The sequence below is a fragment of the Pituophis catenifer genome, unplaced genomic scaffold (genome assembly GCF_029215685.1).
Source record: "Pituophis catenifer annectens isolate HBS135680 unplaced genomic scaffold, rPitCat1.0.hap2 SCAF_1, whole genome shotgun sequence".
NCBI classification, from domain to species: domain Eukaryota; kingdom Metazoa; phylum Chordata; class Lepidosauria; order Squamata; family Colubridae; genus Pituophis; species Pituophis catenifer.
The window spans coordinates 354,969,214-355,093,771 of NW_027256881.1; the positions used below are offsets into that span (position 1 = coordinate 354,969,214).

General features: G+C 55.6%; 4 protein-coding genes across 4 annotated transcripts; 1 reads left to right on the forward strand and 3 right to left on the reverse strand.

Moving 5' to 3' along the window:
• Positions 1-30,351: 30,351 nt before the first annotated feature.
• Positions 30,352-31,485, reverse strand: B3GNT3 (UDP-GlcNAc:betaGal beta-1,3-N-acetylglucosaminyltransferase 3). The gene has a single exon (XM_070931955.1). The coding sequence runs from the start codon at positions 31,483-31,485 to the stop codon at positions 30,352-30,354; it is 1,134 nt and encodes a 377-aa protein (XP_070788056.1).
• A 15,938-nt stretch (positions 31,486-47,423) lies between these two features.
• LOC139317729 (F-BAR domain only protein 1-like) lies at positions 47,424-80,150 on the reverse strand. Its single transcript, XM_070944800.1, is given in 30 exon segments — positions 47,424-47,791; positions 51,391-51,555; positions 51,651-51,715; positions 52,600-52,799; positions 53,564-53,696; positions 53,891-54,046; positions 54,398-54,509; positions 54,623-54,737; positions 55,069-55,181; positions 55,715-56,326; positions 60,190-60,281; positions 60,630-60,681; positions 60,783-60,857; positions 61,221-61,245; positions 61,387-61,571; positions 61,854-61,908; positions 62,084-62,108; positions 62,900-62,972; positions 63,281-63,328; positions 63,694-63,790; positions 64,261-64,359; positions 64,785-64,889; positions 65,071-65,097; positions 65,099-65,224; positions 65,427-65,568; positions 65,805-65,879; positions 69,006-69,097; positions 73,287-73,355; positions 74,112-74,167; positions 80,107-80,150. Coding segments are annotated over 28 exon segments (3,114 nt in total). The 5' UTR covers positions 73,314-73,355; positions 74,112-74,167; positions 80,107-80,150; the 3' UTR covers positions 47,424-47,768.
• Positions 80,151-81,506: 1,356 nt separating this feature from the next.
• On the reverse strand, positions 81,507-106,981 carry MAP1S (microtubule associated protein 1S). The gene is made up of 7 exons (XM_070944805.1): positions 106,794-106,981; positions 94,790-94,891; positions 89,864-89,946; positions 89,076-89,216; positions 84,920-88,109; positions 84,180-84,394; positions 81,507-83,075 (listed from the first exon to the last, which is right to left on the reverse strand). The coding sequence occupies exons 1-7, from the start codon at positions 106,975-106,977 to the stop codon at positions 82,920-82,922; spliced, it is 4,071 nt and encodes a 1,356-aa protein (XP_070800906.1). The 5' UTR covers positions 106,978-106,981; the 3' UTR covers positions 81,507-82,919.
• Positions 106,982-109,245: 2,264 nt separating this feature from the next.
• LOC139308430 (zona pellucida sperm-binding protein 4-like) lies at positions 109,246-114,580 on the forward strand. The gene is made up of 9 exons (XM_070931956.1): positions 109,246-109,285; positions 109,994-110,149; positions 110,967-111,154; positions 111,868-111,968; positions 112,406-112,533; positions 112,633-112,822; positions 113,313-113,460; positions 113,799-114,099; positions 114,426-114,580. Exons 1-9 carry the CDS (start codon positions 109,246-109,248, stop codon positions 114,578-114,580), a joined length of 1,407 nt encoding a protein of 468 aa, XP_070788057.1.
• The last annotated feature ends 9,978 nt before the right edge of the window (positions 114,581-124,558 follow it).

A 124,558-nucleotide genomic window follows, 5' to 3' on the forward strand; every position in this document is an offset into this window, starting at 1 on the left:
ATGATCTCACCCAGTGGCTTTACATAAATGTTGAACAGAAGGGGCGAGAAGACCGACCCTTGTGGCACCCCACAAACAAGGCGCCTCGGGGTCGACCGTTGCCCACCTGCCAACACAGATTGCGACCGGTCAGAGAGGTAGGAGGAGAACCACCGCAAAACGGTGCCCCCCCCACCCCCTCCAACCGGTGCAACATGATACCATGGTCGATGGTATCAAAAGCCGCTGAGAGATCTAACAGGACCAGGATAGAGGAGCATCCCCTTTCCCGAGCCCTCCAGAGATCATCCACCAACGCAACCAATGCCGTTTCCGTGCTGTACCCAGGCCTGAAGCCGGACTGGAGCGGATCTAGATAGACAGCTTCATCCAGCTGCTGTGCCACCACACTCTCAACAACCTTCGCAATAAAATGAAGGTTGGAGACTGGACGATAGTTAGCCAAAGCAGCTGGATCCAGAGAGGGTTTCTTGAGGAGGGGCCTCACCACCGCTTCTTTCAAGACAGCCGGTAGGACACCCTCGCTCAAGGAAGCGTTAATAATCCTCTGGAGCCAGCCTCATGTAACCTCCCGGGAGGTCAGCACCAACCAGGAGGGACACGGGTCCAATAAACATGTGGTTGTGTTCAGCCATCCCAGAATCCTGTCCACGTCCTCGGGAGCCACAGGACCAAATTCCTCCCAGATAACACTCTCAAGACCTGCCTCAGTCATCTCGTCTGGACTTACCCAGTCAGAGGCCAGGCCTTCCCGAATCTGAGCGATCTTGTCATGCAGATACTGCACAAAATCCTCAGCTCGACCCTGCAAGGGATCATCCCGCGCTCCAGATGAAGGAGGGAGCGGGTCACCCTAAACAGGGCGGCTGGGCGATTATCTGATGACGCAATAAGAGCGGCAAAATAGCTAGATTTTGCCGCTTTTATCGTCACTAAGTAGGTCTTAATATGAGACTTCACCAGTGTTCGGCCGGATTCGGAACGGCTGGTCATCCAACCGCTCTCCAGGCGTCTTTTCCTGCGCTTCATCTCCCTCAGCTCCTCGGAGAACCAAGGAGCCAGGTGAGTTCGGTGCCAGGTCAGAGGCCGCAAAGGCACGACGCGGTCCAAAGCCCCAGCGGCCGCACTGTCCCAGGCGGCCACCAGGTCTTCAGCCGAGCCATGAGCCAGAGTCTCAGGAAATGGCCCAAGCTCCATCTGGAACCTATCAGGATCCATCAGGCACCTGGGGCGGAACCCCCTAGTCGGTCCCGCCTCCCTGCGGCGGGGTGTATCGGTTAGAAAGTCAAGTCGAAGGAGCGAGTGGTCAGACCATGACAAGGGTTCGATGACTATATCCCCTATATCAAGGCCACTCAACCACTGACCAGAGATAAAAACTAAGTCCAGAGTGTGCCCGCCCATGTGAGTAGGGCCCTGAATTAACTGAGTCAGGTCCATGGCTGTCATGGAAGCCATGAACTCCCGAGCCACCTCAGACGTTTCACCGAAGGATGGCAGGTTGAAATCCCCCATGACCAAAAGTCTGGGGGTATCAACCGCCACCTTGGCTATGACGTTAAGCAGCTCAGGCAGGGTCGTTGCCATGTGGCAGGGAGCCAGGTACGTGATCAACAGACCCATCTGCACTCCATGGCCCCACCTCATAAGAAGGGACTCACATCCGGCTATCTGTGGAACAGTGGTCTCCCTCAGCTCAAGACCTTCCTTTATAATAACCGCCACCCCCCCCATCCCTACCTGAGCTCTCGGCTGGTGGAATGCCCGGAAGCCTGGTGGGCACATATCTACAAGGGGAACTCCCCCCTCCTGGCCCAACCAGGTCTCCGTAATACCTGCCAGGTCTGCTCCCCCCTCCTGAATAAGATCGCAAATGAGGGGGGCTTTATTTACCACAGACCTGCCATTGCACAACAACAGCTGAAGGCTCGGACCCTGAGAGTCTGTGCAACCTGGGGAATGAGAAGGGCTATGGGGACCGGGGCATGCCACCGCTTGAAGATAGCGAGTGCGCGCCCCCACCATGTGATATTACCCCCTGCTCCTCCCGTATCTGCCCCTCCCACTCAGCATATTGATATACAAGCCCTCATTAGAGTGAACTCTGATACCCCCCTTACTCCCAGAATCCGCACCCCCCGTGGCCCAATTAGCAGCCGGACCAGACCCCTCCCCTCATGGGTTATCCCCCAAACCCACACAACCCTCCCCCCTCCCAGAACCCCTTAAAAATCTGTCTAAAGATTTCCCCAAAAAGCCCCTCAATCCCCTTTTTGCAACATGCCACTTCTCGGGGTTCCAAAGCCCGTCATAAAGGTAGGCCCTCGATAGAGTAGAGGGCCACACCTGCGAGAGGGGGGAGTCTCGCAGTGAGAGGAGGTCTGCCGAGGTATAGGCCAGTTCACAAACATGGGAGGTGGTTAAGGGCGACTATGGGTGCCGGAGCTGGTAATGTCGGGAGGAGTAGATGTAATACAGCTGAGCATGGGGCAACTGGGAAATCCACCGCTCTATCACCGCGATGGAAAGTCAACAAGCAGCTGCAACGATTTAGTCCGGAGGGAATTAGCCGCAGCCGCCCTCTCACAGCAACTAGGCGGCAGAAGAGCCGCCAGCGGAGTCATGGTTCATCCTTCCGGAATGAGGCAGCAGAAATTGTCCAAGACTTTCAACACCGAAGCCCATAGCCCGCTGATCCTCTCCGCAATGCTGAGGCTGATAAAAGGCGATGGAGGGAGGCCAAGATGTAACTGATCTGTCCCCGTCCACACACACACACAAACACAGCCAGCTGAGGGTTAAGGAAGCACTTGGAAAACACCCAGCTCTTTATCTCCAACTTGGCAGCGATATACACGCCGTCTGCCAAGTGCTTTTATTTCCAACAGAAAAACAGAAAGATAAATACTCAGCTTCCAAACGTCCAACAACAATAAATATTCCTCCCAGCAGTTCCGAACGAGGCTTTAGTGACTATCCAAGGTTAGTTTTGTTCGTCACAAGGATCACTGGCCACCACCCTCTATTATATAGTCTCTGGGGTGTGGTCCAGTGACTCAGTTCTAATCCCTAGCACGCCTCCTGAGCTGCTGCAATCGTTTATCACACCTTCGGAGGCGTGCGTCCAGGAATGATGTTTCTTCTCCGCTCTCATCTGAGCCACCTGTCTCCCTGCTAATCTCCTCTCCCTCGGCCAGCACCTGAGACAGTGCCAGAGGGGAGGGGCCTGGAGAGGGAGGCCTGGCTGACTCCTCTTCCTCATGCTCGGAGCTTTCTTCCTCCGATGGGACAGGCTCAGAGGGCGGGGCCACAACAGTAACAGGCACAGTACCAAAGGGAAGGAGATCAGGTGGCAACACAAATAGGGAGGGTGATAGTAAGGTCCCAAAACAGCTGAGGCTGGCAAGAATGGTCTGGCCGAAGCAGGTCAGGGCAGCAGTCAAGGGAGGCCACAAAAAAGGGGTGAGGAGGGATTCCAAGGAGGAGACAAGAATGGAAAATTGCCAATCCCCCTCTGGCCCATTTCCATCACCCCCAATTCTTCTCTGGGCCCACTCACCCTGCAGTCATGTCCTGTCCTCTCAGGGCAATTTTGCCCAGATCTTCCGAGGCCACAAGTTGTTCGGGGGGTTATAGAAACCCAATACAGTCCCATCCAGGAAAGCATCCCCTTCTAGGGACTTCCTCTGAATAACAACGGCAGCTACTGACTGGATCTCCAAACTCGACATTAAACTTTGAAATGTTATTTCTGTTTTCCTTTTAGGTTTTCTTATTGCTTTTTTATTGTTTTAATTGTTTTTAACCTGTAAAAATCAACTGTTTTAATATGTGTGTGACCAGACATACGCTAAATAAATAAATAAAATAAATAACCCCTGACCCCCATCTCCCGCTCCAGCAACAGCCGATCACATGAGCCATTTAATGGGCTCCATCCCACTCTGGGGTCCCCAGGCCCGCTGGCAGAACCAGGTCTTCAGCACCTTACGAAAGAGAATTGGGATGGGGGCCGTTCTAATCTCTGGGGGAATGATATTCCAGAGGGAGGGACCCACAATGGAGAAGGCCCTTCTTCTGGGTCCCACCAGGTGTATCTCCATCGGGGGTGGGACCTGCAGCATTCCCACTCTGATAGGTTGGGTAGATGTGACCGGCAACAGACGGTCCCTCAAATAACCTGGTCCCAAGCCATGAAGGGCTTTAATGGTGACAGCCAGCACCTTGAATTGTACCTGGAAGCAAATCGGCAACCAATGCAGCTCCCGCAGAAGAGGTGATATATGTGCACACTGGGGTCTGCACAAAACCGTGTGGGCCACTGCATTTTGCATCAACTGGAGCTTCCGGATGCTCTTCAAGGGCAGCCCCATGTAAAGCAGGTTGCAATAGTCAAGACGGGAAGTGACTAAGGCATGAGTGACTGTGAGTAGGGATTGCCGGTCCAGGAAAGAGCATAACTGGCGCACAACTCGCAGTTGTGTGAAGGCCCTCCTGGCCGCGACTGTCACCTGCTCTTTGAGCAGGATTGTGAGTCCAGGAGAACCCCCAGATTATGCACAAGGTCTGTTTGGGGTACTGCCACCCCATCAAGACCAAAGATGGCAATTCTCCCTGAGCCAATGAACCCCAAACCCAGAGCCACTCATTCTTGCCAGGGTTTAGTTTCAACCCATTGCTCCCCATACAACCCCTAACAGCCTCCAGGCACTGCGAGAGGGAGGACATGGCATCACTTAATTTGGGGTGTAATCCATCTGGTCCTGGTGATTTGAACTCAGGGGTTCTCGGAGGTTCTTACCATTTTCTTGTTTATTTTGACTTGCATTCCTAATCTACATTTTATGGTGTTTTTTTTAAATAAGGTGGACTATTTATTTTTTCTTTTGGGTAAAGATGGATGCTTCCTCCCTATTGCTTGTCACCTTCTTGTCATTTTCTCCCATTAACGGACTGATCGTTTCCTTGATTTTTTCCTTGTTTTTTACATTGAAAGAAGCTTTTATTTTTGCTGTCATTTCTGATATTTTTTGCCATAGTTCATTTTGAGCCTTAGTTTTCCTATAGGTTCAGGCTATTTGCAAATATTCTGCCTTAGTTACTTGCCCCTCTTTCCACTTTTTATACTTGTCCTTTTTTCTTTCGATTTATGGGAGAGTTCTTTGTGCAGCCATGCTGGTCTCTTTTGAAAGAGGTTATTTTTCTTCTTCATTGGAATTGTGCTAGACTGGGCTTTTATAATCTCACTTTTCAAAGTTTCCCAAGCTTTCTTGGGTTGTTTTCCCCTTGAGGATTCTCATCCATGGATTCTCATTCAATTTTAAAATCTGTTCTGTCCCCGTCTCACACACGCACACAAACAGACAGCCGGAGGTTAAATAAACTGGCAGACAATCAATTCTTCCGATAAGAGGCTTGGCAGCAACCCAGTAGCTGCTTGCCAAGAACTTTACTCATAAACAAAATACACACAGTTCGAGAATAGTCCAGTTCGTAAAATAAATCCAAGGCACATAATGTTTCCAAAGATGCGATGTGACTCGATAGTAGTTAGTTTTGTCTGCCACAGAGTCTGAATGGCCACCTCACCCCCTTTTATACCCTGTGGGGTGTGGTCCAGTGACTCAGCTTAATCTCTGGCACGCCTTTTCTTCTGTTGCGTGCACTTATCTCTGCGATGCTGGCGTGGATCCAGCCAAGACTCATTTCCCTCATCACTGTTCACCTGTGGCTGCGTGGACGTGCTTGGCCCCGGCCCTATCTCTTGCCCTTCGGCGGACACCGAAGGCATTGCCAGAGAGGAGGGTCCTGGAGAGGGAGGCCTTGCCAACTCCTCTCCTTCACTCTCGGAGTCCTCTCCTGCCGATGACACAGGCTCAGGTAACGGAGCCACAACAAAGTCCCAAGGCTCTAGTTTGATTCTCCCCCACCATTCCTTGTGCTTGCATACTGTTGAATTCCAATATTGCATGGCCCCTCCCCTCCCTGCCCCAACGTTCCTGTGACTTCAACACTTGTTAGAGAGAATTAAGTCTATTAGTGAGAATTAATTCCAGTATGACTAACCCTCTAGTTCTCTTCTCTACCTTTTGGGAGACAAAATTTGTTTGCTAGGTTTTTCAGGAACCTGTTTGATCTTCCACTTGCTGCAAAGTTTGTCTCCCGGTTGCTGTCAGGGTAGTTAAAATCCCCTATTGTGGTGTTTTTCCTACATACCTTAGTTTACTGACTAGCAAAAACTTCATCTATTTCCTCTGTTTGTTTGGGTGACTTATGATATACCCCTATGGTAATATTTTTCTCCCTTTTATATTGACTCAAATCCATTCAAGATGGTTTTCATCATTGTTCTGCTGTATTTCTGTAAAAATATAATTATTTCTCATATATACCGCAACGCCACCTCCTCTTTTATTAGGCCTAGGTTTGTTTAAACAATCTAAATTCCTCTAGCTGTATATTCCATTCATGCGTTTCATCCCACCAAGTTTCCGTAATGGCAATGATATCATATCATGTTCTTGGATTTCAAGTTCACCCTGTTTGTTCCTCATACTTTGCGTGTTGGTGTGCAGTCACCCGAGTCTTTTGTGCCTGGCCCTGTGTTTGCGCTCTACGTAATCTGCTTTGTGTCTGAGATTCCCTACTTCCTTACCCCGTGTTTGATTAGGGCACGTGGTACGGCGGACACGATCAAAAGCCTGGCCTTCCTTGAGAGCAAAGTTGATATTCTTAAGCGCACAAACATTTGTGGTAGAAGTGCTGATAACCAGATTGTAGTTTCAAATTGCCAGGGACAGAAATGATCTGAACCAATCAACTCTCTGTATATAACTCTGTTATTCAGTTTAAGTGTTTCTCCAGGAAACCCCTGAATTTAATATTGAGCAACTGAGTCTTTTTCTTTGAGGAATGCAAACATCGTGACTAATATAACCAAAACCTTCCCCTTTACACCGCTCCTTTAGCCACCCCACGAACTCTGCTACAAGACGGCCTTTTCCTTTTTGCTCCTTATACGCGGGTGGCAAGACTGAGCCCGCAGCCTGTCCTGCCAAAGCTCCTGCTCTGGGGATCCTGGCTAACTTGCTAGATTTGTTTCTTTCGCCAGGTACCATGTATACCTCCGAACTAGACTGTGCTGTTTCTCCGTGTCATATAATATATGTGGGTCGATGCATCATTTTGAATGTATTTGTTTATTTAGTCATGCTTATGTAGTGTATATTGGGGTGGGGGGGTGGGGGGGAAGGCCAGACAAGGAATTATGGATAGGAACTGATGAAAGAGAGAGATTCAACCTAGAAATAAGGAGGAATTTCCTGACAGTGAGAGTAATCAACCCATGGAACAGAAGCTGCCTTCAGAAGTTGTGGGAGCTTCATCCCTGGAAGCTTTCCAGAAGAGACTGGGCTGCCACTTGTCAGAGATGGTGTAGGCAGGGTCTCCTGTTGGACTAGATGACCTCCAAGGTCCCTTCCAACTCTCTTCATCTGTAATCACGGTCCCTGCTGGCATTCTTGACTCTTGTCTCTGCCGGCGGAGGCACCTGGCAGAACCCTCCCCCCCCGCCACAACCCTTCTCCCAAAACATCCTTTCCTGAACTGGCCTCTCTTGCAGTGGAGCCCCCAGCTCTCTTTAGATCCTCTGCTCCCCTCGCCTGGCTGATTTGCCACACCTGCTTCACACCTTCCCTTGTCCAAGGTAGCTTCTTCCTCCCATAGTTTCTTGCTCAGTCGAGCACAGGGAGTCCTCGACTTGCAACAGTTCATTTAGTGACCGTTCAAAGTCACAGCAGCATTGAAAACTGGCTTGTGACCGTTTTTCAGACTTACGACCATTGTAACATCCCCTTGGTCACGTGATCAAAATTCAGAAGCTTGGCAACTGACTCACATTTATGACGGTCACAGTGTCATCTTATGCTTCCGTGGGGAAGCCAGATTCACTTAACAACCATGTTATTAACTAAACAACTGCAGTGATTCACTTAACAACTGTGGCAAGAAAGGTCATAAAATGGGACAAAATTCACTTAACAAATTTCTCAGTTAACAACATAAATTTTGGGCTTAAGTACGTCAAAGAGTACCTGTACCACCGTCATTGCAAACAGCTGAACCTGCCACCCTCGGTATCCCTATTAAGTTCAGGTTGCTATGCAACAGTAACAAGTTGGAAGGGACCTTGAAGGTCATCTAGTCCAACCCCCTGCTCACACAGGAGATCTATACTAGGGATTCGAACCACTGACCTTTCTGATCGACGAGCTCAATGTCTCTCTGACATCCATTCTATTGGGACGGTATAAGGCCTCCTGCCTTGGATAGAAGGTTGGACTAGATGACCTCTGAGGTCCCCTTCTGCCCTAGGTTCTATGATTCTAAGGGCCTTGTATCTATTATGCAGGGACAGTCCAAAAGCATCCTGTTTTTATTTATTTATTTATTTATTAATCAAATTTCTATACTGCCCTACTCCCGAAGGACTCAGGGCGGTGAACAGCCAAGATAAAATATAGATAATACAAATATTAAAAAATCCCTTAAAATTATCAAATATTTTGGCCGAAACACAGATTAAAACACCCAATTTATAAAATCATGAAGAGGAGAGTTAGGCCAGGCCAGCCTGCTGAAATAAAAAAGTTTTGAGAGCACGACGAAACGTGCGCAGGTCCGGGATCCTCCGTATCTCTGGGGGGAGCTCGTTCCAGATGGTAGGTGCCCCCACAGAGAAGGCTCTCCCCCTGGGGGCCTGTGGAAATTGGGATCGTAGAAAACACCCAGGAGCATAGAAGAGTCCAAAGGCAGATGCATGAATAAATATGATAAATGTATTTATTCATATAACAAAACATATTAACTATATACAAAGGCTGTCTTAATATCCATTAGGATAGGGGGCACACAGCGTGTGTGACTACCCCTATCAACGATCATGTCTCATGGAGAACAAACGTAAAAAGAGAGCAAGGTGGAAAGGTTAGAGGGGGTTTTATACTCAGTGTAAGCCCCTCCTCTCCACATAGGGGTGGGGGCACTTTCTGCCTCCACTAGTGTTCTGTATGATATATGTGCCAATGGCTTGCAAATATTTGACAGTTCCCCTCCTTGCGAGCCAATGGCATGCAAACATACGAATGCAATGCACAACAGATTTTACCCTGTGAGACATAACTTTTTACACAGATCTTTGTGCCTATCTGCTGGTAGAGGTTTTGTGAAAATATCAGCTGTTTGATATTTGGTCTGACAATGTGATAAAGATATAAACCCCATCTCTACTAGTTGCCTAACATTTTGATAGCGGATATCGATATGTCTGGACCTTTTTCCCACCGCATAGGCTTTGGCAATGCCTATGGCCCCGGTGTTGTCTTCTATAATTTGGATGGGCAAAGTCAGTGGTGTCCAGATGCTAGAAATTAAGGCATCAAACCATATCAGATCGTTCCCTGCCTCTGATAAGCATGCATATTCGGCCTCAGCGGTGGAGCACGAAACAAATTTCTGTTGCCCCACATGCCAATGGATGGGTGCCTCATTTAATAGTACCAAGAAGCCCGAAGTACTCCTACGTGTCTTGGTATCTCCGGCCCAGTCCGCATCTGCGAAGCATTTTAATTGGGCCTTGTCTCTATTCTCAGGTTCCAAGCGAAGCACGTAATCTGCTGTGGTCTTGAGATACCTTAATAGCTTTTTAATGGCTAACCAGTGGAACTGGGTAGGATGTTCCACTTGTCTAGATAGCAGGTTTACGGCCAGGGCAATATCTGGACGGCTCCAGTTACTTATATATAGTAATGAGCCAATCACTGACCTAAATAGAGTATTATTTTGGAACTCTGGGCTATCCTTGTGTGCCAATCCATAATAGTCGGTCTGCATTGGGATAGCCGTTGGCTTGCTATCTTCCATTTTACATTTCACCAAGAGTTCCTCTATCTTTTCCTTTTGGGAGAGAGCAAAACCTTTTGGTGTAGTGATGATTTGTACGCCTAGGTACTTGTCCACATATCCTAAAGACTTTAGAGTGAACTTTTTTTGTAGGGTCCTGGCAAATATAATACTTCCCCCCTTGTCAGGCCCTATATATAAAAGATCATCGACATACACTAGGACTTTCTCCAGCCCCCCTTTGGTATCCCTTGTGAAGGTACATTTATCAGCTGGAGATGGATGGAAACCCAGTGATTTGAGAGTTTTAGTCAGGCATTTGTACCACAGTCTGCCTGATTGTTTGAGGCCGTACAAACTTTTCTTCAGAAGCCAGGTGTGGCCTTCCTGCCGTTGAAATCCGGGGGCACCTCTGACGTAAATTTCTTGTTTTAGATGTGCGTGTAAATAAGCAGTTTGCACATCAAATTGAAAAATGTGTTCCCCATGTGCTGCTGCGGTGACCAAAGCAGCCCTCACACTTTCCGCTCTCACGGTGGGGGAGTATGTTTCATCAAAGTCCTGCAAGTAGCGCTGTGCGTAGCCTTGTGCTACCAGCCGGGCCTTATAGAGGAGTTTGTTGTTGGGCAGTGGCTTGACCTTGTAGACCCAACGGGTGCCAATTGCTTTCCTCTTTTTGGGGACTTCCATGGGGATGAAGACTTTCAATTTTTTGAGACTGTCCATTTCCCGCTCCATTGCCACCCTCCACCTGCGCTGTTCTTCCTCGGGAAGTTGGAGGACATCTGAGTACGTTTTAGGGGCCATGGTAACGCTGTTGACCGAGGCAACACAGCCAATGTCCAATCTTTTGGGTGGCACCCCTTTATTGGAGCGTTTTGATCATCTGGGAAATTGCCACTCACCATCATCATTGTCATCCGGAGCATCGGTGTCAGAATTGGAGCTGCCGGAGGTATCTTTCCAATCAAAATGGGGCGGGCCTCTGTCCCAGGCGCTGCGAAGATATGGTCGTTTAGGTGAGGCAGGAGGTGTGAAGTCACCCAGGGATTCCTTGTCTGAATCGTCAGAGTCAGGTAGGGATTCATCACCATCTGGATCTTCACTGGTCAGTTGCTTGGAGTTTGTTGGTTCATCCTCTTCAGATGGTGCTGCTTGTTCAGTGTCGCTTCTAATAGGGGAATAACCGGGTTCATTGGAATGAATTTTTGACCAATTTGACCCCTCCTCAAAGGAAGCTGATCTAGAGACAATGACAAGGTTATTTTTGTCTACAAACCTAGAGGCCTTGCTGCCGGTTGCATAACCTATAAATCTGAGCCTCCTTGATGCCTTGCCCCCCTTTCTTCTGAGGTGCTTGGGAATATGGACCCAGGCATAGGAACCAAAAATTCTCAAGTGTGAGAGACTAGGTTTCCTTCCATGGACCAGGAAGTATGGGGTTTGGTTAATGGCACTACTCCACGTCCTGTTGACTAGATAATTAGCCATTTTGACCGCTTCTGCCCAAAAAACTTGGCTCATGTCAGCATCTGCAAGTAGGCAGTTCATGACATTCTGCAGCACTCCATTTCTCCTTTCTGAAATACCATTCTCGGACGGAGTTCGAGGGGATGATTTAAAATGGAGGATACCTCTCTCCTTCATCCACTTTTCAAAAATCTTGGATGTAAACTCAGTCCCCCTATCACTCTGCACCTGAGCGATGCACACCTTGTGTTGCGTTTGGATCTGGTTGTAAAGATATTTGAAGTTGGTAAAGACTTCAGTTTTGTCCTTTAAAATAAATACATGGCCATAACGAGAGTAATCATCTACTACTGTTAAAAAATAACGCCCCCTACCAAGGGAGGGTCTAAAAGGACCAACCAAATCCATGTGTACCAGCTGATAAGGGTACCTTGCACGACGGGAAGAGACCTTAGGTATAGCAGCAGTTTTAGATTTTGCTGCCTTACAGATGGCACATTCCAAATAGGTATTACAATTCTTTATCTTAAGCCCATCAGAAAAATCTTGCATTTTCTTAATAACCGGGAAGCTGGCATGGCCAAGCCTGCGGTGTAATATATGAGCACAATCCAAATGTAAAGGTTTACCCATGCATACTTTGTCAACCTTATGTATCTTACCATTACAAGCTTTGGTCTGTTCAGTAATGAGAGTAGGCACTGGATTAATGGTCACCTTAGAGTTCCTCAGGGTTGGCTGAGGAGTTGTGACCTTAATGGGCTCAGCCTTAATGGCTTTGGATGTCCTAGGAGCTGGTTTAAAAGCTTCATTGGTTTTAGGTCCAGGGTCCTTGAGTTTGGACAACCTGGGGGTTGGCACAGAAGCTTTCTGCTCTATCTGGGCGTTAGCTCCCTGAGCCCTCTTGTTAGGTTTCTTGTGCCTTTTGACCTGTGCTTTTGGGGAAAAATAAGGCAAATTGTTGATTTTTACAATATCGCCAACAACACTCCCATTTTCGGAAACATAACCTCCACCCTTCTCAAAAACCAGTTTTACATTTTTATCCTCAGTCAATTTTAAGATGCTTAAAAGGTTGTTCTTAATTGAGGGAACATACAGTGCCCCAGTGACATCTCCTATACCAGGCACATTGATCACGCCTTCCCCAGTTACCTCTGCCTTGTCCCCAGTGGCAACTTTTACTGAGGACTTGAGTGGGTGTAAAACCTTAAATCGTTGCTTCGTGTTGGCTATATGCGTTGATGCACCTGAATCAAGAAGCCACAGCCCCTCAGCATCCTTTACCTGGGAGGTGTGATTGTCACTAGTGACACTACAGTATTGGTATCCTTTATGACCACCTCCCCCTCTTCCACGGCCTCTTTTATTTTTATTGTGCTTAAGTCCAGCCGTGTTGGCCCTAGAGCGAGGGCACTCCCTTTTAAAGTGACCTTGTATGCCACAGTCAAAGCAGGTGGGAAGGGTATTAATCCTTTCACTTGTGTCCTGGCGCCTCCTCTGAGGCCTAGGCCTGTGATATGCCTCCTTCATTTCTTGTTGTTCCTCATCTCTGCGCCTTAAATCTTCCTCAATAAAGCGGCCAGAAAAGTATTCTATATTTCTTTGTTCCCTAGAAACCCCTTCTAGAGAAATAATAAAGGGACTCCAGGATTTGTCTAGGGAGTTCAACATCACACTAATTAAAGTGGATTCAGAAACAGGCTCCCCCCTCTGTATAAGCTCATCCCTCATGGCTTTAAGCGTTGCCAAATGTTCCCCCATTTTGACACCAGGTTTGAGTTTATAGTTGTGGAAAATTCTTGACAATCTGCTGGTTGCAGCCATATTGTCACTATGGAACAAATTATATAGGGCAGTCCAAACTTCCTGAGCTGTGAGGCCGTCTGAAAGACTGGCATACAGAGCTGTGTCTATAGAACTTAACAGAGTTGTGTAAGCTCTTTTATGCAGGAACTCAATTTCAGGGCTCCAAGGTAAAGGGGGTGGTCTTTTGATCATGTCCAGAGTATTTTCTCTTAAGAGAATTATCTGAATCTCTTTACACCATTTTTTAAAATTCTGACCACTTAAATGTAATTTTTCAAAATTATTTGGCAAAGTTACAAAATTATTGCCATTAAACTGCATGGGGAGTTGTTCAAATGGCTGAAAAGATCCTGATGTGAATGGCATTGGGATCCCTAAGCCTGGGATTGATTGCTTAGGTCTGGCTCCTTTTTGTAGTCCTTCTGTAGTTTGAAGCAACTGGGCACGTGCAGGAAATGGAGCATGCTCCAAAGCCTTTTCTTGTTGGAGCTCCGATCTCCCTCTCTGAGCTCTGAAGTCAGGTCTGGCTGGAGCCTCAGAATAGGCCCGGACATCAGCGATGTGGTGGGGAAGCCTTGGAGGAGTGGGAAGAAGGCCTGGAGATCTTTCTGGAGACTGGAGGCCCATCAGATGAGGTCCATGGGCTGGGTAGGCCTGGAAATGTCTCTGGATCTCCTCTTCTCCATCAGAGGAGCAGGATTGCAGCTCCGGATCATCCCAGCAGGGCCGGAAAGGTGCGGAGGCCTCAGCCTGGGCCTCCCTGGAGCATTCAGTGAATGGTGAGCGCCTCTCCAGTGGGGGGTGGGAGGCTGCAGGTCCATCTGGGTTCCTCCGGGGGTGGGAGGTTGGATTTGGGGCCCTCCTTGAGTGGGCAGCTGGGTCTGGGGCCTTGGGGGGGCCAGTGGGTGGTTGCTCCATAAGTTGCAGGGCAGCGACCAGGGCCTCTATGGCCTCTTTGATGTTTGCCGTGGCAGGCGGGGCCTGGCAAGGGCCTTGTGGGCTCGGAGTGGTCCTCTGGGCCGCTGGAAGGCTGAACTGACTGGCTGGCGTTGTAGGCCTGGGCTGTGGAGCTGGGGAGGGCCTGGCTCGTGGTTCTGGCAAAGTGCCCAGGGGAGCAGCCATCTTGGAGGAAGTTGCCTCCGGAAGTGGCCTGGCGGCCATTTTGTTTGGCGGGAAACTGGGTGGGGGGGCAGTCTCTCTGGCGGCAGGCGCCATCTTGGAGAGATCAGGCAGGGGAGTCCTTACCGGGATGGCAGGCATCTCTGGTGCTGCCTCCTCAGGCCTCTTTCTGGCTGCTGCCCTTGTCTTCAGGAGGCAGGCGAGCGCTGCTCTGCACTCCTCTTCTGACATCTCAGCCACTTGCCTGTCCAGGCTTTCATCCGGTCCTTCTGCCCCCTCTTCGTCAGTGCTGAAGAAGCCTTCTCCAGCATCGCTTGGCTCGGCCCCTGGGATCTCTTGCTGCATCTGGGTGGCCTCTGGCTGCCAGGGTGTAGCAGGATGGAAACCCCCTTCAATGTTTTCCATTGTTGATTCAGACTGGGGCTGCTGTGAAGTTCTCCTCCGTTGAAGGCCTCTGGTCACAACAGGGGAGCTTCTCTCACAGGTTATTTTGGAGGGCATCTTGCCTTTTCAACAGCTCCTGGAGTGGAGTTCTGCTACCATTCCCTCTGCTACCATTCTGTGGAAATTGGGATCGTAGAAAACACCCAGGAGCATAGAAGAGTCCAAAGGCAGATGCATGAATAAATATGATAAATGTATTTATTCATATAACAAAACATATTAACTATATACAAAGGCTGTCTTAATATCCATTAGGATAGGGGGCACACAGCGTGTGTGACTACCCCTATCAACGATCATGTCTCATGGAGAACAAACGTAAAAAGAGAGCAAGGTGGAAAGGTTAGAGGGGGTTTTATACTCAGTGTAAGCCCCTCCTCTCCACATAGGGGTGGGGGCACTTTCTGCCTCCACTAGTGTTCTGTATGATATATGTGCCAATGGCTTGCAAATATTTGACAGGGCCGCCAGTTGACGCTGTTTGGCCGACGGCATCCTGAGAAGCCCCTCTCTATGGGAGCGTACTGGTCGGTTAGAGGCTATTGGTAGCAGAAGGCGGTCTCGTAAATACCCCAGTCCGATGCCATGGAGCGCTCTAAAGGGGGTAACCAAAACCTTGAAGCGCACCCGGAAGACCACCGGGAGCCAGTGCAGCTTGCGCAGGAGGGGGGTCACATGGGAGCGCCACATCGCTCCCATAACCACCCGCGCGGCCGCATTCTGGCCAGCTGGAGCCTCTGGGTGCTCCTCAAGGGGAGTCCCATGTAGAGAGCATTGTAGTAGTAGTCCAGGCAGGAAGTAACGAGAGCATGAGTGACAGTATTTAACGAGTCCCGATCCAGAAAGGGACGCAACTGGCGAATCAGGCAGACCTGATAAAAAGTCCCCCTGGCCACGGCCGTCATGTGCTCTTCCAGAGACAGCTGTGAGTCCAGGAGGACACCCAAGTTGCGAAGCCTCTCCATGGGTTTTTGACCTGCCGCTCTCACTCTTCCGGATCCCACCCTGGTCCTCACTGCCCTCCTCCTGCGGGGTCTTGGTGGAAGAGAGGGCCGATAGTGGGGCAGCTCAGTAAAACACTCCGGCTGAGCTGGCCACCTAACAATTTGACACAAGCAGCTGCTCCATGTAAACTAGCAATCTGTTTACAAATAGGACAGCATTCAGATGTAAAAAGCACACCACAAAAAACAGCTGTAAAACAGGCCTTGTCCTGAACTAAACCAGACATTCTGAAATAAAATTGCAATCACTTAATGATGTTCCAAAGAAGGATGAACTAAATGTCCTCAGTGGAACTGCATCTCCATGGAGGGAAGTATGCAGTGGAGTACGCCAGGGCTCTGTTTTAGGCCCAGAGTTCTTCAACATCTTCATCAATGACTTGGACGAGGGGATAGATGGGGAACTCATCAAATTTGCAGATGACACCAAGCTGGCAGGAATAGCCAACACTCCAGAAGATAGGCTCAAGATACAGAAGGATCTGGACAGACTTGAACATTGGGCGCTATCTGTTGAAAGCTGGATCTAGCCCAATAACTCAAAGACAGACTTCGATTCTTTTCTGTAACTTTATTATAGATTTAATGGTACTGGAGGTCACTGACCTTGTACCTTTCTCTTTCAGGTATACATCTGGAATACTCTGTGGACCATGTGGTCGGAGCCTTTATACCCAGGAGGAGGGGCAAAGAGGTAAGGAGTGGTTACAGGGGTTATGGGATATGTGATCAGTTAACCCTTGCAGGTCCGGATGATCAGGGAGATGTAGTAGTTAGACATTTACCATGACAAAACCCCCTCTAAATGTCTAACTGGGTACCTGGGGGAGTGTTTGTATGCATACAGAGAATATACAGGCACAGGCACGAATTACATGTAAACACGCATTTTAGACATGAGGTACGCATGCTGTTTATGTGGTAGGGGTTTAGTGAGAATATCTGCTGTTTGCTCCTCTGTGTCACAGTGTACTGCCTTAATGAAACCTATTTCTGAAAACTGCCTGACGTGTTTGTATTTAATGTCAATGTGCCTAGACCGCTGACCTATAGCATCGGCCTTTGAGATCTCTATCGCTGCCTTGTTGTCTTCGTGGATGACTATTGGATATGAGGGTTCAGCCCAGATGTTGACGGCCAAGGCGATGTCAGGCCTGGTCCAGTTGGATATATACAGCAGTGACCCTATCGTTGATCTATACAACTTATTGTCTGTGAAAGGTTCAGATTCCTCGTACATGGTCTTCAGGAACTCTGGTTGCATGGGGGTCTCGCTGGGTTTTGCTTCGGACATGTTGCATTTGGACAGCAGCTCGATGATCTTTTCTCTCTGGGAGAGGCGGAAACCCTTGTCGGTTTTTATCACTTGGACCCCTAGGTATTTATCGATCTTTCCAAGTGACTTTAGGGAGAAATGGCTACCCAGCTCAGTGGCGAACTTGTCACATCTGTCCTTGTGCTTGCTGATGTACAAGATGTCGTCCACGTAAACGAGCACACCTTCGAATGTGTTGTTTTCTCTCTTCGTGAAGAAGCATTTGTCGGCTGAGGTGGCCTCGAAGCCCATGGATCTGAGAGCTTTGGCTAGGCAGTCATACCACCTTTTGCCCGACTGCTTGAGCCCATACAGGCTTTTGTTCAGCAGCCAGGTTTGGTTCCCGCCCTCGTTGTACCCAGGCGGTGCTTTAACGTATATCTCTTTGTCCAACTCGGCGTGCAGGTGCGCTGTTTGTACGTCGAATTGGAAAACCTCCAAGCCCAGGATGGTGGCCACCACCAGGGCGCTTTTGACGCTCTCCGCCTTGACGGTTGGCGAGTAGGTGTCTGTATCTTTGGGCGAAACCCTGCGTGACTAGTCTTGCCTTGTACAGGACCTTGTTGTCTTCTAATGTCTTAACTCTGAACACCCATTTGGTTCCTATTGGTTTTTTGTCCTCTGGAATTTGGGCAGGTGAGTATACTTGGAGGTTCCTTAGACTCTCCATCTCCTTCTCCATGGCAGACATCCATTTTTCTTTCTCTTTCTGGGGGAGCCCGAGGATGTCCTCATATGAGCTGGGCGTGAAATGGGTGTTGTGGATGGCCATAACGTAGTCCTCCAGCTTCCTTGGCAGCTTGTTTCTGGTTTCTCTGATTGGCCTGCTGGGGGTTGGCTCAGTTTCCTGCATGTTGTCTGCCTCTTTGTCTGTCAGGTCATCTATCTTCAGGGAAGGGTGCCCTTCTTTCCACTCTTTGATGCTCGCCTTGCGATTGTTGGCTGTATGCCCTCCGACCTCTCTGACCTCCTTTTCCCCTTGGTCATGTTCGAATGTGACCCCATTGGTGGGAATGTCGTTGGAGTGTACCCTCGACCAGTTTGCATTTTCGTGGAAACTGGCTGACCTGGAAACCACAAAACGGTTGTTGTTGTCGACAAATCTGTAGCCCTTTGTGCCCGGTTCGTAACCCACGAATCTCAGTCTTTTTGATAATTTCTCCCCTTTCTTTCTTAATTGTCTGGGGATGTGGACATCGGCTGGGGCGCCGAATATGTGTAAGTGTGCAATGTTGGGCTTTCTGTTGTATAGCATCTCGTATGGTGTCTTATTGATAGAGCTTGACCACAGTCTATTCAGGGTGTAATTAGCGTAGTGTAGTGCCTCTGACCAGAAATGCTGCCCCATCCCAGCATCCTCCAGGGCGCACCTCATCATGGTTTGCAATACCCTGTTTTTTCTCTCTGAGACTCCATTTTGGAAGGGGGAGAAAGGTGAAGAGGTGTAATGCGCTATGCCCTGTTCTCTCAGCCACCTTGTGAATTCCTTGGCCATGAATTCTGAGCCCCTGTCTGTCATTATCTGCCTTATTCTCATGTTATGTTGCATATCTACTCTTCTGTGGAATTCTTTAAACCTTTGGAATACTTCGTTTTTGTGTCTGAGGGAGTAGACATACCCGTATCTGGTGTAGTCATCCACAATCGTGAGGAAGAATCGCTTCCTATGCCCTACAGAGGGTTTCAATGGCCCTACCAAGTCCATATGCACCAATTGGAAGGGGGACTCTGTGGTTCGTTTGGATCCCCTGGGGATGGCCTTAACCTTGATCTTAGAATGCTTACAGACTGAACAATCCAAGTAGTTTTCGCAGTTCTTTACTTTGAGACCCTCGGTACATTCTGTCATTTTCTTTACAATGGGGAAACTTATGTGTCCCAGCCTCCTGTGGAGGAGGTGGGCGCAGTTATCATGCAATGGCTTACCGATAGATACAGACTTGTTGGCCTTCTCATGGCTACTTTCTGCCTCTTGCTGCACCCCCTCTATTTCTGGATACTCATCTACTTTGTGGTTCGTGTTGGTATCAATGCCCTCTTCCTCCCTTGCGTTGGGTGTGAAGTAGGGAAGTCCCTTGTGTATGGTTACCTTTCCTATCTCTTTCCCTCGCTTGATCAAGTGTGCCTTTCCATCTTTGAATTTTATCTCTATGTTTGTGTCCCGTGTCAGCTTTGTGATGGCTAGCACGTTGTGGGGTATCTCTGGCATGTACAGTACCCCTTTTAAATCCCCTATCTGTGTGATGTGTACGTTTCCTTTCCCCACTACTTTGACCTTCCTTTGGTTTGCCACCTTTATTTCTGAGTCTACTTCTGTGAGTGAGTCTAGCAGCTCTGGGTTACAAGTAGTGTGACTTGTGGCCCCTGAGTCCAGGAGCCATGTGTTTCTCTCTGCCTTATGTTTGTCATTTGGGTCATCGTGCCTGATTCCGTACATGGAGCCAGAGTTACTGTCCCTGGAGTGGTCTCTGCGCTCATGGTGTTTCCTGGGGTTGGGTGACCACCCTCGCCCCTTTTCCTTTGGGTACCTGCGTTCAGGTGACCTCCCCCCTCTACTGTCGTGCTGTCCCCTGTCCCTATGGTTCCTGGGGCAATCCCTCTTTAAGTGGTTCCTTGACCCACAAGAATAACATTCTGAGGTATCCCTGGCCCTATCTTGGAAATCCACCCTCTTCGTGGGTCTAGGATCCCTTTTGGATAGTTGGCGTTCCCTCCTCAGAGTGTCCTCTGCAACGAGCTGACTGGTCAGTGTGCCTAGTGTTAGGTATTGCAAGCTGAGGCTATTTAGTTGGGTTATGAAGCTGTCCCAACTGCTATCAAGAGAGTTTATGATTATGCTTATCATGCTCTCTTCAGTGATGATTCCCCCCTCTGCATGAGCTCTGCCCTTGTAGCATTCATCTTTAAAATGTGCTCACTCATGGGGACCCCTGCCTTGTGCTTGGTGGAGTGGAACTCCCTAGATATTCTAGTGGTAGTGGCTCTACTCTGGCTATAAAACAGGTTACATAGTTTTTGCATAACATCATAAACAGTCAGATTGTCCTCAATAGATGGATACATAGCAGATGGAATGGAGGTTAACATGATACAAAATGCCCTGTGATGAATACAGTCAATTTCCAGTGACCAGAGCTTTTGGGGAGGTCTGTTAGCTAGGAACAGTGCATTCTCTCTCTTAATTGTTGACTCCATTCTATAACATTACCCCTATCTAACTGTAATTTTGGCAAATTGGCATAATTTGCCCCAGAAATGTTAGTAAGGTTACTTACTGGGGGGAGCTGTCCATGGTCCAAACTGTGATTGAACTCACAATAAGGCTTTGGGATGTCTGTGGCCATTCTGTACTTGCTTGGATCTATGTAGCTTGCTTCTCTTGTTACAGGCAGGTACTGGGCATGCGCGAAACTCATTCCGCGCTGGAGTCCATCGGGTGAGGTTCCTGTTGCTGGAGCTCCCAGGCCTAGGCCTAGGCCTGTCGGTGGGAGGCTGGACCCACCCCCGGTGGGTCCGAAGATTCCTCCTGAAGGTGGACACCACTGTTGGATGGCCGGATCCCCGGCGAAGAAGGGTAGAAGGTGAGGAGGCGACGCGGTCGTAAGTCGAGGACTTCCGCGGGTTGGCGGCGCGGCAGCAGCGGAGGTCGTAGGTTGAGGATTCCCTGCACCCAGCGGCTCGGCGGTAATGGCAGCGGCGGCGGTGGATCCTCCCTCGTGGTTGCTGGTCCCTGGTCCCGTGGATCGGCCTGGTGGATGTTGTGGCGTTGGTGAGTAGCCAGTTCTTCTCTTCTCCCTCGGGCCTCGTGTAGTTGGTGTAGTGGGTGGTGAGTTCGAGTCCTGCGGTTGATCCTTCCTGCAGGTGGGCAGTCTTTTGTGCCAGTTGTTGGTGTGCGCAGTGTCTTTAGTTGGCTGTGACTCGGTTGCCTGGTCGTTGTTGGTTGTCCTGGCCTTCTTGTGTTTTCCAGGATTTTTCTTTGATTTTTTGAGTGCTGCAGGAGGCTCAAAAGTGGAGCCCAGGGCAGCGGTGATGGTCTCGATTGCCTTTTGCAACTCGAGATCGGTAGGTGTTTTTTTCTTAGCGATTGTAGTTTCTTCGTGGTCGCTTTCAGAGTTGGGCTCTTCGTTGTCGCTTTCTGAGTCCCCCTCGTCTGTTTCGGGGTTCGGGCATTTTCGCGCCAAGGGATTCAAATACTGGCTTCCCATTGGCTGGTGCTCATCCCAAGATGGCCACCGGGAAGGGGGCGCGAAAATGGATTCTGCCGGCTCAGGATCATCGGGTTGGGGTGGCTTACCCTTTTTTGCTGGCTTTTCTCTCTCGGTGGTCTTTGGGGCCTCAATTGCTGCTTCTTGCTGCTCAAAGAGGCTTCGAAGGTCTGCGATGAGGTTTTCTTTGTCGCTGCTTGCCTACATCAGTTTCAGGATGGAGAGTTTGAATTTATTCATTTTCTGTGCTGTTTCTTCTTCCAGGGCGGTGATCTCCTTGGATGGCCCCTCTTCATCTGATTGTGAGTCCAGGCTGGAGTCCTGCTCGCTTCCAGCTTCTGTCTCCTCCATGGCTGTGGCTTTGGTTGCAAGTTTCTCAGCCATCTTCTTGGTAAGAGCTCTGGTCTGTACTCTGTCTGCTTCTTCAGGGTAGGTGTTGGGTTCAGTCATTATCTGGAGTTATGGGCAACCGACCTCTGCTACCATTTTGTTGAAAGCTGGATCTAGCCCAATAACTCAAAGACAGACTTCGATTCTTTTCTGTAACTTTATTATAGATTTAATGGTACTGGAGGTCACTGACCTTGTACCTTTCTCTTTCAGGTATACATCTGGAATACTCTGTGGACCATGTGGTCGGAGCCTTTATACCCAGGAGGAGGGGCAAAGAGGTAAGGAGTGGTTACAGGGGTTATGGGATATGTGATCAGTTAACCCTTGCAGGTCCGGGTGATCAGGGAGATGTAGTAGTTAGACATTTACCATGACACTATCTAACAAAATGAAATTCAACGGTCAAAAAAGTAAGGTTCTACATTTAGGGTTCTATGTGTACACTGGCTTTTGTCTGATTGCCAGTGTTCCTAGATAAAAATCCTTGCAAACACCAATTGCCCTGATTCACTGAATCCAGAATTCAGTGCTCTGAAACATGTCTATTCAAATGTGACTCATAGCCACAATTATTACTAGGATCAAAATTCTGGGCCTGCACTGCAATAGCCTTAGTGAATGATACAGACTTAAAGCACAGAATACTCACTCGTTTTCAATTAAAAGTTCCATATCCGATTGGTCATCTTCAGTTTCTGGAACATACTCAGATCCACTCGGTTCATATAAGTCTGAACTTGCTTCCATATCGTGGAAAAGAGACATTATTTCGATATTCACGTGTCCAGAAACGGAGGCAACACTAGGCGCTGCAGGCGCCATCCTTGCTCCGTCACATGGGAGCAGCCAAGCACGACAATTGGCTGCTGCAAATAGAACCCTGCAGTTCTGAGTTTTCGTGTGAAAGTGTAGATAGGACCTTCTAATTTTGCTATTTGTGGCAAATCTATTTAGAAATTTTACTAAATAAGTTGTTAAAAAAATTAAGTCATGGTAGACAGAACCTTGTCACACTCTTAACTCATTTTCGACAAAAATGTCAGATAGCACCCTGTAATTCTGAGGTAGTGATATACTAACTGCAGCCAGAATTGTATTGGCACAGCAGAGGAAGAACGTGAGATCCCGACAGATGAAAATATTAGAATGTGCAGAAATGGATAGACCAACGCTTACTATTAAGGACAAAGAAGAAACTGAATATTTTTTTATATGGGACCTATTTTATCAATGGTTGGACAATGGGTGGGGGGGACATAAAAAGAATAAATGCTAAAATGGAGATTTGTTAAAGTAGATAAATTAAATATTAGGGTTATTATACTATTGATGTTAGTGTGATGAATACTATTGTAAACATTTGGATTATGACTGCCTAAAAACAATTGTACCCAGACAACACACAGTTTGATGAAAATTGAATGTTATATGTTATATAAATAAGATAAATAAAACAGGGGGGGGGAAGATTTGTAGACTTCAACTCCCAGAATTCCCCAGCCACCATGTCCGCAAGTCTTAAAGGGGCCAAGATCGGACAGCCCTGCTTTAAGGTTTAAGATGAATTCTGAATCTTTAAGAAACACCCCCACCCCCCCACCAAGAAAGGTTTCCGGGTCTCCTCTGGGTATGGGTAGGGATTACAAGATGGCGTTCTGCCAGGGGGGCTTTGGGGACTGAGGGGCAGGCCCAGAGGGCTGATTTGTATCCATCCCGGGATCTGGCCCATATTTTGTTTATTTATGACATCCCGTCTGCCCCACCTGATCAGTAGACTCTGGGCAGCTTCCCAGACTCTGTAACCACACTAAGACATTGAAGGATTAGATTAAAAGTCTCCACAGCAGCATTAAAAGAGATCTCCCAGTGCAAACACCAGGGCCTGGAGGGCAGCTGGCATGCCAGCCTGGAGCCCTGGAGGGCCTGTTGCTCGAATCTGAGCCTGGGCAGAGCTGGCAAGGAGCTAGGCACAGCCTCTCTCTTGCTGGGTATCAGCCTCCTCCTCCTCCTCCCACCATGCCCTCATCTATAAGTGGGGAAGGATAACCAGGTGTCTCCAACAAGGACCTTGGTCAAGAGGCCCTGCTGGATCTTCTTCATCTGGCCAGGCCATCTTTTCCCCAACTGAGCCCACAGGAAGTTCTCCCCCAATTTCCAAGAAGAGGAAGAACCACCCTAAAACCGTCCCTCCTGCCCCTCATTCTTGCAGATAAACATGGTGGTGGGCATCAGAGGACGTGGGGAGGTCAAGAGGACAGCAGGGCTGGGTTGCCCCCTCCGGGTCCTGAAGAAGAGCAAGAGCAGGTGGACAGGTCTGCCCCACTTCCACTCCTGGTCCTGAAAGGGACCCGGAGACTCCATTCAGTGATGCCGGAATAACAGAATATCAGAGTTGGAAGGGCCCTTGGAGGTCTTCTAGTCCACTCCCCCCTGCTCAGGCAGGAGGCCCTCTACCATGGCTGTCCAGGCTCTTCTTAAAAACCTCCAGGGATGGAGCCCCCACAACCTCTGGTGGCAACTTCTGTTCCTCTGGTTAATTGTTAGGAAATTTCTCCCTCCTTCTAGGTCGTCTCTCTCCTTGATGAGTTTCCATCCGTTGCAATCTTTGTCCTGCCTTCGGGTGCTTCAGAGAGTAGCTGTTGACCCCCGTCCTCTTTGTGGAAGCCCCTCAGCTATGGGGACACGATCATGTCAGGGTTCAGGAAGTACCAAAAGGTACCAACAGAGGGCTCCAGCGCCCAGCTTCACTGCAACACTCTGACACCATCCCCCCCTCCCGCCAAAGCAATTGAGGTCTGAATGAAGGGCTGCTTCCTGCACTCGTTTCCCCCCCCCCGCTCCCCACAATCCTGGGAGGGAGTGATGGGCTGCGGGCAAAGGAGGGGCTCCCCCAGGATGGACCTGTACCCTAAAGGTGAAGCACAGGCTTGGTTCTTGGTGCTCTGGAGGAGGGGAGCTTGCCTGACCCTGGGAGTTTCCAGCCTGGCTCAGCCCCTGCCGGACATCGGACCGTTTTCCTCCCCTGCAGCCAGGACAGCCTTCACCCCCCACCCCCACCCAGGACCCTCTTCCCCCATGATCAACAGATGGGGCATTTAATTATTTCAGCTATGTTCATATCTTAATTGAATTGCATATCTTGATTAAGATACAAATTGCGTATTTTAAATTGAACCAACATCACAGAGAGACCTTAAATGCAACTTTTGTCCTGGCTCAGCTGCATTTGGTACTTCTACATGTGTTCAAAAGGGGGCGCTATTGTCATTTGCAAGACCCTGAAAGCACAGTTGCTGCTTTTCAGATCTGTCTGAATTTACTATTATATTGAACACATAACATGAATGTAACATAACCCGCTTGCAGCGGATTCAGCACTCCGGCCCTCATAGCTCTACCTGCGCCCCAGGGGGGATGGGAGTGCGGAACCCGGGACTCCGGCTGGTGTATGTTAATGCCAGGTCCGTTGTTAATAAGGCCCCCCTTGTCTGTGATTTGATTGACAAGGGGGGTGTGGACCTGGCTTGGGCATGGAGGGAGGGGTTCCTCTCTCTGATTTATGTCCACCAGGTTTCCGTGTAGTACACCAGCCACGACTCCACAGGAGGGGTGGCGGTTGTCATTAGGGAAGGTCTTAGACCTAGGGAGGTCACTGTCCCTCAGATTGGCGGGTGTGAGTCCCTTCTGTTGAAATGGAACCCTGGAGTGCAGTCGGCTCTGTTGATTACATACCTGTCTCCCAGCTGCATGTCTTCAGTCCTGCCCGTGCTACTCGGCGTCTTAGCCAAACTGACGGTTGAGCTCCTGTGGGAGATTTTAATCTCCCGTCAGCTGGTGAGACATCTGAGTTGGTTTGGGAGTTCATGGCCTCCATGACCGCTATGGACCTGACTCAAGTTGTACAGGGCCCAACTCACAGTGGTGGACACACACTCGACCTGATTTTCATCTCTGGGCAGTGTATAAATGCTCAGGGTAGGGGTGAACTTTCTGTGCTACCCGTCATGGACCAACCATTCCCTCCTTCAGCTAGACTTTCCGTCCGCCAACCCCCACCGCTGGGAGACGGAACCGACTCGTTGGTTCTGCCCCAGGCACCTGATAGGTTCCTGACGGAGCTTGGGATATTTCCCTATCCCGTGGTTTGCCAGAGGCCCTGGTGGATGCCTGGGAACGGGCGGCCACCGGGGCACTGGATCGAATCTCCCCCTTGCGGCCTGCCTTCCAACAGGGATCCCGGGCAGCTCCATGGTTCTCCGTGGAGCTTAGGGAAATGAAGCGTCGGAAGAGACACCTAAAGGGCCGTTGGAGGTCTTCCCATTCCGAATCTGATTGAACACAGCTAAGAACCCATATTAGGTCTTATCTTGTGGCGATGGAAGCAGCGAAACGTGATTATTTCGTTGCTCTCATTGCGTCTGCAGAAAATCACCCAGCAGCCTTGTTCCACTCCCTTCTTCATCAGGGAGCAAGGGAGGACCCCTTGCAAGGCAGTGCTGAGAATTTTGCTCAATTTCTGCAAGACAAAATTGCTCAGATCCGGACGGGTTTAGACTCTGACTGGGCAGGATCTGACGAGGAGATGGGAGCAGATCTTGGAGGTAACATCTGGGTTGACTTTGATCCTGTTTCTATGGAGGAAATGGACAGGATTATTAGTAGACTTGGGGCCTCCACATGTTTACTGGACCCTTGTCCCTCCTGGATTGTTGTGGCAACCAGAGAGGTGACTGGAGACTGGATCCGGGCGATTATCAACGCTTCATTGAGAGATGGGGTCTTCCCCACCCTACTTAAGGAGGCGGTGGTTCATCCCCTCCTCAAGAAGCCTGCCCTGGATCCGGCCTCCCTGAACAACTTTCGTCCTGTCTCCAACCTTCGCTTTATAGCGAAGGTTGTTGAGTCTGTGGTGGCGTACCAACTCCCGCAATTCCTGGAGGAAACTGATTATCTAGACCCATAACAATCAAGCTTCATGCGCGGACACAGCACGGAAACGGCATTGGTCGCCCTGGTGAATGATCTCTGGCGGGCCCGGGATGGGGGTTATTCCTCCATCCTGGTGCTACTTAACCTCTCAGCAGCTTTTGATACCATCGACCATGGTATCTTACTGTGATAACCCGGGGGGTTAGGGGTGGGGGCACTGTTTTACAGTGGTTCTCCTCCTACCTCTTGGGCCGTACACAGTTTGTCTGGGCGGGGGGTCAGAGATCCTCCCCCAGGCCCCTCACTTGTGGGGTGCCACAGGGGTCGGTTCTCTCCCCCCTGCTCTTTTATATCTACATTAAACCACTGGGTGAGATCATTCATAGTTTCGGGGTGAGGTATCATCGGTATGCTGATACCCAACTTTACATCTCCACCCCGGATCAACCCAGGGATGCCCTTTCCGTGATGTCTAAGTGCCTAGAGGCGGTGCGGATCTGGATGGGTAGGAACAGGCTCAGACTCAACCCCTCCAAGACCGAGTGGTTGTGTAGCCCGGCATCTCCTGATCTAGTCACCCCGTCACTTTTGATGGGAGGGGAGTTGCTTACTCCCTCTGAAAGGGCTCGCAATCTTGGCATCCTCCTTGATTTACAGCTGTCCTTGGTGGACCATCTGGCAGCCGTGACAAGGGGGGCTTTTGCACAGGTTCGCCTGGTGCGCCAGTTGCACCCTTTCCTAGACAGGGATGCCCTCTGTACAGTCACTCATGCTCTCATTATTTCTCAGCTGGATTACTGCAATGCCCTCTACATGGGGCTGCCCTTGGGGTGCACCCGGAGGCTCCAACTGGTCCAGAATATGGCCGCGCGGGTAGTTACGGGTGCTTCCCATTACTCCCATATAACAACATTGTTGTGCCAGCTGCACTGGTTGCCGGTGGTCCTCTGGATCCGCTTCAAGGTGCTGGTGCTCACCTAAAAAGCCCTTCATGGCATGGGCCCGGGATACTTGCAGGACTACCTCCTACCGGCCTCCCACCGCCCAGTGCGCTCACATAGGACTGCCCTCCTCCGGGTCCCATCGGCCAGACAGTGTCGGCTGGTGGCCCCCAGGATGAGGGCGTTCTCTATGGTCGCACCGACCCTCTGGAATGGTTTACCCACTGGGCTCCGGACGGCCCCCGACCTCCGCACCTTCCGCGCTGACCTAAAGACATGGCTCTTTCAGCAAATTTCCTGATCTGCCGTGCATTTTAATTTGGGGGATTCGGGGTTTTTAAATCAGATTTTAACATTTTAATTCTATTTATTGTTGGGTTGTTTTATTCTGTGAGCTGCCCTGAATCCCTCGGGAGAAGGGCGGCATATAAATATGACAATAAATAAAATAAAATAAATAAATTTACGGTTGCATTTCTAGCCTTTTGGAGGGGAGGATGTTTATTTTTATTTTTGTTGTCGTCAAAGTGGGTGCCAAATAAGATTGTCCAGAGGTGTGAAGTGCTTCTCAGGGTGGAACCCGAAGTACCTGCCAGGCTTACCTTCCCAGAGGCTCTTAGAGGTCGGCTTCCGCAATGCCCAGCCCTCCCGTGGATGGGGACTAAAGTCCACCTCAGACGGAGTCCTGGAGCGTCAACAGTGGGATCCGGGTGTGGTGCTGCACCTTGCCCGCCCGCCCGCCCGCGGGTAACAGCTGAGCACCTCCACCTCCTTTCCAAGACGCAGGCTGCCATCCTCTAGGTTCAGAGAGGCAACCCAAGGTGAAACTTCTCCTTTCATCATCCTGTTTATTACATTTCAGTGCCATTTCACCTCCAAAGCCAGAAAGATCGTAAAATAAATAACTACCTTTTACTGGAAGAGTACATAAGGATGAAGTCATAAAAGGTGCAATGAAAGCAGAGAAAAGGTTCCAGGGGGCCGACCTGCCACTTGACGTCTGGCTTGCTTAAGGAGGCTCCAGAGCGGGTCCAGGGAGCCATGGCCAACAGGGCCCACCTGCCACTGTTGCTCCGGCCCTTCGCTTCAGCTGGGCCCTTAAAGGGCGACCAGGAACCAGCCGGTTCAGTTGCACAACTTCTTCAGGGCCCCAGTAACTGGGCAAGGAGTGAGAGTGGAAGACAGTGTGCAAACAGGGAAACGCCCAGATGGCCCCATAATTTCTAGAGCAAGACCAGGTCGGTAGCACCGATAGTAGACAGGCCTGCTGAGCAACTTCACAGAGGTGTCTTGCACAGAGTGTTTTTTGACCCCTGGCCACTTCACCTGCACCCTGAGCTCAGTCCGAAGGCTTTGCAGCTGGCTAGAGACCAAAGGAGTGGCGGCTGCTTTCAACTTCCTTTGCCGATAAGAAACTATTTTAAGAACTCTCCAGGCATTTTTATTCTTTCATCAGTCCGCAAAACAGGGTAGGGCACCCCCCACTCGAGGGTCACCCCTCCGGAAAAGCGGTTCCCTGAGGGTCAAGAGGCTCCCTGCACTGGGGGAGAGATCCAGCCAGGTTGGTCGAGCAACGCAGCACGGGGGCCCGGCCCTGCTCCGGGATGGGGGACACGCCCCTCCCCGCCCAGGGGGACCCCTGCCCAAGATGGCCTGCACCTCCCCCCACCGGCCACGAAGGCAACAATGCAAAGGCTGTGGAGAGGCCCTTTCCATCCGTGGGTGGATGGGCAAAGACCCTGCGGTTGAGGTTCAGCCTTTCTGGCTCAAAAGGGGGTCGGGGACCGAAAGGACTGCCCCACACCTCACAGAAGGCAAGAGACCCAGGGAGGTAGGCTAGAACCAGGTGGGGAAGCTCTGTGGGGAAGGGGCAGTGGCCCTGCAGCTGCGGGTGGGGGCTGAGCCTAGGCCAGGATGCGACCCCCCCCAACATCCTCCCACAACTCTGGTCCACCTAGGTCAGGAACTGAGCCCCTCCCCACAGCTCCTCCTGGCCTTTCCTGGCAGCTGAAGAGCCTTTGCTTGTTCTCCAAAGGGGAGGGGGGCCACCTGAGCTGCCCCCCAGGCAGAAAGGTGAGCACCAGAGGCACATTCTGGCACCTGAGAGATTGGAGAGAGCAAGTGGGGACAAAGCCCCCCAGCGGGGTCTGGCCACCCACCCAGAGGGGCCTTGTGGGCTGGCCTCTCTGCTATCCAGTTGCGAAGGGAGGGGGGCTTGCCTTACACCTGAGCAGAGTTGGCCTGGGTGGCCCCTCAGCCTGCCTCAGGAGGAAACAAGACTGGAGCTATAATTCCCTTGAGGAAGAGGGATGAACTAGGAGCTACAATCAGTGTACATCAGTCTGACTTGGGAGGCTGTGATGCTCACCCCCATTTGCAGCTTGTCTTCTAGAAAAGGGGTGGAACCCAGAAGGTGGTCATGCCCCCTCCCCCATGAGAACACTGACCCATGACCCTCCCCCCCAGAGCCAGGCTCATCCACCGTCCAGAAAGGGATCTGGGGGGACTTTGTCATTGCAGGATGGATTTGGGCAACAGGAATTGGCCACCCTCCATGGATCCTGCGGCCAGTGAGTAATGAGGCAGGGTTGCCCAATTCCCAAGACATCAGCAGCCCCGGGTTTCATGCCAGCTTGATGCCAGCACTCCCAAAGCCTCTCTTGCATTTCTGAGGAAGGGAGTGCGTGGGGCAGATTGTCCAAGCCAAACCCCTGGTCACAACTCCTTGCGACAGCCCCTGCAGCAAGAGTGTTTTGGGCCCTTCCAGACCAGGGCAACCCCCTCCCCCAGCAGGCAGAGCACCCCTTCCTCACGACACCTCACTAACTCTGGTAAATCTCCACCTTCTTCCCGCAGACCAAGTTCGGCTGGTGGATGGCTTCCCACATCACCAGCATCTCATAGGGCAAAAACCGGTGTACCAGGAGCAGCTCCTTATAGTAGCAGGGGTCAAAGGACTCCAGCTTGGAGGAGGGCACCCTCACGCCCACCGTCCGCATGCCTATGTGGGAGGCAGGCGCCAGCCCTGCCTTCTCCAGGCACATGCCCAGGTAGACATCGTCGATGGGGAACAGCTGGATGCCCAGCGCCTGCTGGTAGATGGCGTGGCAGGTGTAGCCGGACATCAACAGTCCCCCACCCCCACAGTAGGGTGGGTAGGACTTGGAGGAGGTGACCTGCTCCGGCACGTAGTACTTGCTCCACTTCTCACGGATGGGGCCCACGTTGGTGATGAGTTGGCCTACGAAAAGGTGCTGGTCCCCAGCGCCGGGCACCCCCAGCAGGTAGTGGGCCATGTTGTCAGTGTTGGCGAAGACGTCATCATCCCCGTTGAAGACGAAGCGGACGCCCGGGCAGTGGCTTTCCAGCCAGGCGTGGAAGAGCAGCTGCTTGAGGGTGAGGTTGAAGAAGCTGTCCACAAAGCTCCACTGCAGGACGTCGCCGTGCTCCGCGTGCTCCAGGCGCAGCAGCTGGTTGAGCTTGCGCGCCTCCCGGGCGTTGGCTGCCACGCCAGACAGGAAGACACGCCGGATGTGGACGCCGGCAAAGGTACGCTCCTGCCCCCAGGTCTTGCGGATGATCTCGCGGCGCTCGTAGTTGGCTGGGGAGGACTTGATGGCCAGCAGCAGGAAGACCTGGTGGGAGGCCTCCGGGGCACCGCACTTCTCGGGCAGGTCGAGCAGCAGCGGGAAGGCCCTGCAGTGGCGGTAGCGCAGGAAGTCCTTGATGTGGTCGGGCAGCTCAGTGAAGCCGGAGATGTTAGCCACGGAGGCGTTCTGCCGGCACTCGGGAAGAGGCTCTGGGGCTCTGGGGGTGGCGGCCGTGGGAGACACCAGGGTTTCTGCCACTTCCAGGAGGGGGCTGCTCTTGTGCGACTGGAGGAGGAAGAGCAGGCAGCTAAACCCGACCACGCTGAGGACGAGGGTTTCCACTTTATAGCACCAGCGTCGTGACATCGTGACCTGGAAAAGAAGCCAGGGAGGAGGGAGGTTGAACCCACTGCCAGGCGCGTTGCATCACCCGGCTGTGAGTCGGAGACTGCAGGACACGGTCGGAAGAGTAAAAGCATCCGGAAAAGTTCACATATATGCAATTAAGATGTCTTTAAGCTGCTAAGACACCAAATTATCAAATAACCCAGAAGCTTAGTGGAGCTGACAGATTCCCTCCACCCACAGGATTTATTGTGCGCAGAGAGAGAGAGAGAGACCCAGCCACACCCGGGGCGTCTCCCAGGAGCGCCTCTCCTCTGCCCAGGGGCCTCTCTCACCACCACCCCCCACGGGAACCAGGCGCAGCCCCAGAGAGGAGGGGGGGAAGAGCCACCCCAGCGGGTGCTGCTTTCTCCTCCTTCCAGGGACTCTCCTGAGCCCAAACCGGGGTTCCCCTCAGCAGTTCTGCCTTTGCTCCCTGGAGGTTTCCTGGAAAGGAAAGAGGGCAGAATCGGCTGTGGGAAGGGGGGGCATGGGGGAGGAGGGGGGGCGGCTGGGATTAGCCGGCTGGGGCTCTCACCTGCCTGGGGGACGGGAGCAACGTTTGGGGAGACAGAGGCGGCCCAGAGAGAGAGGGGAGCAGATGGGGAGAAGGGAAGAGCAGCTGGCATGCAGTCCTTAAAAAGTAATACTTTGGGTTGGACTAGAAGACCTCCAAGGTCCCTTCCAGCTCTATTCCAACTGAAGTAATTTTAAACCACTCAAATCCCCTGGGGGAATAAATGTCAGATTCGTCTCACGCTTAGAGCAAAAGAAACAGCCCTCAGGTTACAACCTATTTCTTTAGCAACGGTTCAACATTACAACTTTGAAAAACGTGACTTACGACAAGTCCTCGTATTTGTGACCATCAGAGCACTCCTCCCCTGACAATCACATGATCAAAATTTGGGTATTTGGCACCAGCCTGCGCTTACGATAAATGCAGCGTCCCCGAGAGTGCCCGTGATTTGTGACCTTCCTAGCTGGCTTCATTTAAGGACCCCATGATTCACTTAACAACCGCTTGCTTAGCAACGGAAATTCTGCTTCCAATTTCATATGTAAGTTGAGGATTGCCTGCATATGATAGTAAAGGAGCATTTGGCTCCTTTTTCTTTTTTTTTTTGAGAAAACGAAAGGAGTCTGTAAAAAAAAGTTATACTGCAGCTTCAGCACCGTCCCAGACCCATCTCGGTGCCAAAAGAAATCGGTGAGGCCGCTAATGGGAATCGTGATAGAGCTGGAAGGGGCCTTCGAGGTCTTCTAGACTAACCCCCTTCACAAGGAGAGGCTCAATGAGACGCCGCTGGTGCCCCTGGACCAGACCCTGGAGGCAAAAGTTGTCCTTGCCACGACGCAGGAGCCGTTTTGCAAGAACTCGGATAATTGGAAGCCTTTATTGCCAATTAGCGGATGGGATGAGGTTGGGCTGCTGCCAAAGAGCGAAAGGGGGGTTTGCACCCAGGCTCCCCTTCAGCTCCTGACATGTTTCGGGCTCCATCGCCTGGCAGGAGAGCCAGAGTCACAACAGCCCCTCCCTGCCAGCCAGACCCCTTCCTCTCCTCTCCCCTCCCCTCCGGGGCCTGCTCTGAAGGAAGTGTGCGCATTGGGGTGTGTGTGTGTGTACACAGGCACTCCTCGATTTACGATGGTTCACGTAGTGACCGTTCAAGGTTGCAACAGCACTGAAAAAAGTGAGTTATGACCATTTTTCACACTTACGACCATTGCAGCATCCTCCACGATGGTCACACAATCAAAATGGAGACGCTTGGGAACCAACCCACCTTACGCTGGTCGCAGTGTCCGTGTGTGTCACGTGACCCCCTTTTGCGACCTTCTGACAAGCAAAGTCCCTGGGAAAGCCAGATTCACTTAACAACCATGTTGCTAACTTAACAACTGCAGCGATTCATTTAATGGCGGGGGCAAGAAAGATCGTAAAAAGGGCAAAGCTCACTTAACAAATGTTTCACTTAGCAACATGAATTTTGGGGTCAAATGTGGTCATAAGTTGAGGACTACACACCCACAAACACAAGCCTGGAAGAGCCGAAGGAAGAAGGCCCACCAGGGAGGTTCACCCCGGCCCCTCCGCTTCTGCCTGTCCCCACCCACCAGTGACAGGGACCCCCAGCAGAGGGGAAGACCCCGATCCTGGGCAGAAGGGCAGCAGGCTGGCTCTGCCAAGCCACAAGGCCTGGGTTTACCTTCTGGGAAGTCAAGAGGAATTCAGAGGGACAGGGCCTGGGTGGGGGTGGGACTAGATGATCTCTCGGACACCCTCCAGGCCTTCCTCCCATGAGGTTGGACGAGGAGGAGAAAGCCGAGGTCTCTGGATGCCCATGAGGGCACGGCCCTCTTTCTCTCCTTCTGGAGGGGAGGGCCCATTGCCTGGGTTTCAATCCGGGGGGGGGGATTCAGTTGAATGCTGGAGGAAACCTCTGGAGGAGAAGAGCTCATGGGCAGAGGGCTGCGGCCCCCTCCCCTTGAGGGTCTTCAGGGGGGGCTTGGATTCACCAGGACTTTATCCCTGCAAGACCCCCGAATGAGTGACCTGAAATCACATATGGGGGGGGAGCTGAAGGACAGGGCAGTGAAGTGGAAGGAGGAGGCTGGGGGGGGGCTCTGAAGAGAAGGAATCCCCCGCCCTGCTGCCAAAGAGGCCCAGAGCAACCCAGGGAGGGAGACCAGCAGCAGCAACAGGAGGGCAGGGCAGGGAGTGGGAAAGCAGGTGCAACCCACTCTGTGTGCGTGTGTGTGTGTGTGTGTGTGTGTGTGTGTGTGTGTGTGTGTGTGTGTGCGTGCGTGTGCGTACATCTCTCCACCCCCACCCACTCCCCCAGGGCGGGCATTTGACCTTTTCAGGGCCGGCTGCAGCCGTGCCAGGAGAGGCTTCAGGAGCTCTCCGTCTCTGGCGTGGTGCCCTGGCCTCACCCTGGACAAATGCTGCGGTTGCTCTGTGTGTCACCACACAGAGCAACCGCACCATGCGCAGAGGGCTCCTCCAAGCCGGTCTGGCCAGGTAGGCAGACGGGCAGCAGCAGCAGCAGCAGCAGCCGAGGGAGCCTCAGGCAGAGCCCAGAAAACTTTCCACCTGCCGGCCCTGCCCCCCCCCCCGCCCACCGGATGAGTTTCCAGCCTGATGCAAGGGAAGCCATGCGCACGTCCCCTCGCATGGCCCTCAGGCACAAGGCAGACGCCTCCTCAGCTTCCGACCACAATCCAGCCCCAAATCTATCTTAAGGGAGTTTTGCCCCATTTTACAACCTTTCTTGCCACGGTTGTTAAGTGAATCCGGCTTCCCCATGGACTTTGCTTGTCAGAAGGTCGCAAAAGGAGATCACGCGACCCCGGGACAGTGCGACCGTCATAAGTAGGAGTCAGTTGCCCAGCGTCCTGGGGAGGATCCAGAGAGACCAAAAGGAGCCGTAATTCAGTTGTGGCGTTTCCCTCCCCCCGTGAGGGAGGACCTCCAACAAGGGTGGGGCGGCTCTTGGCTTGGATGGCCGTGAAGGCCGTCTGCTGGGAGACCGGTGGGCAGTGGAAGGTGGGCCACGGGGAGGAGAGGCCGATGGGCTACGTGGTCCAGGGGTCCCACCCAGCTTTTCTTCTGATGTTTTGTTCTCATTTTAAAGCCAAACCATCAATGCATTGGAGGGGGGAGAGGAGAGGGAGAAAGAGAAGGAGAAAGAGGGGCGTGTGAAAGGTGTTGACTTCTTCACCCCCTTTGAGATTTTGTGCACACACACACAGAGCCACCCAGGTTGCAGATTCCACCTGAACGTTTTTCAAAAATAAGAGGGAGGGCTACAAATGTCTCCCTTCGGCTGATGTGCTGACACCGAGCCTTTGCATGGGATGGGCTCCATGGCCTCAGGAGGCCCCTGTGCCTCCAGCATTCTGATGGGCCGAAGGGGCCTCATTCCTCACTGTTGTAGCAAGTTCTCTGTGCACCTTGAAGGCCGAATGGTGCACCAGCCAGCCTCCTCCTGAGGATTTCCTGGCTCTCCTCTGCTTTCCGCCCCCCTTCACACCCTCCAAGGGCAGAAGCCCCCAGCTGCCACTCAGCCCTACCCCCCCCCCCCCCGTAAAAAGCAACAGCCCCTGAAACAGGCAGCCTCTGTCCAGGGAGTGGCCCAAGGAAGAGCAGGGGGGGTTAGGGTTAGCCTCCTCCCCCAAAGCTCCCAGACCCTTTGCAGCTGATCTCCAAGACCTTTGGGAGTCTCTGAAGGCCAGTGGCCCCAAGGCAGTCAGGTCCAGGAGGGGGTGGGGAATGTCTTGGGAAGGCAAAGATCTGCTTCCTGCTGAAACGGGGCCCGGGGGGGGGGGGAGTTACAACCCAAAGCAGGCCCCTTCCTGTGGCAGCAGGGAGAAAAGAAAACCAGTTCTGCACGGCCCACTCTGGGATTTGTGTTTCCTCCCAGGATCAAAGACCCTCCTTGTCTCCCTTCTCCAAACCAAACCACTTTGCAACCGCTTCTCACTTCCTTCAAAGGAGCAGACATCACTCTGCAGAGGGGGGGGGGGGCATCTGAGGAACCCAGGTCTCCTCTGCAGAGGGGAGGGGGCCTTTGGGACTGCTTCCCCCCACCCCAAAGGAAGCAATTTCTAAAGCTCTGCTTTAGGGGTGTCCAACTTTGGCAAAGTTACGACTTGTGGACTTCAGCTGCCTGGGGAATTCTGGGAGCTGAAGTCCATAAGTCTTAAGGTTGCCAGCGTTGGACACATACACACACACACACACACACACCCGCCCGTTCTAAAGCACAGCAGCACACCTCCCTTCTTGGAATCAATGGGAGGGGCTGCATCTGGAGTCTGGGGGAGCGTTGAGCCCCTTCAGGTGTGAAGGCCGAGGCCCTGGCACGGGCATCTTGCCAATCTGGCTGCCATTGTCCCATCCTTGAGCTATTTATTGTAGAGGTGATGGCACTGAAGGGAGTTGGAGAGTGCAACTCCAAACACATAACCTGTCTTGTCAATTAGTTTGCAGACCTTCCTTTATTTTCAAATCAGCTATTTGAATGCAAAGATTCAAATGTAAAGCCACTTCCTATTTAAAGAAAATTGCACATTTACTTTTTAAAACACTTCTGTATTTGAAGAAAGTGGCAGAAGGGGAAATTGGTCAGCAGCTGAGAGAGGGAACAGGCATCCGGGAGTTCTCCTTGGCCATTTTGCCAGGTTCCCCCCCTTTCTGCTCCCAGAAGCGGGCAATGCCACCTGGGCAAGCGCTGATGGCTGCAGGGACTCTGGGGAAGGGACCTTCCTGATGGCAGTAGAGAGGAGGGGGCCCTGCCTCGCAAAGTGGAGTCTCAGAAACTGATAGTGGGGCAGCCCCCCCGCCCCCTTCACTCTTCTCAGCGGAATAAACATGCAAGGATGCAAAGCAGCCGAAACCTGATTGCCAGAGGAAGTGTTGCAAACCTCCAAATCTAGTTTTTCTTAGTAAAACAAACGGTCGCGACCAACCACAGGCACGATAACCTTTTCCTCTGGAACAAAACCATCAGTTGTTCTATGTTCTTAAAGAACAAAACAAAAGTAATTTGAGCTTTTTGTCATTCCTCGGGGACTTAAAACAAGGCAAACTCACTTTTTCGGAGGTTCGAAGGGGGGGGTGAGGCCAGGCTGAATGCCCTCTTCCCGCCAATATACAGAGAAAGTGACCAACAGGATTATCTGCTCCTGATGCCAGGTCTTAGCAGGCAGACGGTGGCCCTGGAGGTTCCTGCCTGGCCCCAGCGGTGGGGGTGGGGACAGGGGGTGGTCCTGCCTGGCTGGCGACCTGTCTTCCTTCCCATCTGGGGGGAGCCGGACCCTCCCAGACATTGGATCTCAAAGCCCATCAAGCAGCATGGCCAAAGTGGGGGGGGGGCTGGAGTTAAACAATCCTGGGGGAGGGGGGTGCAAGCGCCCGTTCCAATAAAGTCAGTCTCCTTCATTAGAGGGGACCAGTTTTTCAGTCCATACGCTCAGACCCTCCCACCTCACAGGGTTGTTGTTGCGGAAAAATAGGAGCACGAAAGAGCGTTGGAGGCGTTGGCCCCCTTGACTTACTTGTAAAAATAATGAAGCCTGGATACAACCCACCAACCCTTGGCGCTCACAAGCCACAACTCCGCCATCCCTCCCCGCCTTTGAGGGCATCGCGGCCAGCCCCCTCCCTCTCCCCCCCCAAAGGAAGCGCGGCTTGGCCAGCAAAAGCCCCCTCCCCTCCAGCCACCAACGGGGGGATTGAGGGCTCCGACGAGCCCCGGGTCCGTTCCGCCGAGGGAGTCGGCGCCCCGCAACCTGCCCCGGGTCGCCCAATCGGCCGGTAGAGCCGGTCGGCCCGAGGGGGCTTCCGCGGCTGCTTGCCTGGCCGCGCCCGCCGCCTCCCCGGCCAAAACCCCGCCCGGACCGCCGAGGGATGAGCGGGGCTGGAGTGGCCGCCTTACCTGGAGCTCCCTCCGGCGCCGCAGCTGCTCCCACCTGGCAACAGGGGGCGGGGCCGAGGCCGGGGAGGGGCTCGCAGGTTCCCTCGGCTGGCTCCGCCCCGGAGGCGTCGACCCCACCCGGCCCCCGGTGCCCAGGTGCGGCGGAGGGGGCGCCGAGGGAGCCGTCCCGGCTGGGGTCCCGCGGGCAGGAAGCCGCCCCCTCGCCGGCCCTCCGCGCGGGACAGGCAGCCCGAGGGGGAGCCGGGGCCGCCCCTTCTTGGGGCCCGCTGAAGCCCCCCGGTCTGCCCGGCCCGGCCCGCCCTGCGCTCTGCTCTGCTCTGCTCTGCTCTCCCGCGGGGCCTCGGAACGGGCGGGGCGGCCTTCGCTTGGACGGCGCCGGAGGGCTTTGGCTCCGGCAGGACCGTTCGGGATCCCGCGGGCGGAGAGGTTCTGCGCCTCCCTCCCGGCCCTGAGTCAGCCCTGAGGGGGCAGCAGCCGCCCGACCAGCCTTTCGAATCCCGAGGGGGCTCTCAGGAGGGGCCGCCAGGAGCCCCGAAGACCCGGCCTCTGCCCGGCCCCGCCTCCGCCTCCCCCGCAGTCCTTCAGGCCCTTCCAGGGGTGGGCAGCAGCCTGTTGCCCCCACCGGTGGCCATTTTCTTACTTGTGATACAACCCTTGAAGGTGGCTCATGTCACCTGCATTTTGTGTCATCTTTGCCCCCAGGGCAGGTGCTCGGAGGTGGCTCTGGATGGGCTGAGCGTCAGAGCCAGGAAAGACCAGGGGGCCTCCAAAGCGGGAGAAGATTCTTTAAAGCTGGCAGGTTGGGGGTTCCCCAAATATTTGAGGGAGAGAAGTACCGGTGGACGGAAGTAGCTGCTGGAACTTTACCTGGTCCAGAAGACTTGGCCAGCGCTGAGTGGGGGTACCCACAAACCACAGGTGACTATTGATTGGGTAAGCAGGCACAAATTTGGGGAGTGGTGCCCTGTGACCATGACAAGTAAAGTTCGGAAAGGACGTGGCTGTTCCCTCCGTCCTGGACTTTGGATAAAAGGGTTGCTAGATTGGGTCCAGCAAGAATCCTAGCATCCTAGGGTTGGAAGGGTCAAGGGAGGCCTTCTAGTCCAGCCCCTGCCGGCTGGAGGTTCCTCATGACCTCAGCAATGGGTCAGCTAACAGGCTCCCTTGACAGGCAGGCAGGCTCTTCCATTCTCTGGCCGGTCACCCTGAGAGGTCAGGAAGGGCGTCTTGGCCCCGGGAATACTGACAAAAGCCCCCCTCCTCTGGATTTAGTCTTTGCCTTTGCTCTGACACCAAAACTCACCTGCGAGGGAACCCAACCTCAACCAGGAAGGGAAGCCAGACTGATGCAGCCGCTGGAAATCCAGGAAGGGTGGGAGATTCTGTGAAAGGAGAGGGGTAACGGGGGTGGGGGGAGCAGGAAGGCAAAGACAAAAGAGAAGCTGGAGTCGTTCTGGCCACGACAATCCAGCCCGAAACTGGACTGGAAGGAAGTGGGACCAGGTCCCATGTGGAAGGCTGAAGGGGATGGAAGTGAGGGGTGGGGGGAAAGGATCAGACTGCCAATAGCTGGAAAGGTTCAGTCTTTGTCACTCCAGAAGGCAGGGCCAGAACCAGGAGGTGAAAGGTAGAAGAAAGGGGAAGTAATAAAGTGGCAGCTGGCAGCCAGGGGAACAGGCTGCCACATGACATGACCTCCTTCCCCAGAGGTGGGCTAGACTAGATGACCTCTAAGATTCCATGCTGGCCTGGCCTAATTTTTCCCTTTTAAAACGCAAATTTTGATTTGTTTTTAATTTATTGGGGTGTTTTTAAATCTGTCTTCGGCCAAATTGTTTAATTCGGTTTTATTCTGTTTTTAAATTTTGTATTTATGTGTTTTTATCTTGTGGCTGTTCACCGCCCTGAGTCCTTCGGGAGTAGGGCGGTATACAAATCAAATAAACTAAACTAAACTAACCCAAACCATGCAACTCTGCTAAGCAGCAATTGAGGAGGGAAAGCTACAACTGCTGGCAGCCGGTTTTAGCCCAGGCGGGAATGCAGCTCTCAGCCGTGGCCCAGACCCTCCTCCTCTCCCCATCTTAATGTGGGGGGAAGCTTGACCCTCTGGGTGGGCTGTGCAGAGGGGAGAACCGACCTAGAACAAGGAGAGAAACGACCTAGAATTAAGGAGAAACTTCCTGTCTTGAGAACAATGAGCCAGTGATTCCCTTCAGAAGTTGTGGCTGCTCCATCCCTGAAGAAGAGACTGGACTGGCACTTGTCTGAATGGGATAGATTCTCTTCTGCTCGAGCAGGGGATTGGACTAGATGACCTCAAGGTCCCTTCCAACTCTGTTATTCTGTTAGAGATCCCAAGGGAAGAAGAAAAAACTCCTGTGGCGTTTTGGTAACCGCAGAGCCAGACTCACCTGGCGAGGTGACCTCATCGGGGGATGAGGGGCAAGGAGGGCAAACAGCATTGATAGTAGCAGCCCGCCCTGCCAGCCTTGCTTTGGGGGCAGGTGGCCTCCCCTGGAGCCCTTTCACGGGGGTCTGGCTTCTTCCCCAGGGGTTTCCTGCTGATCTGGGTGTCAACCAAACCCTTCCAGATCTGTTCTTGGCTCTCTGCCTATCTGCGGATGGCTGAATGCCAAACTTCCGGGAACACTCGGCTATTCTGGATTTCCTTGATCAGAAGATTAGTATTTTCACAGCTCGAACCGTGGCTGGAGGTGATCATGTTCGGTGATTAAAGATCTCTTTAAGTGTTGCAGGAACCACTCTGGATGCATTACCAGGACCAGATTTATTCTTCTCAGCTTCAGAGCCTTTGGGCTCCAGCATGAGTCTGAGAGTTCGGAAGACCAAACTCTGCTCCAGGTGGCCCACCCAGAGCGGATCCTGCCGCATTATCTTGGGACCAGGTCCATTTGCCTTCATTTCAGGCGTTTTCGCCATGTCGGTCTCCTGGCTAGGGGTGGGGGGTGGGGGGCTATCTGCCTCCCAGCTGTCTGCCCCCTCATCCTGGCTCTTGCTGAGTCTTTCCTGGCTTGGTTAGGGGGTCTCTTCCCTTGAGCAAGAGGGGCTTTTTGTGGGTTCATGCACAACAGTGAATACTTATTCCTGTTTTGCAGAATTGCACCTTTTTAAGGCTTTGGGGAAGTGAATCCGCCTTGGATTAACAATCCACACCTTCGTTTCTGAACCGTTTTGCTGACTTTTTGCCTTTATTTAGACTTCTTGGGGCAAATTTTCTAAAGTTGTTAGCATTTGCTGTCCTCAGAAAAAGGGCAATTCTAGAAAAGAGTGAACCCCCCACTGTTCAGATTCAAGAGCAGATTAAAAGGACCGGCCACACTCCTTTCCTTAACCTCCACTCTTGGGGGTGGGGGGGCTCAGAAACAGGGGGTCCTGTGAGAAATTGCTTCAGGAAATGATTTTTGTGGGAGTGGGCCCTACTTGCCTCTCGGGGTGAAGAGGCAGCTGAGCCTCCTGCAAGGAAAACCTCAGGAGGAGCCGCATAGCAAATCCCCTTAATTTTAATGGCTTCGTATTTATCTTTTTATCTTCTGCAAGCCACCTAGAGTTGCCTTTTTGGTGTGATGGGGGAACCTATAAATTGAATGAATAGAAGGCACAGCGCAGCCCTAAACAAGCCTTGATTCAGGAAGATAAATCTATCTCAGCATCTCCTCCTGTCCTACTATCGCAGCACCTTTGAGAGTGTCCTGACATACGGCATTCTTGCATGGTATGGGAGCAGCTCTGTAGCGGACAAAGAAGGCTCTACAGAGAATCATTAAAACTGCCCAGAATATCATCGGACTCCAGCAACCAGCCCTGGGACGACATCTTCGAATGTTGCTGTTTCAAAAAGTTGCATAACATTCTCAGAGACTCTTCCCATCCTGCTTATAATCTTTTTGGACTGTTGCCTTCTGGCAGAAGATACAGAACAATTAAAACTCGGACCACACGTCTTCTGAATAGTTTTTATCCCAGAGCTATAATTCCACTCAACAAGGAACTAAAGGGCCACCATCAGTGAGCTGTTGGACAGCATTACTTGGTCTGTTGTGTGGATGTTTGGGTGGTTTAGGGGTGGGGAATTGTGGTGGGTGGGGGGTGTTTGGGGATTGTTACGTGTGTTGGACCTGGTCTTTGGGTGTTAAGTGAATTTCGTTGCATGGGTATACTGTGTATACATGTACAATGACAAAGTTATTATTATCATCATGCTTGATTCCCCCATCCTAACTGATTCCAGGTCTTAATGTCTCCCAAGTTACTTGCACCCCAATAAAACAGTAACAAGTGTAACCGCCTCCCCACTTAGAGCACCCCAGGGGAGTCAGGCTGTGCTTCCTTCTTGGGAGCCCACCACCACCACCAGTCCCTGTTCCATGGGCTTCTCCAGGGAAAGTTTGTTCCCCCAGCCAGGAGGCTACTTCCAAGCGCTCCCTGGAAGGGCCCGGGGATGTGTGTGTGTGTCTTCAAACACAATAAGAGAGTTGGAAGAGACCTTGGAGGTCTTCTAGTCCAGCCCCCTGCTAAGGCAGGGAAGCCTCAAAAATCTTGGCTCACCCACAATTTCTGGAGGGCAGCCCCTCCCCTGATGAATCGTTCTCCGCATTAGGAAATCCCTCCTTAGTTCTTGGTCAGTTTCCATCCGCTGCTTCTTGCCCTGCCCTGAAATGCTTTGGGGCAGAGGTTGACCCCCTCTTCTTTGGGGCAGCCCCTGAGATATTGGAAGGCTGCTATCATGTGACCCCTGGGCCTTCTTTTCATTAAACCGGGCCTACCCAATCCTGCAACCGTTCTTCACACCTTTCAGCCTCCGGCTCCCTAACCCTCTTCGCTGCTCTTCTCTGAACTCTTCCTAGGGCCTCAAGGTCTCTCTTTCGGCATGGTGCCGACCAGGACACGGGGCCATCTATTCCGAGGCCTCCTAAAGCGGTACTAACCTGTTGTGGCCCCGCCCTCTGAGCCTGTCCCATCGGAGGAAGAAAGCTCCGAGCATGAGGAAGAGGAGTCAGCCAGGCCTCCCTCTCCAGGCCCCTCCCCTCTGGCATTGTCTCAAGTGCCGGCCGAGGGAGAGGAGACAGCTGATTCGAGTCAAAGTGATAATGACACATCATTCCTGGACGCACGCCTCCGAAGGCGTGATAAACGTTTGCAGCAGCTTGGGAGGCGTGCTAGGGATTAGAACTGAGTCACTGGACCACACCCCAGAGACCACACCCCAGAGACTATATAATAGAGAGGTCAAGGATCTTTTGTGACGAACAAAGCAAAACCTTGGACAGTCACTAAAGCCTCGTCCGGAACTGCTGGGAGGAATATTATTTCTGTTTGGACTTTCTTGAACGTTCGTATCTTATCTGTCTGTTTGTGAAAATAAAGTAACTTGGCAGACGGTGTGTCTATCGCTGCCAAGTCGGAGATAAGAACTGGGTGCGTTCCAAAGTGTTTCCTTAACCCTCGACTGGCTGTGTGTGTGTGTGTGGGGACGGGGACAGATCATCTTGTTCGTCACCCCATACTCCATCGTTAACCCACGATGGACCAACAGCTGCAGCAGCAGATACAGCAGATGCTGGAGGCCAATCAGCTTCTGCAACAGCAAGTAGCACAGCTAACTGCCCAACTTGCTTTGGGAAATGCTCCTGCAGCTCCACCTCCTCCCCCTCCCCGTCCGAGATGCCCAGTGAACGTGCCAGATAGGTTTTCTGGGCAGCAGGAGATGTTTCCGGCCTTCTTGGGACAATGCCAACTGTTTATGGCAATGAGGCCGGAGGATTTTCCGGATGACCGGGCTCGGGTGGCATTTGTTATCAGCTCCCTCTCGGGCACTGCCGCCCGATGGGCCACGCCCCTGTTGTTGCAAGATAGCCCCTTGCTCCTGGACTTTCAGGGCTTTTTACAACACCTGCGCACCATGTTTGAGGACCCCCTCCGGGTGCAGACGGCAGAGAGGCGCATCAAGGACCTCCGCCAAGGCAAGCGCCCCCTGCAGGACTATATTGCAGAGTTCCGACTGCTAGGCCAGGATTCGGCTTGGAATGAGGTGGCGCTGATGGACGCCTTCCAGGACGGCCTTTCCGACGAGATGCAGGACGAGCTGGTTCGTGTGGAGGCGCCACCGACCCTCGACGCGCTGGTGACCCAATGCCTGCGTATCGACGCCCGCTTGCAACGGCGACGGCCCCGTCGGGCTCTTCCGGAACCATCGACAGCGTCGGCACCCCCGCGTTTCGCACCGACAGCGCTCCGGACCGCACAGCGTTTTGTGGCGACGGCTGAGGAGCCTATGGAGCTCGGAGCAGCCAGACCTCAACTGACGGCCCAGGAGCGGATGCGGAGACGTCAAGGGGGGTTGTGCCTCTATTGCGGCGAGGCGGGACATTTTGCCGCCTCGTGTCCCCGGAAGCGGAGTGGACCGCTCAGGCCTGTTCCGGAGTCTCGGCGTGACCTGCCGGGAAATGGGCCAGGCCTGGCCTAGGGGAAACTCTGGGTCAGGCACGTGACCATGCCCCGCCGGAGTCGGCGGCTGTGGACTGTGAGCCCCCTCGGCACCTGATTTTGAACACCCGGGTGTTGTTGGCTAACCAGTCAGAGGGGCTCCAAGCGCACGCGCTGGTGGACTCGGGGGCCACCACGAACTTTATGGACCAGGCCTTTGTGGCCCATTACAAAGTCCCCTTGGTTCTAGTGGACCCTCCGTTGAGGGTTGAAACTATAGATGGGCGGGAACTCGTGGCGGGGCCCATCAAAACCGCTACCCGGCCCTTGCGTCTCGCCATTGGAAACCACGAGGAGGCGATCCAGTTTTACGTAACGGCGGATCTGCACTTTCCCTTGGTCCTGGGGATGGCCTGGCTTCGGGCGCACGACCCTCAGGTGGCGTGGTCGAGAAACGCCATCTCGTTCCCAAGCCTGCAGTGTGTCGACCACCTTCGCCACACCTGCGCCGGCCAGGACGTCTCTGCCCCAAACGTCTCCTTGCCTCCGGAGCTGACGCCCTTCGCCGACGTGTTCAGCGAGAAGGAGGCGGACCGCTTGCCCCCGCACCGACCCTACGACTGTGCGGTGGACCTAATGCCCAACGCGCCCCTGCCATCGGGACGCCTGTACTCCATGTTGGAGCCCGAGCTGGCCGCCTTGCGGGACTTCCTGGAAAAGAACCTGGCCCGTGGGTTCATCCGGCCTTCGACCTCCCCGCTCTCGGCCCCGGTCCTCTTCGTTAAAAAGAAGACGGGGGACTTGCGCCTGTGTTGCGACTACCGGCGCTTGAATGCCATCACTGAATGCCATGCTCTCTACATGGGGCTCCCCTTGAGGTGCACCCGGAGGCTCCAACTGGCGCAGAGTGCGGCCGCGCAGGTGGTTATGGGAGCAACATGGAGCTCCCATGTAACACCTCTCCTGCGCGAGCTGCACTGGCTCCCGGTGGTCTTCCGGGTGCGCTTCAAGGTTCTGGTTACCACCTTTAAAGCGCTCCATGGCTTGGGACCTGGTTACTTACGGGACCGCCTACTACCATCATCAGCCTCCCACCGACCAGTACGCTCCCACAGAGAGGGGCTCCTCCAGGTGCCGTCGGCCAAACAATGTCGGCTGTCGGCCCCTAGGGGGAGAGCCTTCTCTGTGGGGGCACCGACGATCTGGAATGAGCTCCCCCCAGAGATACGGAGGATTCCGGATCTGCGCACCTTCCGCCGCGAGTTGAAGACGCTTTTATTTCATCAAGCTGGCCTCGCCTAAATCTTCTCCCTTTTAAATGTAAATTCTAAATTTTAATGGATTTTAAAATGGGTATTTTTAAATGGGTATTAATTCAGCCAAATTTATTTAATCCGTTTTATTCGATTTTAAATTTTGTATATTTATGTGTTTTACTTCATGGCTGTGCACCGCCCTGAGTCCTTCGGGAGTAGGGCAGTATAGAAATTTAATAATAAATAAATAAATAAATAAATCACAGTGCGAAATCGCTACCCCCTGCCGCTGATCCCGGAGCTGATGGAGAGGTTGCGGGAGGCCTCGATCTTCACTAAGCTCGATCTCCGAGGGGCTTACAACCTGGTGCGCGTGAGAGAGGGGGACGAGTGGAAGACGGCGTTCGGCACGCGGTACGGACACTTCGAGTATACCGTCATGCCGTTCGGGTTGACCAACGCCCCCGCAGTCTTCCAGCACTTGATGAACGATGTGTTCCGGGACATGCTGGATCGGTTCGTGGTGATCTACTTGGATGACATTTTGATCTATTCCCGGACCCCGGAAAGTCACCTCCAGCATGTCCGCCAGGTCCTGCAGCGCCTGCGGGAGCACCAGCTCTATGCGAAGTTGGAGAAATGCTACTTCTTCCAGACTTCCATAGAGTTCCTTGGGCACATCATCATTCTCTCCCTAACCCTCTTCGCTGCTCTTCTCTGAACTCTTCCTAGGGCCTCAAGGTCTCTTTCGGCATGGTGCCGACCAGGACACGGGGCCATCTATTCCGAGGCCTCCTAAAGCGGTACTAACCCTTCCCACAACCTCTGCCAGGTACTGGGCTGGATCCAAGCGTGGCTGGCGCTGCCCCTTGACTCGGGACCAGGGCAGCCTGTGGCATTTCTCCTGGGAGCTCCGCAGAGCCTCTGCTTTCCCTGAGAAGCTACTCCTCAGCCTGGGAAAAGGCAGGTGGCCTTTTCAGGAAAGCGACGAGGAAAACAAGAGCGGCTCTCGAGGAAGATCTGGACCTGCATTGTTTGAATTTCTTCCTGTGCCCGGCTGGGGTGGGTGCCTGGCAGTGCCCTCAGCTGCTCTCCGGGCCCAATCCTCCCTCCCTCCCCTCCCCTCCCCACTGGGAAACCTCCTCTTGCACCTTGACAGGCCGGCTGGCTTCAAGGCTTGGCCGTTCTCAGGGGCCTCGGTGGTTTCTTCCGCCTCAGAGTGCTGTGCGTTTCCTGGTCAAGCCTGGCAGGACGCCGGCAGCACCGCTGAAGCCGAAGGGCCGATTTCTGCTGCTCCAGTTCTTTCACCAAACAACCCTCAGGGGTCTTCTTAAAAACTGCCCCCCCACCCTCCCCCCCCAGTACGCCTGCATCACATTGGGGCCATCTTTTTTTTCTAAGCGTACATCGCCTTCCATTCAATTACACTTACGACCACAACTGGGAACCGAATTTCCATTGGTAAGCAAGGTGGTCATTAAGTGAACTGTGCCTGATTTTATGACCTTTGTTTGCCAAGTGAACCACTTCAGCCGTTACATGAACCAAGCAGTCATTAAGCAGATCCCCCATTGACTTGGCTTGTTGGAAGTGGGCCCAAGGGGCGACCCCGAGGAGCTGCAGCTGCCCCAAGGACACGTCGGTCACCAAGCACCCCCGCTTTGATCACGTGGCCGTGGGGAATGCTGTGACGGTCGTATGTGTGAGGACCGCTTACAACGAATGCCTGCCAGTGGAGTCCCACCTGCACTTGTGAATCACCGCAGAGGGTCCGTTTTCCTTAAAAAAGCAAACCTGTTTATTAAAAGACAAGGCTCCCCCCCGGCGCCCCCCTTCCCTTCGGCTGCTTCCCAAGTGGGGCAGGGCCCACCGGCCACATTTCGAAAGATGGACGGAGAATCGGAGCCAAAGCGGAGGGATGGAGAACGGCTGACCGGGGGCGGCTTCCAGGCTGTCCAAGTCACGTCCTCTTCTGACCTCCCAGGCCTCCAGCGGGGCTTCCACCCCCACCCCCGCCCCCATGTTTAAAATCCAGGCGAAAAATAATTTAAAACACACAAATATATTATTTTTGTCTCCCAGAAGATTTCAAGAGAAAAGTTCCCAGGGCCGCAGATGTTCAGGAGCCGGCGAGATAAATTCCTGATGGGGGGAGGAGAAAAGAAGGGGGTGTCACAATCAAAACAGTCCTCAAGAGGTGGGGTCCCCACCCCCAACTCCCCTCCCCTCTGGCCAAGGCTGCTGCCCAGCAGGGAGACCTTGCTTGTAGCAGACCCCTCCCCCTGAGGATCTGGGGGTCTTTTCTTGACCGCAATGAGAGGCGGCCCTGGCCAACGGAGGGGTCAACGCCATCTCAATAGTGTCTCCTTCTATTCTGCCCGGCTGGCACCTCACAAGGCTTGATGCCCAGTTCTGGGCGTCCCCTTAAAAAGGCCCAAACAAGCTGGCCCAGGGTCAGAGAAGGGCTACCCAGATGGGCAGGGACTGGGGAACCGAGCTCATGCGAGAGGAGGGAGGATCTGGCAGGCCTGGCCTGACGAAGAATCGAAAGACCCGGGGGGGGGGAGGGCGGGGGGGTGTCTTTTGGAGGGAGGGGTTGAGGCTAAGGGGCCACATCCCATCAGACGGGGGTGGGGGGGGAGCAGACTCTGCAAGTGGGAAGCACAGGAAAAGACTTAGGGGTCCGTCAAGTCTGCCCTTTCAAGCTTATTTTAATTTTTATTTCATTTTATTTTGGTCGGATGATGGACACGTGTTTATCTCGAGCACGTTTAAACTCAGTTACAGGGAGTCGTCGACTTACAACAGCTTGTTTAGTGACCGTTCAAAGCTACGAGGCCACCGAAAAAAATGACTTATGACCGCTGCAGCCTCCCCGGGGTCACCTGATCAAGATTCAGAGGCTTAGAAATATTTATATGTAAAATATTAGAAATATTTTAATGTAAAGAGACAAAGAGGAAAAATTATATAGGGGGAGGGATGGGTTCAGGTTTATTTATTAGTGTTATTAGTTATGAGTATGTAATAGGGAAGTCTGGGGGGGGAGGGTTGGGGAGGGTTAGGGAGGATGGGAAGTTTGGGGAGGGTGGGAGGGTGGTGGGGGGGTGAAAAAAGGGGTGAAAATGTAATTGTAAAACTTTTGCAATAAAAAAAAAAAAAAAAAAGATTCAGAGGCTTGGATTCAGAGATTCAAGATTCAGAGGCTTTCAAAGTCCATGAGGGGAGAGGGATTCATTTAACGACTGTGCTACTAACTTAACTGCAGTGATTCACTTAGCAACTGTGGCAAGAAAAGTTGTAAAATGGGGCAAAACTTGGTCAACCGCTGCCTTGCTTAGCAATGGAAATTTTGGCCTCCGTTGCGGTCGTAAGTTGAGGACTACCTGCACTGACAATTGAAACCCCCCACCCACCATCTCCACTGGGAGTTGGCCTCAACCTTCCACGGCTCTTTTTATATAGGAAATCCTATTTTCTAAAACGGCTTCTGAACGTCCCTCCTGTCGGTTTGAGGTTCTGCCCACCCCGGGGTCCTAGATTCCTGCATGGGCATCCCCCCTCCCCCCCCCACCTGGGCAGAGCTGCAGAGAGGCTGGAGGGGGCCGGGCGAGATGCCATCAGGCCCGGAGGAGGCCTTGGAGACTCCGAGGCGAGGCTGTTGTGGATACCACAAGCACCCAGGAGAGCCCGCTGGGCGCCCGGTTCAGGCTCCAGGCTAGAGACGGGGAGGGCACCGTGCCAGCTGGGCAGCCTTGGCTTCTCTCTCTCTCTCTCTCTCTCTCAGCCTTAGGAAGGAGGACAATTCTGACACTTTGCCAGGAAGCCTGCAGAGACTTGTGCCGGCAGTTGCCAGGAGCCGCCACGGACTCAGTGGGTCAAAGGAAAAACAGTAAAATCAGCCAAACCCCCCATTCTTAGGGGTTTCACTCCCTCGCTTTAAAGCAGGGCTGCCCAACCTCGGCATCCCTAAGGCTTGTGGACTTCAACTCCTAGAATCCCCCAGCCAGCCACGCAAGCAGCTCAAAACTAGGCTGGCTGGGGAATTCTGGGAGTTGAAGTCCACAAGTCTTAGGGACGCCAAGGTTGGGCAGCCCTGCTTTATGAAAGCTTTACTTCTTCCTGTAAGGATGAGAATCCCACCCAAGGCTCCTCCTGCTCTAGCACTGCAGGTAATCTCAAGAATCACATTTCTGCCCCCCCCCCCCAAACTCCAACAAGAAACCAGTGAAGCTTCCAAGAAGGCTAGAAACAGCTGCCCGGTCTGAGTTCCTGGGGGAGGGGCTGCACCTGGACCGGCATGGAGCAAAGCCCAGCTAGGACTGGGGGACACACACAGGCCGGGGCACCCCACTGGCAAAGGAGCTGCAGGGCCGTGTGCAAAAAGCACCCAGGGACTGGTGTGTGTTTGTGTGTGTCTGGGATTACTAGCTGGAGGGGGGGAAAGGACAATGATGTATCTCAAGTTGCAATGGGCACGCTGGAAGGATCTTTGCAGGTGACCCTGGCAGGGGCAGAGAAAAGGGTTGTCACCCCTAATGGCTGGATCCTGCCCAGGTTATAGGGTCTCCTGCTTGAACAGGGGGTTGGACTAGATGAATAGAGTAACAGAGTTGGAAGGGACTTTGGAGGTCTTCTAGTCCAACCCCCTGCTTAGGCAGGATACCCTACACCACTTCAAACAAATGGTCATCCAACATCATCTTAAAAACTTCCAGCGTTGGAGCATTCACAATTTCTGGAGGCCAGTTGTTCCACTGATTAATTGTTCTAATTATCAGGAAATTTCTCCTTAGTTCTAGGTTGCTTCTCTCCTTGATGAGTTTCCACCCGTTGCTTCTTGTCCCGCCCTCAGGGGCTTTGGAGAATAGCTTGACTCTCCTTCTTCTTTGGGGCAGCCCCTGAGATATTGGAAGACTGCTGTCATGTCCCCCCTGGTCCTTCTTTTCATCAGACTAGACCTCCCCAGTCCCTGCAACTGTTCTTCATGCGTTTTAGCCTCCAGTCCTCTAATCCTCTTGGTGGCTCTTCTCTGCACTCTTTCTAGAGTCTCCACATCTTTTTTTTACATCGTAAAAAACTGAATGCAGGATTCCAAGTGTGGCCTTTCCAAGGCCTTATAAAGTGGCATTAACCCTTCACGTGATCTTGATTCTATCCCTCTGTTGATGCAGCCCAGAACTGTGTTGGCTTTTTTGGCAACTGCTGCACACGGCTGGCTCCTATCTAAATGGTTGTCCACTAGGACTCCAAGATCTCACAGTCTCCACCGTTGAGCAAGGTACCACCTATACTGTACTGTACTATGACCTCCTCCTCTGTTATTCTAAATGTCTATGGAGATGCTCAGTCCTCCAGGTCATGGCTGCCCCAAAGGTGCTTTTTTCAGGAGGCAACTGGACTTTCCAATTTTTCTTTGAAGATCTTTCGCTTCTCATCTGAGAAGCTTCTCCAGCTCTGACTGGATGGTGGGGGATGGAAGGATTGATACTCCTTGCAGACAGCTGGTCCTTTGCATCCTTTTGGACGGTCCTTGAGGCCAACTGGAGGTTTACCTGTGTCCTCAGGGTCACCTGAGTGGTGCACATGGGGGTGGAGCCTTCTTGGGACAGCTGAAAGGACTGGGTTGTAGACTGGAGATAGATATCCCCAGGCCCAGGATGCCCACCTGCCAGCCGAGAGAGCATGGCAGGAGCCTGTTTGGGTGAGAGGGACCCTCGGTGGCAGCCCGGCCCCCTCACCTGTGGCAAACCTCTTCTTCACCAGTGACATCCGGTAGCCGCTGCCCACCAGCTCTACGTCGGCTCCTGAGACGGTGCTGCCCTCACTGGTGAACTGGGCGGCCACTGGGGTGGGCCTGCTGGGGCCGTCCAGGGGCTCCCAGCTGGCCAGGAGGCGGCCGGACCCTGACGGTGGGGAGAGAAGAAGGTGAAGGCGTGCTTGCTCCCCCCTCCCCACAGTTGAGGAAGGCCAGCCTGCGCGCCCCCCCTCCCCCGCTCACCTCCTTGGCCCTGGGTGCTGGGCACATCCAGGAGCCGCCAGAGCAGGCGCTTCTCCTCCAGATTCCTGCAGGGGGCGACACAGGGGGTGCTCTGGATGCAGCCGCCAGGGATGTGAAACCCCTCCCCCCCCATACTGCAATCCTGGTCCTCTGACTGGGCTTCTCACCTGCCTCAGGGTGCCTGGGACTCGGACTGGGAGGGGCTGAGGTCTTTGGCCTCCCCTCAATTAGAGGAGGGGGACAGGAGACACAGTGAGGCATCACCCCCCACCCACCCCCCGTTCCAGTTTTGTCCTGTGTGAGGCCAGCTTGATAACCGAGGATCAAAATTCCCCCCCAAACTGCACTCTGGGCCTGAAGAGGCCAAAGCACCGTTAAGTTTCTCTGGGGCAGATCAGTAAAATGAAATAAATAGTAGAACAAAGCCAGGGTCCCTTCCGCAAAGAGGGGAGTCCTGGTGCAGGAGGGGCACGGGAGCCCAGGACAGCGGCAGACGGTCCGAAGCCCAGCCCTCCCCTTCACCAGGGGCCCAGAAGGAAAGCCCCGAGGGGGCCCCTCTGCCATCTTCAGGAAAAGCCAGCGCTGGCCTGGCCTTGGCCCTTGCCCGAGGGCAGCCCCGGGGTGGGGGTGAGGGAGGCAGTATGACAGCTGGCAGGGCTCCTGCCCTGGATCCGACCAAGGGGGAAGGGCGCCCCTTTGCCCAGCCTGAGGGCCGCCTGAGATGCCCGCAGCTGCAGATGCCAGCCATGCCAACCTGCCTCCACCTCGGTTGCCAGGGGCAGCGGCTCTCTGGCAGGAAACCTGGGGATTTGCCGGGCTGGTAATGAACCCCCCGGGGCCTCTTGAAGCCCTTCCGGTGCCAGCTGCCAAGTCTCGCCCAGGTGCCGCCTTCACCGCCCCCCTAACCCTAACCCTTAATGCCGTCCCCTTGCGCCCCTCCCCCACTTACCAGCAGGCCTTGGGCTGGGGCTGGACGTTGGCCACGGGCTCCTCGATGGGCAGCAGCACCTGTACGTTGGTGAGGGCCACGGCCGAGGCCAAGGCGGAGGCATTGTAGCGGTAGTCCACGCTCACCCGGGTGGCCTCCGAGCCACACTCCCAGCTGACCGACAACTGCAGCGGGGCCCACTCCTGCCCCTGCCGGGAGTACTGTGGGTGGCAAGGAGGGGGGGAGGCCCAGTGGGTCAGGGACACCTGTGTGTCTGTGCATCACCCCTCTGCCCCCTCCCACCCACCCCCATCTGTTTCCGAGGGGAACCGAAGAGGGCTGCCCCCTCCCCCGGCCAACTCACCAGCCTCCGGGAGGGCAGGGGCCACAACCCTCCCAAGTGCCAAGCAAGCAGGGGGAACGGCTGGGAGTTCTTGGAACTGTAGTCCAAAAGGACAGGAGATCCCCCCTGTCAGAGCCCCATGGGGAGGGAAAGGTCCCCCAGGGGCCACAGGCAACCCCCGGCCTTAATGCACCAGCTAGAAACCCCCAAGAATCCCCCCCCATCATCTTAACCAGGGAACATTATTAAGAACACACCACCCACAATCAGACACACACACAGTACACTCAATTAAAAAACAAGGTTGTCTTCCGAGGGTGGAAGCTCCTGGCTGACCACGTCCCAGCTCTGACGTTAAGTGAGGTCGGACGTGGCTAGTCCTTGAATGGGAGACCACCAGGAGATCCCAGGAGACTGGGAAGTTGAGGAACACCCCAAGTGGCCCAGCCCCCCTCCCCATGTTACTTCCTGGAAGCACCACCAGGGCCTCCCCTTTGCCCCCACTGCACAGAGTTCAGTTCAGGGAGGGGTCCGCACACCCCTTAACTGGGGTTCAAGCACCTTCCGGCCCTTGCAGCTCTGGGTGCCAAAGGCTTTGGATGCCCAGCTGACCGGCCCCCCACCCCACCAGCGCAGCCTCACCTGGTATCTGAGCAGGGTCACGTTGTAATATGGGGCGGCCCCTGACTGCTCAGCTTGCTTCTGGAGGTGCCCAGTCAGGGCGGCCATGTTAAGCCAGAAGTCCCTGCTGCTGGGGTCGCTCTGCGAGGAGTCACTGGGGGGGGGGGAGAGGAGAGACCAGGAGGGGGGGTCGGTTGGACCAGCCAGATTCCGACTGCAGCAGCCCCCCTCCCATCTCCCCAGCCCCCTCCGACCTCTACGCCTGCCAGGGGCTTCCGGAGCTTCCTCCGTCGTTCCCCCCGGTCCTCCCCAGCCCAACCGCGGCCAGCCCCTCCTCCCTGCAGGCACCTGAAGAGCAGGCTGGCGTTGGGCAGGAACTGCTCGATGGGCGCCGTGTGCAGCAAGCGGAAGCTGAGGACCGGGGGGGCCGGGGCGCTGCTGAAAACCCGGATGATGCCCGCCGGGAAGGACATGGTCAGCTCCCCGGTCACCTTGACGAGGCAGCTGCGGAGACAGGGAGGGGCCCATGGGGAGCTGCATCTTCAACCCCCCCAGCACTGAAGAGGCAGAGACTGCGGCCGGCTGACGGAGGCTCCTGGTTGCAGCCCACGAGCAAGGCAGGAAAGGGGCCTCTCCTGCCCAGGGGCCCGCAAGCAAGGTGGAAGAATTTGGGGATGGAGGGAGGACTGGGGGTCTCAGTGGGTCACTCAATCAGCTGAACGGCTGGCTGCTACAGCAGGTGGAACCTGTGCAAGGCCAGGGAAGGGGCACCCCAGCATGCCTGGAGGCACTCCAGCGGAAAGGGCTCCAGAGCCCCATGGGCCCCCCACTTCCTGACCCTCTGCCGCCCAGTACCTGTCTGCGTTCTGCCCCTTGAAGTAGGCGTGGATGTACTCCGTGAAGGCTGTGGCCACGGGCAGGGCGCCCTGGGAGCCCAGGACCACGGGGGAGGGCCCACGGGAGACGCCTGGCACGGAAGGAAGGAGAGCAGAGTCCCACAGCTGCTTCTGGCAGCCACCCGGCCTTCAGCCCAGGCGGAGGGTCCTGCCACGCCCCCCCCCCCAGTCGGAGAGGACCTACCCAGGGCTGGCGGCTGCTGCGGCTGGCCGGCCGTGAAGAGGCCGCGCTCAGTCAGGGCGGAGGTGCTTTGGGAGGAGGTCAGAGCGGTCAGTGGGGCAGGGCTGAAGGAGCGCGGCTGGGGGAGAAAGAGAGGTCAGCCACGGGGGCACCGAGGGCACTCTGCCTCCCCCTCCTCTGCAGGGCAGGAGTCCATCCAGCCCCCAGACCTCGCTGCATTGGGGCTTAGCAGGGGGGTCCCGGTGCACAGCCCCATAACAGCTGGCACCAGGGAGCAAAGGGGCACCAGGAGGGCCTGCAGAGCGTGCAGGGCTGGGCATTTGGGCTCAGCGGGCACAGGTGGTGCCCCTGCCAGGGCTGCCCCTTCTTGGATTCCCAGCTGTGTCTGTGTTGGGCAGGGCCGCCTGAAGACCCCACCTGCACACCCGGCAGGAGGCTGCAGCACTCACCGTCTCGCCCCCAAGGCTGCTGGCCGACATGGCCGAGGGTCTCTTGGAGAGGGTTCGCCGAACAGGAGCTGCCGTGGGGGGCCAGGCATGTGGGGCCGAAGGGGGAAAGGCAGCTGAGGGTCAAAAGAAGGGGGTAACTGAAGGGGAACAGCAGACGGGCTGCCCCCTCCCCACCCAAAGTGGAAGCAGCTTCCTGGCAGCCTGAGAAAGCCTCCCATGCCCCCTCCCACAAGCAGCAGTGCCGACATCCCCCAGGCTCCCCCAGTGGAAGGCAGTTCCGCTGGCCAATCGTGTTCGTGAATGCTGTTCCTCTTTCCACAAATGCCAGGATTTGCACCCAGAGCACGAAGGGGCTGAGAGCTGCTGCTGTTGCTCCTCTTTGCCCTCTGCACAGGGCCTGGACCCAGGTTGTGGGGAGCAGCGCCCTCCAAGGGACAGCCCCCCCAAGACGGAATGGCCAAGCCTGAGAGGCTCTCTTGTGGCCCCCAGGCAGAAGGGGGCAGGCACTGCAGTGGGAGAGGCTCTGGGGGGTGCAAAGTTGGCAGAGGGGCCTTTGGCTGAGCGTAACTCCCCCCCCTTCTGTGTCTCTTGCTGCAACTCAGCCACCGGAAGCCCCAGCCCCATGGCATGCCGGCCCCCTACTCACCGTGCTCAGAGGAGGCATCGGAGGCAGAGGGGCCCCGGCTGTCCAGGTCGCGGCCCCGGGGAGCCCAGGGAGAGGGGCTGGTGGAGTCCCCGCTGCTGAGGGGGGCCGGAGAGGAGGAGGAGGAGGAGGCCGAGTTGGAGGAGAGGCAGCTGTCGCGTTCCCCGGTCCGAGGGGCCCCGTCCGAGGCTGCCGGGCTCCGAGGCCGGGACACCCAGAGCCGCCGGCCCCCCAACCCAGCCTCCGAGGAGAAGTCAGGGGAGCAAGTGGAGAAGGCCCGGGCCCCTGCAGGGGGCCACGAGGCCCCGGATCCCGCCCACTCTGGCTCTGCCCCGAAACGGGCGTCCTGGGGGGCTGAGGGCTGAGGCAGCCAGGGGTTGGGCCTGTCCTCGGGCAGAAGGGTCCCGCGGCTGCCCCGGAACACGATGGCCCCCTTGGGGGTCCTTTGGCCCGGGGGGCTCAGGGGCGTGGCAGGCCGGGAGCTCCACAGGCGGGAATCCGGGGAGGGTCCCATGGCCAGGTGGGGGGGGGAGTCCAGGCCAGAGTCTTCCACGTTCTCGGGGGAGGAGGAGGAGAAGGGGGAGGGGCTGGAGGCCAGCAGGTAGGCTCTGGGGGCTGTGGGGAGACAGAAGGAGAGAGAGCAGAGAGTTAATACAGAGTCGGGGGCTGCAGTGCCCACCCCAGCAGCCGAAAGAGTAGCGATGTTAGGGTAGAGAGGCTGATGGGGCTGCTGTGCCCACTGCCCCCAACCCCCCCAGGAACAAGGAGGCCAACGCGGAGCAGCCTCACCACACCAGTTCCCCATGCCCCACCTGCAGGGGTGGCCCAAGGTTGGACCTCCCCCTCAAATCCACTGATCTGGCTCCCTTGCAGCCCTAAAGCTCCCCTGGCAGGGTGCCTCTGCAGTGGGCATCAGGCACGGGCACCCCCCACAGCCGGCTCTGGAGTGAGGATGAGCCACAACAAAGGGATCTATCCATCAAATTAGGTCCCCCTCCTGCCTCCCCCACTGCGGCTCCTTTGCCCAGCGCCAGGGCAGACCTGCTCCCCAGCGTGGCAGTCTGGGCACCAGGATGCCCCCGTGCCCAGATCCAGGAGGCGCTGCTGCTCTGCCAGTTCTCTCTGGCCCAGCCGGCTGCTGTGAAAAGGGCCTGGGAGGGGGGGAGTCCATAGGGCAAGAAGCTGAGACTGCAGCTGGAAGGAATCGCTGGCACAAACGCTTGCCCCTCCCCCCTTTGCTGGGCCCAGCTGACTCCTTTCCCCAAAAGCCTTGAATTCTCCAGCCTCGGAAACCGGACTCGCTCCCAGGGATCCCTCAGGGGGCCACAGCCTTTCTCAGGCCGGAGCTCAGCTGGCACCTCACCCCACCTGCCCGGCCTTTCACTAAAGGAAGGTGGCATCGAGGGGGGTGGGCTTGAGGCAGAAGAAGAGGGTGCCAGCTGAGCATCCACACCCATCCCATGTACATAGGCGGCTCCAGGCCAGCAGCTCCGGCCCTGGGGGCAGATTCCTCCTGCAGCTCAGCTGGGCCAGGAGCAGTGCAGGTCAAGGGCTGAGCTGGCAGCTGGCACCGAGCGGGAGAGCGAGCACCACGCCAAGCCAGTGCCTAATGCCAGGGAAGGCCAGCGAGGGAAGCAAGAGCCTGTTCCCCAGGGGGAGGCCTGGGCATCAAAGACTTCTGGCCCTGGTCACCTCACTGCTTTCCTGAGCCAGGGGGACGGGGACCGCCCAGGACCCGCTTGGGGAAGGGCCCTGCTACCATAAGGCACTGCCTGCCGTTCGCTCCCAGGCTGAGGGGCGTGCAGACCTCAGCAGACAGACGGGCAAAGCTCCCCTCGGCTGGCAGAGTCCCCCAGCCCACTCTCATTCTCATCATTGGACGGAGAACCTCCATGGACAGCAGCCGGTTCCTCTTCCTGGTGACAAGCAGGGCCTGGTGGCTCAGCAGACTGATAGCACTGTAATTTAACACCGGCTGTCTGCAATTACTGTAAGTTCGAATCTCACCAGGCTCAAGGTCGACTCAGCCTTCCATCCTTTCTAAGGTAGGTTAAATGAGGACCCAGTTTGTGGGGGCAATAAGCTGACTTTGTATAAATATACAAAAGGATGAAGGCTATTGCTTAGCGCATTGTAAGCCGCCCTGAGTCTCCGGAGAAGGGCGGCATATAAATCAAATTAAAAAAAAAAAAAAAAAAGCAGCGAGGGTGGGTCCCCTGAAGGGAAGGCCGCAGGGTGGGGGGCCCTCCCGGCCTCTCCCTGCTTTCAAAACCTCTTCCGCATACTTGCCAGAGGCAAGCCAGATTTCTCCCCATGGAGGAGACACGCAAGACACACGCGGGGAACACCGCACCCCTTTCGCCTGCGTAGAAGCCTCGTTTCCTGCTGTCAGAAAAGGCCTCCTTCCCCACCTGAGTCATCGCAGGCCAAAACGGGTTGGTCCTGTTATATCCCCCCCCCCAGCCCTGGAAGGCCAAGAAACGCTAGAAGGAAGCCAATCGGTTCTTCAGCCGTAACAAAAGCAGGCTTTGACCGTGTTGGGCGGGGGAAAGCTCCTGGGAGGAGGAGGAGGAGAAGGGAAGGACCCCACCTGCAGGCCAGGCAGCCCCCGGGGGGCCAGAAGACGGAGAAGCAGGCTGGCAAGGGGCCGGGTGACTGGGCTGCATCCCCTCCCCTTACGCGTTCAAAAGGGTCTTGACGGGCCCCACCCGGCAATGGGAAATTTAATTCCATGGAGAAAAGCCAAGTTTTACACTGAGGCAGGAGACGCCAAAGGGGCAAGGACAGACTAGGCCAGGGATGGCCAAACTTTTTGACACCAAGTGCCCAAACCGGAACATGTGCGCGCCAGAGCGCTGGATACCCGAGGACCAGCTGGCGACGGGCCGCATGCCCACAGAAAGGGCTCTGGGTGCCACCTCTGCCACGCGTGCCGTAGGTTCCCCATCCTGGGACCAGGCGAAAGCCGGCTCCAGGAGAGCCCCTGGGGGAGGGGCCGTGGGGGCCTTGGACGATCCCTTGAACGGGCGTGTGCAGCCGCCGCCGCCAAACACGCTCCTGTAAGGCAGTCCCAGGTCGCCTAAACAGAGGCATCCAATCAAGATGGAGTGAAGCATTAGGAGCTCTTTGCAAAGCCTTCGTAAGGCCTGGAATCCTGCATCCAGTTTTGGTCACGTTACGGAGATGACGTTGGAAAAAGCGCAGAGAAGAGCAGCTGGGATGATTCAAGAAGGGTTGGAGGAACTGGGACATAGAGGAAAGGAGGCGTGGCGGGACACGATGGCGGGGTACCAATATCTCAGGGGCTGCCCCAACAAAGGGGGGGGGGGTCAAGCTATCCTCCAAAGCACCAAAAAGCAGAACAAGAAACAATGAATGGGAACTGATCAAGGAGAGAAGCAATCTGGAATTCAGGAGAAATTTCCTAACAGTGAGGACAATTAACCCGTGGAACAGCTCGCCACCAGAAGTCGTGGGTGCTCCGACACTGGAGGTTTTCAAGAAGAGACTGGACAGCCACTTGCCTGAAACGGTCTAGGGTCTCCTGCTTGAGCAGAGGGTTGGACTAGAAGACCTCCAAGGTCCCTCCCAGCTCTATTCTGGTTCTGAATCAGCCTCCACGTGGAATAGCTGTCCAGGAAGCTGGACTGGGAGAAGACGAGCAGGGCTTGGGAGCTGGAGGAAGGGACCCCTGCAACCTGCGCTGGGCTCTCCTGACTCTAATGGCCGAAGATGCACCGGATATGCAAGAAGGGAAGTCCAAGAGCAGAGAGGGAAGAGAAAGGGCCAAAGAAGGACCGAGAAGGCCCCCCGAAGGTCCACAGGCAGAGCAAGCAGCCTCAGGAGCCTCCGCGAAGTTACCCAAGGGGCACAGAGTTTCTGCCTCTTGGGGTCAACCACGGACAGTGGAGGCATCGGCCATCAAGAGGCCCACCACAGACGGCAGATAAAACAGCCGCCGAGGCCTCGGAAAGAGGCTCAGATGCCTCCCTCCCTACAAAGACCCGAATTGGGGAAGTTCCCCCCGGCCCTCCCTAGAGAGGAAGGCTGGGCTTTGGAGGAGAGGAAGAGGATGGAGGCCTCTGGACACTGGGGGTGGACAGCAGCCCCAGAATCCCAGGGACGGCCAAGCAGACCAAAGGGCCCTTGAACGAGCAACCCTTGGAGGCCCCCATGACCCGTCCTCCTCCTTCGGACGCCTCAGGTCCCTCCTCTGACCTCTGCCAGGCCACTCAGGAGCCCCCCCACCTCCTTCCCTCGGGCGCCCTCCGGCAGCCTTGCTCCCCTTTCCTGTTTTTTGCCTCTTTCCCCCAAAACTGCTCCAGGCTGAAGAGGTGAGCTGGGTGAGCACAGCAGCCCCACTTGGGCCGGTTGGGTGGGTCTGTCCGTCTTCCCCCACCTCTCCTGGCCGGAGGCCCCACTGGGCTTTGGGGAAGCTGCAGCTGCTTGACCCCCCCCCCCCGCAACGGGGGACTCACCTGCGAAGGCTTCATTTTCAAAGGCCGACTCCAGGGGGGGCCCAAACAAGGCGCTGGCAGGAAGGGCCTCGGGCTTGCTTTGGCCGTCACAGCTGGGAAAAGAGAAGGCGGGGAGGGGGAGGGGGGTCATTCTAGCCTCTCCTAGGAAAAAGGAGATGAGGGTGGAGGGGCAAGAGGAAACTCCACTGACCCTCCCCGCCTCATCCCCCCCCCCCCCCCGGGAAGCCAGGTTAACTCCAAGGTTTCTTCCTGTTGGGGCTTCTGCTGCAAACAGGCCTCCTGGTAAGATCTCTCCTGGCCGCCCCCCCCCCCCCAATGACAACTCCCTAACCCCCAGAGCAAACAAGCAAGCTGGCACCAAACCGGCCCACCTGCAGCCAGCCTCCCGGGTGCCACGCCAGGTACCAGCACAGAGGTGGCTATCTGAGATGCGGGCATACCTGCTCATCCGGGGCACCAGGTTGGGGGTCGCAGCGCTCCCTGGTCTACCACCTGCCGAAGGAGGGTGAGGATGGGGCAGGAACAGAAAGGTCAGAGGGTGGAGGGCCCCCACCCCACGGGTCCTCCCCCTCCCCCTGCTCTTGCGGCCTCACCTCGCTCTCCTGCGCCTGGGGCCGGGCCAGAGTCGGTGGGCACCGCAGCAGCCGAAGGGAAGGTTTTCAAGTGCCCTGAAAGCAGAGAGAGGCACCCCCAAGCCTGGGCTGCAGGTCAGCAGGTCCGGAGAGGGGTCAGCACCTTCCCAGGCCCCAGAAGGAGCCCCATCTTTGGGGAGGCTGGAGCCCGGCCAAGGTCAGGAAAGTCCCGATTGGCCGAGGCTTGGAGCTCCTCACTTGGGGGAGGCACCCAAGAACCCCCTTCGCACCGACACCGGGCTCGCCCTTCCCGGTCGTGTGGTTCGTTGTGTGGCTTGTGCCTCGGTCTGTCCTACAAGCCTGGCGGACCGGCTCCCCAGAGCAGCCCTCCATGGCCCTCGGTGCCCAGATGGACCGACCCCACCCACGGCAGGGGCCCAGAGCGGGAGGGCCACTTACTGGAGGAGTGTCTCTTCATGGTGCCCTGCAGACGAGAAGGGGAGCGGGTCAGGAGTGCAAGGCCACCCCTGCCACTGTGGGGGGGGCTGCTTCTGGGCCCTCCTCCAGGATAAGCAGGGAAGGGGGAGGCAATGGGGGCCCCCCTCGTATCCCTGGTCCCGCTCACCCCCACGCAGGGCGGCAGGATGAGGCTGCCCACTGAGGCCTTCAGCTGCTCCGTGGCGGCCGAGGTGGCAGCACTGCCCACTCGCTCGGGCGGCTGGATGGGCTTGATCCGGATATAGAATTTGGGGGGGTCCTCATCGTCGTAATCCGAGTCACTGGACGAGCAGAAGCGGCTGCTGTGTTCGCGTGGAGCCGAGTCAAGGAAAGTGATGGTTGGGGGTGGGTCTGGGCCTGGACTGGCATCTTTGGGAAATGGCTGGGGGGGCTTCCTTCCACAAGGGGCTTCCTCCGAGGTCAGCTTCAGTGGCCCACTCTGAGACAGGCAGGCAATGGGGGTCCCTCTGCCCACTTGTACAGTGACCCCTGCGCCTTCTGGGGCTCTCCCCCCCCAATCAAGCCCCACATCCAGACCCCCAGACCCACCTTCCCTAGAGCCACTCCCACTTCCCCAAGCCCCCCCAAGGATATCGTTCTGGTTCATTTCGGGCCGGACGGTGAAGCCTTCCTCGTCCACCTCGGGGGGCTGTGGAAAGAGAACATGGCTGGGGAGGGTGGAATGTGACACAGACCACCCCCCCAAATGTCACAGGGAGGGGTGGGCAGCAAGCTCTTGGGAACGGGGGTCCAGGCAGCTCTGGGACCCCCGCCTCAGCAAAGCCCACCACTCAGCTGCACCGCCTTGGAGGGCGCGTCCTCACCCCCGAATCCGCCTCCGGAGACTCCCTGGGGAGAAAGGGGGAAAAGGGTGAGTGGGGCAGGGGGGGGCTGTACAGCCAGGACCGAGGCAGACGGGGGGGGGCAGCCAAGGACTACTGCAATGCTCTCTACATGGGGCTCCCCTTGAGGAGCACCCGGAGGCTCCAACTGGTGCAGAATGCGGCCGCGCGGGGGATTATGGGAGCCAGGGGGCGCTCCCATGTGACACCTCTCCTGCGTGAGCTGCATTGGCTTCCAGTTGTCTTCCGGGTGCGCTTCAAGGTGTTGGTTACCACCCATGGCATAGGACCTGGGTATTTGCAGGACCGCCTTCTGCCGCCGATAGCCTCCCACCGACCAGTACGCGCCCACAGAGAGGGCCTCCTCAGGGTGCCGTCAGCCAGGCAATGTCGGCTGGCGACCCCCAGGGGGAGGGCCTTCTCTGTGGCAGCTCCTGCCCTCTGGAACGATTTGCCCCCGGAGATACGTAGGATACCAGATCTCCGTGCTTTTCGCCGTGCCTTTAAAACTTTTTTATTTCATCAAGCTGGGCTGGCGTGAACCCCCCCCCCTTTTTAAGCTCTTTTTAGCTTTTTAAGTGTAAATTGGGTTTTAATTGGATTGTTTTAAATTTTGGGCCAAAGCTGTATAATTCTTTTAATTGATTTTAAATTTTGTATTGGTATGTTTTTATCCTTGGCTGTGCACCGCCCTGAGTCCAATAGGAGAAGGGCGGTATATAAATTGAATAAATAATAATAATAATAATAATAATAATAATAATAATAATAATAATAATAATAATAATAAATACTCACCCCAAGTCCCGCCCGCGCTCCTTGCGCCCGAGTCCGGGAATGCGGAAGGCTTTGCTGCGGCTGCGCTTGGGCCCTGGGGGGACGCAGGGGGGGGGCTTTTCAGGGGCAGGAGAACAAATGGGGGACCCTTGACCAGGGGGAGCCTACCAGGGGCGGAACTGCTTGGCTGGGAGACAGGCAAGGGGGCCTCACACCCCTGGGGGCCCCCAGGACCACAGCTGAATCCAGGGGGGCCCCAGAAGCCTCTGGGTGAGGGGGAGGGAGGGAGGGGCCCCCGGGCGGCCCAAGGGCCAGGTGCCTGAAATCCAGTGGCAGGAGGGTGGAAGGGGTGGGGAGGCCTCTGCCAGGTCCACCCCCAAAATCCGAGCCAGACGTACTTGCCTTCCTGCGAGGAGGACATCATGCTCAGTTCCTCCAGGTCCAGGGGCCCTGGGGGTGGGGGGCAGAGAAAAACCTGAGGTGAGGCAGGGGGGCAGACCCCCCAAGTCGCTCCCCCACCCCAAGAATGTCTTCAAGGCATGTGGTCCAGCAGCCCCTCCTTCATCACAGAGGCTTCCATGTCCATCGTTCTGAGAAAGAGATGGGGTGCCTGGGCCCTTCCCCTTGGGGTCCTTAGTCTCCTGGACGTGGTCACTGATGGAAATGTCTGCCTGCTCACCCAGCCTCCACCCACCCCCTCCCTTTCCACCTGTCTCTACTGCAGAGGCCCCTGGGGCTCCGAGGGCCCAACCAGCAGGGCTCTGGGGCGGCTGCACAGCACCCGAAGGCTGCCCAGGGGTGCCAGGGCCTCTCACCTGGCGGGTGGCAGCCGGTGCCCTTGCTCTCGGCAAAGTTGCGAAGCAGCGTCTCCACCCCGATGTTCTCCATGTTCTGCTTGAATTCCTCCTGCACCTGAGCGGGGGAGGGAGGGGGACCCTCCTGAGGCCCCCAGAAGGATTCCAGGTGCCCCTGAGGGAGGGCTGCACCTGTCCATCCTTCGGCCCCTCCATTCAGAGAGCCCTTGGGAGAAGGCAGCCAGTCTTCCCCACAGCCTCCCTTCCCCTGCTGGTTCCCTCGTCCTGGATAGACACCCCCCACCCCTCCAATGAGAGGGTCCTTCCGGCTGCCTGCCTCCTGCCACCGCTGGGAGGGAGGAGTGGGCAAGAAAGCAGAGTGGCACCAGCCCGGGGCGGGGGGCAGGCAGGGGCCCTCTGCAGGCTTGGGCCGTCATTCCATAACCCCCTACCCGATGGGGGTCTGCAGAGCATTGGAAGGCCGGGGGTCGCCTAACGCAGTGCAGCCCCCTGGCAGGTTTGCCCAGAACTGCCCTCCCCTGTGACCCAGGAGCCCCTCGGAATCCGGCCACGCCCTGGGCTGCCCACCTGCCCAATCTGGACGTGGGTGTCCTCCACTGAGTGGATGTAGGAGCCGACCAGGGACTTCAGGTGCTGCAGGTGCGACTCCTCCACCTCCTGGAACCGCTGGGGGAGGCAGGAGAAGGGCTGTGGGTCTGGCTGGGGAGCAGAGCCCTCCGAATATTGCTTGGGCAGACCTCATGCCTGCATCACGGGGGCGGGGGGGGGAGAGGGGCGGCAAACCGAGCCCCCCCCAGACAGTCTATGCTGGGCTGCTCTACACCCCTAAGTTCCTCGGAGGCCCCGTTCCCTCAGGCTGGAGCTTTCCCCTCCTCTTCTGTGACCCACAAGGGTGGGGGCCTAGAGACCAACCCGGACCCTCCCCCCCCCCAGGGCCTTTCCTCATCAGCATAAGCGGGGCAGACTCGGGGAGGCCCAACAAAGTCCCCCCCTTGCACGGGAGAGGGCACCGGTCAGCCTCCTCTGCCAACAGTGGACTGGCCTTGGTGCGAATCCCACCCAGCTGGGCCCATTCTGCGCCCCCTCCTTACCACGGCCGAGTCCAGCATCTTCTGCTCAAAGTCAGCCCGGGCCACGTTGTACTTCTCCACGGTGCGCCGCAGAGCGTCCACGGCCTTTCGGGACTTCAGCTCTGCCTTGGTGGGGGACACACGGGGGAAGGGCAAAGTCAGGGCAAGCCCCCCCCCCACTTCCCCTCCCTCCAGCCAGGGAACCAGAGAACCAAACCAAGGCTGGTGATCGTGGCCATTGACCTTGGCAACTGCCCCTGCCCCGGGGTCCCAGGAGGAGGGTTGCAGGACAGGACCCTCCCCTCACCTTGTCCATCTCCTTCTGGCCGGCCCCCCTCCCTGCGTAGCCTCTCCAGCTCCTGGCATCGGCTGTGGAAGGCCTCCTTGGCCTTAGGCAGGTGCTGGGCAGCCCCCTGAAGCTGCTGGACGGCCTCCAGGGTCCCAGCCACTTCGTCCTTCGACTGACCGGGGGAGGAAGAGGAGCAGAACTTGTGGCCCTTCTTCATGCTTCTGGCCACTGGGGCCCCAGAGGACCTGGCAGCATTAGTCAGAGAGCCCAGGGCCCGATCCCTTGGCCAGCCTCGGGGGGGGGGGGGAGGAGGCTTGCAAAGGGATGTCCCCCCACCCATGGTCCCTGGACAACTTGGCGGGGGTGGGGGCCACCTTTCTGTGGGCTCGTAGCTGCTCTTCCCCATAGCGGCCGATCTCCTTGATGAGATCCTGCAGCTTCTTCACCAGCTCAGCGTGGCACAGTGCCAGCTTGTCCGAGGAGATGCGGAAGACTTCCCAGAGGGGAGCAAAAGTCCTGTGGGGGCACATGGGAAGCGCCTGAATCTCTGCCCGGACATCCTCCAGAGGGGTCTTCCGCCCTGCCTCCCACCCCCCCACCTCCATAGGGGCCACCTGCCAGGACCCTCGCCCTGCAGGCTGCCCAGGGGGGCACATAACTGGCAACCATGGCCACAGGCCCTTTCCCCACACACCATCGCAAATGAGGATGGAGCAGCCCCCCCACCCCAGAATGCCACAGGCTCTCCTCACCCCAGCTGCGTGCTGTTGCCGGCCATCTTGGACATCTTGACCATGGACTTGGCATAGGCCTCCTCCACAGCCGCCCTTGGCAGGAGGGAGAGAGAGCGAGAGGCCACCGTCACCCCTGTGTCCCTGGAACAGGCTGCGACCTGAAGGACAGGCCCATCTTCCAGGCACCACAGAGCCCATGCTTCCCTGCTCTCACTGGCAGATGGGGCAAGGCCTTCCTTGGACCAACCACTTGGGGGATCCCCTGCCGGGCACCCCACCCCCCTTTCAGATGATATCCTTGCAAGGTAGGTTGGCACAGAGAGTGGCTGGCCAGAGTCTATGGACGTAGGACTTGAACCCGCCTCTGTCTGTTCTGCCTGTCCAGCCGCCCAGCCCCATGGGTTCCATTAGCCTCAGGTTTCTCCTGGAGCCATGCTGAAGCTCGGCCTTTGGGGCTGGGCCCCCTTTGACTAAGCATGGCCAAGCCTGCCAATTCTGTCGCAGGGGCCAAAAAACAGGCATTATTTGCGGGAGTCTGAACTCTGGCACTGACGAAGGAAAGGCGCATTAAAATAGAAAGGGCCCATTTTTATTCCTCCACTTTCGAAGGAAAAACACCGGTTGGGGAATTCTGGGAGTTGAAGTCCACAAATCCTAAAGTTGCCACAGTTGGAGACTCCTGCTGTTTTGAAGCAGCGTACAAGCAGATTTGCACTCTGCACACGCTCTGGTCAGCTCCCACATCCCGAGGGAAAGTTACTCCGTTCTGATTTCAGCAGAGAAACCTCCAGGGCAGCCTTCCTCCAGTTCAGGGGTGGGCAAGGAGCAGGAATTCCCAGCAGGAGACTTGAACCCACGTCCAGCCCTCCACAGTTGCCAACATTTGCACCCGAGCTGCCAGGCCTGATGGAGTCAGCAAAGAGCCACAGCTCCCTCTGGTGGGCAAGAAGAGGAACTCAGCACTCAGTAAGGCCTGGCTCTCAGGAGGGGAGCGGGGAAACGAGCTGGGCAAAATTAGGGGGGGGCTATACATAGGCCCCTCCGAGGCCCTCAGCCCCATGGGCCACCAGATCCCCGGGTTTCTGGAGGGGTCCAGGGCGGCACATCCTGGGTCCCCTGCCCTGGGCCATGGGTCACGCTTCAGAGGGGCCCAGGGCAAGGTACCTGGGCTGCCCCGAAGGCTACCAGAGACCCCCGGCGGCTTTCTCCGGGGCCCAGAAGCGAGTTCTGCTGCCTTCCTTGGGCTGCCAGCTGGGCCAGGGTGGGGTTTTTTCCCATTTTGCAACCGCAGCTACAGACTCTAGCAAAGGGGGCAGAAGCACATGAGTTGGGGGCTGCCTAGGACCCCCGGGCTCTGGTTTCGCAACTGGATTCTGCTACTCATTTTTTATCCTTATTCCAGAAATAAGCCCAAAAGGCCTACAGCCAATTCTTGACTTAAAGCCATTTGTTTAACTATCAGCTGAAGATACAGCAGCATTAAAAGCAGTGATCTACCGCTGGTCCTTGCACTTATAACTGTTGCTGAGGGTCACGTGATCAAAATGTGGGAGCTCAGCAACCAGCGTGTATTTATGGTGTGTGTGTGTCGTGATCACCATTGTTGACCTTCCCAAGCGACTTCTGACCAGCAGAGTCAGTGGGGGGGAGCTCCTTAACGACTGCAGTGTCTCAATAACCAAGGTTGTAAAATCAGGCAATTAACGGCTGCCTCGTTTAGTGACAGAAATTCTGGTCCCAATGGGGCTGGTAAGTGGAGAAACGCCCGTAATCAGCCCCACCAGGTTAGAAAAAACCCAACTTCCCTTTAAACCAAGGAAACTCTCCCAAAGAGGAAAGGCAGCACTGAAAGACTTCCCTTCCCAACACCTGTGGTTGCCATTCCCCCTTGCTGAGCCCTGCAGCCCCCCGAGGATGGAAAAACACACAGCCGCACACGTTCAAAGCTGCCTCCCTTGAGACCTTGAGAAAGCAGACCCGGGGTTCCTCCCCCGCCCCAAAAAGTGTCTTAACAGTTCAGCTCCCCATTTCTTCTGGATTCATCTAATTTCACTTCTGGTTTCTTTCAGCCGCTTTCTTCTGGATGTCTTTCGTTGGGATTTTGGGAGCTGCCAGGAACTCAGTGGCTGAACAGCAGGGATGGCCCATGCCGGCTGGCCTTGAATTCGGCTTCAAAGGTTCAGGACTTTGACTTGGGCCCCCTAAGGCTCCAATGCAGATTTAGCCCCCACTCTGCCATTTAGCTGAGAAGTATTTGGAGGTTCTTAGTCACTCAGCCGTGATTCCTATTTTTCCTTGGAAAACGAAGTCCAGCTGCCTTTTGAAAAGGCCCCTTTGGGATCTCCAAAGCTTTAGAATAGAACAGAGCTGGAAGGGACCTTGGAGGTCTTCTAGCCCAGCTCCCTGCTCAAGCAGGAGAACCCACGCCATTTCAGATAAGTGACTGTCCAGTCTCTTCTTGAAAACTTCCTGTGATGGAGCTCCCACAATTTCTGGAGGCAAGCTGCCCCACTGGTTAATTGTCCTCAGTTAGGAAGTTTCTCCTCAATGCCAGGTCGCTTCTCTCATTCATTCGTTTCCAACCATTGTTTCTTCTCCTGTGTTCAGGTGCCTTGGAGAATAATCTGACCTCCTCCTCTTCTGACAGCCCCTCAAATATTGGAATCTTGCTATCATGTCCCCCCAATTCTTCTTTTCTTTAGGCTAGCCAAACCCAAATCCTGCATATATTTTAGTCTCCAGGCCTCTGATCATCTTTCTTGCCCTTCTCTGAAATTTTTCCAAAGTCTCAACATCTTTTTTTGTAGTATGGTGAACAAAATTGGTTGTGGCATTCCAGATGTGGCCTTACTAGGGTTTTATAAAGCAGTATAAAGCTTGAAAACTCTGAGAGGCCACCTGGGGGCAGCAGAGAGCGAGCCCGGGCTTTCTGGAGTGGCTCTTAACAATAAACGGGGGGGGGGGGGGGAGTTTCTGGGGTCTGGGAAGGGGGTGAAAACCAGGCAAGGGAGACGTTCTCTGGGGACTAACCCCTCCCCCCACCCCGCCAGTCAGTTACATCCTCCAGGGAAAAGCAATAAGCTAACAGCCTCCAGGTCTGCAGGACAACAGCATTCTGGGGGATGTAGTCCAAAGCCCAGAGGGCAGGGAGAGAGGCAGGGCCCTCCCAGGGTGGGGAAGGGGCGGGGCAAAGGGGGGAAGGGGCACACCCTGGCATACCTTTCCCGCACAAAGTCCGCCAGCTCCTTGGCCGAGATTTGCCCATGTTTCATGTTGTGATAAAGGACATCGAATCCCTGGTTCTTCTCTCCCTGTGGGGGATGGGGGGGGGAAAGCAAGACAGGAAAGTCAGGGGCCACACTGGGATCTGGGGAGAGGGTCTTCCCAAGCAGTCCTGATGCCCCCCCCGACCCCTCCCAAGGCGGAGCTCTCCACCAACTTGCAGACAAGCCAGAGAGGCAGCTGCCCAAGGGCTGCAGGGGGAGCAAAGGAAACCCCCCCCCCGCCCACAGATGGGAGCAAGGCTGGCTGGGGAATCGTGGGAGTTGAAGTCTGCACACCTTTCAGCTGCCAAGGCTGCCAGGCTGAGCCGCCTGTCCCCGGGCTGTGTCGGACTACAAGTCCCCTCTTCCCCAGGGCGTCATCAGATAATCGCCTGGCCGCCCTGTTTAGGGTGACCCACTCCCTGCTCCACCAGGGAGCACGGAGGACCCCTTGGAAGGAAGAGCCGAGGATTTTGTTCAGTGTCTGTATGACAAAATCACTCAGATTCGGGAAGGCCTGGACTCTGACTGGGTAGATCCAGGGGGGATGACTGAGGCAGGTCCTGAGAATGTTATCTGGGATAAGTTTGATCCTGTGACCCCTGACGACGTGGACAGGATTCTGGGTAGACTGAACGCAACCACATGTTTGTTGGACCCGTGTCCCTCCTGGTTAGTGCTGGCTTCTCGGGAGGTGACCCGAGGCTGGCTCCAGGGGATTATAAATGCTTCATTGGGTGAGGGTGACTTCCCGCCGCCCTGAAAGAGGCGGTGGTGAGGCCTCTCCTCAAGAAGCCTTCCCTGGATCCGGCTGTATTGGCTAATTATCGTCTGGTCTCCAACCTTCGCTTCATGGCGAAGGTTGTTGAGAGTGTGGTTGCGCGACAGCTCCCCCAGCACCTGGATGAAACGAAGTATCTGGATCCGTTCCAGTCGGGCTTCAGGCCTGGGTACAGCACAGAAACGGCATTGGTCGCGTTAATTGATGATCTCTGGAGGGCTCGGGACAGGGGGTGCTCCTCTGTCCTGGTCCTATTAGATCTCTCAGCGGCTTTTGATACCATCGACCATGGTATCATGCTGCACCGGCTGGAAGAGTTAGGGGTGGGAGGCACCATGTTGCGGTGGTTCTCCTCCTTTCTCTCTGACCGGTCGCAGTCTGTGTTGGCAGGGGGGCAGAGGTCGACCCCGAGGCCCCTCATATGTGGGGTGCCACAAGGGTCGGTCCGCTCACTCCTTTTGTTCAACATTTATGTAAAGCCGCTGGGCGAGATCATCCGTGGTTTCAGGGTGAAGTACCACCAGTACGCTGATGATACTCAGCTGTGCATCTCCACCCCGGACCACCCCAATGATGCCCTTGAAGTGATGTCCCGGTGCCTGGAGGCCATGTGGATCTGAATGGGGAGAAACAGGCTCAGACTCAACCCATCCAAGACCGAGTGGCTGTGGTTTCCGACGTCCCGATATAGTCAGTTGGCGCCATCACTGACTATTGGGGGCGAATCACTGGCCCCCACGGAGAGGGCTCACAACTTGGGTGTCCTCCTGGATTCACGGCTGTCTTTAGAAGAGCATTTGATGGCCGTGACCGGGAGGATTTTTCATCAGGTCCGCCTGATTCACCAGTTGCGTCCCTTTCTAGATCGGGACTCCTTACACACAGTCACTCATGCCCTCGTCACCTCCCGCCTGGACTACTGTAACGCTCTCTACATGGGGCTCCCCTTGAGGAGCACCTGGAGGCTCCAACTGGCGCAGAGTGCGGCCGCATGGGTGGTTATGGGAGCGACATGGCATTCCCATGTAATGCCTCTCCTGTGCGAGCTGCACTGGCTCCCGGTGGTCTTCCGAGTGCGCTTCAAGGTTTTGGTTACCACCTCTAGAGCGCTCCATGGCTTAGGACCTGGTTATTTACGGGACCGCCTGCTACCACCAATAGCCTCCCACCGGCCGGTATGCTCTCACAGAGGGGGGCTCCTCGGAGGGCCGTCGGCCAAACAATGTCGACTGGCGGCCCCCAGGGGGACAGCCTTCTCTGTGGGGGCACCTACTATCTGGAATGAGCTCCCTCCGGAGATATGGAGGATCCCGGATCTACGCACCTTCCGTCGCACTCTCAAGACTTTTTTATTCCATCAAGCCGGCCTGGCCTAAATCTTTCCCCTTTAAAATGTAAATTTTAATTTGTTTTTAAAATTATTGGGTGTTTTTAATTTGTCTCGGCCAAATTGTTTAATTCAGTTTTATTCTGTTTTTAAATTCTGTATTTATGTGTTTTATTCTGTGGCTGTTCACCGCCCTGAGTCCTTCGGGAGTAGGGCGGTATACAAATCCAATAAATGAAATGAAATGAAAAATGAAAGAGGCTGTGGGGGGAGGGCTGGAGGGACTGGGTGAGTCTTCTGTACCCAGGGAGGCCTGCCCCACAGCTCTGGCCCGGCCTTCCCGGCCCCCGAGTGGAGGGCCCCTCCCAGCAGCCCGACTGGGGCCTCCCATGCCAGCCAGTGCCAGCCACTGAGCAAACAAGCGTCACCGCCGGGATAGCCGGGACGAGACCAGGGCAGGGAGCCCACCCCGGCACCCGCTGGGGAGTGGGTGGTTGGGCTGGGCACAGGAGGTGGGCACAGCAAACCCCCAAGGAAGTTTCAGGGCTGACCACGGAATCTGTTTGGGCCAGTTAAGGATAAAAGGAAGGTAACCGGGAGGCGAGAACAGATCCTTTCTGCTTGGCGTCAGGGCTGAAAGGATCTTTCCGGGATCTTTTGGGAAGATTTCATTTGGGAAGAGCAGAGGAATTCCCAATCTGGAGAGAAGCACCGAATCCCCCGAATCCCAAGGAAACCCAGAGCCAAAACGCTGCTTCCGAATATTGAAAAGGCTTCCCAGCAGAGACCTTCTCTGCAAGCGGGAAAGGAAGGGGCTTTGGCCACCCCACACTGGCAGGCAGGGGCCTCGCACCCCAGTGAATCCAGTCCCCCACCCACCCAGCCTCAACAGCTACACACGCCTGGGGAGGACACAGCAAGGAAGCCCCCTGCCTCCTCCACCTGACGCTGTGCAGCTGAGGGTGGCTAGCCCCTCCAATGTGTGGGGGGGGGCTCAGGGCCGGGGCCCGAAGGCATGCAAGGAATGCCCCACCCCGACTGGCCTGCCCCCCTCCCTCCACCTTCCCTTTCAGCCACTTTTGATGGCAGGGGCTCCAAGGACGAGGCTCTGGGTGCAAATCAGCCCACACGGACTCAGTTCGGCCCCTTCCACAATCCCTATCCCCTCGGCTTTCCTCGGACACTGTCCAGTTGATCAGCATCCTTCCTCAACCGGGGAGCCCGGCCAGCACACAGCAGAGCAGGAGGGGGAGCCCTCCTGCCCGACTGCAGCCCAGGACTGCACTGGCTGCTGATCAACCAGACAGTTTTGCCAGTCCAGCTCTCTCCCACCCCCCACCTGTCCTCCCCGCCTGCCTTTGCTTCTTCCTCCACCCAAAGGGAGAACGGGAAGACGTTCCTCCCCCTCCCCCTTGGCCCCCTTTCTCTGGGCCCTCTTCGTATTCCCTTTTTGGCCACAGGGACTCTTTAAAACTGGGTTTCTTCCCTTCAGTGAGAACTAGAAACTTGCCTGAGGCCTCTGTGCAAGGCTCAGTGGGACACAGGATGTGGGGAGTTTCAGAGCCGAGGCGGCCTCAGGGCGCCACTTTCGCTTTGAAGAGAGCTGGCGTGGCGTCCCACGTGGCAATGGAGGGCACCTCCCTCGGTGGGGACGGGGGCTGCCCACGTCTGCCTTCCTGGGTCTGGAGGCCGCCCTGACTGGGTTGGACTGTGGGGCCACCCTGCTGTGGCCCCACGAGGGCCCCCCTTTCCCTTCCAGAGGGGAGGGATCCTTCTGGGCAGCCATGCATAGATCCCCAGAGAGAATTCGAGCCCTGCAAAAGGCCGGGGGGGGGGGAGGGGGGCGCAGCTCAGTCCCCTCCAGCCAGCAATCAGGCTTTGTGCCACTCCCCACACATGCCAAGCCCCACTTGCTGAAATGCAGGAGAGCAGCCTCACAAGGGTTTTGGGTTTGTCGGGGGGGGGGCAGCTTAGTCCCAACGGTCTCCCCAGCTCTTTTTGCCACCCCCCTTCCTTGGAGGAGCCTCCAAGCTCGCTAAGGCCTTGGCACTGCCAGCCTGGGGCACTAGCTGCTGCTGGAGGGCAGAAAAGCCCAGGGGGGGGGGACAAGAGACAAGGGGTTCTCTTACCCAGAAGTGCTCCGCAAAGTAAGACATGGCGGGGGCAGGGCGGTCAGGCCTCTTTCAGCTCCTGGAAACCTGGGGGAGGAAGACTCAGGTGAGGCAGGGGGTCTCCAAAGAGAGCCCAGAAGTGCTCTGGGGGACCCTTGGAGCCCAAAGCAAAGCGGCCAGGCCAGGGAGGCCCAGATGATTGCTCCTGGGATGTTGCAGGATCACCCCGACATCTCTTGCTCCCCTTGCCCAGGGGGCCCCATGAGGAAGGGGCCCCTGCTGAAGGGGGAGGGGGACCGCTGCAGAAGAGGCTCCTCTGCATCAAGGGGGCTGCCTCATCCCAGCCCCACAGCTCTGCCCCTCCCCCTCCTCGCCCACCCTCCTGCACCCATCCATGCTCCTCCGGTGGCCCCCTTCTCCCAGGGTGGCCTCCAAGGAGCCCCTGCCTTCAGGGAGCCAGGGGGAAGCAGGGGGGAAGGGCCTGGCCTGGCCTCCCTGCCTCAAAGACAGGAGCTCCACTGCCCACTTCCTGCCACAGGAAAGGTGGCAGAGGCTGGGCATCATGGATGATCCTTCCCTCACTTCCCCTCTGCACCCCAGCAGGCCACTGCCTGCAGTTTGGGGGGCCGTTTCTGGGGTTGCACCCCCATCCGGCAATGCAGGCGGGAGCAAAAACAGGAAGTTATTTCAGAGGACGCCATCTTGTTCTTTCCACTTCAAATGGGAGGGGGGATCTTTGTGCCCCTCCACTGCCCCACCCCCATCCCGCATCTTCCAATAATGCTTGGCAGTGGCATCCTGGCTCAGGCCCCTCTGCCCCTTCCCCCAGCCTTGGCTACTCACCTGTGTCTGGGTCATGCTCTCGTTGGCAGCTGGTGGAAACTGACTGGACCGTCTCCCTGGAGTGGGGGGGGGCAGAGAGGAAAAGTTTGAGGGGGGGCAGCCAGGCAGGGACTGAAAAGCCACTTCCTGAGAGAGGTGTTTCCTCCTTTGGCTTTGCAGCTGCCGCGATGGGCTCCCCCCCCCCATCTGCCCCTGGACAGGGAAGAGGGGGATTTCCTCAACCCTGGGAGTGGCTGTGGGTGGCACTCTTTCAAAAACTTTTATTATTTTAGATTTTTTAATCCCATTTTCGTTATGTTTATGAATACCTCAAGGCAGCGAAGGCATCTGATATACCTTCCTCCACCTCCAGTTTCCCCCACAACCACCCTGTGAGGTGGGATGGACTAAGATTGAGGGGCCTAGCTTTCGTGCCTTGAAACCTCAGCCTCCCACTCTAGGAGGGGCTCTGCAGAGGGGCTGCCCTTGAGTAGCATTTGGAAGCTGGAGGTAGTGGTGCATGGGCATTGTGTTGCTCTTCCTGGCACTCTCTTCATGCCTGCTCTGCGATGGGCTCCCGGCAGCTCGGGGGGGGGGGAGCCTAAACCCCATGCCCGGAAGATGTTCCTCATCCGCCCCACCGGTTCCAAGAGGGTGCCGTGTTTGGGCCCTCCCCACTCAGCGGTGCCACCTCACAGTCCCTCCTGCTGTCCTGCCCTGGTGATGAAGGGGGGGCATTTGGCCTATGTGTTGGTTGGCAGCTGTTTCTTACTGGGTGCAAAGTGGCCCAATCCGAGAGAGACCCAGGGGCCCCACCAAGAGATGGAAGATTTGTTCCTTTGAGTGTTTTGTTCTTCGCTGCTTTTATTCCTTTCTTCGCCACCCAGGAGGGGGATGGGTGGCCATATAAATGCTCCAATCAATCAATCAATCAATCAATCAGACCGGATGCTGGGCTCGGCCTCTGCCCATCTGCTGCACAGGAAGCAGTGCCTGAACAGACCTCGCCCTTCACCCAGGCTGGATTTGCACACCAGCTGCGTTCATGTCACAGGCAGCACTCGATGGCCGCCGACTGGCCAGGCTCTTGGTCTCTCTCTGGGAGGGCGATGCTTGACCATTGGGCTGGGGGACGAGACCTCCCTTTCTCCCCACGTCTCCCATGGGGAGGAGGCTCATTCACTGGTTCAAGCTGGCCAAACTGGGGGTGGGACCACCTGGCAGTGGAGGACTGGTTGCCGGCAGTCTCCCCAAAGGCCGGGAGGCCATTAGCAGCAGCGGCCGAGCAAATTCCAGGATTGAGGAGGGGGGCATTTTAGAGGAAGGGGCATTTTAGGGAAAGCCTGGGGGGGGAGATGATCCCTGGCATCGATCCATCCTCAGCGTTTACTCCACAGGTCTCCCCCTGGGTTTTGATTATTACATTCCTTGATCTTTAAACTCTCTTTTCCCCCTGAGCTTCAACCCCCACCACCCCCCCACCATTGGATGCCGGGGTGGGAGCGGAAAGGTGGTTCAGGGGCCCCTTCTAAGAATACCAATGCAGAGGCTGCTGGTCAGCTGGCACCAGAAAGCCCCACTCCCCAATCAATGTGGAGGGACAGATGGACGGAGGGAAGGCAGCTTGGTTCATCGAGGGAAGGGGGCGTCTTTCCATGGCGGTCACTGGTTGACGCTCCAGAGCCAGATTCCTTTGGCCAGAAAGCAGGAGAGCCGCCCCCCCACTTCACACTGCAGGGGACCCCCCAGTTGTTTGGGAACCCCCCAAAAAGCAGAGCTACAAATGGTCTTGGCCTCTTCCTTTCGCCCCCAAGGGAGAAGCAAACCATTGGCTGCTTGGAGCACAGGCTCCGTGGGGCACAGGGGGATATCCCTGGAGGCCGTGCGGATCTGGATGGGGAGAAACAGGCTCCGACTCAATCCTTCCAGGACCGAGTGGCTGTGGCTTCCGGCGTCCTGATATAGCCAGCTGGTGCCATCGCTGGCTATTGGGGGCGAGTTATTGGTCCCCACGGATAGGGCTCGCAACTTGGGCGTCCTCCTGGATGCACGGCTGTCTTTAGAAGAGCATATGACAGCCGTGGCCAGGGGGGCTTTTCATCAGGTCTGCCTGATTCGCCAGTTGCGTCCCTTTCTGGATCGGGACTCCTTACGCACGGTCACTCAGGCACTCGTCACTTCCCGCCTGGACTACTGCAATGCTCTCTACATGGGGCTTCCCTTGAGGAGCACCCGGAGGCTCCAACTGGTGCAGAATGCGGCCGCGCGGGGGATTATGGGAGCCAGGGGGCGCTCCCATGTGACACCTCTCCTGCGTGAGCTGCATTGGCTTCCAGTTGTCTTCCGGGTGCGCTTCAAGGTGTTGGTTACCACCCATGGCATAGGACCTGGGTATTTGCAGGACCGCCTTCTGCCGCCGATAGCCTCCCACTGACCAGTACGCGCCCACAGAGAGGTGCCGTCAGCCAGGCAATGTCGGCTGGCAACCCCCAGGGGGAGGGCCTTCTCTGTGGCAGCTCCTGCCCTCTGGAACGATTTGCCCCCGGAGATAAGAAGGATATCGGATCTCTGGGTCTTTCGCCGTGCCCTAAAAACTTTTCTTCTCCATCAAGCAGGGCTTGCGTGAAACCCCCCCCCCCTTTTTTAGTCTTTTTAGTTTTTAGTTTTAAATTGTCATGGGGTTTTAAATTGAACTGTTTTAAATTGGGCCAGTTATATAATTCTTTTAACAATTTTAAATTTTGTATCTGCATGTGTTTTAGCTCTGGCTGTTCACCCCCCTGAGACCACTAGGAGAAGGGCGGTATACAAATTGAAATAAATAAAAATAAATAAATAAATAAATAAATAAATAAATATCCCCCCCCCCCACAAAGCATGCCCACACTGGCAAAGCAGGTGAAGCGATGCCCGCAAGAAGGTCCATGTAGCTCTCTGTGCCAGGCTGCCCAGAGCAGACTCAAGAGTTGTGCCCGAAAGCCTCCTGGGGTGAAAGCAGGACCTGCGGGGGGGTGGGGGGGAGGAAGTCCAGGCTGTAGCAGCTCTTACCCCTCCCCCTTTCAGGCAGGCAGCCGGTGGCATGCAGCTCCCACAGCGCTTTGGGAGCAGCCTCACAGAAGTGCCCTGTGGGGAGGATGGAGTCCAAGTCGAGGAACCCCTAAGCCTGCTTGCTGGGCACCCAACTGGCCAGCCACATACCACCACATGGCCCAACGTCTGGAGCATGGAAACAGAGCAAGAGAATGGGAAGGGGCCTTGGAGGTCTTCTAGTCCAAGCAGGAGCCCCTATGCCATTCTGGACAAACGGCCCCTCTCTCTCCTTCCTCCTTCTTCTTAAAAGCCTCCAGTGATGGAGCACCCACAGCCTCTGGGGGGAAGCAGTCAGAAAATTCCTTAGTTTTAGGTTGCTTCTCTCTTTGGCTAGTGTCCGTCCATTGCTTCTTGTCCTGCCATCAGTTAGGGTTAGGGCAGCTGGGGGGGGGCAGAAAAGACCCCAGGGATGGCATTGCCAAGCCACAAGGCCTGTGTTTACATTCTGGGAACTCAAGAGGAATTCAGAGGGACGGGCACTGAATAGGGGTGGACTAAATGAAGGACCGGAGAAGGAACATGGTGACCGAGGGGACCGTGCCAGGCTCTCTGGATGCCACAGGGGCACAACCCCCCTTTTCTCCTTCTGGAGGGGAGAGCCCAGCGCCTGGGTTTCAGTCTTGGGGGGCCCTCAGTTGAATGCTGGAGAAATCCTCTGGAGGAGAAGAGCTCTTGGGCAGAGGGGTGCGTCCCCGTTCCCTGGGCAGTCTTCAGCCTGACAAATGTTAATGTGCTGAAACTGCTATGCAATTATTTTACATTTCCTCACCAGATTTGGTGGGTTTTCTGCTTCAAACAAAGAGGAACCGGACCCCCCAATTGGGTGGAGGGTCTGGCTATGGCCTTTGGGCCACGTTGCCCATCTCCCCTGGGGCAATTCTGCAGCCAACAGCCAAGATGCCCCTCTGGGCTGGCACCAGACACAGCCCAGCACTGCAGCACCCTCATTCTCCACTGGGACGGCTCTCCCTCCAGCAGGGACTGGGGGGGGGGAGGAGGGCCTTCAGACCACCGGAAATGCCACGTGAATCAGAGCCAGAGACAAAAGAGACCCATTTGTTCCTGGGATGGTCCTGCCCAAATGGAGGACCTCTAAGAGGAAGGGCCCCACTTGAAAAGCTGCCGTTTTTCATCTCCCTGGCCTGGAGGAGTTCCAAGGGGCCCCGGGGCCTGTTCAGAACAAGGGTGCCTGCCTGGGCGTCCCCGCCTCCTTCCACGCCCTGGGCTCCTCAGCCAAGAGGTGAAGTGCCACGAAATCTGGAAGGTCAGCCTAGTTGGATGCCATGGTTACTCTCCTCCTCCTCCCGTTTTCCCTAGACTGGGCTGGGTCTTTTCCACTGGAGCTCAGGGGCCACGGTCTGCCTGTCCTGCTGACCAGCAGCTCCCTTTCAGCGGGTATCTCTTCCTGCCACCAGGCAGAGGCTGGGACCGAAGGGGAGGCTCTGGGTGCAGCCGGACTTCCCCTCCCCCTTGCCTCAGACTCTCTAAGCAACAGCTTCTTCCAGGGTGGCATCGGACCCGCTGCTTGGAGGGCAGAGCTGCCAGGGGGCAGAGAAGGGCAAAACCCTGGCCCAGCCCTTGCAACCGCACAGCCCTTCCCCCCCCCCCTCAGCAGTGGGGAAGGGGACCTTCTTCACACAGCTGGAAGACAGTAAAGTAATGCCCCAAAGCAGAAGCAGGACTGCCCTCCTCCCCGCTCCATCTAGGGGGCCAAGCAGGAGTTCCCCTCACCCCACCCCCGAGCTCTGGGGCAGGCAGGACCCCGAGACAATTCGGGGGGGAGGGGCAGTGCTCCTCAGTTTCAGAGCCCTCTCAGATGGGGAGAACTTTTCCCCAGGTATCTACCCCAAAGCTCCCCAGAGGAGGGGGGGCGGCTTCAGGAGAGGAAGGCCGGGTTTTTTGTAGGGCAGCTGCTCAGAGCAGACTGCCCTTGCACATGGAGGCTCTGCTATCAGCCCCCCTTGCTAAGCCCTAGGTGTCCTTGAGGGTGCAAAGGGCACGGGCTGGCAGGGCCTGTGGGGCTGGCAGGGCCTGTGGGGCCGGCATGGAGCTCCCGCCCTCCCGCCTGTTTCCAACATGTGGCACGTTACGCACCCACAACACACAACTCCGTTTCCAGCACAAAAAGCCTCCACTTCCCCAAAGCGGCACCGGTGCTTTTCATCGGCCTTTTCCACGCAGCCGAGAAGGGCCCTTCTCTGCCCGATCCGCCGCCAGCAGCCCTGGGACCCTCAGCAGAGCCCGACCCCCAGGCCGGGGGGGGGCTGGAGAGGAAGGCGCCTCCGCAGGCCGACCCGGCGTCTAAAGTCCCCTCTTATCTCTCGCGCCGGACCTTTGGCTGGACACGCGGCAGCCCACCCACCCCCCGCCTAGAGGCCCACGGGGCTCTCCCACAGGTGGCCGGGAAGCTCTGCGCAGGACCCCCGCCCAATTCCTGCCGAGGCACCTGCAGTGGAAGGCCTCCCCGCAGCCCCCCCGCTCGGGCCTACCGCGCCCTCCCACCAAGCCCGATCCGGGAACGGGGGCCGCGATGTGGGCCCCCCCCGCAGGGCGAGGCTCGCTGGCGGCAGGTCCGCCCAGGGGGGTCTCGGGCGCCCCCAGCAGGAAAGCGGCGCCGGGGGGGGGAAGTGACAGCCCCCCCCGGAAAGGCTCCGGGGGCGCCAGATCCAGCCCCCCCCCGCCCCCCGCAGCGCAGCCAGGGAAGCCCCTGCGGGGGATCCGGGAGCGCCGGGACCAGCCTCCCCAGGACCAGCGGCCCCTCCCGCCGCTCCCCGCATTGGCGCCGCAATAAACAGGCGGCCAGGAGCGGCCGCGCGTGGATCCCCCTCCCTGCTTCCTCCGCCCCACCTTTGGGGGCCGCAGGATCCCCCTCCCCCTCTGTCCGGGAGAGGCCGGGCGCGAGGGGGGGCCGGGGGGGCGCACTGACCTTCCGCGCTCCTTCGCATCGCGCACCTGCCTCGCCCGCCTCCGCCGCCCAAGGACCCCCCCGCCGAGGAGGGGCGGGCGCGGGGCGGGGCCTACGCGGAAGGGAAGCTCGACCCGGATTGGCTGCCGCGCGCGGCGCCGAGCTCCGGCTCTTCTCCCTCCCCCGGGCTCATTTGCATGTTTAAAGCGGCAGCGTCCGCGTTTCCCCGGGCAGCCGCTGCGCAGCGCCATTCTCGCGAGCGCCGAGCCGGCACGGATGGGGCGCCCCTCCCGGCGCAACCCCCCGAGAGCCTGCCCGGCCTGGCCCTTTCCCTGAAGGCGCGGCTCCGGAAAGCCCCGAGGTCGGGCCGGGCGGAGCGGCTCTCCGGCGAATGCATCCCGGCGGCCCGCGACGGGACGGGGCTGCCCTCGGCGGGGGTCAGGATAGGGGAGCCCGGCTGCCCGGACGCCGCCCCTGCCGAGAGGCTCCTCCGTGGGGACCCCGCAGGGAAGGGCTGCCTGTCCCCAGCGATCGTCCTGGCTGGCCCCACCCGCGGGATGCCGGGGGTCTCCTCGCGCCACCCACCCGGCATCGGTTTGCGGCGGGTCCCGGGAGAGAAACAGGCCGGGGCTCATGGGCCCCCCGCCCCATCCGGGCCGCCGTTCCCGTTGCTCCCTCACCTTACGGGACATCCGAGTCCTCCCAAACCGCCACTCCGATGCAGCCCCTCCCCCGGGGGTCCCATAGGCTTCGGTTTAGTGCACCAGAGATGCTTCCCAAACCGTATCTTTTCCAGGCAGTTGCCATGACAACACGTCTACTCCATCCCTCCATCCTCCCCGTTGTGCAACCAATGGCAACGGAGCCAGCTGATTTGGGGAGGGGGTGCAGGCCGGAACAAGGCAGCGTCTCCAGCAGGGATGGGGGGGGGGGGAGAGGAGGCGACCTCCAGCCCTGGAAAACGAGGCCAGTCTCAGCTGGAAGTCCCAATGGGAGCCCCCGACCCCCACCCACTGCCAGGCCTCCAGTTCTCCCCCCCCCCTCAACTCCACCAGGCTGCACACAGCTTCCCTCCATCTCTGGGTGCTCTGCTGGTGGCCCACAGCGAAGCTTGACCTCCGCAGGGCCACCCACATGTACAGCCCCCCTCCCCACAGTGACCTGTCTGCACCCCTGCAGGGCAGGAAGGGAGCTCCTTCCCCAGATCCCTCGGGCAGGATCCCAAACGCCCCCAGTGTCACCCGGCCAGCCATGCCTTCGGTGAGGGGGCCACCTGCAGGGTCCAAAGTGAAGGCTCAGGGGGTGCAGGTGCTGGACCCCACAGGAGGGTCGCGAGCCCAGACTTCCCTTCCCTGCAGAGAAGCCGTGGGCCCTGATGGCTTGGCAGCGCCTGAAGAGGCCCGGAGATTCACAGAGACATGTTGAGCTATGTACTTCTTTTAATGGTTTAATAGAGTTCAACACAGGTGTGCATTTGTGTGTGTACAAACATAACATTTGTGTATCACGGGGTTAACTGTGTAATGGCTACAACAACCACATCCTTTTTTCCCTACAGCTGGGAGAGGAGAGGTCGGCTGAGGCCAGGGAGAGGGGGACCCCCAGGTGGCCAGCCAGCCCTCCCCTTCCCCCGCCCTCATCTGCCAGGCTTCCATACAAAGGTGGTGAAAACGTTCCCCCCCCACCCGCAAATACTTCTAGACACACATCATGCTGATACAAAAGACAGGGCTGACCCCAGAGGCAGGAGGAAATATGGGGGTGGGGGGGAGGACAAGCAAAAGGGCAGGCCCGCCCAACCTCCCACACGGGACCATCCTATAAATTATAAACCTTCCATATGGTAAGTTTGGGTGGGGTTTTTTTTAGAAAAAAAATATAAAACGCATTAAAAAAACCACATTTCCTTCCTTAGAAAACGAAAGATTTAGTGTCACATTGCAAGGGGCTTATTTCCCCCAACTTTCCTTCAAACGTTAAAAGGAGGGGGGGTCTTTCCAGAGCTGCACAAAGGCCCCGGAGGAGGCGCCATGTGCTGGATTTGGGCCTTTGTGGCTGAAGCCTCCAGAAAAACTGCCCAACCCTCCAAGGTTTTGAACATAAAGAGGTAGAAGAGGTCTGGAGTGGGAGGCTGAAGGGGGGGGAGGAGGGGTCAACTGGGACTGTTTGACACACACACCCCAGCCTCCCCAGGAAAGAGCCAGATGCAAAGCCGCTCCTCTGCAAGCTTCAGGAGGGCCGGAGACCCCCAAAATCGCACTCACTTCTCCTCAGGGGAGGCCCAAAAGGATCACCTGCCACCCCACAGCTCTCTGTGGGCGGAGGGAGGCAGAGCCAGCGGGGGTGGGGGGGGAGGGGCCAGCACAAGATACTCTCACTGGACCCTGTGCTGTCCGGCCGCCTGAACAACTGGACTCTTCCCAGAGACAAAGGAAGGGCTGCTCCAGGCGGGGAGGCACCTAGTCCCACATCAAAGGAGGTGGGGGTGGGGAGAGAGGAGAAGCAGCCCCCCAACCACGCCACGGGGGGAGGAGGGAGTCACAGCCGGGCCTCTCTTGTTCCCCCCCACATCCCTCCCTCCCTGGGCTGGGGAGAAGCTGTGGTGGCGAACATGCAAACAAACCAGACAAATGGGGAGGCGGGATGCAATTCTCCAAGGGGCACGCAAAGCGCCTCTGGTGCCCCCCCTCCCCACCCACAAGCCCCAGAAGGCAGAGGGCTCTTTTGGAATGAAGCACAGCTTTGGAAGGGGGTGCCTCTTCCCACACCAACTGGCCCATCAAGGTGGAGGCAGCAGGAGACACCCCCCCCCCCCGCCTCAGTTCCGGTCCTGCTCAGAACTCCACTTTGCAGGCGGGGAAGGTCTCGTCCTGCATGGCCACGGTGCTGTTACTGCCCAGGACAGTCACGCCCAGCTCCTGCCGCCGCTCCAGCGTCTCCATGTACCACTCGTGCATGACCAGCGAGTCAAAGGTCGGGATGAGGGTCACCTGAGCAGGGGGGAGACAGGAAGAGGCTTTACTTTCCACCCCTCGAGGGCCCAGGCCCTGCTCGCCCTGCGCCCCCCCCTCCATTTAAGGCGCTCTGACACGAAGCGGGCCCATCCTGGCCACTGGGAGACCCAGCGGGAAAGTCTGGGTGCCCCCTCCTCCTCTTCCGAACTGCTAGAGTCCCCTGCAGAGCACCCCTCCTCTCTGCATGGGTTCCCTTTAACAACGCTCACCTTGGGCAGAAATGGAGGAACACAGCTCAGCGGTCAGCTGCCTCCTAATCTGACCCCAGGTGGCTAGAAAGCCTCGGAATGGAGGGCAGGGACCAGACGGTCACTTCATCCCTCCCCCCTCCTGCCCAGCTCTCCTCCTTTGTCACCAGAGCCCTCCCCTCTGGCCTCCGACTGTCTGGGGTTTCCCACTGGGGAGGAGACAAATTATTCTGTCTTCTATGAGATCAGAGTCTTCTGGAGTTTGGGGGTGGGTCTTCTAAATCCCAGCGATCAAACATTGGACTGCCTCCCCACCACCACCCCAGGGCAGGGATTCAACGGGGACGAGGGGGGCGGGGAAACTGGCAGCTCCGACTTTGGATAGGGGGAAGGGATCCGGGTCTCTTGGGTGACCACCAGCTGGACCCCAAAGGTCCATTAAGAGGAGAAGCCAGTCCGGGCTCTGGGCTGCCTCGGTCAGACCCCCATTTGACGTCCTTGTTCCCTTCTGAGAACCCCACTCAGAGGGAAGAGGGGCCGGGGGGGGGGACCAGGTGCCAAGGACGGCCATTGGGGTGGAGGGCCTGGGGAAGGAGAAAGACTTGGGACCTTCAGCCTGTAGAAGAGGGAAAGGCCAGCCTCTTCTGATATCCGGAGGGCTGCCCCACAGGAGAGCGAGACAACGTTCTTCCTCTTGCCCCAGAGGCAGGACCAGGGCAAGGGATTAAAAAGAGGAGGAAACGGCTCAGGCCTGACCTCAGCCCCCCCTCCTCCCAGCTGTGGGAACGGACCCTCCTGATTAGATAGTTTGCGCCCCTCATAATCCTCTGGCAGCAGGTGTGCCAGCTGAGGCCCTGTGCAGGTAGCAGAGAAGCTCCCTCCCGGGCTCTACCTGGGTGTCGTGGGCCCAGTGCTGCTTCCCCGAGAGCAGGGCGTCCAGGATGCCCCGCAGGACGCTCTCCTTCAGGTGGTCCTCCCCGCTGATGACGTAGCACTGGGAGCGGACGCAGCGGAAAAAGTCCTCGTCCACCTTCTGGGCGCTGGCCGAGCCTGGCAGGTAGGCCAGCTCCAGGTAGACTGGGCAGCGTGGCAGGCCAGGACGGGCCCCTGCAGAGGAAGAAGAGCAAGAGGTGGACGGGGAGCAGAGGCCCAAGCGCCAGGGATGCCACAAAATGCCTCCAGCTGAGCCTCAGACCCCCCACCTGGGACCCCCCCACTTTGGGCCATTGACCTCCTTAGCCCACCTCCCCTCTGAGCAGCTGTAGGGATAAACCCCAAAACTGGCTTTCACAGCAGGCAAGCAAGCAAGCAATGCCCGGCCTCAGCTGACCGGTCGTGAAGACCAAAAGGAAGGCCAAAGTCTAGAGAAATGGCCCTGGCCAAGACTGCTGGGTCCAGCTCCAGGTCCTAAGCGAGGAGGGGAGCCTAAGGCCAAGGCCAAGGCCAGCGGGAAGAGGCCAAAACAGCTCAGGCACCTCCTAATTCTCCTAAAAGGGCAGGGCACAATTCAGTTCTCAGAGGGGCTCTCGGCACAAAAGCAGCCTGAGCCCCCCAGAGCCCAGATTCCTGGCTGGCCTGCCTGGCAGGGCTGGTTTCGGGCACCTACTCTGAGTCGGGAAGTGCAACACTTACCTGCTGGGGTGGCTCTTCCTCCCCCTGGGAGAGGCCAGGCATTTGCGTTCCGTTGGGTGAAGGCCAACCGGTTGTCCCCGCTAGCACGAGAGTTTGGGGGGTCGCCTCTGCTGGGGGCCGGCAGCCGGGCTCTCTCCCCCATGCTGGCTGAGGAAGGCTTCGCCCGGGCATTGGGAGCAGCGGCTTTGAGGGCGTCTGCTTTGGGAGGGGCCGAACCCCCCCGCGATGAGGCTCGCTTGGCTTTGGCGGCCCCTTCTCTCTCGGGATCCACCATGCAGATGCCCGGCTGGGCAGGGAGAGGGCAGGGGTCTTTCAGGACAGCCGGGAGCGGGTCACGGGCCTGGGCTAGGCTCTCTGGGTCATCGTCTGAATCCAGTCCCCCGTCGGCCGTGAGAGAAGGGCATTCTTCCATGGCAGGTGGGGCGTCTGAGTCGGAGAGGGTGGGGAGAGATTCGCTGAAGGACGTCGGCGGGGTCTCGTCCAGCAGAGGGTGGGACCGGCGGGCTCGGGGGCCCTTCCTGTGCGATGGGGGCTTAGCCAGTTCCTGGGAGAAGTCACTGCTGTTGGACATGTCCCGGGGGCTGAAGTTGGCCGAGGGGGACCTGTCCGACTTGGGGTGTTCAAACTCACAAGGGGACACCAGGCAGAGATCCACGTCGTGGGGGGAATCCGACCGCCGGCCGGATCTGGGCAGGACCCGGCCATCCAGGCGCTGGGGGTGACAGGAGAGGATGGGCAAGGACATCCCGCTCTTCCCTAACACGGGCTCGGGGTCTGGGGTGAGCCCCCCAGCCTGCATGCCCTCTCCTTCCTCCTGGGGGAACTCACTCACAGGCGGCAGGAGCTGCTCAAAGGAGATCGAGAGCGATTCGTCTACCTCGGTGGAGTGGGGGGAGCCCACTTCAGCTGGCAGCGAGGGTGTAGTAAGCGTGGGGGACACATCGTGGAGGTCGTCCCGAAAGAGGCTCGGGGAGAGGCAGCTGGAGGGCTTCTCCTGGGAAGAGCTAGAGTTGTCGTGCGAAGCTCGGGGACCAGGGACGGTGCCATCGGGCCTCCAGGGATTGCCGAGGGCCACGGGCTCCTCCTCCATGGCCATGTCCTCCATGGGGGATTGGTGGGAAGGGGTGCGCCCCGCGCTGGCCGGGGACATCATCTCCAGGGTCTTTTCTTCAGAGCTGCCGCCAGCATCCTCCATGTCCGGGCAGTGGTTGAGCCGGGGCTGAAGGTCAGTGGGGGACAGTTCCAGGTTGATGCTCTGGTCGCTCTTGGGAGTCTTGACCAGTGGGGAGGGGGGCCCAATCCATTTCAAAGGCGAGCCGGCTTCCAGATGCCGGAAAGGCTGAGGGCTCTCTGGGCCCCCCTCTGTGCCCAAGCAGTTCTGGGCGGGCTCCGGGCCGTTCCCTTGGCAGTCCACGCTGCCTAGCGGGGAAGGCCTCAGCTGGCTGTTGCCCAGGGCGCCGGGCTGACCCGGCACCTGCTCTGCCATCCCCGCCTGGCGGGAGCCCCTGCGCAGCTTCTCCTGCATGTCCTTCTCTGAGGATGAGGAGGAGGGCTTAGACCCCTCCGAGAGGCCGCCTTTGGTGCCACTCGGGGGCTTCCCGGGGGTCTCCTTAGGCAACTTGCTCTTTGGCCTCTCCAGCTCCTTTTTCGGAGCAGGAATCATCTTTTTGAAAGTGCCCGCTTTGGTGGCCGGCCTTTTCACCTCTGCACTTGGCATCCTCCGCACCTCTCTTGTGGGCAGTTTGGCTGCCTTGTCCTCCAGCTTCCCCTCCTTCTGGGTTTCCTCTCTCTTGGCTGGCTCCCTCCTGGGCAGCCTCCCCTCTTTCCTGGCCACCTCCTTCTCCCGAGGAGCCTCTTCCTTCGGCAGCGCCTTCTTCCCCTCTTTCTTGGCCCCCGGCTTCTCCTTCTGCTGCTTGGGCCTCGCATCCTGCCTGCTCTTCTCCGCCGAGGGCTCCGTCTTCAGCTGGGCCCCCCTGGCCTTTTCCTCCTCAACACTGCCCTTGGAGGCCTCGCTAGGCGCCCTGGGCCGGTCCCTGGCACCGGTCAGCTTTGTCTCCTTCTTCTCCTTGGATTCGGTCAGGCTGAGCCGAGAGCCGGACTTGAGACTCTCCTGACTCTCTGCCCTCTTGTGCTTGGCTTGGGAGATGGAGATGGAGAAAGAGTCCATGTCCTTCTGAGTGACCACAGGGTGCTTGAGGAACTCCAAATGCTTGACCTTCTCCAGCCCTTCTAAGATCCTGGCCTGGGGAGTGCAGCCTGGGAACAAGACCCGGACGATTTTTTCGGTGGGGCTCACCGGGTGCCAGATAAGGAGCGCGCAGATGGAGGTCACGCACTGCAGGGGCAGCTCCAGCCCCTTGGGGTGTCCATTCCCATACCACTGCTGCATCAGGAACTCCAGCTCCCGGCTGCCCTTCACCGGGTGCAGCACATACATCTCCAGGCGCCCTACACCCATCTTCTGAAAGAGGATGGTGGGCTCCGTCCTGGGAGCGGCTTCCCTGGAAAGCGGCTTGGGCCGAATGCCGAGTTTGTGCAGGTACTGCAGAGTCAGACTGGCCTCGTCGCAGCTCTTCAAGACGCCGGAATCCCCTTCGATGTCCTTCAGCTTCTCCGAGGCGTTGAGGAAGACCACCCCCAGCTCTGGTGAGATGAGGTTCTTCACCCAGTCGTCCACCTGGGGACACTGGGAGGAAGGGTCCTCCTCCATTTCGGCCAGCTTCCGCTGGAGCAGGCTGTTCACTCCAGGCAGGCTGTCGGTCCCCACGTGGGTCACCAAGATGGAGTCAATACGGTCCAGGTGGCGCACCAGTTTCCAGAAGGAGGACCGAGGGTTGGACCCCCCATTCACTAGGAGGTTGAAGCCGTTGACTGCGAAGAAGGCTGAGTCACCTCGCCCCCCAGGGAAGATATAGCAGCAGGGCTTGGAGAGCTTCAGGAAGCCGACCGTGCTAGGGGGCTCCAGGAGGTCAAAGGGGGACAGGGGCTCCAGGGACTCCGAAAGGTACTCCATGAACTCCTGCAAGCCTTCCATCTGGGGCAGCACGCAGCCAGGGTTGAAGTGCAGGTCTATGAAGTCCAAGAGGTTGTGCTGGCTGAGGCGAGGGTCCTTCCATTCCCCGAAGTCTGGGCAGATCACGGTCAAGCTGGCTTTGGCAGAGGGGTCGGCCGAGCTGAGCAGCTCCCCAACCTGTAAGAGGAGGAGGGGGGGAGTCAGGGGAGAAGGGAGTTTAAGCCCCTCCCCAAAGAGGCCTCTCTCTGAACAGTGCCTACTTCGTGGGGAGCCCCTTCCTCACACAACGCGTGAAGGGAGGGAAACCAAAGGTTGCATTTACAGCTCAGGGGCCCCTGGAACCTGGTTCTCCCCCCTTCCCCCCCACTTCAACCCTACACACACTTTGGGGTGCTCTGTTCTGCTTTGGGACACAGGGCAGTGGTCTGGGGCGGGCACTTGGGGACCTCGTGGTATCAGGCCACCTGGGGACAGAAGAGGGTGGAGGTGATACACCCCCACCCCCCATTTTCTCTTTCGAGGCTAAACATAGGTCTTCAGGGGTCTTTGCCTCAATATTCACCATCTTCCGTGTTGCCCATTTCTAAATGCTTCCCAGCTTGTTCAAAACGTCTTTAAAATCTGGGACTGTGCGATCCTTAAGGGTTGTCAGCTGGAAGCCTCACTTCCCGTTATTCGGAAGCTTCATTTCTGCTGCTAGCAAAAGTCGATTGTGGGCCGTGTGTCTTTGCAGAAGCAGCTGAGAGCGAGCCTGCAGTCAGCGGGCATTCCCGTCTTTCCACAAGTCCTGTGACCCGGCCAGGCACCTGGGCCCCACCCTGCACTTCCGAATCGGATTTCTGCTCTCTAAACTAAGAACTGCATGTTTGTTTTTGCCAACGTTCATTCTTTTAGTTTTGGCCCACCTTCATTTTAAACTCTGCTTTTGGTCTCCTAGCTGCCCCAGGCCCTTGCTGCCGTCTGCAGGTTCCGTTTGCTTTGCTTTGGCATTTTCATCCAAGAGATAAAATATTGAGGTGCTGAGCAGCAGAGCGCCCGTCACCCGCTGCCTTCCCTGGCCCAGTATGCCTTCCCCACCAGCCCCCCTTTTTGGCATCCTGATTGGGCTGCCCCGTTCAGCGACCAGGTGAGGCCAAGCCTCACCTCTTTGTCTGCAAAGACCTGGATGAAGTCTCGCAAGGAGAAGGAGCCCATCTGCAGCACCAGCTCTCCCGTCTCCTCAATGCAGGGCCCGGCAAAGATCAGCAGCTTGTGGCGCGAAGGGTCGGTGATCAGGTTACGGAGCTGCAGAAGGAGAGAAAGGAAGGGGAAATGGGGCAAGTGGAGAAGCCCCCTCCCTCCATAGCCCTGAAGCACCAGGCCTCAACCAGAGCAGCCTGGCTCTTCCTGGCAGCCGCTCATCAAAAAGAGGCCCCAGGGCAACCTTGGAAGAGTTTGGCTTTGGCCACTTAATTTACTGCCCCAATTCAGTGGTCTGGGCTGAATGGGGTGCCTCGGGCAAGCGCTCCGTCCATAGTGGTGGGGGATGACAGCCTTGCCGGGAGAGGGGGGAGTTGCAAGGCTCCTCCTCACACCTAGAGGGGCCAGGCTGTGGGGAGGGTGGGACCCATCCTTCTCATCCCCCCTCTGCCAGGCTAGAGGCACCAACTGCCTGGGCAGAGAGAGAGAGAGAGAGCAGCTTTTGTCCAAGATGAGGGCATGGGGAAATGGCCCAAGGGGGACCATGCGGGTGGTCCTCCCCAAAGCCCCTTCTGGGGAGCTTCCCTGCTTCTCCTTTGGCAGCCACAGAGCCCTCCTGAATTGCTCAGACCTCCTTTCACGCCCTGCCCTCCGTCTCAAACCCTCTGCCAAGACGGGGACCACCACAAAGAAGCGGCAGCTCTGGGTCCGGCCTGAGCTCTGCCCCAGAAAGATTTCGGCCTGCTGCTCACCTCGTCACAGATGGATTTGTCTGAAGGGTTCAGCAACACTAAGGTTTCCAGCACATCGCCACGATGGTGGAGGGCACGCTGGCCTGTGGAGGAGGACAGAGAAGGCAGGGGCTTGAAAGGCTGGGAGGACACGAGGCAGAACCCCAGCCTTCCCCTGGCCCAGGAGAGTCCCCGTCCGTCCCCCCCACATCCAAAAGCAGCCGGGCAAGCACTAGAGAGATTTATTCCTGGTTGGATGAGCCGTCCTAAGAGGGAGAGGCCGCCTGGGCAGCTGGCGAGGAGGAACCCCAGAAAGCCTCAGGAGCCTGGATAGCTCTGCAGACTAAAGCACTGTAATTTAACACCAGCTGTCTGCAATTAAAGTAAGTTCGAATCTTGCCAGGCTCAAGGTTGACTCAGCCTTCCATCCTTTCTAAGGTAGGTAAATTGAGGACCCAGATTGTGGGGGCAATAAGCTGACTTTGTATAAAAATATACAAAAGTATGAAGGCTATTGCTTAACGCACTGTAAGCCGCCCTGAATCTCCGGAGAAAGGCGGCATATAAATCAAATTTAAAAAAAAAAGGTCAGGGTATGGAGCACAGAGTCAAGTTCCAGAGGGACAGGAAGCCCCCAGCCTGCAAGGAGACGGAAAAGGGATGGCTGGGAAACTGCAAAGCAGCTTGGAGAGAGACCGGGAGACTGGGGGGGGGGCTCTTTTATTCTTCGTTGGGGGTGTTACTTGGAACCCTGACATTCAGCTCAAAGAGGTTCACCCAGCATCTGACCTCCATGCAGCAGCAGCCAGTCTGATGCACTCTGAGAATCCGCCAACAAAGGGCACCAGAGCAGTGACCAGCCCCAAATGTGGCCACTAAACAAGGAATGTTTGTACTTAACTGTCTGAGGGAGGGACTGACTCTAAGCCCCTGACCCAAAAGGAGACCGGCACCTCCCAGATAAAGCTCCAAGTGGAAGGGGGCGGGCGGGAGGGACAAAGCATTCCACATTAGTCTCTGATGCAACCATTGAAAGTTTTTTTTTGGGGGGGGAACCATTTCAGTCACTCTGTGAGTCTGTGGAGCTCAAAACAACCATTCCATTATTAAGTTCACAACCCTTCTGGAATGGCCAAGCTGGCCTGTTTCAAACCCAGATGGAACATTTAATTTCAACTGCTTGGCTCATCACACAACATTTGGTCTCTTGCTGATATTCAGAGCATATTCCTAGGACAGAAAGTCTGAAAACACAGTTTGGTTAACTAGAAGAACATGCTAAAAATTTATGAAAGTAAGTATTATTCCATTACTTGAATTCAAGCTTATCCAGTGAAATTGATCAGCAAAAGACTCAGAACAGAGTATGGGAGGGAGGGAGGGAGGGAGGGAGGGGAAGGAAGGAAGGAAGGAAGGAAGGAAGGAAGGAAGGAAGGAAAGAAGGAAAGAAAGAAAGAAAGAAAGAAAGAAAGAAAGAAAGAAAGAAAGAAAGAAAGAAAGAAAGAAAGAAAGAAAGAAAGAAAGAAAAAGGGAGGGGGGTCCCAGAAAGAACAGCTGGCTGTTCTATGAAAGCAGCTGACCAGGGTGTGGCTGAAAGCTCTCAACAGAGCAGTTTTGTTTCTCCATTAAAGAAAAGTTTGCTTTCTGGGGCAAAACCCAGCCATGCCCTGGGGGGGCCTGAGGTTAAGTCAAGGAAGCTATTCTTCAGTTGCTCTTTTGAGCACGTGGCCACTGCCAGGCCAAAGCCAGACAAGGCCACGATTTCAAGGCCGTGAATGAAAAAGCAGCCATCCAGCAGAGTGGGGCCTGCACTGGAGTGAGCATTCTGCTAGCAGAGGCTAGTCTGCCGTCTGCGCCCTCTGCCCAGGCTAGTCTGGGCCACAGGGGCTGGGTGGACTATTCAGAGAAAGCAGGCGCTACCGGCCCTACAGCCAAGGAAAGGAGCTCCCCCACCCCCATCACACGGAGGCCGCCAGGGGCTACGCTGGCCTTCTGCTGTAGCCAAGGTCCGAGACAGGGGAGGGGGCAGGAGAGGGGGACCCCATCTCAAGGAAGGCCTTCGAGATGCCGGACCCAGGAGGGCCCAAACATGACCCAACCCGTGAAAGGGCGAAGTCATGGGATCAACCCACGGGCCAATGGCAGGGACAAAAAGCCAGGGAGACAGGACAGCCACACTGGCTGGCCCACAACCCCAATGCACTGCCCCAGGGGCCCCACCCTGGTTGCCCCTGCCAAGATCCCAGGCTCTGGGAAGGGTGCTCGGCCTCCGGGAGGAAGTGACCTGGCTGCTCGGCGAGGCACAGGCCCAGGTAAGATAGGGGAGAAGAGCTGACGGGCACTTCCACCAGCACCACCCTGGCCGCCTGCCCAAAATAAAGAGGGTCCAGAGAACAGATGGGACCCACTCCAGACCCCTTTCTGCTGATCAGGTGCCCTGCCGGGGAGACAAGCCAGGGCTCTCCCCAAGTAACGTGGGAGGCTAAACGAAGCCAGCTGGCGTAGAAAGCCCTCCTCCCTGCACTCAGAGATCGGCTGACGGGAAGGGAAGAGAGGGGCACCCTAGGCGGAATTTGGGGTGGGGAGAAGAGGTTCAGAGCTACGATGCAAAAAGCTAACTTGTTAAACAAGAACCAAAACAGTCCAAACCCACAAAAGTTATCAGTGTGGAAGGTGAGCAGGCAACGCCATCCAAGCCACAGCTGCACAGCAGGTACACAACACCGAATGCTGTTCTTCCTTTGACCCATGGGACCCCCACCAGACCACCCCCAACACAGGACAACTGGGCCAGTTGTTCCGAGGAGGAGGAAGGGAGCCCTTCCTTCGCCCTCTCCCTCCCTCCTTCCTCTCCGCAGCCCCCTTGAGAGGCAGGTTGGGCCGAGATGGAATCGGATCCTTCGCTAGAAGGAAGGAAGGGAGGGAGAGAAGAGGCAGCCCCAAAGAGAAGCAGGCAGAGGGAACCATTGAAAGATTTCACAAGTACAGATAGACACTCTGTGTTCCTGCCACAGCGATACAAGCAGCATTGGGTGCTTCCAGGCCCATCTTCAATCAAGCGGAGATGCGCACAGCAAGCACCAAAGGGCCAGAGAGTCGCCCTGTCCTGCAGGACTTCTCTGGGTGAAGAGAGGACAGGAGGTAGACCACTTATGTGCCCAAAGGCAGTTCCTCACAATGAGGCAGCAGGACGGTGGTTTCCCACAGATCTGAGCATGGAGAAATGAAGGGAATCTTCATGCTCTCAATTGTGGCGGAGTCTTTTAAAGGACCCCGAGTTCACTAACCACACTTTCTAATCACTTCTGGAATTCCCCTATTTAACTATATTAAGGATATTAGAGATTTTCAAAAGGTGAAGTTTGAAAAGCCCCCTGGTGAGTTTCCCTCTGGTCTCGAACAAAAATAAAGTTAACTATAACTTTAAGAAACAGAAACAAAGAGAAAAAAAAACTAAGAAAGAATTTAAGAAAGAAAAAAAAAATAGACTAAGGGGCCAGAAAAATTTGGACCCTTAAAGGCTTTTGGTAAAAGCTTTGGGGAGAAATCAAATTAACAGGATTAAAACAAGACCTAACTCGAGGCTTCTGGCCTTTACAGGGTTTTTTTGCTAGCAACCCGCTATTATTGATGATGCAAATGGCTTTGCAAATGGATGAGGGGAGGGCTCTCAGGAAAAAAGAAATATATGCAGACCACCTTATAAGGGGGGGGGGGGGAGGAGAAATATTAAGTTTGCCTGTGATGAATTATTGTGAGGAAGGAATTGTGTTAAGGAGGAAGTCACCTCCTTAACTATTACTCTTTAATCTTTTATTTCTTTCCTTGCCTTTCTGTCTCCTTCTTCCATTTGTTTTCTCTGAACTTTCTTCTGAATGTCAAGTTTAGTATCTTTGATTATTTTTAAATTTTTCAACATTTATTTTTAAAAGAGAGATGAAAACATAGACAAAGACTCTCTAGAGAAACAGCTACAGCACAGTCCCTTCTATCTCTGCCCGCCTTGATGGACACCATGTCGGACAGCTGGCTCGGACACACCCAAACTCAGAAAGACATGATTGAGAGGGCCATGGGGGAGGGGGGGGGCGGCAATGCCAGGGCGGAAAGGACAGACGAGGCCCCAGGCATAGTCCAGGCGAAGGTTTTCAAGCCCTGCCCCATACCCAGCTTGCACCAGTGCCACTCCCCCCATCTGCCCATGCCAGTGTCAAGGCAGAAGAGGGCAGGACAAGAAACAATGGATGGGAACTAATCAAGGAGAAGCAACCTAGAACTAAGGAGAAATTTCCTGACAGCAAGAACGATTAACTGGTGGAACGGCTTCCCTCCAGAAGTTGTGTGTGCTCCATCCCTGGAGGCTTTTAGAACAACAGAGTTGGAAGGGACCTTAGAGGTCTTTTAGTCCAACCCCCTGCTTATGCAGGATACCCTACATCACTTCAGACAAGTGGTTGTCCAATATCTTCTTAAAAACTTCCAGTGTTGGAGCATTCACAACTTCTGGAGGAAAGTTGTTCCACTGATTAATTGTTCTGTCAGGAAATTTCTCCTTAGTTCTAGGTTGCTTCTCTCCTGGATTAGTTTCCACCCATTGCTTGTTGTTCTACCCTCGGGTGCTTTGGAGAATGAGTTGACTCCCTCTTCTTTGTTGCAGCCCCTGAGATATTGGAAGACTCTGCTATCCTGTCACTCCTTCTTTTCATCAGACTAGACATACCCAGTTCCTGCAACTGTTCTTTATATGTTTTATGCAGAGACTGGGCAGCCATTTTTCGGGGATGGAATAAGGACTCCTGCCTGAGCAGGGAGTTGGACTAGAAGACCTCCAAGGTCCCTTCAAACTCTGTCATTCTGAATTCCCCAGTCAAGGCGACCTCTGGCAGGGCCCTGGAGGCTGCTTGGTAGGAAGCCCCGAGGGGAGCAGCTGCTCAGCCATTTCCTTACCTTTCACTATATCTGAAAAAGTCGCAGAGTGGCGGGAGACGAAGAGCTTGAGCTGCTGATCAAGGTTGCAGGCGGTCAGGTCGATATCCCAAGAACGGATCCCTGCCAGAAAGAAATGAGAGAGCTGTGTAAGAATCACCCTGGAGCACACAAAGCATTCCCCACCTGATGCTCCAACCTGGGGACCAAGGGGGCGTCTGTGGAGATTGCTGCAGTCCCAAGGCAGGCGCCCGCCCCCCAGGCCCCTCTGGCTGGGACTGTGCTCCCCTTCCCCACAAGCTCACCCTGAAATGATGGAGGCAGCCAATGGGGGCCTTAGTGGGTCAGGTATTTCGTAACCCCCAATCCCCAATTCCAGAGAAATGAGGTTAGCTGAAGGGATCAGAGGAACCCCAAAGACCGGCCGGCAGGCGGGGAGGATGCTAAGCCCAGCACATCAGACCAAGGAGCAAGCCGTGTTTCCAGCTGTTTCTGGGCCACTTGGCGGCCTGTCCGACCGAAACCTGCGCTGACCGTACAAGGCCCTCCACGGCCCCTTCGGAGGCACCTGGAACTCTGGGAGTGGAAGAGTTGCTGCATTGGAGCAGATACCAAGGACCCCGTTTTCTATGGAACCGAGACCAGGAAACACAGGCAGTCCTCGACTCAATGATCCCGGGACACAGCATCCGTCATAAATACACGCCAGTTGCCAAGCTGCAACGGCTGGCTGTGTGAAAAGCAGTCGTAAGTCAATTCCTTCAGTGCTGTTGTAACTGAGAACAGTCACTAGACGAACGGCTGAAAGTCAAGGACTTTTTCCCACGGGCTGGAATTGCAAGAGACCGGAAGGTTCTCTCGTCTCCTGTGGTTTGGTCCCCTTTTGGCTTCACCTCTGAGCGTGTTAACACAGAGGAACGGGGGAGCCGTTGAAGAGGACAAAGCAGCACGGAACCTGCGATGCTACGAAGGGCTTTGGCCGATGGGATGAGTTTATATAAATGATGACTCTTTTGGAGCTAAGGAAAGGATATCCGATGTGTTGATTACCAATGCTGCTTTACATTCTAAAATAAGTAGAGCCATGGGGTCGATTTAGGCCAGATATAATGGTGAGTTTCAGGACTGGAGTCTTATAATGACACTAGAGAGCTATTTTTTTTTTCTTGCTTATTCTGTTTAACCACCATAACATATGCAGGTTTTTTTGCTGCATAGACACTAGAGTGTCTTTTTTGATGTTTCACAAAAAAAAAGAATGAAAACTAAAAAATAGGATATTTGCAATTCTTTTAAACAACTAAAGATGATGGCTACGATTACTTCAAATCTAGCGCGACTTGGAAGACCAAATTAAAAAAAAAAAAGCAAACAAATTCAGATCTCCAGAATTAACAGTCTTTGCAACTCCAGCACGTGGGCATCCTCGGGGGCTTCTCCTCCTCCGTCCTACAGGCTACCCTACAGCCACACTTTGGGGCAAATTTGGACATCTGCTCTGGAATGAAGTCCAAAAACTCAAGAGCTGAGACCCCACATTGGCTCCCGGGACAACCAATGACGTTAACCTAGTTTGGGTAATGAAGCATCTGCAAGAAAACAAGCAAGCTTAGCGAGCACCAAGGAGCCCTCAGAGCAGAGAACCATTTGACTGGGATGGGGTACGGCTCCTGCCTTGGGTTGGACTAGAAGGCCTCTGGGGTTCCTTCCAGATGAAACCATCTCAATATTGTTCCGTGTCGCTTGCAATGAAAAGCAAAGGGTTTCTAAGAGGAGCAGACATCCCTCCGCTGCCCAGCAAAGGGCCTTCACACCTCCTAGGTGGGGTTGATTTAAGCTGGGGAGGGGAAGGGGAGAGGCTGCCTGTGGCCTTCCCACCACGGCTGTAGCTACTTGCAATATTGCTGAGGCTGCCACTATGATCGGGGCTTGAGGCTTCTTTGGCCTCTTTTGAATGGAGGAAGTGCAGAGGCAAAATCCCAGACGGGCTCCAACCTCTGTTCTCAGACCAGCATAAGATGCCCGGAACTGGTTTCTGACTGTGGCTTCCTGTTGGGAGTCAGGACGGAGGAAGCAGAGCAGAAAAAGGGAACTATTTCTCCTCCTCCTCTCCGAGGGGGAAAGCCTGCTCCAACACAGCAGCCGCTCTTCATTTTTTTCTTCACTGGCTGCCTCCGTGAGAAGTTGCAGAGAGGCCAGAAAGTCTGTGTGGGCTGCAGTCCAACAGGAAAAGTATCACCTCTCAGAATTTGAAAAAAACAGTGAGACAAAAGGAAAGCCAGATATTTTTTTTTCTAATTCCAATGGGGGAATTCTAAGTCTCTTTAAAGCTATTTATTTATTTATTTATTTATTTATTTATTTATTTATTTATTTATTTATTTATTAAATTTATATACCGCCCTATTCCTAAGGGACTCAGGGCGGTGAACAGCGAACGATAAAAATACATGTAATACAAACGTTAATAATAAAAAAAACCAATTAAAATATACTAAACATTCTGGTCCTAGATAATTCAAGACATCCCAGTTTAAAATAAAATCAAAAAGTAATATAAAGGGAAAGTTAGGCCAGGCCGGCCTGCTGAAACAGGAATGTTTTGAGGGCACGGCGGAAAGTGCGCAGATCCGGAATCTTCTGTATCTCTGGGGGGAGCTCGTTCCAGATGGTGGGTGCCCTCACAGAAAAGGCTCTTCCCCTGGGGGCCGCCAGTCGACATTGTTTGGCTGACGGCACCCTGAGAAGCCCCTCTCTATGGGAGCGTACTGGGCGGTGAGAGGCTATTGGTGGCAGAAGGCGGTCTCGCAAGTACCCCAGTCCTAAGCCATGGAGCGCTCTAAAGGAGGTAACTAAGACCTTGAAGCGCACCCGGAAGACCACAGGGAGCCAGTGCAGCTCGCGCAGGAATTTTCCAATTCAAAATGAGTCTTTTCAACTATGTGTCAGGTTTTGAACATTTCTGGCAAGGTCAGGCGGGGCGTGTGGACTTCAGAGCATTGTGCATGCTGCTGCCTAGGCCCCCAAGAAACCCCCCTCACCCTGCGCATGGAAGGTCTGTCCGCAAAGGCTCCACACGCTGGGGGCAAGGGGGGAGGGAGGCGGCAGGCCCAGCCTTTCTGCTCTGCACATCGGCTCCTCTCAAAAGCGAAGCTGTGCAGAAAAAGCAGCCGACGTCCCCAAGTTGCAACGCAGACCCTGCGAAGCCTCCAGCCAGTTCTGGAGCCACTCGCTGCAGCCTCTGATCGGGGGGCGGGGGGGGCGGAACTAATCTTAGTGCTGCAGAACACATGACCCGATTCTGCACTGCAGTTCTGCAGGTGGAAACACTGACAGGACTGCCCCAAGTGTCCATCGGAGCGGAACCCCCAAGTCCAGCCACGTCATTCCAGCGGAAGAGGACAAAGGGGCGAATCCTGTCTCAGAGGCGAGCCAAGCCTGGGAGGAGATGCTGGAGGTTGCCAGGATGACCACTGGCTGCCCCCTCCCTGCGTCTCTAGCCCTGCTTTGGGAACACCGGGAAGGACAGCTGTCTCAGGTGCTTGCCAGAATAAAAAAATAGGGAGTGAATTCATTAGATAAAAAATAAAAACTGGCTTTAGGTGTGCCTGAGGCTCTTTGTCCTTCCTTGACCACCCCAAGCCTTGGGGCTGAGGAGGCCTGAGCAGCTTTATTCAAGGGCGCATGCTGGGAGAGGAATCAGCTCCTCAGGCCACCTCAACCCCAAGGCTTGGAGTGGTCAAGGAAGGACAAAGAGCCTCAGGCACACCTAAAGCCAGTTTTTATTTTTTATCTAATGAATTCACTCCCTGTTTTTTTATTCTGGCAAGAACCTGAGACGGCTAGCCTTTAAATACATTGGTCATGTCAAGACCACTTCTGGACAGGACTGGTCCCCCCCCAAGCACCATCTTCTGGATTTGAGGTAGAATGAAACTACTTATTGGCACCGTCAGGGCCAAATCCTGGCAGGGGACGGACCTGGGGTGGTCAAACATAGGCAAGCCGGACAAAGGAAGAGCCCTCTTGATATCCAGTGGCTACCGTGACCACAGCCCAGCCAGAAGCCCAGCCAAACATCCCGATCATTCGGCAGAGTCTGGAAGTGCCAGGCAGCACTTTCTGGGACCTCTTTCCCAGTGGGACGTTTGAGAAGAGCCTGCAATTCTGCCAGTCTCCACCAAGCAGCAGCCTACCTAGAAAAGCAGGGCCTACAAAGGATCTGGGTCCTGCCTACCCAGCAAACAAAAACAAAACAAAACAAAATACAGGGGAGATTTAGCTTAAGCTCAGTTTATGGCATTATTGGAAACTGGACTTAGGAGAGGCTAAAAACGAGCTGTCCATTCTAGTGCTAACATAACCATCTTTAAACCCAGCCGAACTTCTAATCTGCTGCCCTGAAAGAGGCGGTGGTGAGGCCTCTCCTCAAGAAGCCGTCCCTGGATCCAGCAATATTGGCTAACTATCGTCCTGTCTCCAACCTTCGCTTCATTGCGAAGGTTGTTGAGAGTGTGGTCGCGCAACAGTTTCCACAATTCCTGGAGGAAACATCCTATCTGGATCCGTTCCAGTCAGGTTTCAGGTCTGGGCACAGCACGGAAACGGCATTGGTCGCGTTGGTCGATGATCTCTGGAGGGCTCGGGACAGGGGTTATTCCTCTGTTCTGGTCCTATTAGATCTCTCAGCGGCTTTTGATACCATCGACCATGGTATCATGCTGCACCGGCTGGAAGAGTTGGGGGTGGGAGGCACCGTGTTACGGTGGTTCTCCTCCTTTCTCTCCGACCGGTCGCAGTTTGTGTTGGCAGGGGGGCAGAGGTCGACCTCGAGGCCTCTCATTTGTGGAGTGCCGCAGGGATCGGTCCTCTCGCCCCTTCTGTTCAACATTTATGTGAAGCCACTGGGCGAGATCATCCGTGGCTTTGGGGTGAGATACCACCAGTACGCTGATGACACCCAGCTGTACATCTCCACCCCAGGCCACCCCAACGATGCCCTTGAAGTGATGTCCCAGTGCCTGGAGGCTGTGCGGATCTGGATGGGGAGGAACAGGCTCAGGCTCAACCCTTCCAAGACTGAGTGGCTGTGGCTCCCGGCATCCCGATATAGTCAGTTGACTCCATCACTGACTATTGGGGGCGAGTCTTTGGCCCCCACTGAAAGGGCTCGCTATCTGGGAGTCCTCCTGGATAGGCAGCTGTCTTTGGAGGAACATCTGACGGCTGTTACCAGGGGGACCTTTTATCAGGTTCGCCTGATTCGCCAGTTGCGGCCCTTTCTTGATCGGGATTCCCTGTGCACAGTCACTCACGCCCTCGTCACCTCTCGCCTTGACTACTGTAACGCTCTCTACATGGGGCTCCCCTTGAAGAGCACCCGGAGGCTCCAGCTGGTCCAGAATGCAGCAGCGCGGGTAGTGATGGGAGCAACATGGCGCTCCCATGTAACACCACTCCTGCGCGAGCTGCACTGGCTCCCGGTGGTCTTCCGGGTGCGCTTCAAGGTGTTGGTTATCACCTTTAAAGCGCTCCATGGCATAGGGCCTAGCTATCTCCGAGACCGCCTGCTGCTACCGATGACCTCCCATCGACCCGTGCGCTCCCACAGAGAGGGCCTCCTCAGGGTGCCATCAGCCAAACAATGTAGGCTGGTGGCCCCCAGGGGGAGGGCTTTCTCTGTGGGGGCTCCCACCCTCTGGAATCAGTTGCCCACGGAGATAAGAAGAATCCAGGACCTCAATGCCTTCCGTCGTTCCCTGAAAACCTATCTTTTTCAGCAAGCCGGGTTGGCTTAAGAAGAAATTTTTAAAATTTTTAAATCCTTTTAATTAGTCTGCGATTTTAATTTTTTGGGCCAAATTTTATATATATTTTTAAATGTTTTAATATTTGTATTCTATGTTTTTTATCTTGGCTGTACACCGCCCTGAGTCCTCAGGGAGAAGGGCGGTATATAAATTCGAAATTAAATTAAATTAAATTAAAATTAATCCACAAAGCAAAGAAAACGACGTTTGCATGTAGGTCATAGAATATTTAGAAAGCTGCAGGTTGACAACACAACAGGATGATGTTGCCGCAATACCACACGGCCTCCTGCCTCTCAACAAAGCTGTCAGAATACATCGTACGAAACAAGTCCATTTATCGCTTAGCTTTTCCTGTACTCTGCACTTAACCCAAGGTAAATACCACCTGGAACTGGGGTAGTACTTAAAGGAGCTCTGTTGTTCCAAGTCATTATCCCTAGCTTCTGCCTCTTAAGCCAAACCTCCTGTGTAACAGCCAGGCATTTGGAAAACTTGTTTACCAATCTGAGGTGAAGGAGAGTTCCAGTGTTTTGTCGCCTTTTAAGAAAAGAATCTGGGCTCATTGTGAATCTTAGCTCCTGGATTATGTCATTGTTTTCTGCTTGTCTGTCTGTCTGGTGGAAATCCCTGCTTCTCTGAATGTGGGAGAGGACAGGTTCTTGTCTTTTTGTTTCCTTCTTAGCTTTTTTTATTTTCTCTTGTCAAAGGTCTGTAAACATGACTTATCTCTGTGTGTTTGTTGATGGCTAATTGTCTGAATGCCAAGCTTCCAGAAATTCCCCGGCGTTTTTTTTATTTAGCTGGTCTAGGAGAGAATGGGACAACTTGCCATGGCCAACTTGCTGCAGGACACAGTTGCTACGGGACAATTGAACAATTCTATTTAATTATTTAAAATAAATAAAAATTATTTTAACTTTTGCCATTCACATTTCATTCTGTCCCTCCTTTTGCATCCTTTAATTATTCTATTCCACCATTTCTTTGACATTAGCGTAATTCTTGTCCCGCAGTGAATTGTCCCGCGGTGAGTTGGCCATGGCAAATTGTCATAGACCCGGTCTCGGGTGCTTTCCTTTCTCTGGTGTTCTGGATTGCTGTGGTGCATTTGTGCTCTGGGAAGTTCGATTGTTACTTTGACAATGGAGCACTTGTGGGTTGTTTTTCAATAAACTTGGGTTTCTAGTTTGCTGTTATTCCCTCTACAGGTAAGGATATCCAGGAAGGCAGCGTCTCGCTTTCTTCTTCCCCTGTCAATTTTATTCCTTTGAAGAGGTTGTTGACTGTTGCATGGGTCCTCCCTGTCTTTCTTGTTATGACAAAGGTGTGGTCTACACCCCAGGCCCATGCTTTTGAACGCTATGGTTGCCAGGTGATGCGTTACAGACGCAGCTGTGAGTCCCGAGAGTGGCAACCCCAGGGGTGTCCCTCCGATTTGTGGGCGCACTTGTAGGAAACGTAGAAGCTGGGAGGCCGATGGGGGCCATGATTTTGGCCTTAACACACTTGCTCACCTCGTGGGTGTGGTGTGGTGGTACGTCTGGATCTAGAGACGTAAAGAGTGCTATGACATCAAATGCAGCCATCATTTCATCTTCTTCTATTTTTAGTTCTTTGGTTTTCTGGAGGGATTGCAGTGGGGAGTTGAGATAATATTCCCCCATCCCCATGAGATGTCCAAGCTTTTTTGCAACTTCTTTCTCTATGTTGGGGTCCCTGCTACCCTTTCAATTGAATGATAGCAATAGCACTTAGACTTATATACCGCTTCACAGTGCTTTCCACCCCTCTCTGAGCAGTTCAGAGAGTCAGCCTATTGCCAACAATCTGGGTCCTCATTTTATCTATCTCAGAAGGATGACTCAACCTTGAGCCTGGTGAGATTTGAACTGCTGAAATTGCAGGCAGCCGGCAGTCAGCAGAAGTAGCTTGCAGTATTGCACTCTAACCACTGCACCACCACGACTCTTTGATGATGAGCCATGCTGTCCTTGTGTATTTGGGGGCACCCTTAGGAGCTGGGGAGGATGGGCCCACTGTTCTTTGTGTGTCATCTGAGCTTTCCTGGCTAGGTTGCCAAGACTTCTCTTGATCAGATTATACATTAATCTGGAACGTGGAACAAAGGCTTGAACACAGGATAGGCAGAAGCAACGGTTGCCCAGGGACAGAGAGGAGAGGGCTGATTGCTTTTCACCTCCTTTAAGGGAACTGTGAGAGGATTTCAGCGATAAACCCAGGTCAAAAAAAGTCCTAAAAAGAAAAAGACTTGGAGGAAATTCCTAAAACAAGCTTGAGGGAGAAGGAATAGAGCAGCTTAGCTCTGTATCTCCAAATTACACAATGCCCGCTGCTCAAGGCAGTATCCCGGCTTAAGAGAGCTGGCCCACCAAGACCGTGGCTTGAAAGGCTCCAGCTGAAAACACCCACCAGGAGCTCCAGAAACTGGGAGGGAAGCATTCAAGGACTATGCTGAGGCCTCCCGGCTGCCATGGGGGACAGCGACCTTCACCGGCTCGGGCACTGGATCCCTTCCTTCCCTGGGACTGTCATGGTGGGTTCTTGTCTGCTTGTGCGTTTTGCCCTTTCCAGTCAGTCTTGTCTCCTGGCAACTGCCTGGATTAGTCCCGGCAGTATTCTTGGTAAGATTTTGGAAGGGCTCTGCCATTGCTTCCTTCCTGGAGCTGAGAGAGATTGTCTGGCCCAAGGTCACCCAGCTAGCTTTGTGCCTCAGGTGGGAGTAGAACACCGTCTCCCGGTTTCTAGCCTGAGTTTCAAGGCAGTCCTACCTTCCTCATTTCCTCCAGCAAGGATTACTAAATATAACCCATGCTTCCGTGCAGAATCATCTCCTTGCTGAGCTCCAGGCAGCCTGCGGAGGAATCCAGCTGCTGGCACCCGGGAACAAGCACCCGCAAACCACAATGGCCTTTCCTGAGGGCATCCCTTCTCTTCTGCTCGGCCTGCGTGGGGTCCAGTGAGGGCCATCCTCGCGTACTTCTTTGTGGGTGACCAGAGCCTCCGTCCTCTGTATTTGGCAGAGCTAATGATGCTCGCTCCCTCTATGAAGCTGCTGCTTTCCCTGCCTTCCACAAAGAGAGCAGAATCCGACCCTTCCGTCTCTAGAAGGCAAGTCAGCCTTACTTTCCAAGGACTTTCCACATGGGAGCTTGGCCTCCTTATCCAAGCCCAAAGAATGTTCCTTGCCTTGAGGTCTTTTGCCTGCCCCCATTCATCAGAATACATCCTACCCGTCAAGAGGCTCTGGGCCTTCTCCTCCACTATGGGGCCAGTCCAGGGCATGAAGGTGGTGAGCCCAAAGGCATTCAGAGTAACAGGCCAAGAGGTAGCTGACATGCCCACCCAATGCTGGCCTCCAAGCTGAGACCGATACCATCAACCAGGCTGCCTGTTTCCCACAAGGAGCCCCATGTCCACTGCTTTTGGGAAGGAAATGCAGCCCCCAAGGAACCTGCTTGGGGCAGCTGCCAGAGAGGAGCCCTTCAAGAGGATCTCCCTGCCCGATCCACCCCACTACAAGAGGCCCCACCAGCTTTGGGACCCTCCCCTCCCTTCAAGAAGCCGCCCTGGCTCAGCTAGAGGGAGGAAAGAGCAGGAATGGCACCCGGGAGCTCAGTCGGGGCCTTAAGAGCATCCCTGAACGAAGAGAGAGGAGGCTCCCCTGAGGCATCCAGCAGGCAGTTTAACCACTTCTATTCCTGCAGAGATCGATGCCAGCATCTATAAAACCAACCAGAAAGCAGCCGGACAGAGACAGGCCTTTGGGATTAGGAGCAGAGCGAGAGGCCCAGCCACCAAGGCAGCATGAGCAGCTGCCCAGGATGGAGATCAAAGAGCAGCTGTTGCCTTAAAGACCGGAACCCAAACCCGGCAGCCTTCTAGCCACCCCGGCTTCAGATGCCTTTCAAGGGAGAGGAATGCCGGCCTCCTCAGCCAGGGATTCTTCCCTTTCGCAAGGGGCTTCCACTGGCCCACCCCTCTTCTTCACCCACCCACCCTCCCTCCCTCCCACTGCCTGCCCTCGGGAGCTCTTCTTTTCAGAAAAGGTTCAAGGGATTGGTGGGTCTAACAATAGTTGCAGGGGACTTGCACAAAGTCCACCCTGTGCAAAGCAAACAGGCCACATGTCTTCCACCTGTGAGAAATTCTCCCGTTTCTTCAGCAAATGAAAAGCCAGGGCCGTCCAAATCCAAACGAGAACCCGAAGCCACAACCGGCAGCATCTTCCTGGCAAGAGGCGAGAGCAAGGCTCCCATCCCCTCCACAGAAGAGGCGCATCCCAACAGGTGCGCACCTGGCCCTGGCTCCTGGCCTGCTCGCACCCTGCCAAGGTGACTCAGGTGCACTGGGAAAACAAAAGCAGACTTCCAGCTTGGGGGAACCTCCCTCCCCTCGGGGCGGGGAAGCAGCAATTAGGAGCAATTTGCTGCCTTGAAAACAATCCCAGAAGGAAAGGTGTTGCCAGGCTCTCCTCCAAGAACCGCCCGGCCGCTAATTTTGGTTCTGCTTGGCTGGGATCGTCCCCCTCTTTCTGCTGCTGGGCTGGGACGCCTGGAGGAAAGGGCTTCTTTATGCGGCCCCAGCAGGAGGCCAGGACAAGGTCCAAGTAGACCCACTGCTTCAAGGACAAGTCACCATCCCAACAAAGGCCAAGGCCCTGGTGCTGCCCTCTTCCCCACCTCACTTCCCCAACCGCTATTGCAGCAGAGAGGACCGGTGGGGCTGCCACAAACTGGGAAAGCCAACAAATGGCAAAGACAGACCCAAGAGCTGAAGCAGCCTCCCCCAACACACAGAAGAGCTAGGAATTGGAGTGGGGGGAGCCCCGTATTCCCCAGAGGACCTTCTCTTTGAGAAGTCCTGAGCAACACATGATCTCTCCTTTTCCCACCCAAAAAATGCTGGTTGCAAAGATTTGCTCTTCTTTAAAAAAAAAAAAAAGAATAGAGAAAGCAACTGCTTTTCCAGCACCCCAAATGCCCGAGAAAGACAACTCCTGCGGCCTTTCAAAGGGAAACGGGGTGCTTGGAGGCCACAAGGGAGCTCAAGCCTTTCCATTCTGCCCCTCCAGGGCACCCGGGCGTTGTGACACCCACAGATCACACAGAGATGAGATCACGCAGCGGGGCCAGGAATGGCAAAGGCGGTTCTGACCTCAACTTCCTTCCACCAACTGCTCTTTATTCTCTGTGTCCAGCTGGTTTCCTTGCAGGAAGCCCAGCCCGGCCTCTCCTCCGTCCTCAAGCCCTCCAGCATCCTTTGCACCCTCAAAAGGGCTCCTTCTATCCCAGGAGATGCTGGCTGGGCTCTGCCTCCAGCCAAACTATAGGGGAGTATCGGGGAGACAGAACCCAAATCCTGGGGGGAAGTTAAGGGAATCGGCGCTCTTTTCTGTTTATTATTTAAACCTGTGAAAGGCACCCAATTCTCAGGGTCTCCAAGTGGCGAACAAAACCAAAAGGCTTTCATGAAAATGCCTGGAACATAAATCCAGACCAGCTGGACAAAAAAATGCCAGAAAAGCAACACAACACCTGGAAATTTCCCAGCCTCGGTTGCCCCCGAAGACGCTGCTGCAGCTTCTCCTCCATGCGGTCCCTCCTGAAAGCCACACCTGGGGGGGGAGGCCCAGGAGAGGGGGAGGGGCAGAAGGGATGCCCACCGCCCCCCCCACCCTAACCGCAGATGACCCAGAGCCCCTCCAAAGGGAGGAGGCAGCCCCCTCCCCTCCCCTCCCCTCCCCTGGGAGCCCCCTCCGCAGCTCTTGCAAGGAAGACCCGCCGCCCCCCCCCTTTCCCAGCCCCTGCAGAGCCCGCCTTGGACGAAGCCGAAGGGCCTCCCCAGCAGCCCCAAGGGCGGAAGGGAGGCTCGGCCCTTTGTCCGCCAGGCCCTCCGGGGGGGGGAATGCCCACCTCCCCCCCCCGAGAAGCCCCAACCCCTGGCAGCCCAGGAAGGAGCCCCCCCCGCTGCCCCGCCCGTCAGCCCCCCCCCGGGCCGCTCCGCTCCGGCCGGCCTCTGCCCCTCCCCTTGCAAGGAGGCCGGGGGTCCCGCTGCTCCCCTCCCCTCCCCTCCGCCGCTTCTCCGCCGGCCTCCCTGGCGGGGCGTTGGGGGGGGAGGCGGCGGCGGAAGGGCGCCCCGACTCCGAAGCCCCCCCGCCCGCGCCCCTCCCCCCACTTCCGGCGCCCCCTCACCGGCTCTGACGGCCGCCAGCACCGCCCTGCGCAGCCCCGGCCGGCCGCCCCCGGCGCCGAAGACCACCACCAGCGAGAAGCGCTCCGAGGGAGGCGGCGAAGGGGCAGCAGCCGCGAGGGGGGCCATGGAGAGGCTGCCCCGGACACCGCCTCCGGCTCCTCCGGCCGCCACAGCCGCCGCCATCTTGGTTGGCGCCTCCGAGGCCTCCGTTGGCCACGCCCACCCGCCGGGCCCCGCCAGCGCCCTCGCGCGGGCCCCGCCCCCTGCGCTGCAGCCCGCCAGTCAGCGAGCGAGAGGGGCGGCTGGGCGTGGCCACGGGGGGAGCGCCGGGGAAGGACCCGGAGGAGGAGGAGGAGGAAAGCGCGCCTCTGAGCGTGGGCAGAGTGCTCGGCTGATGCCGCCCAGACCCAGTGGGACGGGAGGAAACGCGCCAAAGGACGGAAGCGTTGATGTTCCTGAGGGTTTGCTGCGGAGTCTGAAAGAAGGCGCGCATCTGGAGCAACCAGATGCCTCCCGAAGAGGATCCCAACCCGAGGGCGCCCTCCGTGCATGTGCAGAGTTTCCCCGTGGGGCCTGCAGGAGGGTTGCCTGAGGCTGAGGGAATAAATCTCCCTGCCCCGCCTTGGCTCCCCTGGGCCGAAAGTTTGCTTGTGACCTGAGGGAGAGACCCCTCCTCTCAATCTCCGGCCGGGGTGGGGAGAGCCTTCCCTCGGAGCACGCACAGAGTGTTTTCCCCAGAACAACTAAGGGGTTTTTAAAAGAAAGCGTCCTCTGGAAACACCGTTCGCAGAAAGGTTGTTCTTGGCCATGTGCAGAGTGTCCTTTGGGGGCATCAAATTTAAACTTAACTGGCAGCTTTTGCATATTCTGAAATTTTTCTGCTGATATTTTTAATAGTCTGGTTTTGCATGAAGATTGCCCCTGAGCAGTGGGGAGGGAGGGAGGGAGGGAGGCAGAAAGTCCGGGGGTGGGGAAGGGGAGGGGAGGGGGTGTCTTTGGTGATATTTGAGCAGGTGAAGTTTTCTTGCAGTTTCATCACTCAAACTAGGTAACTTCAGTGCTAGTAAGGAGTGGGTTTACCTAAACACAAAAAAAACGTCCCTTCTAGCACTGATGACGTTACCTAGTTTGGGCAATGAAACGTCTGCAAGAAAACCACCATGAGGAGAGACCACCAGGGACCCCTCAGCTCAACCCTGAGCCATAAAGATTCTCCTCTATTGGAGCCAGAGGGTGTTTGTGCAGACTGCCTTCACATGAAGCTGTTCTGGCAAGGAGAGCCCCATGCAAGGCAGGGTGGGGGGGGCTGGTTTTCTGAGGGCAGCCAGCCTGAAGAGGCCTGGGGTCTTCTCCCCACTTCTAAACAATGGGGGGTGGGGTGTTTCCCAGGGTTGGGAAAAGAGGCTGGCAGGGAAAACAGATGGGGCTCTCCAGACGCTGCCCCTATCGCCTGGGTTCCTAGAGCATGTCTGTTGCAAGCTGTTCCAAGGGTTAATTGTTCTCACTGTCAGAAAGTTCCTCCCCATTTCTAGGTTGAATCTCTCCTTGGTCAGTTTCCATCCATTAGTCCTTGTCTGGCCTTCAGGTGCCTTGGAAAACAGCTTGGCCCCCTTCCTCCTCTCTGTGGCAGCCCCTCAAGTCTTGGAAGACTGCTCTCCTGTCTCCCCTGGTCCTTCTCTTCCCTAGACTAGCCATGACCAGTTCCTGTAACAGTTCGTTGTATGTTTTAGCCTCCAGTCCCCTCCTCATCCTGGTTGCTCTTCTCTGCACTCTTTCTTAGAGTCTCAACATCTTTTTTATAGTGTGGTGACCAAAACTGGATGCAATGCTCTAGGTGTGGCCTTACTAAGGCTTTATAGAATGGTCTTAGTACCTCCCTTGAACTTGATTGTATCCCTCTGATAATGCAGTTTAGGATTGCACTGGCTTTTCTGGCTGCCGCTGCACACGGCTGGCTCCTATTTAGCTGGTTGTCCACTAAGACTCCCAGATCCCTCTCACAGTCACTGCTCTTAAGCCTGGTTTCCCCCAGTCTCTATCTGTGCTTTTGGTTTTTCTTACCTAAGTGTAAGACTTTTCTCTACATTAAATTTCACTTTGTTGGATAGGGCCCAATGTTCAAGTCGGTCAAGATCCATCTAGGTCTTGAGCCTATCTTCTAGGGTGTTAGCTATTCCTGCCAGTATCATCCGCCTCCCCCCCCCCCCACAGGCAGGCCCTGGGGGGCTTCCTGTCCAGCTGCCCTTGTGCCCAAAGCTGCTGCAGGCCAGGAGGGGGAGATGAGGTCACAAAGGGGGTCTGTTGATGTGGGAGAAGCCCACCCTGGCCCTGGCAACTGGAGGAGGCCCAGACCCCTGCCTGCCTCCTGCCAGGTAGATGCCAGCTGGCATGGCTTACCTCACATTCCTAGTGCTTCTGATGGCTGCTACTGCCAAGGTGGCCCCCGCTGGGATGGGATTGGAGCCTCAGGCTGCAGTGGTGCTGCCCGATGGTAGGTCCTGAGACAGCCGGGAGCAAAGGAGGGCTGGGGAGATCAACCACTTCCAAGATCCCACGGCTGCCCCACAGGGGAGCCCCAAATTCTCCCCCCAGCAAGGGAAATGAGGGTGCTGGCTCAGGGTGTCTCCAGGGAGGGCCATTTGCACAAACGAGGCAGCTCCCAAGAGGCTCCCAAGAGAACAACATGTGATTGTTGCTGGCCCGGCCGGTCTCCGCTGTGGGTTCTCTGTCCCGGGGCCCATGGAGCAGCGCTGTGGGGCCTCTCAGCCCCCAGCTTCTATGTTCCCTTCAACCAGGGACCCTCTTTGGCTTTGAGCAAGGGAGGCCCTTGCAGGAAGGGTCCTGGGGGAGCCCACTTCTCAATGCAGCGGCCCAGGGAAGTTGGGAGGGGGACCCCAAGCAGCACAGCCTCCTCAAAGGGGTGCAGCCATTAGGGTGGGCTCTGGAGTCTGCTGGAGAAGGAGAGGCTACAAAAGGCCCACTGGCACCATCAGATGTGGGGTGCCAAAGGGGGGGCTTTGGATTCCCACAGCCTTCCTGGGCCAACCGCCTCTGCAGAGAGATGGCCCCGGTCCCTGTGGCCCCCAAATGAGAGCTTCCTGACGCTACTGCAGGTCAAGGGGAGATGCCCGTGGGGTCCTCCTGAGCAGTTGTGAGTCTGCTGCGGGTGCCCCATGGCTGCCCTCTCCCCCACCCCCAGTCCTGGATCCCCCCAGCCCCAGCCGGTGCTCAGCGGTGCAGCTGGCGGACCGACTTCCCTGCAGCTCCCATTGGCTCAGCCACGGCCAGTGCTCCCACTTGGGCTGCTGCTTCGATCCCCAGGACAGGGTGACCCCCTGCTACTACGGCAAGACAGGTGAGCTGGCAGATCCCAGGGGTCGGAGGGAGAGGGCATCACCGTGGCCCCAGGCCAGGGAGGGGCTCCTGGAAGATCCTGGGACACCCCCCCCCTTGGAGGGGCAGCAGCTGCAGCAGACCCTCAAGAGGCAGCCAATCACCTCCCTTCTGTGCCCCCAAGTCCCTTTACGGACCCCTAAGTCTCATCTGGAGGAATTTAGGGCAGCCTTCTGCTCAGCTGTTTCTGCTGGTTCTTCCATCTGGTGCCTTTGGACCCACCCAGTGGGCTCGGCTGCCCCAAACGGCTGATCCAAGAAAAGGGGACTCTGTCTGGGGGTTGGCAGCCCCAGTTTTCTGGGGTTACATGGGTCCCTGAGCCATTTTGAGGGCCCCCGAAGGGCGGCTGGCAAATGGAAAGCAGAGGTGAATGGGCCGTCCTTGTGGAGGAGGGGCTCGGGGGGCTCTTTCCCCTTTCTCCACACTGGGGGTGGGAATGCTGCTACCCTCCTGGGAAGTCATCTTCTGCTGCCCCCCCCCAATGTCCGGGATTGGGAAAAGGGTTCAGGGAACACAGAAGCCCTGCCAAGAGAGACAGAGGGGACGAGGGGGCCGGACCCATATCAGGACCATGAAGCTGGCTTTCTCCAGCTGGCTGGGCTGGGCAATGATAGCCCAGTTGGATAGCCATCCTCCCCCCTCCCCACCTAAGGAAGGAGATCTTGCAGCCAGAGCCCTGTCCTGCCCAAGGCCCTTCTGCGCCAGGGGTGGGAGGAAAGGGGGCACCTGAACTTTGACCCAACAGACGCCCCCCACCCCCACTCTCCTTTCCTGCACAGTGACGGCTCGCTGCACCCCAGAGGGCTCCTTCTCCCTGGCCGTCTCCAGAGACGCTGCTGTGCCGGCCCTGAGCTTGGATTCCCTGCACCTGCTGAGCCTTCGGGGGAGGGCCTGTGGCCCCCGTTCCAGGAACAAAGTCTTTGTTGTGTTCAACTTTCCTCTTTCTGCGTGTGGGACGATCTTGAAGGTCAGAGGGGAGGGTGCGACACAACAACAACCCTGTGAGGTGGGCGGGCCTGGGAGAAGCTGACTGGCTGGAGGTCACCAAGTCCGCTCCCGGGGCTGAAAGGGGCTGGGGCCCCGGGCTCTCGCAGCTTCTCCGTGGGGGCTGAGGCCCAGTTTCTCTGTGAGCGTTACAGTGGCCGGCGTCAAAGAGAGAAGAAGGAGGATTGTACTTAGATTGGCTTTCTAGCCGGCCAGAGAACCTCCCACCCCATTAACTTTGCTCAGACGCTATAGAAATGCTTGGCCATTTTCCACACGTGCCAATGTCTGCCTGAAGCTCCCCAGTTCTCTGGTGTGGAAGAAACTGGCCCCACTGAGGGACCAAAGCAGAGGAGCCTGCTCTGGAGAAAGACCCCTCGCTCCAAGACAGGCTCTGCTAGAAAGAGAGGAGGGAGGGGGGTGAAATCCAAAATTTTTTACTACCGGTTCTGTGGGTGGGGCTTGGTGGGCGGGGCAGGGGAAGGATACTGCAAAATCTCCATTCCCACCCCACTGGGGCCAGCCAGAGGTGGTATTTGCTGGTTCTCCGGACAGCTCAAAATGTTCTCCAGAACTGCTGGATTTCACCCCTGGAAGGTGGGAAGAAAGAAGGAAGGAGAGGGAGGGAGGGAGGGAGGGAGGGAAAAGCTAAAGAGGGAAGAAAGGGATCCCCTCAGGCAGCTCTTTCTGTGCCAGGAGGCCGGAGGCCACCAGATTTACGAGAACGAGCTCTCGGCAGAGAGAGGGACCCTCCGGGCCTCTTCAGGCGCCATCACCCGGGACAGCGACTTCTTCAGGTGGCCGCTGGGAGGTCCTTGGGCAGCAGGGGGTTGGGGATGGAAAGGAAGGGTAGGAGCCAGAGAGCCAGGGACAGGATCCCAGCCCTAGGATGAGACGGGGAAAGTCCCCACAAGGAGAGGGGGAACAAGCCTCTGTTCTCCGGAGGCCCCTGCCTGCCCTCTGGCCCTCAGAGCCCTTGAACTGGACTGGCTCTCGGCCCCCTCCCCGGAAGGCAGACCCAGGCTTCAGCCAGGGGGCTTGGCAGCCCTGGGCCTCCTGCTGCTTCTGCTTGCTGCGTCCTCCCAGGCCCCTTCTTGCACTGAGTGAGGGTGGGCCTTGATGACCTCAAGGGTGCCTTCTGCCTCCCTGATTCACTGGTGCCCCCAAGAGGACCAGGCAGCAGTGACCACAAGCCCCAGCCGGAGAAGCACACACACCCCTGGCTCTCTTGCAGGCTGACCATCCGCTGCAGCTACTCCGCCCAGGAACCCCTCCCGGTGAGTGTCCTGGTGGCCACCCCTCCTCCCCCAGCCGCCATTGCCCAGCAGGGGCCCCTCGCTCTAGACATGCGGATCGCTGGAGGTAGGTGGGGTCAGCCCCCAAGCCCACCCAAGAGGGGGGGGGCTGCCTGCTGCTGTCCCTCTGGGGCAGCCCCGTCTCAGGGGCCTCCTTCCTCTGCAGACGAGACCTACTCCTCCTACTACGGCCCTCTGGACTACCCGGTGGTGAAGCTTCTGCATGAGCCCATTCCCCTGGAAGTCCGCCTCCTTGGGAGGAGGGATCCAGCACTCCTTCTGCTCCTCCATGACTGTTGGGCTACCCCAAGCGCCAGCCCCCTCCGGGCACCTCATTGGCCCCTCCTGCAGAATGGGTCTGTGACTTGGGACTGAGGGGAGGGGGGCAGGCCTCGGGGGAGGGGGGGACATGCCTTGACTAACAGGTTTGCCTGGTGCCCAGGGGTGGCTTGGCTGCTTCCGCCAGTCTCTGGCCAGAGCTTGACCAGGGAGAACTGCCATGCAGCCCAGCCCCCTCGATTCTGTGGGGCCCAGGACTTTATTTCTCTACATTTTTATGGGGGGGGGGGCTCTGTCTCACAATCAAAGCGACTTTCCTAACGGGGTGGAAGCGGAGCTCCCAATTTCCCCTGGTTTAGAAACCCAGCTTCCGGCAGAGCCAGGATTGGCCGGTTGCCAAGCGTTTTGTGGAGCCCACACCCCTCCCTGGCCTGAGGCACCAGCCCTGCACCTCCGCCCGGTCTCCCTCTGCAGCCGTCATAACTCGAAGCCCGGTTCTCTCCTAGAGGCAGAGGCCAGTTATGCATGAGCTGCCAGTGACACAGGGCTGCCCCCTCTGCCCTCCAGGTGCCCCTACCAAGGACACAACTACCAGGCTCAGCTGGTGCCCATCCAGTGGGATTCGGGGCTGCCCTTTCCCTCTCACCATCAGCGTTTCGTGGTCAGGACCTTCACCTTTGTGGACACAGACACTTTGCAGATGCTCAGCGGCCCGGTAGGGTTGGGGCCTGTCCAGAGCGGGGGGGGGCAGCCCGGCAGGGTCCCGATCCCTTTGCTCACAGGAGGGCAAGAGCAGAGCAGGAGAGATCTCCTCCTGTCCTGAGTTCCGATTCTGAGCAACCCATCCTGGATTCAGTGCCGCTGAGCGAAGGGAAGAGGTTTTCTGTACATTCTCAGAGGCACTGTCTCCCTCCTGGAGCCATAAACCCCTTTGCCTGAAGGGAGGGAGATCAGACTTTCGGGGGACCATTTTCCCCCAGCACTTGACCTGTGGCCCTTGCTTGTGGGGCAACGTCCTCCCACTGCTCCTGACCTCTGCCCCCTTCCCCACAGATTTACTTCCACTGCAGCACCTCAGCCTGCGTGCCCTCCGCCCAGGAGCCATGTGGCACCCGCTGTGAGGCTGGCCTGCAGGGCAGACGTGAGTTCGTTGGCTGCAGAGGGTCTTTCTCAGGTGGGTGGGGGGCTATGGGGAGCACACTGTGGTGCTCACAAACACAGCCCTTCCTCTCTGCCCCAGGCCAGAGAGATGCCTGGGGAGGAGCTCCTTCGCAGGCAGGCCAGGCGCTGATGCTGGCTTCCGCTGGGCCTGTGGACTTCTTCAGCCAGCCCATGCAGGCCTCCCGGCTGGAAGGTACTAAGGGGAGAGGCCTTGGGGGTGTCACCTTCCCCCGAACAGCCCCTTGGTGGGGGGGTCTGCGTGTTTGGCTGCGTCACATGGTCTCCTGAACATCTCTGTCATGCACGTGTCCCCACACGGGGCACCATGAGGGGGGCCCCTGGGCAATGTCCTCCCACCCTCGAATGTGGGGGCTGCTGGCCGGTGACCTTCAGCAGCAGCCCTGAGTTCCTCGTAGCTGCAGATTGCGCCTTGAAGGTGAGACTGCCCAGAGTGAAGACCCCCCCATCACACTGTGGCTAGCTGAGACCCCCCCTGCCAGCACTCTCTTTCCCCTGTAGGGTCCGGAGCGCTTGCCCCGGAGGGCTTCCTGCGATGGGAGGATGGGCTCTGTCTGGTGGCAGGGCTGGCCGTGGTGCTGGGCCTCGGATTGCTGCTGCTGCTCCGAAGGTGGAGAGGAGAAAGGCAGCAGGGGCCAGTACCTTCCCACGCCTAAAAGAAGAAATAAATTGACTCTTGGGAGCCTGAGGCTGGCCAGGGTGGCTCTCTGCCTGGGAGAGGGGCTGGGTCTCCGGCTGGCTCGTTTGGTTCCCTCTGGGGCAGCAGGTGCCGCACCTCCTGCTGGGTGCATCTGTAACGGAGCCTTTGCAGCCCTGGAAAGCCTGCTTGTTCCTCCACAGGGAGCTCCACTCGTTCCTTTCTCTCCTGCCTCAGGCGCTACCCCTGAAGGGAGGGGCCTGCCATCCCGGGCCCTGTGCCCAGGCAAGGCCCGCCTCCTCGCAAAAGTGAAGCTGGATGGGGCAGAGAGCGGCTCCGCCTGCAAATGTGGCAATCCAGGGACGGGAAGAGCTAGAGGCAGTGGGAAGAGCAAGCAAAGGTGCCCCCACAACTGCACCTGTGACCCTGTGGCTTGAGAGCTCCCTGGCACGCCAGGCCAAGGGCAGAGGAGCAGCTCAAGGCAGCCTGATGCCTGAACCGGCCCTCCACCTCCCTCTGGGCCTGTGGAGCTTCTCTTTGGCCGCCTCCTGCATTTTGTGCCCAGTCTCCCTGTGGTCTCCTTTTGTCTCCCGTCTCCTGTAAACGGCCTTTTGGGTGCTGCAGGAGGCGTAGAGGGCCTATACAAAGGCAGGGGAGGGGGCTGCTTCCCAGGGGAGCCAAGGGGGCTTCTTTGCAGTGGCAGCCTGAAAGGCCGTCTCTCTCTTCCCCAGAGCAGAGGTAACCCAGTTGGCTGTGTTCACACCACACACACACAAACACCCAGAACCATGTTACAAACCTGCAGTGACCTTCCTTCCAGCTGAGAGCATCAGCTATAAGCGTCCGCTCCTTTTGCACGTTGCTCGGACTGCAGCCTTGAGAAACCTGCTGGGTTGCATAACGGGCCCTGCTGCAGCACACCTGGCACTTCGGCTGCTGCAGAAACGCTGCCGGAAGAGGGTCCAGGCCCAGGCACTGGAGAAACTCCCTGTGAACCAGTAAAGCCACTTCTTGAAGGTGATAAAAAGCTTGTCGGTCTCTTATCCCAAAAGCCCTGGGGTCACAAAAGTGCAGAGGTGGGATTCAGCCGGTTTGGACCGGGTTAGGCAAACCGGTGGTTAAAATTTTGCCCAGTTGGGGCGAACCGGCTAATCCCAACATTGGCTGGCCCCATCCCCACATGTTTTTTGGGCCGTTTTGGATGTTCAGTAGTAGTAAATAAATAGGGAAATGGAGTCAAAGGCCTCAACAAGGTACAACTACCCTCTATTTATTTACTACTACTGAACATCCAAAACAGCCCAAAAACAGGCTGAAAAATGAAGATTTCAAATCTTCAATTACCACTCTTGAAGCTTTCAATCTGGATTTGAAAGGGTAAGAGGAATTCATAGCTTGTGTGGGCACACTCTTCAGACCTCTCAATACCTCACATCCATTGTGCTTTTTCCTGCCCCACTGCACAAATCTTTTAAACATTTGCTGACAAACACAACGTGAGTCTCACCCCAAAGCATATTTCCCCTTCTGAATTTGGATTATTATACAACTGTATGAAATAGTATTAAATTGCACTACTAAGCACAGTAACACCTGGACTATAGCAAAACTTTGGGGGGGGCGGAAATGATATAAGATTACGTTGAACAAATGTAATGTCTGGGTTGATTTAAAGCCAAGATATGAAAATAAGGAAAACAAAACTTCATCAAAAACTTGAATTGCCATAATGTTGTCTTCCTAAAGTCCTCTGCTTCCTTCTTTGCTCCAATTACAATTTATGTACTAATAAACTTTATGTCCAGTTTTAGAACCAATTCTGAGAAAATAAGCTTGAAAGAGGGTCAAAAATCAAAAATCCTTCCACCCACCTGGACCTTTTCCTCATATCAGTACATCAGTAATGGGGTGGGGTAGGGAAAGAATCTTAAGTATCAATCGGATCAATAATGTCTGTCCATGTATATCTCCTGTTCAGCTTTTCCTCATTATCTGACTATTCCAGAATATAAATAAAGACAGGAGGACAGTTTTATGATTGGGAGAACTTTGTGTCTATTTTTAGGGCCAGAATGATCACAGCTCAATGACAGAGCATAGATATTGCATATTCAGGCAAAGCAGAACCGAGGAAAACTTCTGTTGAGATCATTGCGAACTTTTTCTCATAAATTATGGTCCATAAAGGTGGGGAGATTAGTGAACCTGAGATGCCTTTCTATATTTTTATGCATAAAGCATGTTTCTATTAGTGTCTTCCTTCATAGATATGCTACTCAGGATAATCTGTAATCGCTAAAAAGCATCTTAATTTGCCCAATTTTGACTGGGTTTTTCAAACTTGCAATCCTAAGAAATGTGGACTTCCAGAATTGCCCGGACAGCATTCTGGAAGTTGAAGTCTACACATCTACACAAGTCTACACAAGTCTACAGCTCCCGAGGATGTGGACAAGGTTCTGGGAAGGATTAGTGCCGCCACATGTTTATTGGACCCGTGTCCCTCCTGGTTGGTACTGGCCTCCCGGGAGGTTACACGAGGCTGGCTCCAGGGGATTATAGGTGCTTCTCTGAGTGAGGGTGCCTTTCCTGCCGCCTTGAAAGAGGCGGTGGTGAGGCCCCTCCTCAAGAAGCCTTCCCTGGACCTGGCTGAATTAGCCAACTACCGTCCGGTCTCCAACCCTCGTTTTGTGGCGAAGGTTGTTGAGAGAGTGGTGGCACGACAACTGCCCAGGCATCTGGATGAAGCTATCTATCTAGACCCGTACCAGTCGGGCTTCAGACAGGGGTACAGCACAGAAACGGCATTGGTCGCGTTGGTGGATGATCTCTGGAGGGCTCGGGACAGGGGTTGCTCCTCTGTCCTAGTCCTATTAGATCTCTCAGTGGCTTTTGATACCATCGACCATGGTATGCTGCAGCGGTTGAGGGGGTTAGGAATAGGGGGCACCATTCTGCGGTGGTTCTCCTCCTTCCTCTCCGACCGCTCGCAGTTTGTGTTGGCAGGGGGGCAGAGGTCGACCTCGAGGCGTCTCGCATGGGGAGTGCCACAATGGTCGGTCCTCTCACCTCTCCTGTTCAACATTTATGTGAAACCACTGGGTGAGATCATCCATGGTTTTGGGGTGAAGTGTCATCTGTACGCGGATGATACTCAGCTGTACATCTCCACCCCAGACCACCCCAACGATGCCCTTGATGTGATGTCTCGCTGCCTGGAGGCCGTGTGGGTCTGGATGGGGAGGAACAGGCTAAGACTCAACCCTTCCAAGACCGAGTGGCTGTAGCTGCCAGCATCCCGATATAGTCAGCAGGTGCCATCGCTGACTTGGAGGTGAACCTTTGCCCCCCACAGAGAGGGCTCGCAATCTGGGTGTCCTCCTGGATGCATGGCTGTCTTTAGAAGAGCATATGACGGCCATGGCCAGGGGGGCCTTTTATCAGGTCCGCCTGATTCACCAGTTGCAGCCCTTTCTGGACCGGGACGCCTTGCGCACGGTCACTCATGCCCTTGTCACCTCCCGGCTGGACTATTGTAATGCTCTCTACATGGGGCTCCCCTTGAAGAGCACTCAGAGGCTCTAACTGGTCCAGAATGCGGCCGCGCGGGTGGTTATGGGCGCAACTCGTGCCCACGTGACACCCCTCCTGCGCGAGCTGCACTGGCTCCCAGTGGTCTTCCGGGTGCGATTCAAGGTGTTGGTTATCACCTTTAAAGCGCTCCATGGCATAGGACCCAGGTACCTTCGAGATCGACTTCTGCCACCAATAGCCTCCCACCGACCAGTTCGCTCCCACAGAGAGGGACTCCTCAGGGTGCCGTCGGCCAAATTATGCTGGCTGGCGACACCCAGGAGGAGAGCCTTCTCAGTGGGAGCTCCTGCCCTTTGGAACGAACTGCCCCCGGAAATATGTAAGATCTCCGACCTCCAGGTGTTTCGCTGTGCACTGAAGACCCTGTTGTTCCACCAGGCCGGGCTATCAACATAATAATTTTAAATTGGGGTATTTTAAACCGGGCCAAATCTATTTATTTATTTTAATTTTTAATCATTGTTTTGTCCTGTATTTTTAAATTGGCTGTACACCGCCCTGAGTCCTTCGGGAGAAGGGCGGTATAGAAATAAAATTATTATTATTATTATTATTATTATTATTATTATCATCATCATCATCATCATCATCATCATCATCATCATCATCATCATCTTCAAAATTGCCAAATCTGAAAAACACTGATCTATCAGACCACGTAGCTCAAGGGTATCCAACCTTGGCAACTTTTAAGACTTGTGGACTTCAAAAAGGGCCGAAAAAAGGCTGGGGGCAGGGCCCCCCAGTGGTGGGATTAGCCTGAACTGGTCAGAACCAGCTGAATCCCACCTCTGCCTTTGAGGCAAGTGGCCAGGAGGCAGGGCTGGGTGTGATGAGTGATGTCAAGTTGGCCATGCCCACCCAGTCGCATGCCCACCCGGCCATGCCTACCCAGCCAGTCGTTAGGGCAGAGAACCAGTTGTTAAATTATTTGAATCCCACCACTGCTGAAGTGGATCCCCGCCCAAGGATCAACCGGGGTGTCTTTGTGGGGGCAGTCATTGCTGATGAAGAGCAGCCACCTTGGGGCTTTGCAGGGACCCCCTGAACGTATGCAGAGAACAACCAGGTGGGGCAGCTGAAGGCCTGGAAAGAGAATCTTGTAGAGAAGGAATTCTTAGAGGGACTGGTTGTACTTTAAACTACAAGGAGGGAAGGTAACTTCTCCAGAAAGTTGAAAGTTATTCCAACTTGTTCCAGGAGCCAGACAAGAAGCAGTTTAAATTAGGAAATATTTTATTGAATGATGCCAAGAATGATGTCGTAATGGCAAGAACTGGCTTCCTTGGACTGCAGGCTCCTTCACCAGAGATTACAGATTAACAGAGCTGGAAGGGACCTTGTAGGTCTAGTCCAACCCCCACCCACCCAAGCGGGAGACCCTGCCTACACCGTTTCTGGCAGGGCAGTCCAATTTCTTCTTGAAAGCTTCCAGTGATGAAGCTCCCACAACTTCTGAAGGTAACTTCTGTTCCATTGGTTGATTGTTCTCAGGGTCAGAAAATTTCTCCTTATTTTTAGATTGGATCTCTCCTTGGTCAGTTCACATATTCCAACGGAGGTTGCTTTTATTCTGGCATTAATTGATCTTATGATTCACACTTCCACAGCAGAGGAAACAGGTTGAAGTGGCTGTATGTACCCAACTGAATGAGAGAAGAATGAACAACAGAAAAGAAAAAGGGAAACAAGGCGTGGTATGCACGCAACTACATCAATAAAATGGCGACCAGAAGCGAAAGGCACAGAGCCGTCCTCCTGGGGCTCTCTTCAGCTCCCCCCCCCCAGAAGAGAGCCAGCTTTCCGAGAGGCCTGCAGCGTCCATTGGAGGAGTGGGAAGGGGTCCTTCCGAAGGGCAGGGGCCACACCCGACTTTCGCGGTCCCGAACTAGCCCGAGAGGCCGGCTCCGTCGCCCAAAGGGTTGAAAGCCCTCCAGGTACGGGCCCACCCACCGAGCGGAGCCTTCCCGGCGCCAGCGAAGCGCGTGGGGCGGCCGTTCTGGGAAAGCGACGGCGCCCCCCCCCCCCGCCCGCCCGCCCGCCCGCCCGTTAACTCTTCGGCGTTAAAGGTGGCTGGAAAACCCTTTCCATCTTCGCATGGCGTTTCCGGTCACTCCCGCGAACCACGCTCCGTGGGCAGCCCTCCGGCCCTTCCCTTGCGCGCCCCCGATGGCCGCCCTGCCTGCGCCCTCCCCCCGCGCTGCCCCTCCGGAGCCCGAAGGAGAGGCGCGCGCCAGGAGGACGGGCGCTGGCCGTGGTGCTGAAGCCGCCAACCCGCGCGCTGGAAGTCCTCTCCCCTCGGGCCTGGCAGAGGACGCCTGGCTCGTCCCTGCCGCCTCCAGGGCCAGCCCCCCCCCCCCCAATTTTCCAAGGAGGGGGACCAGCGCCTATCGGAAGCCGCCAGGCTGACTGCAGGGGGGCAGCTGCGGCTGTGAGCGGGGTGAGGCCGCGGGACCCACGCGCAGACAGGCTGCCCTCGATGGCCACTCCGCACCCAAGATTTGTAGGATACCGCCCCCTCCTTCCCCCTTGCAGCTTTAGGCTTACAAAGCCTCACTCCCGCGCGGAAGAAGAAAGGGAGATGTCTCGGGGGGGGGGAGCTGTGAAGTCAGCATCCTAAGCGGAAAGCAGCCCCCCACCCCGCCTCCCTCTTTCGTAGGCAGCCCGCTTAGGCCAAGCTTCAACAAGAGAGGGAGGGGGGAATATGGGAGGGGGGGAGACGAAAAAGAGCCAGGGCGGCATATGACACTGCCCGAGCCTACAAGCGCACGCGCACAAGCCCTCGACTTCAGGCCGGCGGGCCAAGGAAAACAAGCGAGGTGGGGCGGGCGAGAAGGAAGCGCCCTTGTGACTGTCCCGTGGAAGTCTGGGAAACGTAGTTTAGCTTCCTCCGTCCCTCAAGCCTAGGAAAGCCAAGCACCCCAGAATGATAGAGTAGCGGACAGAAGAGCTACAGCTGGTTTTGGCACTGCCGCCCAGAGGCAGGGAGTGGCATTATAGCTATTGGGAAACTGAAAGAACAGGGTGTTGCACAGCCGCGAAAGTCTCGGACACCGAAGGTGGTGTCGAAGTCAGCAGGCTTTGCTCCCCTCGCTGGAGAGGCTTTGCTCCGGGGCTTGGGGAGGGGGGGTTTGCCATGGCAACCGAACCGTCCCTTTTTCTCTCTCTCCGATTGTCTCCAATTTTGGGTGGCGGGGCGGGATGGTCTGACTGTGGCCTTTGATTCACTATGCCCATTTCCCCTGGGGGCAATGCTGCAGCCAACAGCCAAGATAACCTTCTGGGCTGGCACCAGACACAACCTGGCATCTTGGCACCCTCATTCTCCACTCCTCGGGGACCTCGGGGGGAGGGGACTTCAGCCCACTGGAAATGCCACGTGAATCAGAGCCGGAGACAAAGGAAGCCCATTTGTTCTCAGGATGGTCCTGCCCAAATGGAGGACCTCAAAGAGGAAGGGCCCCACTTGAAAAGCTGCTGTTTTGCATCTCCCTGGCCTGAGGAGCTCCGAGGGGCCCGGGGCCAGTTCAGAACAAGGGGGCATGCCAGGGGCCTGGCTGGGTGTCCTGGCCCTGGGCTCCTCAGTCGTGGAGGTGAAGTGCCACGAAACCTTGAAGGTCAGCCTAGTTGGATGCCACAGCTACTCTCCTCTTTTTAGTAGAGTTCAAAGTCCTCACACATGACCAGAAATGAAGATAAACTGGTCCTTCCACATAAAAAAATGACATCTGTGTATTTTTAAGACATTTCAGCAGAAAACTCATTGATAAGACCCCTGGAGGATGGTGTCAGGTATGCTTCCTTCAGTATCCAGGAAAGAAAACCCCAAACTCAAGCATTTTGAAGAACTTGGTACTTTTACTGAATATGAAAAGATTAACATCCCAGTGAAAAGCTGGAAGTGATCAAAACGCGCGAAATGCATCTACTAAGCTTCTTCCCCCCCTCGTGTTTATATTTTCTCAGCCAATCTAAAGGTCTTCCAAAGGTCAGGTGGCAACACGTCTGGCAGCGTCATCCATCAGGAATGTCGAGACAGTTGGTCGCTCATCCCCTTCTGAAATCCAGTTTCGATTCCCACGAAGTCCCCTCCTACAAAGACAAATCTCCTCCTGCTCTCTTCCCCCCCTTTGCTCCATACCTAATCCCCCCCCCGTTTCTTATGGCAGCTAAAGCAGGAAAGCTGATGCTGACATTCGGCCCCTCTTGCAGAAGAGACGTTAGTCCTAATTAAAAGGAAAAAGAGAAAGAGAAACAGAATATATACAATGATCAAGGTTTATCAGGGTATTTGGCATAGAACTGTTGTACTTTCTTGGGAGCTCGGACATCCTGTTTATTCACCCATTCAGCCTGAGATAGTGGAAAATGTTTCCAGGCAATCAGATATTGGACTTTACCATGGTGTTTTCTAGAGTCCAAGATTTCCTTAACCTCAAAATGTTGCTCCCCTTCTATGAGAATGGGAATTGGGGGTTTGCTATGATCAACCCTTAGGGGAGATGAGTGTTCAGGTTTCAATAAACTAACATGAAATACAGGATGTATCCGTCTCAAGGTTTTTGGTAATTCTAATTCAACTGTCACTGGATTTATCAGTCTAATCACCCGGAATGGTCCTACATACTTAGGCCCCAGCTTTTTTGACCTCTGGGTGGTTTGTAAGTATTTGGTAGACAAATAGACTTTATCCCCCACTTTGTAAATGTGAGCTGGGGACCTTTTCTTATCGGCTTGTGCCTTATGAGCTCGGTGTGCCTCATCTAATGCCTTCCGAGTCACTGTCCAGGTGCTCCTTAATTGTTCCATCCAATCTATCAAAGAGGGATTTTGGGGATCATCTTGAGGTAACTCGGGAATGGGTACAAAATCCTGGCCCGATGCAACCTTAAAAGGGGTGAATCCGGTGCTACTATGCACAGAATTGTTATACGCCACTTCTGCAAATGGCAACAAGTCTACCCAATTGTCCTGCTGGTAATTCACGTAACACCTAAGGTATTGTTCGAGCACCCCATTGGTTCTTTCACAAGCACCATTTGTCTGAGGGTGGTGACTTGAACTCAACCCCTGTGCGGAGCCTATCATTCTTAAAAATTCTCTCCAGAACCTGGAAGTAAATTGCACACCCCTATCAGAAATTATTCTTTTCGGAGACCCATGTAGTCGGTAAATCTGCCGAATAAATAATTTTGCGAGGGTTTTTGCTGAAGGGATCTTTGAGCAAGGTATGAAATGTGCTTGTTTGGAAAACAAATCAGTTACTACCCAAATGACAGTGCAACCCTCACTGCCGGGTAAGTCCACCACAAAATCCATAGATATTTCCTTCCATGGGGCGTTCGGTCTAGCCACACTTTGCAGTAATCCAGGGGATTTTCCTGGAGGTCTTTTTGCCGAGGCACATACTGGACAGCTAGCCACATATGCCTGTATGTCCTTTTTTAGTGCAGGCCACCAAAACTGCCTCTTAACAAGATGTAAAGTTTTGACAAACGCAAAGTGTCCTGCGGCTTTGGCATCATGCGCATATTGCAATACGGTTGGTCTTAATGTGGCCGGAACATACAATTTTGATCCAACCCAAGCTAGTCCATCGCGAAGTGTGCATTCATTCGAGTGGATTTTAAACCACTCGTCAGCTTTTAGTGCTTCTCGTAACTTTTCGAGTAAATCTCCTGAGAGTTCTGGATCGGTTTTACTCTGCGCTCTGGTAGTGACAGGTGTTGCCAATTGCGTTAAGGGGAGCATTGGTTGAACCAGTTCCTTCTTTATGCTGTTGTACTGTGGTAATCTGGAAAGTGCGTCTGCCATGAAATTTTTTCCCCCAGGAAGGTAACGTAAAGTGAAATTGAAACGCTTGAAATGTTGGGCCCAGCGTGCCTGTTTGGGTGACAATTTGCGTGGTGTTTTTAATGCTTCTAGATTCTTATGGTCAGTCCACACCTCGAAAGGATGTTTTGCCCCTTCTAAAAATTGTCTCCATGTTAACAGCGCCCATCTAACTGCAAATGCTTCCTTCTCCCATATGGCCCATCTCCTTTCTGTTTCAGATAGTTTACGGGATGTGTAAGCACAAGGTTGTAATATTCCATTCTCATTCTTTTGCAAGAGTATCGCTCCTACGGCAACGTCGCTAGCATCCGCTTGTATTACAAAAGGTTGTTCTATGTCGGGGTGTTTGAGCACAGGTTCAGCTGCAAACAACCGTTTCAGTTTTTCGAAAGCGGCCTGACAGTCCATAGTCCATTCTAGTGGTTTCGAGGGTTTGGGTTTTATTTCCCCTTTGGTTTTGAGCAAGTTTGTAATTGGCAGTGCGATTTTTGCGAAAGAGGGGATAAATTGTCTATAAAAGTTAGCAAACCCTAAGAAACTCTGTAACTGTTTACGGGTGCGTGGTGCG

Excerpts from the sequence above, each read along its gene's own strand:
- B3GNT3 (XM_070931955.1), bottom strand. The coding sequence starts at position 31,485 with ATGTCACGACGCTGGTGCTATAAAGTGGAAACCCTCGTCCTCAGCGTG.
- MAP1S (XM_070944805.1), bottom strand. The coding sequence starts at position 106,977 with ATGGCGGCGGCTGTGGCGGCCGGAGGAGCCGGAGGCGGTGTCCGGGGC. Across the intron at positions 94,892-106,793 it reads GCTGGCGGCCGTCAGAGCCG|GGATCCGTTCTTGGGATATC; the intron begins GTGAGGGGGCGC and ends TCTTTCTGGCAG. Across the intron at positions 84,395-84,919 it reads AGGAAGAGCCACCCCAGCAG|GGGCCCGTCCTGGCCTGCCA; the intron begins GTAAGTGTTGCA and ends CTTCCTCTGCAG.
- LOC139308430 (XM_070931956.1), top strand. The coding sequence starts at position 109,246 with ATGGGATTGGAGCCTCAGGCTGCAGTGGTGCTGCCCGATG. Across the intron at positions 109,286-109,993 it reads TGCAGTGGTGCTGCCCGATG|TCCTGGATCCCCCCAGCCCC; the intron begins GTAGGTCCTGAG and ends CCCCACCCCCAG. Across the intron at positions 113,461-113,798 it reads TGCAGATGCTCAGCGGCCCG|ATTTACTTCCACTGCAGCAC; the intron begins GTAGGGTTGGGG and ends CCTTCCCCACAG.